The 113,603-nt window shown below is 51.5% G+C and overlaps 4 protein-coding genes and 1 long non-coding RNA gene across 6 annotated transcripts; 4 read left to right on the forward strand and 1 right to left on the reverse strand.

The window, feature by feature from the left end:
* Window positions 1-2,597: 2,597 nt before the first annotated feature.
* LOC144932444 (G1/S-specific cyclin-D1-like) lies at window positions 2,598-38,439 on the forward strand. Its single transcript, XM_078856511.1, has 5 exons — window positions 2,598-2,814; window positions 9,026-9,241; window positions 12,814-12,973; window positions 23,019-23,167; window positions 30,823-38,439. The coding sequence occupies exons 1-5, from the start codon at window positions 2,605-2,607 to the stop codon at window positions 30,985-30,987; spliced, it is 900 nt and encodes a 299-aa protein (XP_078712637.1). The 5' UTR covers window positions 2,598-2,604; the 3' UTR covers window positions 30,988-38,439.
* Window positions 38,382-46,053, reverse strand: LTO1 (LTO1 maturation factor of ABCE1). The gene is made up of 5 exons (XM_078856512.1): window positions 45,832-46,053; window positions 42,965-43,070; window positions 42,050-42,126; window positions 41,414-41,531; window positions 38,382-40,668 (listed from the first exon to the last, which is right to left on the reverse strand). The coding sequence occupies exons 1-5, from the start codon at window positions 45,891-45,893 to the stop codon at window positions 40,603-40,605; spliced, it is 429 nt and encodes a 142-aa protein (XP_078712638.1). The 5' UTR covers window positions 45,894-46,053; the 3' UTR covers window positions 38,382-40,602.
* LOC144932446 (uncharacterized) lies at window positions 43,238-52,163 on the forward strand. Its single transcript, XR_013636912.1, has 4 exons — window positions 43,238-43,383; window positions 49,217-49,322; window positions 50,729-50,782; window positions 51,478-52,163. It is a non-coding gene; the product is annotated as an uncharacterized LOC144932446 (long non-coding RNA).
* A 715-nt stretch (window positions 52,164-52,878) lies between these two features.
* On the forward strand, window positions 52,879-84,586 carry LOC144932311 (ovochymase-2-like). The gene is made up of 35 exons (XM_078856251.1): window positions 52,879-52,968; window positions 54,203-54,226; window positions 54,766-54,890; window positions 57,420-57,517; window positions 58,192-58,364; window positions 58,854-58,949; window positions 59,773-59,924; window positions 61,579-61,798; window positions 62,304-62,327; window positions 62,929-63,019; window positions 63,208-63,341; window positions 64,065-64,205; window positions 65,157-65,302; window positions 66,996-67,089; window positions 67,894-68,022; window positions 68,511-68,600; window positions 69,317-69,494; window positions 70,011-70,242; window positions 70,408-70,603; window positions 71,059-71,213; window positions 72,093-72,249; window positions 72,688-72,753; window positions 73,401-73,706; window positions 74,904-75,044; window positions 75,287-75,563; window positions 76,064-76,212; window positions 76,464-76,622; window positions 77,410-77,457; window positions 78,370-78,600; window positions 79,027-79,263; window positions 79,419-79,653; window positions 80,034-80,197; window positions 80,623-80,721; window positions 82,013-82,152; window positions 83,557-84,586. The coding sequence occupies exons 1-35, from the start codon at window positions 52,914-52,916 to the stop codon at window positions 83,719-83,721; spliced, it is 5,127 nt and encodes a 1,708-aa protein (XP_078712377.1). The 5' UTR covers window positions 52,879-52,913; the 3' UTR covers window positions 83,722-84,586.
* Window positions 84,587-90,628: 6,042 nt separating this feature from the next.
* Window positions 90,629-107,495, forward strand: LOC144932447 (uncharacterized). Of its 2 annotated transcripts, none has more exons than XM_078856513.1 (2): window positions 90,629-92,233; window positions 101,292-107,495. In XM_078856513.1, the coding sequence occupies exons 1-2, from the start codon at window positions 91,255-91,257 to the stop codon at window positions 101,411-101,413; spliced, it is 1,101 nt and encodes a 366-aa protein (XP_078712639.1). In that variant the 5' UTR covers window positions 90,629-91,254; the 3' UTR covers window positions 101,414-107,495. The 2 variants fall into 2 exon arrangements, with proteins under 2 accessions (XP_078712639.1, XP_078712640.1); XM_078856514.1 differs by having other exon boundaries at window positions 90,629-92,227.
* Window positions 107,496-113,603: the final 6,108 nt, after the last annotated feature.

The following is a 113,603-nucleotide window of genomic DNA, read 5'->3' on the forward strand; positions in this document are numbered from 1 at the left end:
CGCTAGAGGTTCCGCTCCTGTTCAAGACGCACAGGTGCCGACTTGTACTGTCGTGGCGCATCGAATAGTATGCGCGCGAATCAATGTACAAGCTTCTGTCACCAACGCGCGCTGTCCAGCGCGGTGAAGTATGGTCGAATAACCCCCCCCGCCCCCCGGGGGAGCCCTCATCCAGCAATGAATTGACAACTCCACTTGGACTGTTCCGCCCCCCACCCCACTTCCCCTCGCCCCCAAATCCGCGAACCCAGCCTTCGTCCTCCCTTCCCCTCTCCGTGTGCCCCAGAGCCCATTGCGCCCTCCCCCCGTAACCCATTGCGCCCTCCCCACCACCACCACCGATTCCCTCCCCACGCTGTCCCTCCAACCCATTGCCCCCCCCTCCCCACGCTGTCCCTCCAACCCATTGCCCCCCCCTCCCCACGCTGTCCCTCCCCTCCAACCCATTGCCCCCCCCTCCCCACCCTGTCCCTCCCCTCCAACCCATTGCCCCCCCCTCCCCACGCTGTCCCTCCCCTCCAACCCATTGCCCCCCCCCTCCCCACGCTGTCCCTCCCCTCCAACCCATTGCGCCCTCCCGCCCCTGAGCACTGCTGTTTGATGTGCCTGTCCGCCAGCTGTTCCACATAACAGCCTTGCGTCACATGACGGGCGGCGCAGGGGCTGGCGAGCCGCTCGGGGTAGTGCGTGTGGAGGGTTTGTGTCGGACGAGCCGGACCCGGGCCTCCCCTAGGTCGACTCAGCCTCGAATGAGTGTCCAGTTGCGGTGTGTTAAACGTCGCCACTGGAGAGACAAAGGCGGCCCCGGGCGTGGTGGTGGCCACCCATCCCTCGTCGTGTGCCGTTCCGGATTTTAAAAGGTGCTCGCTGACAGAACTTGCCGCAACAGCCTGAAGGGTACACGGGGGATATGTGATCCTCATGGCGGTACCCCGGGGTACCAAATAACACGAAATGGCCGAGGCAATTAAATATTTTACTTGTGGGACACTTTTTTTCCAGGGGTGTACTGAACTCCGCGAGAAAATCGATCCGAAATCGGTGCTACTCCGCGATGTCGAAACGCCAAACAGCATAAAAGAAAGCCGTTATCGAAAAAGTCAACTTTGAATGGTGCATCGTGTTCAGCTCGTCGAGATGAGTCGATTGCCGCATCGCCGACCATCAACAGACTAAAAATGACTGCATCACGGACATTATGCGATAGTCTTGTGTGTGGGACGATGGTGGATGTGGTTGGTGTGTTGATGGGTGCGTGTGTCGGTGTGTTTTTGGGTGTGTTGGTGCGTGGGTGTGCTGATAGCTGTGGTGGGTGGCTGTGTTGACACGGTGGATGTGTTGATGAGTCGGGGGGTACAACGTTGTGTTCAACTGTGGCGGGTGAGTGCGTCGGCGGGTTTGCTTTGTCGGTGTGTCACATGGGGTGTTGATACGTGGGTGGGTGTGTGGGTGTTGCTGAACTCTGGTGGGTGGCTACGTTGGCGGCTGGGGGATGTTGCTGGGTGGATGTATCGGTGGGTGGATGGGTCGGTAGGTGGGTGGTTGCCTGAGTGGGTGGGGAGTTTCGTCGAGTGAGTGGGTGGGTATGTTTCGGTTGGTTAGTAGGTCGACGCCGGCGGGGGTCGACGTAACGTCGGGTGGGTATTCGGGTGAGTGGATGTGCCGGTGAGTGGATGCATCGGCGTTGTGGGTGTGTTGGTGGGTGTGCTGGTGGGTGTGTTAGCGGCTCGGTGGGTGTGTTAGTGGGTCGGCTCTCGTATAGGGTGAATGGGCCCGTGCGTGTTGGAGCAGACCTCCCGTTCGCCCGACGGACGAACGAGCAATCCATCCCATTCCTCTGCGCGTGCGGCCGCCGCCACCACCAACACCACCACCACCCCGCTCAGCCACATTCCCATTGTTCCACGCAGCGCCAGGGAGCAGCAACAGCAGCAGCGACTCTCTGCAAGCGGCAGCGGCAAACAGCAGCAGGAACGCACACACGCAGAGACCCGCGCGCAGTGGCCTCGTTCGCACGGACGGGCGGAGACGGGACAATCGCAGTTCAGCAGCAGCAGCAGCCGCCGCAACAACCACCACCACCACAACCGAAACAATAACCGCAGCAGCAAAGCCAGCAACGAGACACGGGGGGGGGGGACGCGGAGGAAGAAATCGCGAGAACTTTCGCTGCTTTGTTTTTGTGGGGAACAGGGGGGGGGGGCGTAATTTTCTGTGGCTTTTATTTATATTTCTGGTGAGGGGTGAGCTGCTTGCTGAGTTGGTGAGCTGCCGCTTTGGGCTAAGCTGCCTAAATTGATTAGCTGCTAGGCTGTGCTCGCTGTGGCTGGACGAGTTGGCTGGTCTGGCCGGGTAGTTAATTGTTGAGCTGCCTGGATGATTTGCGACCTGCCGACTCTCAAGCGGCCGGCCGGCCGATTGCGATTCGTTTGAGCCCTCTCCTGCGGTGGCTTTGGCTGTTTCTTTTTGTGAGCTGGCTGGCTGCTTGATTGCGGTGGAGTTGTGAGCCGCTTAGCTTCTTCTTCTCCTTGCCTTCGTCGAGTGGAGGAAAGAGGAGGGGGAGGGGTGAGGGAGGCGAAAGGGGGAGAGGAGCGGGGGGAAGATATGGACGCGGGCCGCCTGCTCTGCTGGGAGAGCGAGCGACCGGAGAAAATCCGTAGGGCCCGTCTCGACCCTCACCTCGTGTGCGACCGCGCGCTGCGCAACCTGCTGCTGGCCGAAGAGCGATACGCGCCCAGCCACAGCTACTTCAAGCACGTCCAGCGCGACATTAAGCAGCCCATGCGGCGAATCGTGGCCACGTGGATGCTGGAGGTAGGTTTCGGCTCGAGGAGCTTAAGCCGCGTTTCGATCTCCCGGCAACGCGGTTGAAACAACGGGGGGCCCAAGTTTGCTTAAATCTTAAATTCGCCCCCCCCCCCACATCCCACTGCCGGCAGGCCGATCCACATCACCCACCGGCCACCCAGCCAGCAAACAGTGTGAAGGGGTGCACCACCACAATACCACCACCGTGAATCACCGATCGGTATGTCGCGCGTGGCGGGGTCAAGCGTGGGTGCTGACACGTCTGGCAAGGGTGGAAGAGTAGGCCAAAATAGCCTGTGGAGGAGGCCTCCCAAGAGCTCCCTCCTCTCGTGGTGGGGCAGTGCCGTGAGCAAGCAATTGCAGGGCTGCCCCCTTTGCCCCCACACACAACGCCATCGGTTCCTCTCGACGGCAGGTCGTGCATTCGTCTCCTGTAGGACTCCCATTTTCTCCCAGTCCTCCGTGCTGTCGACACCCTCCCCCCTGTTCCAAGTGCAGGCTGCTGAGACTCATTCCATGAAGCATCTTTTTGAGATGCGATCGCATTTCATTGGCAGCCAGGTGCGGATCGCTGCCATTTCGGGCGTGGAGGTTGTTTCACCATACTTCACCACGCTGGTCAATGCGTGTTGGTCAAGGGGGGAGGGGGGAGCCTGGGACCACCGCTTCGTGGATGATTAACCCGATCATTTGCAGCGTGGCAGGGAATCGAACCCAGGTGGCCTCTGTCACTGTGTTGTGCATGTGCAGTGTTCTTTAAGTAGCAGGAATCAAATGTTATCCGAGGGATATAGAAAAATCAAGGAGGAAGTGATGTAGAGCGTGACATCGGTGGGTTTTCTTAAGGCGTCGTGATCTTGCTGTTGCACTGAAATACAGCGAGAATTAGTGGAGGGGTTGGTGGATCACGTAGAGATGGGGGGGGGCGAGTACGCGTGACACGTAGCGGCGTTAACGGTGCATCGATTCGTATCGATTCTTAAGCCTCGCAATGAATGAATGTAATCGAGTGCCGTAACGCCGTTTTTCAACTCGTGTATGCCCTGTCATCTGTTAATTTGAACTCCTCCAACCACAAGAGGCCGCTGCAGTCACAGCATTGTGTTAAGAGGTTTTATTTTATCTATATATAATGTTGTAATCGATTCACTACCTTTAACCAGGGCGACGTTATTATGTATTGCTCCGCCCGTGTTGAGGATTCTGTGGACCGGAGTGTTTCGTCTGGACCACAATGTGGGTTCAACCACGAACGCCGATTCGAAATAAACAAAAACAAAATAATAAAATCCCCTGGCGACTCGAGAGAGGCGAAGCCGAGGCTTTGTCTGCGATTGACTTGAGGTCACGCGCGAGGGGCGCAGAATGATCGTCGAGCAAAACTTTAATGTCAAGTTTTTTATTTTGTTTAACCGACGGGTGAGATGACTCAAAGAGACCAGGATAGGAGAGAGTCCCAATTTGCAAGTGACCAATCGGTCACCAAAAATTACAAATGCAGCAGCAGCAGCAGCAACAACAACAACTACTAATGTATAAACTACTACAACGAAGCAAATAGACTTCCGAGCGAGAAGAAACAAAAACAATACCCCAACTGTGTCGCACGAGACATGGACCCCCCCCCCCCCAATCTAATAATAATAATGTTTTAAGAAACAAGCCAATGGAAATTTCCAAGAGCAGTGCGCACGTGGACAGGGGTCCACACCCCGATCCGACCTGGACGGCTGCCGTATTGCTCTACAGTGTTTCCCGTGTGTGGTATGTGTGTGGTATGGTGTGTGTGGTGTGGTGTGTGTGGTGTTTGTGGTGTGTGTTTGGTGTGTTGTGTGGTGTGTGTATGTGCTGTGTGTGTGGTGGGTGTGTGGTGTGGTGTGTGTGGTGGGTGTGTGCTGTGTGTGTGGTGGGTGTGTGGTGTGGTGTGTATGTGGTATGTGTGTGGTGTGTGTTTGGTGTGTTGTGTGGTGTGTGGTGTGTGCTGTGTGTATGTGTGGTGTGTGTGTTTGGTGTGGTGTGTGTGTGGTGTGTGTGGTGTGCTGTGTGTGTATGTGCTGTGTGTGTTGTGTGGTGTGTGTGTTTGGTGTGGTGTGTGTGTTGTGTGGTGTGTGTGTACGTGCTGTGTGGTGTGTGTTTGGTGTGATGTGTGTGCTGTGTGTGTGCTGTGTGTGTGGTGTGTGTGTTGTGTGGTGTGTGTGTGTGGTGTGTGACGGAGGCAGCTATGGGTACACAACCCCAATAAGAGGGGGGGGGGGCTCGAGCTCCCCCCTGTTTATTTGTTTTGTTTGACCAGGGATACAGTGAGGAAGTATATTAGGCGACGTGAAGAACTTGCAAGATGATGGGGAAGGGGAGGGGGGGTTGACTCCTCGTTGCGTGATCTCATTTCCTTCCCCCCCCCCCCAAAAAAAATGTTTTCAGAAAAAAAAACCCCAACGCGCAGACCCCCGCCACGGAGGCAATGGCGTCGCGTCCGCAAGAGAGAGTTGTTGTGTTGTTTATTGTTGTTTATTGTTGTTATTGTTTACTTTGCTGTCCTTCCTTGCCCGCCGCCCCCGCACCTTTCGATTAGCACGGAAGACGTTCAGCATGCACGCGCACAGGAGATGAGGGCATTTGCGGAACTCTCGCTCTCTCTGCCTCAATGTGGGGGGGGGTGATTTTATTTCTCTCGCTCTCTCCCCGTTGACTTTCACACCGAAAGCTGTTGAAGCAATGTCTGGGTCCACGCTCACTGCCGTTTCGCTGCGTCCTACGACGGGACAGAGACCTCATCCAGCACGGGGATTGATGAAGGGGTTGCCCATTTTTTTTCCCTTCGAATTCGGTGACAACCACAATCAATTTGTCAAGAGCGCGCAATGCAACGTGGGGGGAATACGAGACGGGTGATGACCCCTAATAAATGACCGTCACGAAGCAGTCGCTTCAAGAGTCGCATGCGGCTCTGGAGACGCAGGTTTCGCGGACCCCCCATTCACGAGCGCGTTCCAGTGGTTCCCTGTAGCGGCGTCAGTCCGAAAGTTCCAAGTCCCCTATAAGCGGTCCAGAGTAGCTGATTCTTGGACTGGTTCTTTGTGTCGATTCCTTCCCAGGACGTCCCTCGTTCGTTTGCTTTCGTTTTTTATCGAGCACGAAACGGTTGAAATTGACGTTTCACGTCACTCGATTAGTGAGTGGTCGGTTTATTTTTTACTCAAACCCCTATCGCGAATATAACCCCAGTACTGGATTATCCTCGTAGCAAAGTAGTAGCTACATGTGTAGGAGCTACATATGTAGTCGCTACGGGCCCCGCCCTTTCAAGGGCCTCGCGCTAAATGCTTTCAAGCTATCAATTCCGGTTCAGTGATTCTGCACTTGCTCTATTGCTATAGTACTATACTGCCCTTCAACTTTTACGAACGACTGGGTGTTTAAGGTTAGCGATTTGTCGTATTATCTGTCCGTATCGCAAATTAAAAAATACAATTACTTTTCTATGCAAGTAAAAAATGTGTGTTTTAACATTTATGTGTCATTTTATTTAGGGCCCCTTTATAATATATGCTACAGGCCCCGCACTAGCTTCATCCGGCACTGACTAACCCTAGATTGAGCCCCCACCCTTTGGCAGACGATGTGCGGAGAATATTACAGTGAAGTCTAAAGCCTAAATTTACACTTGCCCAAATTGGCCAATATCTCCTGTTCGTATTGGATAGAATTGTTAGTCATCGCCTTGACCGTGACCAGAGTCTTTGGCTGCTATAAATTCCCACGCGATCAACCACTCATGTTTATCTATCATTTGTGGCCAGGTCGCTTCTGAAAAAATTAACCCGTAAAAACAAAGTTTTTCACTCTAAATCCTTTATATGCGTGGCATCGAAGCGGCTAGAGTCCTCTCGTCCTCTGGCTTGAGATGGCTGCCACCGATGGGTCAGATCATTGTCTGCCACCATTAAGCAATTGGTAATTAAATATTTTAAAAAAATTCCCTAAACAGTGTAAAATTTGGGAATTTTTTTTCACAAAAATTAATTGTCACGCACAACGAGTCTGTGTGCAAAATGTCAGCTCGATTGGATCACGGGAAGTGGGTTAAAAAACGACCGAAAGATTTGCACGGTCGTAAGCAAGCAAGCACGCAAGCACGCAAGCAAGCAAGTGAACTTAATATAAAGGATTTAAAAAGAGCCATGAAGTGGGCCTTACCTTGTAAATAAAAAAATGTGTTTAGTTTTAGTTTAGTCTTGAGCCGCTCGGTTGCTTCCAAATATGCATTTGAACGGCTCATCCCATGGCTCAGCTCCGGCTCAGCTTCGTGCAGATCCTGAGCCTGGCTGGAAGCGAAATGCTCCGAGAGCGTGCTCAAGTTGAACAGGGCTTCTGTGAGCCGCATCACTCGATCAAGCCTGAGCCGAGCCGAGCCGTGACTTTAAAAAAATACGGGGGCGGGAGGGGGGCCCATAGTCGCACCACCGTAAACACATCCTGTCACGTGCATTGTGTTCTTGAAAGTATGAAGTGGTCCTAAATGACCTCTAACTGCGCCTCCCACCCATTGACACATGAAGGCGTCGCCAAGAAAAACGCATTTCAACGTGGCGAAATCGTCACTTGATTTGTGCACGCAAGTGCACGGCTTGTCTCGTGCACGGATTGCACGACTCGGGCACCGATGCCAAAACAAAACGTTGACACTTCTAGATTCTAGATTTGAAGCTTTCGTGACTGCAAGGATTCATACTCTTAGGTTTTTTAGGTAAAGTCACGTAGGTAAAAAATAAAATTAAAAATAATAAAAGTAATAATAGAAATAAAATAAAATAATAAAATCATGACGTTTCGGAGGCAACACAAGTCTCTGTCATCAGGTGGGACCGTCACAGCTAGATTTACTGTATCAAGTGAGGCAAAAAATTCCAAGGTACAAGTTCTTAAATGCAAAACGTTGACACGCGGCAGGGTCAGGACGGGCCAGCGGCACGCCACGCACCAGCGTCGTGCCGGCAGTGCAAAGGCGGCGCACCCCTCCCCGACTGCTACCACACCGACTCCCCTCCTCCTCCTGCGGCCCCTGTTCGTACAGAGAGAGTTCTCGAGCTGACGTGCAGATGTAGTCGTTGTTTTTGTTGTCGTTGCAGTCGTCGTTTTTCCTGTCACGGCCGGCCCATTGCTGCAGCGTTAATGCAGTCGGCAGTTTTAATTGTTGTTGTTTGTATTTTGTTGCGTGTGTGTATGTTGAACTTCTTTCGCACCGTATGTAGCCAGCCGTGCTCATCGGAGGTGCAGGGAATGGGAAAGTTCAACGAACTAAAACACAAAAAAGCAGTTCCAGCCAAATGAGCTTTCAATCTCGATAAAAAAAATTGTATCCACGGCCTTATGAGTCGGCGGCCACCGTAACCCGGGGTTGTTGTGAGTCTTTAAGTCCAGACCTCGTCTCTCTGTGGAGAGACAACAATTAGAACTGCCGACTCTGTGGAGAGACTAGGTCTCTCTGTGGAAATGCCATCCGAGTCCATCTCCGTCCGTCCGTCCGTCTTGCTCCTCCTTCCGCCCCGGCAGATGTGCGGAGTCGCCCGTCCTGTCATCCGCAGACCGCAGCGGTAGCCTCGAGACGTTCCGTCCGCCCCGTTTTTGGCCAAGAGCAGCACCCTCTCTCGTGGGGCGGTCATGAGCTCCCTCTCGTGGGGGGAGGAGACCCTTCCGCCAGCAGTGGCATGAACGGGCGATTGCAGGGCCTTCGTCTCTACCCATCTTTAATCGTCGCCATTAGGAAAGATGTTTTTGGTGATGGTGCTGCCGCTGCCGCCCGATCGGGGTGAGGACCCTGTCCACGCGCGCACTGCTCTTGGAAAGTTCCACGAGCAACTGAAACCCGACACGTCCGCGAATAACGCTGCGGCCCGGAAAGGAAAGAGATAACATAACGGGCCTTGTTTTGGGCAGTGGGACCCCAGCTTCGTAGCGCACGGACAAAAACAAAATGAGTCATCTGTGTGCTATGAAGACGGTCCATTGCCTGAAACATCACTTTATTGTATATATATTCACCCTAACCACAGCTATCGTTGACTAAACTTTGTTTAGCTTGTTGTCCGTTCCCCCCGCACCTCCGATTGGTTGGCTACGGACGGCGCGAAAGAAGTTCAACGTACGTACAATTCGGTCAACTGAATTTTCGAACGAACGCCGGCGTGCGCCCCCCTCCCCCACTCCGGCCCGCCAGGTGTGCGAGGAGCAGCGCTGCGAGGAGGAGGTGTTCGCGCTCTCCATGAACTGCCTCGACCGCTACCTCTCCACGGTGCCCACCGCCAAGTCGCGCCTGCAGCTCCTGGGCGCCGCCTGCATGTTCCTGGCGTCGAAGCTGCGCGAGACGGTTCCGCTCACGGCCGAGAAGCTCTGCATCTACACCGACCACTCGGTGCACCTGCACGACCTGCTGGTGAGGCCCTCGCGCGCGCAGCCACCCCGACGCGCCCCGCCGTCCCCCAACTAAACAAAACATTTCAAAAAAACTATTTTACCGGCTCTTTTTCACAAGCGGGGGGGGGGGGTGGGGGGCTGCCTTTCACAAATGATAGCTCGACGAAAGTGGCTCGTCGTCGCGTGGAAATTGATAGCAGCGGCCAAATACTCTTGAAGGCGCGATGTCGATTCTAAATGTTGGAGAGCAAAACCGGACGACCCCACGTGACCACCGGGGAGAGAGACATGCCAACTCAAAATATGCAGGCATCGTCAGGGTCGGGATCGAACCCACAACCTCCCGTATACCAGGCAAGGTAGTTAACATGGCACCACCCTGGCACCCTAGACAACCCCCCCACAGCCCTGTGCGTGACACAAGCCACAACCTGTCTTTGACAGCTGAGCACGCGACGGCCGACCATGGCGCTCCTCCGTGGTAAACGAAGACCTGAGGATTGTTTTCTGGCCGCGGTGGCAATCGATTATAATCCTAGCCAGTCGCGCCCGTCCATCCCGCCGCACTGACAGAGGGTGGTGAAGTACGGTCAAGCAACCGCTATGGCTGACATAGCGCCGGGGGAGGCCCTCATCCAGCGGTGGATTGACACTGGGCTCTAAGCGGTTATCGTTATCGCTGTATCGGATAATATGTTACGGGCCCAATTCCCGGTACAACTCATTGTGTGGGCGGCGATTCGGCGCGTTGTCATCGGCGATGGAGAGACATGGGGCAAGTTTTTTTTTAGCTCCAAAAAACTCGATGCGTGGTTCTGGCGCCACAAGGAGGTATTTGCCGGAGCCTACGAAGCTGATGCCAAGCGCTGTGGGTGGTCACTGCCGATCGTTGTGCAAGGGCGGAAGGGAAAGGGGAAAATCAGCACAGTGGCGACCCCTGTAGGGACCTCTGCTCGGTGGTGTAGCGTGGTGGGCAATAGGCGCCGGAGCAAGGAATGAACCTGGGCCCGCTTGCCCAAATGTCCTTCTTCCTCTGTAGCCCACCACCCCCTCCAGCCCATGCACCCTGGTGCAGTTGCACTGCCTGCACACTACTGATAGCTATGCCCACAGTTAAAAGCTACTATACCCCCCCCTACCCTTTCTGGTGGTGGTGGTTGTTGCAGTCCTGAGCCACAAGTTGGAATTCCACATTCCTAAGAGGGAGACTGGAGAGGGGGGGGGGATTGTACATACCTACATTCGTACTTTCATCAGTAGATACCTGAAGCAGTCCTGAGACAGCCTGCCTTCACTGACCTGTGCTGACCAGTGTGTGGTCAAAGAGGCCCCGTGACCGTGTGATCAAACAGGTGTGTGGTCAAACAGGTGTGTGGTCAAACAGGTGTGTGGTCAAACAGGTGTGTGGTCAAACAGGTGTGTGGTCAAACAGGCCCCATAACTGACACGACGTTGGGAGGCCTTCATCCAGCAGTAGATTGACAAAGGGCTGTAAATTGTGATTGTTATAATTTTCATTTTTATTAAGACAGACCAGTCTCCCCAGAGGGAACAGCTGTTGTTTACTTTACACAGAGTGGTGAAGGTAATCATAACAATAATATATTTAGGAAATCCTCATTGTCAAAGTTTAAGGGACTTGACTGTGGGGTGTTTGGCAAATTTAGTAATTAAAGAGACTTGAGTTAGCAACGTTATCAACATTGGGGAGTTTTTTCAACTTGGGGTTTTTGCGACCAATGGATCCGATCGTCACGCGAGTGCAATGGCAATGTGTGTGGTACACCCTCCTCCACCTGACATAGCCAAATGAATACATTTGCCAAGTCAACAAACGCGTCAACTCAGCATTGCTTTGGCACACCGCTGCAGAGCGATCCACACACAATTGAGCAATCTGGTATGACGTTTGACTGGTGGTTGCATCCAACATCGTCAGACTATTGCCAAAATTGTGGAAATCGCACGATGATGGAGAGAGAGAGAGCGATGTTCTGGCTAGGTTTGGAGGAAGATTGCTTGATTTATTGGTACTCTTTATATGAACCATGTGAGATCCCTTCTCTCAACGATATGGATGTAAGTCGTCATCTCTTGACCTGACACCCGTAGAAATATTTGGGAGAGAGCAACATTTCAATCATTTTTTTTCGAACGGTCGTCTCTCTGGGGTTGATAAATATACGGACAAAAAATTGCGCGCCACTCCGTGGAAACTCAACAGCTTGACCCTCCGCCAACAACACTGTTCCCCGCAATAAGAATGTGGAATTTCCACCGCTGACTCACTTGAGTCAGCATCCCACCCGGCTGCAACAGACGTGGCCCCGCGTTTGTGAGTCGTCAGCATGATGACGCCATCTCTCCGTTCGGCTGGGGCCCGCGCCGCAACTCTCATTGAGGGGAGGACGGGGGGAGGAAGGCGCAGCCAGGGCAAGCGGTGGGTGGTGGGGGAGTTGACATCTTCGATTGGACCCAGCGGGGAAGCAAGAGGGAAGAGACGGGGGGGAGGGGGGAGGGAGGGAGGGTGCGGTGTTGAGGCTTGTGGTTTTGTGGAGGAGATGGCGGAGATGCCAGAAAATCATTGATGTTGCTGATTTATAAGACGAAGCGATTTGCGAGCCTCGGTTCTCACGCCCACGCACGCTGGGCACGTGGACGTGCAGATTTCCGATGGCTCGACCACGAGCATCAGCTGTGGAAGGCGGCGTTGGTCACAATCAACGATGACGACAATGATGGTGACGACGATGATGACGATGGTGATCGTGCATGAGGTGGTACGATCAGATTTGGCGTAATCATCATTGCTCCCATTACTCATCATCGTCGTCGTCATCAGCCGTGATCTATCCGCTGCTGGATGAACACTTCCCCGAGCCGTTGTCATCTCTCCCACGGTCTCGCAATGCAACAATCCGGCATTCCATCTCGTTCTTGTACGCACGATGCAGCAATTGATTGTCTCGGCAATGCTGCACAGCTCTCTGATGAGTTCCCCCACCGCCCTCCACCCTCCCCCTCCGGGTTGTTTGCAACGCGCGAGTCGCTCGGCCCGACGTCCGACGTGTCGCCCCGCGTGCTTGGAGCGTTCTCCCGGCAGCACGTTGAGCAAAACTTTGGGCAGGCGTCACGCCAAAAGGATCGCGGCGCTACGCGCGGACAAACGTATCCCGCGGCAACACGGCAATCGTGAGAGCGAAATGCGACCCTCGCCCTGAAAACTATTTAACTTTTTTTTATTTTAGCCATGTAGCTTTTTCAGAAGCGGCGACCTGGCTATGGTGAATGATAGCTCAACGAGGTGGCTTGTCATCATGTGGAAATGTATTGCAATAACCGGAGGAGCCGGAGAAAAATCCACGCAACCACGGCGAAAGAGACACGCAAACTCTAAATATACAGCAGGCGTCCTGGTCGGGATCGAACCCACGACCTCCTGTATACCAGGCGAGGTAGTTAACATCTCGCCACCGTGTGTATATACGCTGAACTTCTTTCACACCGTACGTAGCCAACCATGCTAATCGTGGCACCATACCCGCGCCCCTCCATTACCACCCCCACCCTTCCGCCGTCGTCGCACCCCAGGACATGGAGCTGCTGGTGCTGACGCGTCTCAAGTGGGACATCTCGGCAGTGACGCCGCACGACTTTGTGGAGCACGTGCTGGACCGGCTGCCCCTGCCTCGCGAGAGCGTGGACCTCGTGCGCAAGCATACGCAGACGTTCATCGCACTCTGCGCCACAGGTTATTACCGCGCTTGTTTCACCCCCGCGCTCCCATCCCCCCCCCCCCCACCCACATGCGGTTTCTCCCACGTCGTGTTATTTGTAAGAAGGGGGGGGGGAATTTTTACTTTTCTTCAAGTCTGGCAAATTCGGACCGCGACGCCTGCACACTGTGGCCTCACTCTCATGATGAACGACGTCACGAGGAATCTCTCGCGTCCACCGTTAAGCAGACACGGTGCGCGGTACCGTCGCTGTCATTGCGCCGCGCGGTGTTAATCGGGGCGGCCGCTGGATTCGGGAGATTTTTGTTGCCTTTGTAGGGGAGCGTGCACCCACATGACTGCCACGGTGGCGAGATGTTAACTCCCTTGCCTGTCATGCGGAAGGTCGTGGGTTCGATCCCGACCCCGACGCCTGCTGTAATATTTGGGGTTTACGTTTTCTCTCTCCCCGTGGTCGCATGGATTTTTCTTTTGGGTCATCCGATTTTTCCCTCCACAATTACAATCAACGTGCGTGTTGAGTTATTTGGCTGCTATACATTTCCACGTCACGACAAGCCTCTTCGTTGAGCTATCGTTTGCGGCCAGGTCCCTTTTGAAAAAGAGCTGCATAGCCTCGTAAAATAATTAATAAACATCGTTTCGTTTTTTGTTATTATATTCAAGCCATGCGGCGAAAGCGCTACCGACGGGGCCCTCATCGCCGCCCCCGAACACCGCCTCTGGCTTACGGCTCGCTCGTTGGATTCCCGTAAACGCCGATGGCCAAAATCGCCCGGCATGCGCCCGATCTCGGACGCATAACCGCGAAGACCGCAACAACCCCCAACTGTCATTTGTCAAAAAAGTTCAAGTTACTTTTTTTTTTTCGCTTTAAAGAAGTCCGCTCATTGAGCAGGAGCGCCGGGCAGACCGGCGAACCGCTGGTGCCAGGAGTGGCAGGGCAGCGCGGGCGCCAGCGGTACGAGCAGGGAGACTCCCCAAGCCGCCGCCGCCGCCGTGTGCGGCCGCATTGTTTGCTCGGCGAGTCACGATATTTTACGGACGGAAACATTTGTGCTTACGTGCGCAGTTTTTTCGAGCTCCTGGCAGGTGTTCGTCGCACAATCGGCGGCAATTAAGAGCGCCTGGGCCCCATCGACGGCACCACCTCAGCCCCCCTCATCCTCCACCACCCCCCTTCCTCCGCCACCACCACACAATCTCCAAATTGGGTTAAGGCCGCAGATAGAGCGCCCGAGGGCTTTTTTTCTCCATTCTAAACCTTTGACAAGAGTAAACGACACGTCGAAATGTCAACAGCTCGCGCCGCCCCGGTCGGCGGTTTGGACGGAGCAGGTGAAATCTGCAGCTGGGCCGGGGGTCAAAAAAATGCCCTCGGGGTAAGGAGAGAGAGGGAGAGTGTGAGCAGGTGAGGCCTGCGTGTGGAGCCGCCCCCCCGCCCCCCAGGGTCAAAGTTCGCCCAGATCAGCTGTGCGGCAATGGCTGGCTGTCGCCCCCAAGTCTTAAACAGATAATGACCGTGTAAATAGCGCGGGTGGGGATAACTCGTTCGGTTAACTTTTTTCTTTCTCAAAGCCAAGGCAGTAGACATCCTTCAATAGAGAACCCTTTGTCTGCCATTCTCTTATCTGTATGTAATTCCTGTTGTACGTGCTAGCCGGACAATCTGCAATTCGCCCTTTCGGCAGCTACTCGTCTCTTCTCCTTGGCTCTCTCTCTTCGGGTTCACACTTCGCCTTGTTTGGCATGTCCGACTGTCGGGTGCCACGGTGGCGAGATGTTAACAACCTCGCCTGGTGTGCAGGAGGTCGTGGGTTCGATCCTGACCATGATGGCCTGTTAAATTTGGTGTTTGTGTCTTCTCTGTGTCCTGCCTGGATTTTTCTCCAGGTCCTCCAGTTTTTCCCTCCACATTTAGAAACATGTATTTAGAGTATTTGGCCGCTCTAAATGTCCACATGATAAGCCACTTCGTTGAGCTATTATTTGTGGCCAAGTCACTTCTGAAAAAGAGAAATATAGCTCAGTGTTTGTGGTAATATATAAAAAAAAAAGTTTATAGTTGTATTCACTGTGCAGGAACCAAACCGTGCAGATCCCTCTCTCGATGATGATGATGCAGCATCACCAGCTGCTACTGCTGCTGGTGGTGGCAATGTCAGTTGTTGGCACAGCTCTCTGACGTAGAAGCGCACGGCACGTGGAGAGAAACGTCGGACACCGTGCCGAACAACGCACAGAGGTAGCAACCCGAAATCACGTTGGAGAACATTGCAGCTCAACTGCGAGACCTTGCGCAGTGGTACGGCTCGTCCCATTACCCGTGTGTTCACTAATATCGGGAAGATCACCGGTGTACTTGGGATGAATAATGATAGTCTCCCCTTGATCTTTTGTCAATGAATAAAAGCAAAAACCCAACTCGTTTCATTCTCCCACACTCGAGGAAGCATGTAGCGGCGCTCACGCCCGTGGTGGAAATTCCTCATTCTCATGGCAGGGCCCAGTCTATCCCGTACAGAGGACACCGCACGCACTGTAATGTGTTTGACTTTGAGAGCTTGGTTCTCAGGGTCTCCTAAAACGAGTGCAGTTTGTTGGCTGAACGTAAATAACCGCGCAATACCAATCGCGAAAAGAATTTTTTTTTTTAACCCACGCTCCCATCCACCAAATCCCGCGTGCACGAACCTGACGTTATTTTTGCCGTGACGGTGGGAATTTGTGCCGACCGAGATGGCGGTCACGTTTTATTACCATCCCCCGTGCGTTTCTGCCTGAGGGTTGACTATCGTGGGCTCTGTGGAGCAGAGGAGAAAGTCTTCTCCTTTCGTACGGCTGCTGATGTGGATGCAGAGCATCAACTACAATGTCACATTCAGGTGGTCAAGCCGGACAACCGCGATGGGAGCAGCGGCGTTGTGCCGCCATGTCTCCTTCGTATTTGTGGATCTGGGCATTGCGTCGTATGGTCCGTTCTGGATGGCCAGAGTCGCGCGCCACTGGAGAGTTTTTTTATTTTCCATCATCCGAATCTACCATGGTTTGTGCAGTCGATGCGGTTTAGGGTGCACTAGCAGAGAAGATGTGCAGAGAATTCGGGACATCGCCGCAAAAGTGTGGGATTGGTGGGCGGGACGCGCAATGATGACCGTGGATTGAAGCTAACGGCGGACCGGCAGTCATAGGGACGTCTACCGTAGAGATGGAGCGAGGAGATGAGATCAGGGTCCTGTGCGTGAGCCAGATCGTTACATTACGGAGCCATGCGAGATGGTGACAGATTGTGGGAGGGGAGGCCTTGTTCCATCAGTGGAGAGTATATTTTGTGACTAAACAAATTCATAGCTTTCTCGTCAAGGAGGAAAAACCATCACGTGATCTCCGATCATCCTCGCAGCAGCCTTTGGCTAGCCATCAAACAAAGACGGTCACTGCATCACGTGCTTTCAGATGCTCTTCTGCGGCCGTATGGAACGCTCCTCCTTCCGATATTAGGAAGCCATTGGAACTACGCACTTTTAAATTATCATCTAGATTGAAAACGAATTTCTTTACCACTGCCCTTCGTGTTTAGTTTGTTATCCTAACCCCGCACCTCCGATTAGCGTGGTGGCTACGTACGGTGCGAAAGAAGTTGTACGTGAATACCCGGGGCAGGGAGTGAGTGACGGAGAGGGGAGAATGACGGAGAGAAAGACGAAGAGTGTGAGAGAGAGAGAGAGAGAATGTGAGAGAGTGAGGAATGGAGGGGGGAGAGAGGTCAGAAGGGAGAGAAAGTGAGGGAGGGAGGGTCGGAGGTTGTTGGTAAGAGAGTGAGTGAGGAATGGAGGAGGAGGGTGGGAACAGGCAGCAGTAGGCTGTCTACAGATTCGTTAGGCTCAAGGTAATGGCCAGCTGTAGCAAGCCCTGCCCACGGCAGGGAGTGGTGGCTGCGATTGTAGGCCATCGAATAGAGCTGGTGGGGGCGAGGATTAACGATTCGGAGTGGATGAGACAGAGGGAGGCCCCGGGTGGACAGTGGTGTAGTTGCTGTATGTGCGCGTGTATGTTGTATGTATGTATGAACGTCCTTCCCACTGTACGTAGCCAACCGTGGAGGTTGCTGGGGAAGGAAAACAAACTTAGCACAAAAAGCAGCTCTCCAGAAATGAGTTTTCAATCTAGATTTAAAAGTGCATGGCTCCAGTGGTTTCCTAATATTGGAAGTGAAGAGCGTTCCAGACGGCCGCAGAAGCGCGTGTTGTGACGCATTGGCGAGCCACGTTCGGGGCAATTGCTCGCAAACGCGGTGCAGACTTCTCCTCCTGCTGTAGCAGCCCAGGTCGCTCTGACCATGGTATTTTTCCCCCCAGGGGTTGGCAATGGCACTTCATCCAAGGAATGAACGAGTGGTTCGTTCTATCGCTGGCCCCCCTCCCTCCGCTCCTCTCAATGCTCGCGTCCCCCAACGATGCAGGCCATGGCGTCTCAGTGTCGCGCGTGCGCACTCACCAATCCCAGCCACCCAACCGTGGAACTGAAACTAAAAACTACTTTTTATTTGGATTTACCAGTTAACGCCCACTGAGTTATGTAGGATATTTTTCAGAAGCGACCTGGCCACAAATGGTAACTCAACGAAGTGGCTTATCGTGTGGAGATTTATAGCAGCCAAATACTCTCAAATTACCTCCTGTATACCTCCTGTATACCAGGCGAGGTAGTTAACATCTGACCACTGCGGCGCCCCTCCCCTTTTTCCCGAGTCCCAACAATCTGCCAACGCCCTGGGCAAATGTCTGCGTTGTCTGCGTCTAAAACCGGCACTGCCAGGCCTCCCAAACCCAACCGCCAGCACTCGCCCCCGCCTACCGCACCCTCTCCGTAGCGCAGCGCCCGTTGCAGTTGCACCGTCTGCACACTCTCAGCAGCTGCGCCGCTGACATTCGGATCTCTTAATGAGCCGGACGAAAACCGCCGCCTAAAGCAGTGGGAGGCTCAGAAGGACATTTTGTGGCTCGTTGCTAGAAGTTTGTGGTTCGAGCCCAGCGGCCGCCCCGGTTAATACTGCGGGTGTATTTAACCCCGGCGGGCAGTAAAGGTCCCGTGACGTCATCCGAAGGAGCGTAGGCCGTGTGTGGCGGCGTCACGGTCCGAATCTGCCGAAGGTGAAAATCTACCCCCCCAATGACTGAATCGGGTCAAACAAAAACATGCAGACGTTACTCGCCTGTGAGTAGCGTCTGCGCGGTGTACTTAGGAAACATAATTAACGTTACTGCGGGAGGATAACGATCAGGAATGGAGCAATTGTGCAGGACCACGAGAATGCAGACAGTTAGAAAGCATGGGGGGGGCGGTGGTCAGGGGGGGGTGGGGGGTGGGGTTCGCGGTGGATTGTGCGGACTGCAAGTTGAGAGACACGGATATCGAGGACCTGGTGGGAATTGCGTGAAAGCGTGACACTGATTGTGGCAGGAGTAAAATATTGCGAAGTTATGAAGGTAAGGATGAAGATAAAGGCGCAGCCCTGCAATTTCTTTCTCGTGCAACTGCTGGTGGATGGGGCCTCCAATTGAGGGGAGCTCTGGAGAGAGCACCGTGTAGTTGAACATAGACATAGCGTTAAGGTATAAATGTTTGCAAGATGCTCCCGGGGTTTAAACACGTGGCACAGCATCAATGACTGGCAAACTTAAGAGTAATAATACTACTAAGTTATGATATCGAATTACGTGTGTGTGTATATATAGTGGCGAGTGAGTGATTTCATTCTACTGATGTTCTACTTGGGATAGAGAGCTGACATTTGGCACACAATATCTTGAAATAATAACTTATAACTGTGAATATTGTGTTCAATAACTCAATTTTACCCCCCCACCACCACCGAAATTAAGAGGGGTGGTAGAGGCAATGGTGGAGGAGGATTTAAACATTTTCTTCAACTTTTACATTTTTAAAACCTGGGGTGTAATTGTTTCCATCTGGGAGGTATTGAAGAATGCCTAGTCTGCGTATGACATCAAATTTTGTACAACTCCCGATATTTTTCCGTGTACTTTGTTAATGGTTGCGTGGATCTTTTTTCTCCAGGTGCTCCGGTTTTTCCCCTCCACATTTAGAATCGACGTGCATTAACAATATTTGACTGCTGCTATAAATTTCCGCGCGATAAGCCACTTTGTTGAGCTATCATTTGTGGCCAGGTCGTTTCTGAAAAAGAAGCTAATAGTTCAGTGGGCCTCACACCTGGTAAAATAAAAAAAAACATTTATTTTGAATGAAAAAATATAGATATTTTTTATTCATTAAATTTTGTATCCTTTCATTCGATTTTTTTTGTGATTTGATTGCCTTTCCTATACTTTGCACGCCTATCGTGTGTTCGTATTGTTTGTTGTCAGTTCTGACCCCATGCCCCTACTGGACATCTGTGGGAAAAGAGCTTGAAATAGCTCATCGGATTCCTCCTGTATCAAGATAAATATTCCGATTCTGAAGGTTTCCAATGCGTCGCGCGTTCGTCCGGGGCCACGCTGTCTGACGGCGCTCCCCACCGATGTGCGCGCCGTGCTCTGCGCGTGGCAGAGCTCCTCGGAGCCTGGGGTGCAGGAAGTGAGGGCGGGCAGGCGGATGGGACAAAGGTGAAGGGGAGATGGACAAAGAGCATTTAGGATGTTAGCTTGCATGGGAAGATGGGCGACAGAGATGCGGACGAACGGACCAAAACAGACGGATCGGGAGAGAGGCAGACACAGATGAGAGAGGCAGATGAAAAGACTGACAGACTGAAGAAGGCAGACAGATAGAAAGGGACAAACGGACAAAGATAGATACGAGAGACAGAAATAAGGCCGAGTGATGGACAGACGGAGACAAGAAGATGGAACAGACATATATAAAGACAGACAGAAGCGAGAATGAGAAAGAGGGATGCATGAGAGAGAGAGAGACGGAGAGACAGAGAGAAGAGTAAATTTAAGGCACACGGAGAATTAAAAAGAGACGGAGGAGACGGGGGAGTGCGAAACACAAGCCGAAAAGTGTTATGATCCGGAGAGATGGTTTTACGGGAGAGAGAATTTACAAAACCACTTGGACGCTGACGGAGGGAACGGGAGGACAGAGGATTAAGATGCAAAGCATATGGCGAGAGACTTGAAGAGAGAGCGAGAGAGATGGAGAGAGGAGTGGGCGATGCAATGGAAATGGAGAGCGAGGGAGAGAGAGCGCAGATGAAGGTGGTTATTAAATTAACTTTCCCATACCCACCCCTCCTTGTATCTGAGCCAAAAAGGGGCCGTTTCTGAGTTAGTTGCCCTGACCACGCGGTGAATCCGTGTGTGCGTTTCTGTGTGTATGTACGTGTGTATGTACGTGTGTGTATGTACGTGTGTGTATACGGACGTGTGTATGGGGAGCCGTAATGTACCGGTTAGCGCGACCCGAGGTCGATTCCCGCTCACGGCCAACACCAGTGACGATTATTTAAACCGATCCTGGGCCTCCCCTAGGTCGACTCGGCCTCAATTAAGTACCTGGTATGGTGCGCAAACATCGCCACTAGGGAGATAAAGGCGGCCGGGCGTGGTGCTGGCCACCCACCCCCTCGTGTGCCGTGCCGGCCTTCATAGGTGTTCGCTAACAGCACTTGCCTCAACAGTCTGTTAAGGCTATACGGGGGGTCTTTGTCTTTGTGTGTGTGTGTGGAGCGGTAGTGTAGCGGTTAGCGTGCCGCGCTACGCACCCAGTGACCCGAGTTCGATTCCCGCTCATGCTCGCCACCAGTGACGATTATCTGAACCAGTCCTGGGCCTACCTCCCCTAGATCGACTCAGCCTTAATATGAGAACGTGATGCGATGTGTAAAAAAAACATCAGCACTGGGGGAGACCAAAGGCGTGCCATTGGCCACCCACTCCCTCGTGTGCCGTGCCGGCCTTCGTGGGTGCTGCTGCTCCCCGCTCCCAGTGTGGACGGTCCGGATCTTCGTCTCTAGCGCGCCTGTATGCGCGAGTGCCCGTCGGGCTACATGCATCGTGGCATGGAGCTTTCTACGGTCCGAGTTCAATCCGACGCCACGGCTCACCGTTGGCGTTGGCGGTGTCCGTACCTGGCGTGGGCTTCGCTTGCGTTGACTCGGCTACGAGAAGCGAGTCGCTGGTGCCCCGCGTCTGAGCATCGGCAACCGGCACAACTGGTCCCCCTTCCCGTGCCTTATCGAACCTCGGTGGGGGCGTTCGCTACCTAACAGCACCTGTTTCACGTTGCAAAAAAAGAAAATACCGGCCAGAGCGAATCTTAGGGTGCACGGTTATTCCCCCTGTATAGAGGCAATGAAGAGTTTAATCCTGGGAGGGATGGGGGTGGGGGAAGTGACAGTGGACTTGGGTGGGGAGGGGAGGTGCTGAGTCGCAAAATTAATCGTGGTCACTGGGCGGAGGAGGAGGAGGAGAAATCCTTTAATTTCACTTCATTCAATGCCGACTGAGGCCACCAGATCCTGGGGGGGGGGGGGGGGGGGCGCTCCTCGCCGCGGTGCCACCTGCGTGAAACTTTAGCCACCCCCATAGAGGTGGCTCCACGCGGTGAGAGGAGAAGGGAGAAACAAAAAGTTAGAAGGGGAGAAGGGAAAAAACAACATGAAGCACGGACAAACTAAATTGCCCTCCTTTGAGTTTGTGGTGGGTATGGTTTTTTTTGGCGGGGGTGGGGGGGGGCAAGGGGTGGGAGGAGGAGGAGGAGGCGAGAGGGGTGATTTGGGGGGGGGGAGTCGGCCATTGTGCCAGGTTGTTTTAATCTTTGAAGCCCTCCGTGAAGTGGAGTGATTCACAAAACTCGCACGCAGGAAACCGGGACGAGCATCTGGATGGGGGGACAAGGGGGGGGGGGGGCGGCCTGTGATCGGCCGCTCCCCTTTTGTTGTCTCCACGATCCGATTTCTGCAATCAAAAGTTTACGTTCAAACGTAGCTATTTACTTCTGTATGTTGTTTGTGGTGTGCATCAAAGTGCTTGTTTTCAAGGCCTCCAGGGCCAATTGACATTGAGCAGGCCGCCACCACGGCGGCGGCGGTGGTGGTGGCGGCGGTGGTGGTCGGCAAGTGCCTTGCGTATGAACTGCTGTCAAGTTGTTGTTAGTCGTGGTCCAAAAATGTAAATCGCACCTGGCCGCTTCGCTGCTGGATGAAAGCCTCCTTCCTACGCCCGTGCAGGTCGTCGATGTAGTTCTGACCGTGCTCCGCCACGCCTGTCAGTGTGGGTGAGTGCAGACGTAGAGCGTAGACATGGCGACATAGAAGTATAGTCCGACAACTAATGTACAGCTTTGTGACATACTGTTATCATGAATGACGCTGTATAAAACTAAAGTAATATTTTAAAACTGATTTTGCCTGCGCTGTTGTCTGCTGCCCTCAATCGTAGCTGCAGGACAGCCTGTGTTTTGCGTCTCATGTGCACGGTCGTTGATCGTCCGAGCACTGCGCAGGCTCAACTTTGGTCGGCTTCCAAGGTCGGCCTCCAAAGCGTTCGATTGCACTTAGCTATGCACCTGGCCTGTGATCCAGCACTGTGGAGGCAGCGAGGGTTGTTGGAACGCAGCACAAATCTTGTGAAGCTCCCTTCTCGTGGGCATCGAGCCGGAGCCGTGTACCCTCGCTCGCCAGAAGGCAGCACAACAACAATGTGCACCCCACCTGTTTCCGCCTGTATGGGATAGAGTGTTTCCCCCTCGCGTGTGAGGTTTATTTTTTTCTCCCGGGTGCTCCCGTTTTTCCTCCCAAACGTAAACGCTCATTAAATGGCCGATGACACTTTCACATATATATAGAGGACCGCAGAGCTTGGGATATTGTCGGCTAATCACGTGGCTGCCCCTTCACGCTGGTCTGTGGTTCCTCGCACCTCTGAGTTTCTCTCAATTTGCGACGCGTCACAAGTTGACATTATTTCTAATGTAACAGCCAGGCACCGCCTCGCCCCGGCTATTCTAATGCTTATTTGACGTTCGTGTGACTGTTTCCCTGCTGCTGCTGCTCTCACGTGCTAAACTGCGTGCGTATCCGTTCAGATTTCAAGTTCGTGACGTATACCGCGTCAATGGTGGCGTGCGGCAGCGTCGCGGCGGCCGTGCGAGGTCTGCGTCTGCACGTGCAGCATCCGGTGCTGTCCCCGCAGAGCCTCACGCTGCGACTTGCCAAGATAATCCACGCCGACCCGGTGAGCTTGCACGCGCACACGCACGCACTGGAGTCGACTGGCGGATGCACCGCCTGTACTCCACGCTCGTGTGCCACCTCGCTGCGTGTTTAGCCGCCCAGCGCTCTGGTCGTTGTTGCGAGCGTCGCTCAACCGCCTCCCATTGTCACCGCCTCCTTTGCCTCTTCTACGGAGGCCGATCTTGACGCCGCCGGTACCAGTCGTCGGCAGGTCCACTCGGATCAAAGTCCCACACTGGCGCCCCATTCCTTCGGCGTACTTGCACACGAACACGAAGGCACGCGCACACGCAGTCACGGTGCGAGGGCGCATAGTTGTTTATGCCGCTCTGAACCTGTGAGTGGTCGGTCGGGAGGCCCTGGCCCTCTTGAGTCAAGGAGGGGGTCCTCGACGCTCATTTCGGCTCCCCTCTCTCATCTCCATCTCATCTTCCCGCTCGAGTGCGGAAGGCATCGCGAGCCCTCCAGTGCCACTTGTCCGGGGGTGGGCAGCGTCTGGGTGGAGCCCGGCCCCGCCGGTCAAAACACCGGGGCCTGGCTTGCACACCCGAGCGTACAAAATAAATCCCCCCCCTCCCCCCCCCGTATAGCCTTAACAGACTTTTGGGGCAAGTGCTGTTAGCGAGTAGCACCTAATGAAGGCCAACACGGCCTTCGTAGGTCTAACCCAAGAAACCCTTAATTATATGGGTATGGTGGAAATTGGACGTGGCGGTGTGCGTGCCGGAGTACGTGCCAACCGGCGCGTCTGCATCTTACCTGGCGGGCGTTACTAGCGCGAAGGGTTGCCCACCTCTTCGAAGGAACGAACCAAACCGAGACGTCGTCTCCAACAAAAATTAAATATCTCCCAAGGTACCAGCGGCACAAAGGAGGGGAGAAGTACACGTGAGTGCAACGTGGTTCGCCGTTACGCAAACCAACACATCACCAAGGAGCTGTGAACACTCGCGGATTTCCCCAGGACGGCAGCTACCTGAGCAACAGGACGATGCTGGGAAAAACCTGGACAGGTGGCGGCCCTGGCAGCACACGTCTGGGTGTGTGCGTGTGTGCGCGTTGTTAGGGGTGCGTGTGTCGGCCGGTGTTATTACGCTATGGGAATGGAGGCAGAGATGTGTGTGTGTGGGTGGTGGATGGGGTGGGTGGGTGGATAAGGTGGGAGGGCTCGCAGACCGTGGCTGGCCCCGTACGTGCACATTTTATTCGGCACAAGTCATTGTTTTTCTTTCCATTCCCACGGGGGCAGCTGGGAGGGAGGGAGGTGGGAGAGGGGGTGGCGGTGGGGGGCCGCGGGTTCAGGGGAAGGGAGAGAGGGGGTAGAGGGAGCTGGTGGGGAAGGGAGGTTGTGGGTGCAGGGGAGGGGGAGAGAGGTAAGGGAGGTAGGGAACCGGTGAGAGAGAGAAGAGCGCAAGAGGGGAGGGAGTTTCGCGCGCGCGCGCGCGGCATCGTACACGCACGTCAGGTGACCCGCAGATTACAGCCCTCGGAAATCCTGCAGGCGCATCTCGTCTGCCCCGCTGCCTTTCATCTCCCCCTTTGTTTCAAATCCTCCGGCGGGCTGGCGAGCGGTGGCGGCGGCAGCGGCGAGCGGGGGAGACAATGACCACGCCACTGAAAGCCCCATTGTCCGCCGGGCAGTCGGTCGGTGTGCTTGTCGATGTGCCGTCTTGTTGGTCACAGCCAGCCTGGTGCGAGCCCCCTCGCAGGAGTTGGGAGGTAGCGGGGCGGGGGGGGTGGGTGGGTAGGTGAGTGGGCGGCAAGGAATGCCGGGCTAATTTACGGCTCGCCTTGTTCATTTCCCAACCAGCTCGCTCGCTCGTTCGTTTACTGGCCTTGAGAAACACTGTAAAAGGCGAGAAAATTCTCTGTCAAGGTGCAGGATGGGGAGTCGGAGGAGGTGGGGGGGGAAAGTGTTTGATGATAAGGTGATAATATGCGATGCAATTAGATGCGTACGTTTATGCTGCACAACATCTGAGAGCGCGGCGCTTGCAGATGCGCTCCTGCGGCCGTCTGGAATGCTCTTCCTTCAGATATTAGCAAGCCACCGGAGCGGTGCACTGTTCAATCTTGATTCTTTACAACTGCTTTTTGTGTTTAGTTTGTTGTCCTTCCCCCGCACCTCCGATAGGCGCAGTTGGCTACGTACCGTGTGAAAAAGCTCCTGCGTACGTTCAACACAACGGGAACATTTACACCTCCTGCGGGCCTCTAAAAGTCGCACACGCCGACCGAGCCTTGCATGCAAACACAGAGGTCCCTTGTATGGCCCCAAAACTCACCGCTGGTACGAGTGCTGTTAGCTAGAACCTATTGAGGCCACACTTGTTTCCCACGGGAAGCGAGACTGGGCACAGCACTAGCAGCAAGGGGGAGGCACGGTCGGATGTGACAAAGCCCGACCGTGCCCGCTGGGACCGTCAAAGAGTAATTTAACCTTTCGGAGTTGGGGGGGGAAGCGCTTTAGGCAGCCAAAGTGGGAACGACCAAAATTGATAAGTATAGAAAATCAAAGTCAAAAAGCCTTGCCGGGTCAAAGAGGCGGTCATCTCTATTGGCAGCCACCGATCCACATTCCAGTTGTTGTGGTGGTGGTGATGGTGGTTGGAGGTGGTGGCCAATAGCTGGCATAGTCCAGTAACTGGATATGTTTATAGAGAACTGCGTCCGTTTGCACGACGCCAGTCGGTTCGCATGGGAAAATGTATTTCTTTATGAGGCCGTTGACCGGATTTTGATTCGTGGCCACGGCTAATGTGCGGGACGGTGAGCGGTTATCTGAACTGGTCCCAAATCGAATGAATGTCAATGCTGATAATTAATAGCGAGCAACTAAATAGACTCAATAATTTGTGATGGGTCGGCTGAGATGCACACCGCGGCATGCTCATGAATTCCCACTGCTCGCACCCGTGTGCTTGTCAGTAGCGCTGAGAGAGCTGGTTGTAGGTGGTGCTGCTGGTGCTCTGGGAGCGGTGGCGCAGCGGTTTTGTCGCTACGCTACAAAACCACCGCCACCCGAGTTCAATTCTCGCTCACTGCCAACACCAGTGACGATTATTTGAACCGGTTCTGGGCCTCCCCAAGGTCGACTCGGCCTCAAATGACTACCTGGTGTGGTGTGTAAACATCACCACTGGGGAGACAAAGGCGGCCGGGCGTGGTGTTGGCCACCCACCCGCTCGTGTGCTGTGCCGGTCTTCATAGGAGCATGCTAACAGCACTTGCCCCAAAAGTCTGTTCCAGGTTATACAGTATGGGGGCTCTTTGTCTTCAGTGGTGTTAAATCTTGATTTGAAATGGTGTTGGTGGTGGTGGCGGTGGTGGTCATTGTGGCAGCGGTTGTGGTGGTGGAGGGTGGCCGGGGCGTCTCACGTGACCGCCCCCTTCACCTGCGGAACCTAGAACCGGGGCAATTTCCGCAGACACTGACCTCGGAAATGCGAGCGAGAGTGGGGGCACGGAGTGCGTGGCACGGAGTGGGGGGTACGAAGTGGGGAGTACGAAGTGGGGGGCACGGAGTGGGGGGCACGGAGTGGGGGGTACGGAGTGGGGGGCACGGAGTGGGGGGCACGGAGTGGGGGGGGGGTCGAGTATGGACCAGTGGGGCAGAGTCTGCGTGGCAGGAGAGTGGAGCGGCGGTGTGGTGCTTTCGCGCACTGCGCTAAAAACCTGATGACCTGTGTTCAATTCCAGGCCGTGGCTAATATCAGGACTGGGAAGACTTAAAGGTGCGGTGCTGGTCACACCACTTCTTCGTGTGCCGCCATGCTGGCTTTAATTGGTGCTTGCGAACAGCACTTGCCCTAACAATCCCCCTAAAGCTGCCTGGGGGAACTGCATTTGTGTAATAGGGTGTGTGCTTGTCTAGATGTGTGTGTGTGTATATCTACGTGTGTGTGTGTGTGTGCGCGGAGCGGTAGCGAAGGCAGTTGGTGCCCTGAGCTATGATCCCGGCCCCCCGAGTTTGATTCCCGCTCACGGCAAACACCGGTGACGATTATCTGAACCGGTCCCTTGCCTCCCCGAGGTTGACTCGGCCTCAAATGACTACTTTGGTGCGGTGTGTAAACATCGCCACTAGGGAAACAAAGGCGGCCGGGCGTGGTGCTGGCCACCCACCCCCTCGTGTGCAGTGCCGGCATTCATAGGTGCTACTGCTGCTCGCGAACAGCACTTGCCCCAACAGTCTGTTAAGGCTATACGGGGGATCTTTATCTTCACGTGTGTGTGCTTGTGAGTGGAGGGACCTGCTCAAGCATACTTGCGAAGATGTATTCCCTTCACCCACCCCTACATCACCCCCACTACATCATACCCCCCCCCCCAACTATAAAGCCTCACCACTCGTAAACGAACAAGCCCCCCCATTCATCCTGGCCCATTCTACATCATCCTCTCTCTGCAAGACTCTCTCTCATCTCTCCGTCTCTTGCCCTTCACACCCTAAGCTCCCCCCCCCCTTCCTTACCTTGTGTTTGCGTCACCTCTCTTGTCACCTCTCCTCTTACCGTGTCGTCGCTCTTCGTAACTTGTTGGCCCCGTGCCCCTACTGGACACCTGTGAAAAAGAGCTTTCATAGTTCGTCGGATTCCTCCGGTCTAAGTAAAGATTCTGATCCTTCGGGTGTTATGGGTGTTAACCGGGGGCTTAATTCCTCACTCGATGTTTTTCGGGACTCCTGTTCCATTGGCTTCGGGTCTATATTATTGGCATAAGGCACTACCACTAGAGAGTTCGCTAGGCCTATCCCAGGACAACAATCTTATATTCTCGTACCCAAAAGTACATTTCCGCATCCGATGATGCCCTTAACCAGATGTCTAAACTCGATCTGCCCTTGTGATTTTGCTATTTCCACATTCGTTTATATTTTAGGGTCCAGACGGCGAAGAGGAGAAAGTGGTGCTCCGATTTTCTCCCACGTGTACAAAACGGTCATTAATTGGCTGAAAACATCTTCATATGTAGAGGATCGCAGAGCTTGGGAAATTGTTGGTACCGCTGGATGACGTTATGATTATTAATTGTTATTATAATCCTATGCACAGTCGTTATGGGTGTGCTTTTCTTTAACGGAACCGGATTCGCATGAAACGAATGTCACCTTAACCACATTGATGAAGGGCTGATAATTATGATCAGTTAATACGCGTTACGCACGCTATGAAATAATTGTGAGTCTGGTTTAACGCCCACGTATATATATCCTGGATTCCACCGCTTATGAATAGGTCTCACACTTTTTATACCCTAATATTTGCAATCGTATTTAATCGGATAATTCGGTCAAAGCTGCTTCTCTTTCCTTCGTGTGCTTTTCTGCTATGTCTCTTTTTTTCCCCGTCTCTCTCAACTTCCCATCTTCCTCTGTCGAACGCTCTCCTTTATCTCTTATCTCCACGTCTTGATTACTTCTCTGGCTTTCCCTTCTCATCTTTCTTTCTCGAAGAGCCCCTTCATACTTTCTCTTTCACATTCTCTATCGCTCTCGTCCGCTGCCTCCCTACATCACCCCGACCGCACACTTACGCGCACGCACGCACGCGCTCGCCCCCGCGCAAAGACAAAGGCGCCCCCGTATATCGCCTTCTAACAGCCCGTTGGGGCAAGTGCTGTTAGCGAGTAGCACCGACGAAGGCCACGCACACACATGCCCACACACGCACTCCCACCCAAACATGCACTCATACGTGTACACACATGCAGAAACATGTGTGCACGCACACCCGCCCGCCCGCCCGCACGCACGCCCACACACGCGCACCCTCGGCCCCGGCGCTCCCCGGCTGGGCCCCGGATTGGGCTGCAGATCTGACACCCAAATTCCACCCCTTGGGCCCCGTCATGGGAAAGCGGTGGCGTCTGACCGCCTCACGGCTCATGGCCAGCGGGGGGCCGGGGGGGGGGCACAATCTCAGTCGCCACGCACAAAGACAAAGGTCCCCCGTATAGCCTTCAACGGACTGTTGAGGCAAGTGCTGTTAGTGAATAGCACCTATGAAGGCCGGTACTTTGTCTCCCCAGTGGCGATGTTTACACACCGCACCAGGTACCGATTTGAGGCTCAGTCGATCTAGGGGAGGCCCAGGACCGATTCAGATAATCGTCACTGGTGTTGACCGTGAGCGAGAATCAAACTCGGGTCGCCGGGCTCGAAACGCAGCGAGCTAATCGTTGCACTACCGCTCCCCACGACACACTGCCCACACCCACTCACTCACCAACCAGCCACCGGTTCACTCGAACACACAAATCAACTCGCCTCACTGCGCGCCAGGCACACCGACCGCTCACGCGCATCTCACCAACGAATCACTCGCTCACCAGCCAGCCACTCGCTCACCAGCCGCTCACCACCCACTTATGAGCCAGCCTCTCACTCGTGCAAAGAGACATATAGCCACTCAAATGTTCTTGCTGTGGATTTCACACCTGATAATGATTGATTGTGTTGCAGTCAAAACGTCGTGATAATTTTTATTGTTTTACATATATTTATTTATTATTTCCCTTCTACGTGACTTTACCGAAAGAACCAAGAATATATAGCCACCCGTCACCGATTCGCACTCACTCAAACACGCATACATACATACACACATACACAGACTCACTCACCACTCACTCAGACTTGCATACACCCACTCACCAGCCAGGCACTCGCCACTCACACTACGCACACCCACTCACAACCTACTCGCCAGTCGCTCACCATGCACACGCGTTCATCACCCACCCACTCACCAGCCAGGCACTCACCACTCACCACTCACACTACACACACCCACTCACAACCTACTCGCCAGTCGCTCACCATGCACACGCATTCATCACCCACCCACTCGCCGCTCGCTCTCGGCTTGGCCACAACTTCACACACTCGCCACAGGTTGCACCCTTCACGAAGCCATGCACACAGCTTGACTCAATAGGGAAGCATGGCTGCACTCTACTGATTATATATTATTTTCAATCGGCAGTATAACACGGTTATGTAACGATCTCTCATTACCTTTCGGGCCCCCGGTTTAATAATATAATCACCACTCTGTGTTCCTATACCCCATACGCCCTCTGCAGGTCTCTCGTTGCCATTTTGGATATTTTTTTTCAAATCCCATGTTTCCGCGTGACCTAAATATTGGGGTTGTGATCATTCACGACCACCGTCACCAGCCCCGGCCTCACGAGTCAATGGCTGGGATGGGCTTGCGTGAACCCACTTAACCCATCATGGTGTGCCATGCTCAATTCACTGCAGGATGGGAGGCCTCTCCTCCTGTAACAATCCACACACGGCACCTGCAACGCGAGATGATTTTTGTTTCACGGCTCACTCTCCTCGGTTGACGAGTCGCTCCTTGCACGTGCAATTCGACGAGTGAAAGCATCGCGAGCTTCAATGCACGCACACGTGAGCGCGTACAAAGCACACCGTGTGGGAGGAATCATTTTCGTGCTGAATTCATAAAACGGGCGTCGCACCCCAGCATTAGCCAGGAGCGCCACGGCCAGCGAGTGCATTCCCACCAGCCATAGTCTCCAAACACAAAAGGTCCCCTTCACAGCCTTCGCAGACTGCCGGGCACAGCGACGGGTTTGACACTGCGCGTTTTTTTGTTGTCCCCGTCTCGTCGTGGGGGTCTGCAGGACTTCCTGCGCGCCTGCCAGGAGCAGATCGAGGGCCTCCTCGAGCACAGCCTGCGGCAGGCCCACGGCACGGGGCCCGCGGGCGGCCCCGACGGCGACCCCAAGGGCCTGGAGGAGCCCGACCTGGCCTGCACCCCCACGGACGTACGCGACGTCAACCTGTGACGAACCAACCGCTGGCGGGCGCCGGGGAAAGAAGACGGCAGAAGAAAAAAACGCACGGCGGGCGAGAGACTGACCGTCGACCGCGGCAGCGCACGTCGCCTAATAATACGACGACCGCCGCCCGTGCTGCCCCTCCTCCTGCGCCAGCCGGCCGCTCCTCGCGGCGGCAGCACCAGCAGCAAGTCCGTGTGCCTTCCGGAACAGGGCGGCTCGTGTCCATCGCGATGCGGCTCGGGCGGGTGTTGTGACGCGCCCGGCCAGGTGCCGGACGCTTCCTATCCGCCGCTTGGGGTCCCGCCGCTCCGTGTCTGCACCTGCCGTCCCCCGCATCCATCAAAAAAGCGATCGCGACTGGGGGGGGGGGGGGGGGGGTGTGGGTCGGCGGGTGGTGCTCGTCTTCTCCGCTGGTGGTACCCAACAAACAAACCCAGCAGCGCCAATCGCCGCATCCCTTTGGCGTGGACGACTCGCTTTGGTGCCCGCAGGACCGATGCTGTGGATTTTGTCGCGCAAGATAGTGCTTGTTGTGTCGGCGGCCTTGGAGAGGGGGGGTGGGGGGGGAAATAAATATGGTATTTGAACTTGGAACTGTAGGATTGAATTGAAACGACTGCCTTGACGACGTCGCCATCCAAATGGGACGAGTCGTTGGCAAGGAAAGAGACGGTTGAGGGAGAGCGGACCATGTGCGCGCACTGCAAGATTTCAATCCCTGCAAGATGCGCGTGTTTATCTCGCAATTTGCAGGAGATGTGATTTTGTGCTTTTTTATTGATTGTTTTTTATGGTTGTTGGGGAGTTGCTGCGAATGCTGCGGGCTGTTGTGGGAGGGGGTGAGGGGGGAGAAGGGAGAAGGAAGACGACAGGAAGAAGAACTGAAATAAATTCGCCCATTACCCACTCACAAAGGGACCTCTGAAAGGGAAATAAAACAAATATAAAATTAAACAGCGCAGCAGCGCTGGCGTGGCGTTAGCGACGTGCCATGCTTTGCCGGTATTTGGGACAACTCCCTGAACAGAGAGTGAATGGGCAAAACAATGTCAGAGAGAACATCGTTCTTCAATTTTTGACGAAAAATAATTCACCTGGAAAATCCCCCTTGCCGTGACGGAACATCTTGTTTGAAAGGTTGTCCGGGTTGTCATTTGAGGCGATGTGCACCCTCACCGCGTGCAAATCGGCGCCGCGCAAACCTAAACCTGTTCTGAGAGCGCTTATTTCTTTCAACCGCATTGCGCAGGGACTTTGGAAGGTCTTTGATCGTGCTGTGGCGCACACTGTTACCACGCTTTTGATATCCAAGAACCTTCTGTTTCAGGTAGCAAAAAACCTCCTTCGGTCAGCCGACAAGGTGCTCGCGAGTGCACGAGTCATCCTCGATCTGAGCGCCGCATTTGTCTCCATCGATCATCCAAATTCTTCTCCCACGCCTTGAAACCATTGATGGGAATTTCTCTGCTCAGCCCTGTGATTTGGCTTCGCTCCTTCACCACAACACAATCTGTCTCGCAAAAATGGCTTCACATCAACCGTCGAACCAGTCCTTGTATGGTGTCCCACAGGGCTCCGTCCATGGACTCCTGATTCTCAATATTCACCTCGTGCCCCTGAGTTCATTGCCTAAGCAACTTGGACTGACGTCACGCAGATATATCCCCACCTCTCCTCCCACCCGCGATCCACGGCAGCCGACTCCCAACTTCACTATAATGAATGAAGTCATGGCTGAACCAGAACTACCTATACAACTCAACATAGCCAAAACCAAATATTTTTTTTCTCCTCGATCTCGTCTTCTCTCGTGTTGACTATCGCAATGCTCCGTTGCTCGCGGTTGCAACCGATGTCTTGGGCCGACTGCAGCTGGCCCAGAATACGGCCGCCGGGGTGCTAACGCGGACCCCATCCCGCGAGCAAATTCATCGCCCCAATAATAATAATAAAACTTCTGCATTGGCTTCCAATTAAACGGTCCTGCGGTGACCGACGGAGGCTCTGCATGCGCTGCGCCGAGACGATGGAATGCCCTGCCCCACCACCAGTTGTTAAGACAGGCGAGGTCGCCTTGCCCTGTCTCGCTCTCCTCTAAAGACCTCGAACTGTTTTGCCTGCAGGGCCTACAGTGAACTCCGGACTACCTTGTAGTATTTATATTTCCTAACTCCGTGCATGGCGCACCGAGACCCCTGCATGAATTGCGCCTTCGTAAATGTCAATTATGATTATCATCACAGTGCCTTTCTCGTCTTGTCGGATAGGAAGCGTCTTTTCTTCGCTGTAACCTCCCTGCCTTCATAACTTTGAGAAGGGGCGGGGGAAGGAACCCTTGACCCCCCTGCCCTGTCGGTGGGAGGGGGGGGATCTCGCCCACAGGACTTTTTTTGTGGGACCACGTTGCGTGCCATTGCCGATGCGTGACCACATGACCAGCGATTGGAAGCATCCGTCTGTTTGTGCAGTCTTGGAAATGGAAAAAGGTTTTCTTCTAAAAGAGAAATTGCCTCGTAAAATGCGTTGTGGCTTTAGAGCTGCTAAGAGAGGTGGTGTGTGCGGTAAGGGCTGCCATTTCACTCCGTTTAAATTAGATTTTGTTGCATTTGAAACGTTTTAAAATGTTGTCATTTTACTGCCACTGTGAGCGCATTCACTGCCAAGTTTGTGCCTTTCCTGCGCTCTGCATTCGTCGACAAACGGCAACACTTTGAAGCGTAACCTTTCACTTTCTAAAGGGTGCCCGCCCCACTCCTCCGATTGAAATCGAAGCCAATAAATCGAGAGATTCCTCATTGGTCGATACGCGTCGGCCGCTTCACGTTCGTATAATTTTTTGCCGCGAATTTAATCACAAACGTTTCCGTCTTTTATTTAAACGAGCAATAAGGCCCCCCCCCCCCCGCCCCGCCGCCAAAATAATGCTGCTCGGGGCTCGTTGGGAGAATGAAGCCACGCGTCTTCGTGAATCACTCCGCATCAAATCACACGGCAGAGCACTTTTTTCGCCTCCCCTTTGGGTCGAGATTTTCGACTCCAAACCCCCCCCCCCCACGTGTCGAGGCAGGAAAATGGCGATGGGAGTGTTTCGAGAAGAGGGAAGCGCGCGCGCCATGTGTGTGGGGTTCCTTTTCTGTTGTTACCTCCTCGTGGGAGCAGGGGCAGCCGACGCTCTCTCTGTGTCGTCCAATTTTCGTCAAAACATTCCAAAAAATATATAAATATATATAGCGCCTAAAACAAAAGTGGGGGGGGGGGGGGAGGGGTAAAACACGACGGTCGTAACCGATGATGCATTCCGCAAGCGTCGCCTGCTCGTGTTGTGTATAAACTAGCGGCAACTGTTGACTCGGTAAATAATAACGGTGTGTTAAACATTCCCGAATCGTGATACGCCATAGAAAGATTGTAGACTGGTAGGGAGGCGCTAGGCATCGTGTACCGTTCGTAGGGCAAGAGACGAAAATAATATTTCGCGGAGAAATATCTCCATTATTTGCTGTCAAGTGTGGTTACAGTTCTGCCGAAGGATTCGGTTAGTTTTTTACGAGGTTGTAGGGGCTAGGTGGTAAGTGTTTCCCAGCTGGGAGTGAAATGAATGTGACGAGTGTGTTTCGTGGAGGGCAACTCCGATGTAAGTTGGTTATTTTGGATGTGTTGCGTGGCATGATGTGTCCGCCCGCGGGCACGCTGGGAGCGAGAGGTTCTGTCGGTTTAGGCGGCAGGGTTGTTGTATGTTGGCGTGCGCTGGTGGCGAAAACGCGACCGCACGTGTTGCGAGCGTCAGGACGTCGCGTGGCATCTGGGCCCCGTGGAGCCGCGCGCTGCCAGCTAGGGGACCGATCCCCGAGTTGAGCGGTCGGGGAGGACGAGATGGGAGAGGAGGAGGCTGGAGAAGGAGGAGAGGGACTTTGATGAATAAGAGAGACTTCGTGGAGGTTTTGTGTAGGGGGGTTTGGGTACATCCCTGGCATCTCCCGCACACAGACAAAAAGCAAAAACGCTGATGTGAGCGCGGGGTGCGGGGAGTTGGGGAATGAAAGGACCTCGCGAGACGAGCGGCGCGAGTTGCTAAAGCTGCTTGACATTTTTTTTTTATAATCAGTGCCTGTTGCCGTGACGTCGGTTTATAAATATTAACCTTGTGCTGCTATTTTATTAAACACACGTTGTATGACCTTTTATTATTATTATTATTATCATCATCAAAACAATGACCTTAAATATAGTAGACCAGTTTATTTTAATCGTTTTTTTTATTGGATCCGAATGTTAACGTCGCCGCGGTTGTAAATTAAACGTGCCCGTTTTTGTGTAACCATCGCTAACCCCATCCGCCCCCTCCCCCCCCCCCCCCAAAAAAAAAAAACCTGCGCTGTGCCACCAACAAACCGGACCCACCCACCCCTCACTTTGCCCAAATCTGCAGAATGACGAGGTACTGTGCAGTCGCATCAAGGTGGCCGGTCGGGCAGGATCGTGAGGGGGGGGGGGGACATTCATAATGACCCGTGTCAGAGACACTGAATCGGCACTGTTGGCGAACATCGTTTCGACTCCTTCCTCCAGCCACCAATGCGTGAGATTGGCTTCTGACGTGTATTGTGTCCACGGCGGTCTGATTGTTGCCTGCAAACAAGTGCGCCACTAACCGTAAGAATTAACAAATACGTTCCTGCTTAAATTGGCTCTCGACGGCTGGAGTAGAAAATCAAAATAGTCGAGTGGCTGACAGAAGGCGAAACTGTTTCTTTGAATCATGGATCGCCTTCTGATATTGAACTGGCGGAAGGGAAATTATCGGTGATGAAATCCCAACTCTCCGTTTGTGTCTTTTTTGGGTCGTCGTACCGCGCGTCTGGTTCGGCAAGGTGTCCCGACGTTTCGCTCCATGACGAGCTGGGAGTTTCGTCGGGAACTAGATCGTTCAGTTTTGGAAGAACACTCAAAATGCATCGGAGCTGTGTACAGCGCAGCTGTGAAAATCCACCTGCTCATTTTCATGTCGAGTTGAGGTCCCTGCAAAGTCAAGCTCTGGAGTGTGCCATTGTGCGCCTGTTCCATTATAATTTATAGATTTCAGGCACGGACACAGGTAGTATTTGATCAAGTTGCTAACGTGGTGCGCATGTTTCTAGCAAACTTTGGCAATGTGGATTGATCGATCAACTCTTCGTCCATCCTCCCCTTCGATTCGATGTTTTCCCATACGGTGGGTGGAGTTTGATCAGCCACGGTTTATGAGTTCGTGTCCAGTTTGGCAAGTGGACAGCGTCATGAGTAGCCTGGTGAATATCTGAAACTCTGCCGGTGAATGATCGAAGCGGGCAGTGGCGTTAACTGTGTGGGTCGACGGTTTTGAGTTTGGCGATCGCGTTCCAGCGGTTGGATACTCTTACAGTTTTGCCATCTGTGCAAGGGGTTTTATATTCCCTTTTTTGGCGGGGGTGATTGTGAATCAAAGGCTCCCCCCCCCCCCCCCCCCAAACTTCGCCGCTCGAAAAGTTGGAACGGGACACTTTCTGGACTCAACTCCGTTGTTTCGGCCACTCGCCGGAGATACACCGCCCGGGTGGGATAAATTTCTCCGTGCGCGCCCTCCTCCTTAAACCGCACCGCCGTTAGCCAACGCTTCACGCCCGTCAACTGCACGCTAACGATGAACTAAAACCGTCACGCGACTATTTTATTTCTCAAGTTTTCGTTTAGCTTAGTCGCATCGGGGGCGGGGGGGGGTGTTGTTTTTTTTTTGAAAGTGAGAAAGCAAATTGAGGGGAGAAGTTGCGCACGAGGGGTGGAGGGAAAAAGATTTCGCTCGACTGCCGCCACATCCCCCAATAGCACCGACACACGACCGGCTAAGTTGACCCGACCCCGCGGCATTAACACATTAACAACGACTTTGCATTGTTGTTAATGTGTCTCACACGTTGGCGACCAAGGCACAGGATGTGGCTCGTTGAAACCTCTTTTAAGTGATGGTGATGATGTAAAGTCTCGCTTTTTGTTGTTGTTGCCGTTATCGTTTTTAATTGTAAGCATTTTGGTGGATGTCGTCGATTTCATCGTTCTTACTCTCCAGAAAGAAAAAAAAATGCCATATTCAGTACCTCACCTGAGCTGCTAACACAGATCACACGGATGAATGGGTGCGTCCGCTACGATGGCCGCTTTGTTTTTGTGACGTTTGCTGCTCTCCTCACCACAGGTGCTTCAGTGCCACCACGATGGCCAGGGTGCCCCCCTCATGCTGGCATTCACAAACCGTACCCCCACCACGTTTTCGTGCCCCCCCCCCCCCTGCCCACGTATACACGAGAAGGTTCAAGCCGCCCCTTGCAGATGTGGACACGTGACAACCCGGTCTCCAAACAGGGTCTTTGGACGATAGGCCAAAGAGAGACAAATCTCTAATGGCAGTTTACGACCGTGGGGGGCTTTATGTGATGGACCAAGAGACCAGTCCGGTGGGTTTTAAGACCACGGACTGACAAGACTATGATGATCGTCTTCAATGCACCGACACACTAATCCCCAATGGGATCTTGAGAAAGTATTGTAAATTGACAAAGGTGGGTCTCCGATGGGCATTGGTTCTCCTTTTCCACCGCCTTAATACTGTCGCTTCATATAATCGGCTGTTTCTGCTCTATGCCAAATTGATTTGGGGTAGCATCATTCTTGGGTTGATTTGATTATGTAACCCCTGAATTGAAACGAACCTAAATTTGCAGTTTTTGTGATCGCAATTACCTTGCGGTGGACATACCAGGTAGTTTTGATTTGGACACAGCTCAGCTGGTGGAACGGTAGGGTCCCATTTAAGAGATAGTGAGTTGCGATTGTCCATCGTGAATGATTTAAATGAGCATGACCTGGGCCAATGCCTCACGGAAAGTCACGAGCCGTTGTCCATGTGGAGTTTCCAACACTGTCTCACCAGCCTCTTAAGATGCGCCGCTGTCCAATACCCTTTGAACTATGATCCCACATTTGAAGCTTTCATGACTGTAGGAATCCATACTCTTTGGTTTTTTCGCCTACTTCAGCAGTTTGTTTTTGCTGTAGTTGTCCCACCTGATGTTCGATTGCTTGTTTGGCAATCGAAACGTCGTGATCTATTATTTTTCTACCTACGTGACTTTTTCCCCGAAAGAACAAAAGAGTATGATCCCACAATTTAAATTCTGATTTAACTGGGCAAAGCCAGTGTGCCGGTGGTGGGAGTACGGTTCGTAAGTGTGCATTCCCCGTGTCACTCTCGCAATAAACTTGAATGCAAACACTGAGTGCGGTGTCCGTGCGCGACGTTGTGGGTATTTGTCGGTCACACAGCTTGGTATGTGTGCGTGGAATTTTAAAAAGGGGCATTGAGTGCTCAAAGTTATTAATTCAAACATTTCTTTTAATGTAATTGTCCATTTGACCATCTTGCACAGCCTTTGTCAACACAATAAAGTTTGCAAGGAAATCGTGGCTTTTCGTCGCTTTCTTTGGTTGTTTGTAAATCCCTCCCGTTGACGTTGCAACCTCCACTTAGTGGTCGAGTTCATATCGAGAAGTGCTGTAACTCATGAACATCAATGGAAGAAACTACTCGAAAAATTACTGTGTTCGGAAGCGTCTAAATGCAACCACATCCTGCTATCTCAAGGAGCATAAACTATCACGTAAACTCTGGTCATCCTCGCAGCAGCTTTTGGCTAACCATCGAACAAAGACGGGCACTGCATCGCGCTTTCAGGCGCTCTTCCGATATTAGGAAGCCACTGGAGCTGTATGCATTTTTAAAATCTACGTGGAAAAGTTATTAAAAACTGCATTGTTTAGTTTGCTGTCCTTCCCCCCGCACCTCCGGTTTGCACGGTTGGCTAAATCCAGTGCAAAAGAAGTTCAACAGGATGACGTGGATGGAAAATAAATGTTACAAGCCGCACATGCCTGATCATTGCAAAACATGCTCCACGTAACTGAGGGCTCATTCAAATTAAGACCGAGATCTTGTGTGCAGAGCTCATTCACATTAAGACTGATCTTCTGTGTGGGCGTGCTTGTCCCAGGCGACATAGAACGTGCCGATTAAGAAGTGTGCCGTAACCTGGGGCTATTCCACAATATTGAGGCGTGCATCGCATGTGAAGACTTGCCTATCTCAATGTGAGCAGAGTGATACACTTCCAAAGGTCGACTTGTTATAGTTGAAATTGCACCGGTGCATAACTTAGAGCTCACCACGTGTATTTAAAACACGAACAAATCGCTTTATAAACAAGTTTAATAATATATGTTGTAGAACACCTGCAGAGTAGTTGTGGCTTGTAGCATAGTAAGTTGGCTTCTGGCCTGTCTACAGATATGTTCCGTGTTATTCTCTTTTCTGCATTTTCTTCAGGCATTCCAGTTTTTTGCGTGTGTGGGAAGCAGTTACATGTGTATTGCGATATGGAATGGGTGCGCACTAGCTATCTAAAGCTAGATATATATTTTTTATAGCTTGTGTGGGTGGGGATTTACATTGAATCGCGTGAACAAAATCCAGTTGATCCAGTTCACATCTGATACGATGACATCAGATATGATGTGAACTGACAGCTCAAGTGTAAAAGCAGCTACAGTTCCAGAAGTGATATTTGTGGGAAGAGGAGGGATTAGGAGTTATGGGGTCAATGCTTTGCACTGTTTCCACATTACCACACCCAGTTTTATGCGTGCCAAAACCTACGCTGCTGCCCGAACCATGCAAGCAGCGTGCCAAGCCAGTCCAAGGCGTGTCCTCAAACCGCACGACCTTGTCTCGCGCCCTAGCCCCCTGGCACATGTGGCCAAATCTCAGGAATTCACTTGCCCGCTTGGCAGAAATCTAGCCGACGTTGGGGTGGTGGTGATTAGCAAATGCTCTTTTGAAAGATAATTGGTTGTGGAGTTTAATGGTTGCACACCTTAGCTTATGGTAAACCGATTGCAATTCCACTTCTTTCTTTTCATTTCGAAATGTTGTTGCCGTTATCACGTGCGATTGGTGTCATTAGACGAAGTATGAAATCGGGTCTCGTACAGAGCAGTGCAATGCTTGGTGTTAGAGAATGATCCACCCAAGCGGATGCCACACAGTGACCTCTGAGATGCTTTCGAGTGATCTTTGGTCCACACAGTAGGGTCCAGCACTATCCATCTCACACCGAAAGTAACCTTCGCTAAGAAATTCAAGTTTATATTTTGTAATTCTCAGAGCTAAAAATGTGATGGGTTTTTTTCTTAATGTCCATTGGTGACCAGGCTGAGAACTTCAACACACTACACCTGGGAGCCCGGTTTAATCACAGGCAGCTACCTGGATTTGAACCCAGGCCAACGCCCTGACCTCTGAGCCCCCTGGGGACCTCGTCACCAGTCTCAAAGCCAATGTAGCCAAGTCATTGAGAGGCGAGTGATGCAACGTCATCGGTCTCTCAAAGCCGAGTTGACTTCCTAAGGGTTCAGACTGGATTAGAAGTTGGTCCGTGCAGAAGCGTTGTGCACAGTATTGGAAGTACGCCTCCACACCACGGTTCTGGCCACCAGGTTTTAAAATCAGAGAACAGTCCAACGAGCATGCATTTTAACGTGTGCGCAGAGACAACGTCAGAATGTGGTCCCAGATGCTGATGGTTGGCTCATATGGATGGGGACATTGATCAGTGAGCACACCTGCAAAAAAACAGTGGGAGGCAGCACACACACACACACAAAGGGTTGTAAACATTTACAATATCTCAAGTGATTGTGCAGACCAGCAGCCAACGCTTGCCACTGAGCCATTTCTGACACCGGTACAGCGATCATGCACTCCAGGATGTTGAATGCAATACTCCTATACTCTTTGGTTCTTTCGGCAAAGTCACGTAGGTATAAAATATTTCACGACTTAATACTCCTTCCAAGAACAGTGGTCTGGCCCACTGACTGAATCACCTTCCCGCAGCAACGTCATCATCATGAGCTACAGTATGACCAATCCAGATCTGGATTAAAGCCCCTCCAATCATGGCCACCTCTCACGGTCTTGCGGTGTAATAATCCATCTTGCATCTATGACTGTGTACCCACGAAAACCTCAGTCTCCAGACTCTTTTTCAGGAGGGCCCTGCCAAGTTTTTGCAGTAGGGGGCGACGATTGTAGGTATATTTCAACCGGGTCATTTGTAGGTAATTTTTTTAAATTTAGACTGCCATGCCAGCACAAAATGGCCGACTTTTGCGAATGATGTTTAACGTCCACTGCAAATCTGACGGTTTATATATATTTTTTATCATTAATACACCTACAATAGTAAATCAGGGCGGCCGATAAATTAAAACCATTAACCTGTACAACAAGCGGCAAACACGTTAGTGCTGGGCACGTGCCCATGAATCTGCATAAACAAAAGCTTGGCATTTACACTGAAGTCACCTGCTTGAATTTAGCCCGAATCTTGTCCAGGTTTTCCTGCAGCTCAGGATGGGTCGCATCCTGGATCGGACAGCTGCGGATGAGCAAGGATAGCGCCTCCAAAGCCTTGAGTTTTCGGCTAAAAACACAAAGCAATTCCACAGGTAAGGGTACATTCGTACCGGGCTTTACGACCCAAAACCACATCCACCTCCACAACCGTACCCATCATGATCACCAGCAATGCTCTTATCCACTGCTGGATTAAGGCCTCCCCAAGCCCTCACCAATCCCTTATGGTCCCACAATCCTCTTGGGCGTATATCCTCCATGACCTGCCACTCCATCACTCGTTTCCATCATCCAACAACGTGCCCTGCTCAACACCGCTTTCTTTTCTTAACAGTAAATATTATCTTCTTGGTTCTTTCGGTAAAGTCACGTAGAAGGGAGATAGTAAAACGAGTAGGATGCCGACCTATCCGTACAGATTTAGTTTTGATCTCCTTCTATGTGTGGGATTTCTCCTGCCACTCCGGTTTACTCCTGTAAGCAAAGATAATTAATAAAGTGTTGGCCAAAATTGACAAGGAATTGTCCAAACATTACTCTTGGAAAAGTGTCCCAAATCTCAAATCAATAAAGTATGATTATTACCTTGACTTCACATCGCTTTCACCTCCTCTTTGCAGCAGGCTCTGCCAGGTAACCGTGAAGCCATAGTAGAATGCGACCTGATGAAGATCACAGAACACAGTCCACTTACCTCATTAAAATAAAATAACTATTTACAGCCCTTTGTCAATTTGCTGCTTGATTAAAGCCTATAACTCTCCATATCGGCTCAAATCAATCATGGGGGGGTGGGTTGTTTGACCACATACTGATTAGTGTGGGTTGGAGTGAAGGTGGTGGCGGTGAGAAAGAGATATATAAGGACCAGAATGTGCTGTCTGTCTGATACAGCACATGCAGAAAAGTGTATGGAACAAATGTGGAAGCAGTGACGTACATATTCTTTGGGTCTTTCGGTAAAGTCACATAGATACGTTCAAATTATTACAAATAAATCAATAAACTACGACGTTTCGATCACAACACAAGCCCTCGTCATCAGGAGGAACAAAATGATCGAAACATCATAGTTTTTTGTTTATTGAATTTTTATTAATTTGAACCTATCTACGTGACTTTACCGAAAGACCCATAAAATATTAATTCCTGCAGTCATGAAAGCTTTTAAGTCAAGATTCAGTGACGTACAGTTGAAATTCCTGTACTGCCCTCGACTGCCCAACGTGGAGTGGGCGGGCGGGGAGCACGTTTCTCAAGGGTAGGTTAAACCTCCCTCCGAGAGCGAGACGCCTGCTGGCAGTCGGATGATCAGTTTGCAGGTCGTGATAACGAAAGGGGCTTCTTGGTTAACATCGTTGTTACCGAAAAAACCAAAGAATATGAATCCTTGCAGTCACCAAAGGTTCAAATCTAGAATTAACATCGTTGTGTTTAGTTTGTTGTCCTTCCAGTCCGCCTGTGCCCGCCCCAGCACCTCCGATTGGCTCCATACGTTACCTCGGCCGCGACGGCGCCTCCGTGCCTGACGCCGAGCTGCCAGCCCTCGACGAGACCCTGCCGTCGGCCCCGCTCAAACCCCTCCTCGCGACCCTGGACCTGTCTCCTGTGGTGGCAATGGGCGAGACGAGGAGGGGGGAGGAGGAGGAGGAGGAATAGGACGCACAAACACGGGCATGTCGTTTCATGGGCACGCGCACGCATTTGTAAAAAAAAAAATTGGCAACATGGCTCAACGTGCGCATGAAACGGCTAATCCAGACACATTCCAGTATGGTGGGAAAGTAGTTAAGCCTGCTCCTTTACACTTGCTGCCAACAGACGTGACTTTTGACAGCCGTGTGCGTCGCTGACAATGGCCGGGGCAAGTCAACGCAGTGTACATTCACGTCGCGTCTTAATGTGGCCGCATCTCAGAGGTGATGTATTGCAACAGTGGGCATGGTCGGTCAAAGGCAGAGGAGGGGAGAATTTCGTTCTTGAGCATGGACTTGAATAGCGGCAGGCAGTCGACAGCACGGATGACAGGGGTAAGGGAGTGGCCAGACCGTATGGGCAGCAGAGGAGAATGAGCGATCTCCTCATATGACAAGGGCTTTGATTGGAAAGCCTCAATTATTGGAGCGGATATTTCATGGAGGGGAGTAGATGAGAGGGGGAGACGTAGGAGAATAGAGTGAAATATGAGGGAAGAGGTAGGAGAGTGTGTGGAGGGTAGTAGAGTGAGATGAGAGGGGAGAGGTAGGAGAGTGCGTGGAGGGGAGTAGAGTGAGATAAGAGGGGGAGAGGTAGGAGAGTGCGTGGAGGGGAGTAGAGTGAGAGGGGAGAGGTAGGAGAGTGCGTGGAGGGGGGTAGAGTGAGGTGAGAGGGGAGAGGTAGGAGAGTGCGTGGAGGGGAGTAGAGTGAGATGAGAGGGGAGAGGTAGGAGAGTGCGTGGAGGGGAGTAGAGTGAGATGAGAGGGGAGAGGTAGGAGAATGCGTGGAGGGGAGTAGAGTGAGAGGGGAGATGAAAGGTAGGAGAGTGCGTGGAGGGGGGTAGAGTGAGGTGAGAGGGGAGAGGTAGGAGAGTGCGTGGAGGGGAGTAGAGTGAGATGAGAGGGGAGAGGTAGGAGAATGCGTGGAGGGGAGTAGAGTGAGAGGGGAGAGGAAAGGTAGGAGAGTGCGTGCAGGGGAGTAGAGTGAGATGAGAGGGGAGAGGTAGGAGAGTGCGTGGAGGGGAGTAGAGTGAAATGAGAGGGGAGAGGTAGGAGAGTGCGTGGAGGGGAGTAGAGTGAGATGAGAGGGGAGAGGTAGGAGAATGCGTCGAGGGGAGTAGAGTGAGAGGGGAGAGGAAAGGTAGGAGAGTGCGTGGAGGGGAGTAGAGTGAGATGAGAGGGGAGAGGTAGGGGAGTGCGTGGAGGGGAGTAGAGTGAGATGAGAGGGGAGAGGTAGGAGAGTGCGTGGAGGGGGGTAGAGTGAGATGAGAGGGGAGAGGTAGGAGAGTGCGTGGAGGGGAGTAGAGTGAGAGGGGAGAGGAAAGGTAGGAGAGTGCGTGGAGGGGAGTAGGGTGATATGAGAGGGGAGAGGTAGGAGAGTGCGTGGAGGAGAGTAGAGTGAGATGAGAGGGGAGAGGTAGGAGAGTGCGTGGAGGGGAGTAGAGTGAGAGGGGAGATGAAAGGTAGGAGAGTGCGTGGAGGGGAGTAGAGTGAGATGAGAGGGGAAGAGGTAGGAGAGTGCGTGGAGGGGAGTAGAGTGAGATGAGAGGGGAGAGGTAGGAGAGTGTGTGGAGTGGAGTAGAGTGAGATGAGAGGGGAGAGGTAGGAGAGTGCGTGGAGGGGAGTAGAGTGAGATGAGAGGGGACAGGTAGGAGAGTGCCTGGAGGGGGGTAGAGTCAGATGAGAGGGGAGAGGTAGGAGAGTGTGTGGAATAGTGAGATGATAGGGGAGAGGTAGGAGAGTGTGTGGAGTGGAGTAGAGTGAGATGAGAGGGGAGAGGCAAAAGAGTGCGTGGAGGGGAGTAGAGTGAGATGAGAGGGGACAGGTAGGAGAGTGCCTGGAGGGGGGTAGAGTCAGATGAGAGGGGAGAGGTAGGAGAGTGTGTGGAATAGTGAGATGATAGGGGAGAGGTAGGAGAGTGCGTGGAGGGGAGTAGAGTGAGATGAGAGGGGAGAAGTAGGAGAGTGTTTGGAGGTGGGTAGAGTGAGATGAGAGGGTTGAGGTAGGAGAGTGTGTGGAATAGAGCGAGCTGAGAGGTGAAGAGGTAGGAAATAGCGCAAAAGTCTCAGGCACTCCTGTGCCTGGATAAGTAAATGGGTCAGAACTCCTGGCCTAGATGTTGAGTAAGAACACCAAGTTAGTGCCTTAGCAAGTTGTAGTACAACTACGTTTGTACAGTCCCGTTAAGTCAATCCACTGCTAAAACGAGGGTCTCCGCACATCGTCGTGCAGGGGTCGTGGGGTGAAGTTATTTGACCATACTTCACCACGCCCGTCAATCCCACGTAAAAAAAAGAAGTGGGGTCAATAGAAGTGCAGTACAACACTTGATTTGACTGCACCGCCCACCCACGTGTAGTGATTATATTCTGCAAACGCTGCTCTTGTTATCGTGAGATGGAATCGTATTTTAATTATAATGAATATGCATTTATGTGTTCATAACATAGCTTTTTTTTTCTTTGGGTTAAATCGCGTAAATATATAATTGTGTCGTTAACCCCGCCACCACCCGACACAGCCAATTTAGTAGGCTGTGTCATGTAAACAGAACGTGCCAATACGTTACCAATACAGCACATCGGTTGTGTTGGAGAGCAAATCCACAACATTTACAATATATTTATATATTTGTCGACAACAACAACAAAGCCACCCGTCCCGTCTCATCACCGTTCCGGAGCCATCACGATCGAGTCGAAAATATCCCCCGCGACGTCTCCGTGACTCTCCATGGATTACAGCCTCTCCCCTCCCTCCCTCGCCGTCACGCACACACATACACGTGTATATATTTACGTTGTGTGAGTGTGTGTCACTGTCGTAATGTCAATTGTTACAACAGTGCCACACTTTCATATTCTCGCTCGCTGATGCCTCGTGCCGACAACACGTGTCGGCCCCTCCCCCCCATCCCCCCCTCCCCCCATCGAGCAACCGCGTTGCGAATTGCCATCTTGGTTAGGGACACGATTGACTTCGGAGTATTTTTTTGTTTAATTTTGTTTAATTTGTGTCGTCTTTCTCTTTTTTTAACGTAGCAACAACTTAACCGCTGGTTAACCCGTTAGTGGTTAACTCGGTTGTAATTGTGTAGAAGGGGGAGTTGAGTTTTTTTTCGGGTCCGTGCTGCGTACAGACGTTTTAATGCGGGTTAAACAAAAATGTCTCTCTGTGTTTCTCCGCTTGTGATGGGTCTTTGTGAGGGTGAACGTTGAGATTAAGGGCCACGCGGGTGACCAATACGGTCTGTAATCAGGTAGGCACTGATAAAGGGGTTGATAGGTATGCGAGTTAAATACAAGTGTGTAAAGAAAACACACTGTGGCATTTAAAAGTACAAATGTTTACTATTTTTTTTTTATGTTACCAGATGATGCCCACTGAGCTAAATATGTAGATATTTTTCAGAAGCGAACTGGCCATCGCAAATGTTAGCTCAACGAAGTGGCTTATCCATGTGGACATTTATAGCATTGTGACGTTTCGGGCAATGACCCTTCATCATAGCACACAGCACTGTTTTTGACAAATGTGGATTTTTTTATATCATTATTACCACTGCCCGTGCACCATTACCAACGCAACAGCAGTAGCAAATTGTTTAAATGTTGTAGCGTTGTATAGTGATAGGTAGGGTAACTGTACCACGTCAAGGTTCAATACAAATTATAACGGCGACGTCCCTTAGAAACATGGCCGCCAAGTTGCAGAGCCTCGTTTCGCGGGACGCTACGGAACCCCCGCGAGTTCAAAACTCGCTTTGTGAAATGGATCACAGACAGGGTGTCCCGTGTGTCATTCCCATGTTGCACGAGGATTTCCCCCCCCCCTCGCTTCCCCCACCCACCCCTCGCCTCCCCCCGTCGCCTCCCCCCCCCACCCACTTCTCGCCTCCTACCCATCCCTCGCCTCCCCCACCCCTCGCCACCTCCCCTTCGCCCCCCTCCCAACCCACCCTTCGCCCCCCCACCCACCCTTCGCCCCCCCCACCCACCTTTCGACCCCCCCCACACACCTTTCGCCAGCCCCACCCACCTTTCGTCCCCCCCACCCACCTTTCGTCCCCCTCACCCACCCTTCGCCCCCGACCCACCTTTCACCCCCCCCCATCCACCTTTCGCCCCCCCCACCCTTCGCCTCCCACCCACCCTTCGCTCCCCCACCCACCCTTTGCCCCCCCACCCCTCGCCTACCCCCACCCATCCCTGACCCTCCTCACCACTCACCCCCCGCCTCCCCCACCACCCCCCCCCCTACGCTGTGCGTTTCGTGGGGGTTGTTATTCGACCATACGACATCTATTCCCACCCCCCAAAGTGGTACTTATTTTATCGAGCTCTCAGGGGTGATTGTGAGCTGAACGAACTTCCCATCCAGAATTGAAACTCGCACGCTCGCAATCGCCGCTCGCTCTACCGCTGAGAAACCACCTGGCCGGATTGACGGGGAGTCCCTGCCCACACTGTTGTCGGCCACGGGGGGTTGTTTGACCATACTTCACCACAATATTGTGGGCTGCTGGATCGTGGATTGGCAGATCCATGGATTTGTCGAATCGAACTCCGGTGTCATAGCAGCAACAAAAAATGTTGAATCACTGCCATCGCTCCCCCACCACCCACTTGGCAGGCATTTATGAATTATCTTAACACTTTATATATTTTAAGTAAGGCTTTTTTTTTAATAAACCTTACTTAAATATATAGTGTTAAGATAATTCATAAATGTAGGTATTAAATAATTACTTTATTTTGTGACTTTACCGAAAGAACCAAAGAGTATGGATTCCTGCAGTCACGAAAGCTTCAAATCAAGATTAAAAAATAAATATGCAAAGTGAAAAATATGTTAGAGGTCATTTAATTGGGGGTCACAATACATCTGCACCACCCTGTATATTTGTTGCTATGTTTGATGATGATATAGGATAAAATAATTGACCATTTAACATATCCTCAATTAACAACATTAAATAACTTAATGTATCCTTAATTGTAATTATCGACGACATTATTTCCAAGAGTAAGAACGCGTTACATTTGTTGCACGCATTAAAATAACGAATCCATCGTGCGTTCGATTGTCAACAATATTACATAATTTATACGTTTAATATAAGCTTAGTGAATATTTTGCCACGTGTTGAACAGAAACTGTAAAAAGAATCAAACATAGCGAAACAAATATCGTGCCACGTAATTGGAGGCAGTGCGTTGAACTGGAGTTGTCGCAGCATTGGCGTGGTTATTTACTCATGAGCTGATGAGGTTTGTAATGAGCTGATGAGGTCCGTAATGAGCTGATCAGGTGGGTGATGATCTGGCCAGGTGGGTGATGATATGTCCAGGTGGGTGATGAGCTGATGAGGCGTGAGTCGACCTCTTCTATAAGTAAGGGTGGTGTGGCCGCCATAAGCTCCGTGTTCTTTGTAGTTTTTCGGTCCCAACTTCGTGGGCTGGGCCTCCGCTCTTGTTCCGTCCACTTGGCGCACGCTCCTACGCCGGTGTGTTGTACCGCGTGTATGGAGAGTACAATTAGAAATCGGCATCCGCCAAGATTGATCCACTGCTGGATGAAGCCCCCCCCCCCCCCCGCATTGGTCCTGCCAATGTATCAATGCACCGAGCAACTGGCAGAGGAGCCGATTTATTCGCTCCATCTCCGTGGCGCGCGTGAACCCCTTGAGTTGCAGAGGGACTCTTTGCTGATTATGTTTTGTCCGTGCAATCAGTGGCGCATTAGTTGGTGAACTGCGGTGCACAAACCGGGCAACCTACGTTCGATTCCAGGCCGTGGCTCATCTCGGAAATATCCAGGACCGTCTGCTTGGTCAATTCCACCTTAAATTAGTTATTTTGCGGCGTGTGAAACGTCAGGATTTTTATACAAATGCGATCAGACGTGGTTCTGACCACGCCACTCCTTCCCTCGTTTCTCCGTCGCGTCGACCTTAATAGGTGCTCGCTAACAGCACCTGTCCCCACAGTCGGCGTGCCTTACGCGTGGACTCTTTGTCGTGTGTTTGTGCGCCCGCAATGGTGTGACTGCGTCGCAGGTCGCAATGAAACGGACTTTTCTTCCAGCTTGGCCTGGAATCTGGATCTCCTGTCTCCTGGTCGCAAATGTCACCTCCGTTGGGACTTTCCCACACCTCGACCAAGGTACGCTGCCGCCCTGCCGAGCGCTTTGTCACGCACCCAGTAAACTTGCCTAAGTTTGTGCGCCAAGGTTGGCTAAACATCCTGGCAATGTGGTTCATTTTAATGATCGGCGGAGTTTGGGGGGAGTGCACGGGGGAACAAGCCTCCCCCCCCCCAAACTGGACACCTTTATAAATGTATTTTCAATAGTTTGCAATTGATGATAATTATTAATTATATGCACCCGCAAATCCCAATGTGAGCGACAAAGCGAACCATCGTTTTAGCGGAGGACCCTTTGTGATTCAGTTAATTGCCTCTGGAGGTTTCAGCCGGGTTCCTGGTGCCTCCTGCTGGGTGCGTTGCGGTATTTGATTTTTCTGCATGAAGCCACTGTGCAAATCTTGCAGCTAAATTCATTGCCTTGTTTTCGTGGAGCTATTGAGGTCTCGCGATCAGGAATTTAAGCCGTGATCTCAGCATTCCATGACAATGAAAGTCCGCTTCATGAAGCTATTTTCTTATATGCCATTTGGCATCGTCACAGAAGATTTACTAAGGATCTTACTAAAGTTTAATGCCTCCGAAAGTACATGGTGACACGATGGCCCAAATTGTTGATCCTGGTGAACATTCAAGTAGTCGTCGATACTATTAAAGTTATACGTGTGCCACTTTTTCGGTAATTGCACTCGACTACAGCATCAAATGTAACATACTGTGTAAGTTGCAGATATTCACGTATTGCGCAATTAACCCATCCACAGCTAACATCAGCGGCGAGTGATTTTCTTTTTCAATCGGTCCTGCGATACTCTTAAACGAACGCGCACTGACCGTTGTGGCGAAGTATTGTTCAACACAACCCCAATGACCACTGGCATCGAAAGCCCTTCATCCAGCAGTGGATTGGCAAAGGGCTGTAAATTAATATTTTTCAAATTATAATTACATGGAGCCTTGCCAGCATTGTGGAAACATCAGTCTCCATCGTAAATTTACATAACTGTTGCTACTATTTTCCTCCACCAATTCGTGGTTTCTTTGAATCCAGAATTATTTTGAAAGCGTTTCTACATTCTATTAAGACCTAATGTGCACGTGTTAAATGTGCAATGGTGTATGCGTGTGCGTGCCCTCCACAAATTCGGCAACTCGAAATGAATTCCTGGCCATGGCTAACGTCGGCGGAGAGATGTATCCGACCCTTGTGCTGCGTCTCCCGAATGTTTATCCTTTCTCAAATGACCACCTGGTATGGGGTGTCTCCATCAACACTAGTGAGACACAGGCGGCTTGGGTGTTGTGCTGGTCATGCCCCACCCCTTTGTGTGCCGTGTGAATATTAACAGGTGCTCGCTAACAGCACGTGCCCCACCAATCTGTACGAGCATAGGAGGGATCTCATTCCTTGTTGCACTCCACAGATGATGAAGGCGTTTTCGGTGACCAACGGCCACTTGGACGGAGTGAAGAGATAGGTGCGTGTTGTGTAGATGAATGTGTTGTGTAATGCGTGTTTTCGGTGTGAAGCTACCTACATTTTTATGATGCTGTTGGTGAATGTGTTGGATTGCTGAGAGCAACTGTGGTGATCAGATGATGATGTAGTTATGGCCAGGCCTTAATTTCAACCGGGTCTGTTTGGGTCACCACCCCGAAAATGCCTCTGCACCTGGCACACCACATGCAGTACATATCTTGCCAAGGCTGCGGATGCTGCTAATAAGGGGCCTACGCCAGTCTTCCGGCAATCTGGAAAATACTTGAGAATTGCAGCCCTGGTTATAGCAGGACGGTGAATTGTGGACGGACTGGCGAGACGATGCCATGCGTTGATGGGTGAATTTTACTTTATAGGTTTTTACGGTTGTGCTCCTGTTGCTGTTACGGTGTTTTCTGGTTATTTACGGCGTGTTTGGCATTGTCCGATGATTCACTCCATGTGCAGGGAGCTTCAGAAACTGAATGACATTTGAGGAATGACAGTGACATTCACTGAGCGATATTAGGTTCCTAAAAAAAGCTCCCAGCATGTGGGGGCGAAACATCTGACATTTTTGAACAACATTCGGTTCGACCTGAAAACGCTGCGGAAAGCTGTGGGTGGACTTTGTTTTACCGGTCCGAATTTCACCATCCTGCGGTATCCTCCGCCCCTCTGTCGACTTGGCAGGTGTCGCCGAGCTTGCGGAGAGCGCAGATGCGCTGGGTCCGATTGAGACCGTGAAGAACAGAACCAAGATTTTTCCCTCCCCAGGAATTCTCTACACAAGCCCTCAGCAATCTCCTCGGCACACCGTCACTCAGCCATATATCCACTCTGTCACCCAGCCATCGACGCATCCAGTCCCAGAGTCATCAGCTAATCCAATAGTCCTACACAATTCCACAAACTCAATCCCACATTCTTCCAGTATTCCAATCCCACAGTCCCCTTCGCATGCAGTCTCACAGTTTTCCACTGATCCAGACCCACAGTCCTCCACAAATCCAATAGTGCTTGCTTCCACGAGCTCCGCACCAAGGTCTTCCATGAACTCAGGACCACAGTCTACTTTTCCAATCCCAGAATCTTCCTCCACCAGCTCCGTCCCAGAGTCTTCCTCCACCAGCTCCATCCCAGAATCTTCCTCCACCAGCTCCATCCCAGAGTCTCCCATTAGCTCTGTCCCAGAATCTTCCTCCACCGGCTCCGTCCCAGAGTCTTCCATTAGCTCCGTCCCAGCATCTTCCTCCACCGGCTCCGTCCCAGAGTCTTCCATTAGCTCCATCCCAGAGTCTTCCTCCACCAGCTCCGTCCCAGAATCTTCCTCCACCAGCTCTGTCCCAGAGTCTTCCTCCACCAGCTCTGTCCCAGAGTCTTCCTCCACCAGCTCTGTCCCAGAGTCTTCCTCCACCAGCTCTGTCCCAGAGTCTTCCTCCACCAGCTCTGTCCCAGAGTCTTCCTCCACCAGCTCTGTCCCAGAGTCTTCCTCCACCAGCTCTGTCCCAGAATCTTCCTCCACCAGCTCTGTCCCAGAGTCTTCCTCCACCAGCTCCGTCCCAGAGTCTTCCTCCACCAGCTCCGTCCCAGAGTCTTCCTCCACCAGCTCCGTCCCAGAGTCTTCCTCCACCAGCTCCGTCCCAGAGTCTTCCTCCACCAGCTCCGTCCCAGAGTCTTCCTCCACCAGCTCCATCCCAGAGTCTTCCTCCACCAGCTCCATCCCAGAGTCTTCCTCCACCAGCTCCGTCCCAGAGTCTTCCTCCACCAGCTCCATCCCAGAGTCTTCCTCCACCAGCTCCGTCCCAGAATCTTCCTCCACCAGCTCTGTCCCAGAGTCTTCCTCCACCAGCTCTGTCCCAGAATCTTCCTCCACCAGCTCTGTCCCAGAATCTTCCTCCACCAGCTCTGTCCCAGAATCTTCCTCCACCAGCTCTGTCCCAGAATCTTCCTCCACCGGCTCTGTCCCAGAATCTTCCTCCACCGGCTCTGTCCCAGAGTCTTCCTCCACGGACTCGGTCCCAGGGTGTTCCACGAACTCAACCTCAGAAGTTTCAACAAATTCCACATTGCCCCCTCCCACTCCCTCTGCTATTGGCACAAACTCCTCTCGCCACCAGCCACAGTACATGTTTAACGGCCACTCGATCCTGCGCGAGAGAACTCGGCGATACATCGACTACGGTAAGCTGGTAACGTGACCGGTCTCGCCGCATATATACGTGTAAGGCCCATTTGTCGATCCACTGCTGGATGAGGGCCCTCCCCATGCCGTGCAGGTCGTGGAGATCATCGTTTGACGGTAGCTTCACCACGCCGGTCGGTGCGGGTCAATGAAGGGGGGGGGGGGGGAAATATGTGCAATTCCGGGATTCAATCTCTGGCGGTGGACTCCTTTAAATCTGTAATGCCTTTTAATCTTCCATGGCAAAAATGATAAGCTTGCATGAGTAAAATGGTGATGTAAAGTTTGATTTCGCCAAAGAACTTCACACTTTCGTCACAACACTGCCTTAAAAAGGGAAAAAGTATGTGATGGGTGTGACAATTCAGGCAATGCCCCTTTGCCCTGAGGCCAGTAATCTGACCTGTGGCCTCTTTGGCCTCTCTGTGCTATGATAAAGGGCCATTGCCATAAACGTCGCCCTGTGAGTATTTAAATGTAATTTATACTTGTGCACTGTCAAGGGCAGTATCGCCAAATAATTTGTCTTGCGTCACCAAGCGATGGTGGCGGGGGAACATCAGTTGAGATGACACACGTATCCTGGGTTAAGTCGTACATGTTTGACTTAAGCATCTCACATGTAAACAAAGTGTCACTCGCACATGACGATGATGATAATGACCAAGTTCCAGACCACGACTTTAAGCTCAACACGGGAGGAGAGACCCCCCAGAGGCCACGCAGGTAAAAAGGCAAGTGGGGGAAATGTACGGCCTAGGCCAGGAGGCGATTTTACGCAAAGGAGTGGTAGGAGTCTCTGGAATCGGCTGCCCACACCCGTGGTGTTGAAAGCCGGATTCACTGGGAGGTTTTCACGAACCCATTCTGAGATTCTGGAATCGATTTGCCTGCTACGAACAACCGAGTCGGTCAGATTTGTGGAATGCCCCCTCCCCCGTATCGTTTGTAATCATTCGTTATGTTCATGTGTTCTCAAGTCTGAACGACAACAAACCTTAATTCCTTGTGAAGCCCCACAGTACCGCTCTCCACGTTCACCAATTTACCTATTTGCAAAACGCACATTGAATCGTTACATGCTGCGTGTACCTGATGGCCAAGCACGTTTTTCCATCGCTCAAATGGTTGCACATGCGAGCTTAAGTTCATTACTGAAACTTGGAAACAATTGTAGTTTATTCAGCCTTTGTTTTTTTGGTGGGATTGACCTTTCGCTTTGTGCATTTGCAGGAATTTTGGATTTCGAAGTGCCAGGTAAGCACGCGTTTCTTTGCGAACAACTTAAACCTCAACCGCACATCATCTGGCCTCCAGATCGCAATCGTATGTTCTCAGATGGGTGTCTTAATGCGAACGCTTGTGGCCGACTGCCCATCGGTGAACGAATGGAGCCATTCTGGCGAATTACCCGATGATGCTGGATGCAATTACCAGCGAAACGTCGTACTCAAAAAAGCTGTAAATGTTGTGGATTCACTCTTCAACACACCGGTGGGCTAAAGCGGTGAAATATTTGTCTTTTGTCAACGTGACACTTTTTTGCTGATTGGCCGTGTCAGGTGGTGGAGGGTTACGACACATTTATAAATAACGCTGTGTAACCCAAAAACGTTTATTACGAATATTATGAATGGAGCGGGCTTCGTCTTTGCTCTAGCAAGACATCCGAGGTGAATACTTTGCGCAATCGGTGTTACAAGACAATCACAATAAAATTGGTTAAAAGGACGACGGCAAGAATCTTAAAACGGATGCTTTCTTTGTTGGTTTGCGGTGGGTGCCGCACCAAGCAGCCAAGTGTGGCAGCCGCCCGTTCGAAGAGTTTGCAGGCATCGGACCCCTCCCGTCCGCCCCCGTCAACTTTGTCAGCCGCATTGTTGGGGGACGAAACTCTGAGCCTGGAGGGCAGCCCTGGCAGGTGAGGTGATGATCGGCTCCGTATTCCTCGCGTCGAACCAGCTGCTGGATGGACCTTGGTTTGGGGGGTAGGGGGGGTAGGATATCACTTGGCTTGCTCTCCCAGTTCTCATTGTGGCGGGTACTCGATTCCTGCAGTTGCCCGGTGGTGCGAGCAAAGACTCTTCGCAGGAAGTGGAACATGCCCAATCTCGGGTGCGAAAGAGATGTTTGTGTAGTGACGCAGATCAGAGACGGTAATAACTGGAGGCGCTTTTATTAAACAAGCGCCATCGGGATAATACGCACCCTACGTGGGTGCACACTATTATTGTTATTAAGGCCGTTTATTGTCGGCGGCACTACTTAGAACAGTTGGTAGGCTTAATTTAGGAGCTTTCGTGACTGCAGGAATTATTCTTTGGTTCTAACTAGAAAACTATAGTTTTCTAACTAGAAAACTATAGTTTTCTAACTAGAAAACTATAGTTTTCTAGTTAGATTTTTGTTGCTATTTCTTTTATACCTGATGACGATTGCTTGTGTTGCAATCGAAACGTCGTAATATGTTATTTTAATTTATTATTTTATTTTTAGACGTGACTTAACCGAAAAGAACCAAAGAATAATTCCTATAGTTTTCTAGTTAGATTTTTGTTGCTATTTCTTTTATACCTGATGACGATTTCTTGTGTTGCAATCGAAACGTCGTAATATGTTATTTTAATTTATTATTTTATTTTTAGACGTGACTTAACCGAAAAGAACCAACGAATAATTCCTGCAGTCACGAAAGCTCCTAAATTAAGATTGAACCACTTCTACGGGGAAGTTTTAAGCTTATCCTTTTTCTTTCTGGCAATTTGTTCTCTCTGCCTGTGTCCTCTCTTTGGATTTTTCACACTTAAAATTCTAACTTAGCAAATTTTGAAACACGTAATCAACCAGGCTATGCGTTAATTGTGTGTTAACCGACTCTCTGTGTTGTATTACATCACATTTCGATATTTTGCTAGGTTATTTAATTTTCGTGTGCCTGTCTCCTAATTTTCAATTTTGCGTGCCCGTTTTCAATTTTGCGTGCCCGTTCCACATTGTCATCTTACTTGCAACAGCAGTACGTTGCCGTACACTCATTGATATGCTAATTCTCTCTGCCCCCTCCCTCTCTCCGTCCCCGCCCCCCCTCTCTATATTTAAGGGACCGTCACAGAAACGACCCCTCTCTTTGTGCCGATTTGTGTCCTCTCTCTGTGTGCCGTTGTGATGTCTGTCTGCTTGTATGTCTGTCTATAGTTTTCTAGTTAGATTTTTGTTGCTATTTCTTTTATACCTGATGACGATTGCTTGTGTTGCAATCGAAACGTCGTAATATGTTATTTTAATTTATTATTTTATTTTTAGACGTGACTTAACCGAAAAGAACCAAAGAATAAGTTGGTAGGCTGTCTGACTAACAGCGCCCCGGGATGGTGGAGATGGTGACGACGACTAAATGGTGACAACGGACTTGAACAGCACAACGGGGTGGGGGGGGGCCTCTTACACTCCCAGCGTGGCCTTGCTCCGCCTTGGCCACGCCCCCTTTCTGGAACCTACCAGTGGGTTCACAAGGCTTCCCGATGGGCCCGTTCTGTTAACTTTCCCCTTTAGATGGACCCGTTCTGTGACCTTTCCCCTTTAGATGTCCCCCTCGTATTGATCGTGGCCTGCTGGCGTGAGTACTGCCGTACACCGCAGTTACCCTTTGCCTCCAGCACCCAGCGCTATACCACTACATATGTAATGTTTGGTGAGATTTGAACCACTTCATAGGTCGGGGGGGGGGGGCAGTCGCGAGAAGAGGAAGGTTTTGCGCCTTGACCTGAACAGACGCAGGGTTTGGCAGGATGGATGGTCTGGGGGGAGTAAATTCCAGCTTGTGAGAAATATTGAGCACTTTACCGAAATAACCAAAGAGTATGGATTCCTGCAGTCACGAAAGCTTCAAATAAAGATTGAGCAAAGGTTTATTGATTTTTGCCAGAAAGTCGATTGGTCCAGCAAGCAAGGCGCTCTGTTGAACGTTCACACCGTACAGAGCCAACCGTGCTAATCGGAGGTGCTAGGTTGAGACTACAAACTAAACACAACTTCTAGATTTGAAGTTTTCGTGACTGCAAGGATCCATACTCTTTGGTTCTTTTGGTAAAGTCACGTAGATGAAAAATACAAATAATAATAAAAAATAATCAAATGAAAATAACTAAATTAAATCACGAAGTTTCAGAGGCAACACACACTTCCCTCATCAGGTGGAACAGCAACAGCAAAATTACTGATTCGAAACGTCGTTATTTAATTTAGTTATTTTCTGTTTATTATTATTTTTTCATCTACGTGACTTTACCGAAAGAACCAAAGAATATAAACACAACTTGGTGTGGCAATGAAAACTGTTTAGCCAATGCATTTTTTTGAAAAATGTTTGAACAATTGGGCAAAACAGAACCGTACAGTACACGACTCTTCTTAAGGTCTACCTTGTGCTGTGTCGTCACGTGTAACCCAGGTTTCCCTAAAGCGTGGGTCGGCGCACTTCTGTGGAGGGACCATTATCGACACGAGATGGGTGCTCACAGCGGCGCACTGCATTCCCCCCAGGGACAGGTACTCGCCGACCGATCGCTTTCAGCTCGTCAAGCCATTGGGGGGAAAAGGCCCTCTATTTTTGGGGGTTGGTTGACCACGCTTTACCACACTTGACCACGCTTCACCACACTTGACCACCTGGCCATCCTCGCAGTGACTTTTGGCTTACCACTGAACAAAGACGGGGTCACTGCGTTGCGTGATTTCAGGTGCACTTGCGGCCGTTTCGAACACTTTTCCATCTGATATTAGGAAGCCCACTGGAGCTATGCACTTTTAAGTCTAGATTAACAACTTTCTGTAGAACTGCTTTTTATCACCAGGTGTAGAATGCGATGCGTTAACTGCTGCGCCATTACTCCCACACTTTAACAGTTAATGTTCATCGGCCATGATCGATCCACTGCTGGATGAATGAACGAACGCCTTCCCGATCCATTACCGCCATATCTCGTGGTCTGACGATGTAACAGCCAGTCCTAGTACCTACACACACGCTGATTTCATCTCCCCAGCTCTGTCGTAGACTTGGCCTACTTTTACACGCCGGCCAGATGTCTCAGAGGTGGAGTTACCCACACTTTACCCCACCAAATGTGGCCTTGTGATCGACTAACCGTGGTTTTAACACCTTTACAATCTTTCCTGTGCCATGTTGGCCTGACCGCCTTGCTCCCTTGTTCGGTGGACAGGAACTTCGAAAAGACGCTGAGCGTGGTGGTGGGTGAGTACGACATGGAGACGAGCGACGATGAGGAGCAAACGCTGCGAGTCTCCCGAGTGATCGTGCACCCCAAGTTCCGGCCGCTCAACCCGGTCAACAACGACGTGGCTCTGCTGGAGCTGACCAAGGACATTGTGTACGGTGAGGGAGAAACTGCCTCTTGGTTGTGAACTGTCATCCACGTGCACAAAACAATCCCTTTCGTTAACTTTCATTCATTTTACAGGTACACGTCGTGAACACCAAAAGTCGCCGTGTGGTTGCTTTGCTTAATTGGTGTGTGCGCGTGTCTTTTTGGGGAGTGGTGGCGCAGTGGTTTCCACGCCACGCTACTAACCCGCCGACCAGAGTTCGATTCCCGCTCAAGGCCAATACCGGTGATGCGTTGATGGATAATTTGAACCAGTGCTGGGCCCTCTCTCCTAAGGCCGAATCGGCCTTAAGTAAATACCTGGTGAGGTGTGTAAAATATCAGCACTGGGAAGACCAAGGTGGCTGAGCGTGGTGTTGGCCACCACCCACCCCCTTCGTGTGCCTTGCTGGCCTTCGTAGGTGCTACCCGTTGAACAGCACTTGCCCCAACAGTCGGTTAAAAGGCTCTTATGGAATTTCGTTGTCGTTGTGTTTTAGGGGTGATGGTGCAACCGGCGTGCCTCCCGTACCAGGACGAAGAGTTCATCGCGGGCACGCTGTGCACCGTGAGCGGCTGGGGGAAGATGCAAGAGGGTGAGGCCTAGGCTTTGGTGGGGGGGGGGGGGGCGAGAGAGAGGAGGGCTGCTGGGGTGGCTCAGAAGTCGGGGCGCTGAGCTTGATCGCGTTGAGAATCCCCTGGGTTCAAATCCAGGATTCGGCCACTGCCTGTGCTTCTCGAGGTGTCGCAAGTTGATGACCTCAGCCCGGTCGCCGATGGCACGTGTTGTGACCGGCCATAAGAAGGGGGATTCCTGCAGTCACAAAGCTTCAAATCAAGACGTAAGACGGGGGGGGGGGGTAATGTTGCAGTGAGTTTGTACGTGCCAAGTCATTGGCAGGACAACTTTGAAATGTGGCAAATGTTGGCCGTGAAGCTAGCCAGAATGCGTGTACATTTTTATGGTTAATATAATTAGCCATATTAACCTGGGGTGGGAGGGGACCCGAACCGGGAACGTCTACAACAAACGGATAACTTTTTACCGTTTGGCCACGTCACCGCCCATTCATCATGTCATTGTGTGGGGAGTGGTGGTGTAGCGGTTAGCGCGCTGCTCTACAGACCCGGCCACCCGAGTTCAATTCCCGCTCACTACTGACACCAGTGACGATTATATGAACCACTCCTGTGCCTCCCCTAGGTCGACTCGGCCTTAACTGAGTACCTAGTACAGTATCTGTAATCGTGTGCACTGAGAAGACAAAGGCGGCCACGGGTGGCCCTGTCTGCCCAGCACCTATGAAGGTCGCCGTGGCGACCTTCATAGGTGCTCGCGAACAGCACTTTCCCAAATCGGTCTGTTAAAGGCTTTACGGTGTGGGTGTGGGGGGGTATCTTTTGCCTTTTCCCCTCCAGAGGGACAGATGCCCAGCATACTGCAGGAAGTGTCCCTGCCCTTGCTCGACCCGGAGCTGTGTGCACGCGTGCTCGCAGGCATGCACCTGCCCGCGATGGACCGCACCATGCTGTGCGCCGGCTTTCCCAACGGGGGCCGGGATGCCTGTCAGGTGGGAGGGGCGGTGGGTGGGGGAGGGGCGGTGGGGGAGGGGGGACGGGGGGAGGGGGGGGACGGGGGGAGGGGGGGGACGGGGGGGGGACGGGGGGAGGGGGGGGACGGGGGGGGGACGGGGGGAGGGGGGGGACGGGGGGAGGGGGGGGACGGGGGGAGGGGGGGGACGGGGGGAGGGGGGGGACGGGGGGAGGGGGGGGACGGGGGGAGGGGGGGGACGGGGGGAGGGGGGGGACGGGGGGAGGGGGGGACGGGGGGAGGGGGGGACGGGGGGAGGGGGGGGACGGGGGGAGCCAAGGGCAGTGGGAGGAGAATATTGAACCATATTCTTTGGGTGTTTCGGTAAAGCCACGTAGATAGAAAAAATATAATAAAATAATACAAATAATATCACGACGTTTCGATCACAACACAAGCAATCGTCATCAGGTGAGAGCTGCTGAGATAGGAAAAAATATATTATAATATTATTTTTTTTATTTTATTATATTTGTTCTATCTACGTGGCTTTATCGAATGACCCAGAGAATATGAATTCCTGCAGTCACGAAAGCTTTAAGTCAAGATTTAATATTGAACCAGTGCGTAGCGTGGGTGGCATGGGCCCTGGTACCCATTTCACCTTTATTATTTAGAAAGAACCATCTATGGGGTGTTTTTTTTTATTATGTTGCTGCTTGGAATTTCCACGTGATGGGCCGCTTCGTTGAGCTTTCATTTGTGGCTGGGTGGCTTCTGAAAACCAAACTAATAGCTCGGTGGGGATTACCTGGCAAGATACAAAACTAGTTTGGTTTTATTTCAAATATATTTGTAAGTGATTTGTTTACCTTTCCTGTACTTGACACTCCTATCATGCCTTCCTAATGATGTAATGTTCTTACTCGCCCTTATGGACATCTGTGAAAAATAGCTTCATAGCTCATCGGATTCTTCCAGTATAACTAGATATTCTGATTCTGAGCTCCCCTACCCCCCCCCCCCCTCTCTGCTATCCTCTGTAGCCCGGTGCCTGGGCCCCTACATCTGTCCATGTGTGTCCATCTGTCAGTAGCGTGGGGTTCACAAGAACGCTTGTATTGATGAGCCCAATAAACTAAATTTATAATTGTGTTGCTAGGGGGGAAAAACAGGCTTATCAAAGGGTAGCTCACAATCGGAAGGCACAATCATTACAATAATTGTTATTTGCAAATGTGCAAACCGTACTGCTCAAAGACTTCTGCCGACAAAGCTTTGTGGGGGAGCAATCCAGAATCCATGCGTATGCACGGTTTTTCCTCTTTTTTGCAACATTAATGGCTTTGAAGCGGCCATTTTAGAGGTTGGGATGTCTGCGTGTGTGGTTGGCCAGCGGTGGTGTAGCGATTACTGCGCTGCACTACGAACCCGGCGACCAGAGGTCAATTCCTGCTCACGGTCAATACCCAGTGACGATTGTCTGAACCGGTCCTGGGCCTCTCCTAGGTCGACTCGGCCTCAAAATGAGTACCTGGTGCCACTAGGGAGACGAAGTGGTCGGGCGTGGTGCTGGCCACCCACGTGCACCGGTGGTGGGTGGCCTTCGTAGATACTGCTTGATTAACAGCACTCGCCCCAATAGTCTACTAAGGGCTACACGGGGGATCTTTGTCTTTGTGGTGGGGATCCAGGGGGACTCCGGGGGTCCCTTGGTGTGCCAGCGCCCGAGTGGCGCGTGGAGCCTGCACGGCGTGGTCTCGTGGGGGGTCGGGTGCGCTCGGGGCTGGGCCGGGGGTGCGGGGGGTGCGGGGGGGGGCCCGGGCGGCCGTGACGCCACACGGCAGGGCACCCCGGGCATCTTCGCTCGCGTCGCCAACTTCCTGCCATGGATCCAGCAGCACATGGATGGCGGTGGGTGGGATCGTGGTGTGACGATGGGGAGGGGGTCATGGCGGACACATGGGGGGGGGGCGGTGGGGGATGTTCCCAGGGTGGCTCTCGGGCGAAAATGTGTTTTGGCATATTCGCAAATAGTTACTTTTAGCACTGGTTTGTCTTTTTATTCGTGATTTGTTTTTAATTTAACACAAACAATTGAGCGTTCATTTTATTAATTTTTTTGTCATTAAACAAAAGGCCAAATACAACGATGAACCCGGGGCCAGGTGCCCTGGGAGTAGGGAACCCTACTTGGGTAGCGGGCAATGATCGGGAGCGTGGTATGTTTAAGGGAGGGGAGGATGAGCTATCAAATATTTTCTAAAATATTCGCCGTTCCTGCAGCCAATACCGTCCTGTAGATGTAACCTGCTCTGCACGGTGTACACCACACACCCGTTTGTCTCGTTGCACATCTGCTCCATTGTGCCCACAAAAACAGTTGTGTAACGGAGTTGATCGTGTTCTTGTGTCGCAGGTAGCAGAGGAAGAAGTAATCTCGGTGAGTGCTTTCGAGCGAATTCGTTCGACGATAAAAGCGTGCGAGGGTGACTGATGTTTCAAATCGGATGGCCATCCACGGGGTGAAAAGTACTGAACTGTGTGCACTGTCGCCTGATATTGGTGTGCCGCCTTTCACAAAGTCGACACCTTGCCAATTTGACAGCAGCATGGCAATTGTTTTTTTTTAATGATGGGTGGGCCAGTATATGTGATCCACGAAGGGTCTTTGAGTGGCCTGCCAATTTATGGCCTGCCAGGAGAAGATGGGAGAGATCTCATGCCCTTGCCATGTTCTACGTCTGTGTTCGTGGTACACGTGGCCTGCTGCACCGGGCGCTGAAACGTGACCTGCAACACGTGCTAATGTGTGTATGTATGTTGAACATTTTTCACATTGATGTAGCCGCCCATGCTAATCGGCGATGTGGGCACATTGTAAAATGTGGCCTGCTGGAAAATGTCGTCTAAGAGTTCTGGCAGTGTCCCACTCATCTTGATTAATGCCATGCTTCGCGGTTTAACCATTTGGAAATATTATGGGCTTTTCATAAATCCTTGCTCTGCCCCCCCCCCCCCCCCCATTTTGCTCTCGACTCCAGGGAACTGCAACGCGACCGGCGTGGTCCTGACGGGAGAGTCGGGAACCCTCGCCTACCCTGTCCCAGACAACACTACCTACCCTGACAACACGTGAGCTTTTGGCTCGGGGGTCTGGTCCTGTGTTATTGTTGGTTTGTGGTGGTTGCCGCGAGCGTTCGACACTTCACTTGGCCTCAAAGTGCACATATCCTGGCACAAGCGCTGTGGCGACATCACTGCCGCTTTGTGACGAATGGCGGTTACTGCTGCTGCTGCTGCTGCGGCGTGCGCGCCTGCAGATTCTGCGTGTGGACGGTGCAGGTGCCGGCAGGCAAGTCGATCGTGCTCACGTTCACGCGGTTTGACCTGGAGCCGCACGTCAGCTGCGAGCTCGACCACCTGGCCGTGTACACGGACATCGACGTCTACTCGGGTACCCCCCCCCTCTGCCGCACTCTCACGCTCGGCCTGCGGCAGTCGTCGACCCCACGCTCGTCAAACCGCGTGGCGCTGCGAAATTCCCTCGTCGACGACTGCCTGTGCTTGGTATATGCTCGGGAGTACTAAATAATGCTGTTGTGAATGTCCACGTGATGAGCCGCTTCGTCGAGCTATCATTTGTGGGCAAGGTTGCTTCTGAAAAAATAAGTTGAATCCTTGATGGGCTTTACCTGGAAAGATACAAACATTGTTTAGTTTAATTTGTATTTTAAGTGATTTGACTCCCTTTCCTATTCTTTGCACTCCTATCGTTATAGCTCATCGGGGGATTCTTCCAGTATCAATAAATATTCCGATTCTGGATGTTGGTGGTGGTGACCGCGTGTGTGTGTGACCGATGGGGAGCGGTAGTGTAGCGGTTAGCGCGCTGCGCTATGAACCTGGCGACCCGGGTTCGATTCCCACTCACGGCTAACACCAGTGACGATTATCTGAACCGGTCCCGGGCCTCCCCTAGGTCGACTCGGCCTCAAATGAGTACCTGGTGCGGTGTGTAAACATTGCCACTAGGGAGACAAAGGCGATCGGGCGTGGTGCTGGCCACCCACCTCGTGTACCGTTCCGGCCTTCATAGGTGCTCGCTAAGAGCACTTGCCCCTACAGTCTGTTCAGGCTATATGGGGGATCTTTGCCTTGTGTGTGTGCGCACTCGCAGGCCGCTTCTGTGGCACGTCGCTGCCAGTGCCCATCGTGATCCACTCCAACCAGACGACCCTGAAGTTCGTCTCGGACAAGAGCACGGGCGGGAGAGGCTTCTCTCTGCACTTCGCAGCCGTCGACCCGAGTTCCCTGTCGTGTGAGCGCGAGGGAGGGGCAGGGCAGCACACGGGGCATGGCTGTGGGGGGGGCAGTGATGGGCGAAGTCAAAATCTCAATATTTATACTGGACGAATCCGATGAGCTGTAAAGCTCTTTCACAGACGGCGAATTGGGGGCGGGTAAGAACGTTACAAGGGCAAACAATACTAAAGCATGGTAGTAGTGTAAAATACAAGTTGGTTTGCATTTGAATCCTCTTAAGAGTGGCTCTTTCATAGCCCGTATGTTAGAAGTGGTCGGAAAACCACGGCCAATGTTGGGAACGGTCCTTAGAATTTCCACGTGAAATCGCTGGACATGTGCAGACTCGTGGGGGTTATTTGACCATACTTCACGCTGGTCGGTGCGAGTTGGTGATGGGGGGGGGGGCATAGAAGTACAGTACAGCAGTTGATTTGTCTTTGTACCCTAATGATGCCCACCACAACGCCCCATCCTCTAACACGCCTGTTGAATGCACGTCGGCCACCCGTCCTCGCTCTATCCAGGCTCAACTCTGCTTAACATCTGACATCTGCTCAGATCGGCTGTGTTCCCAGTGATTCGGTCATGAGCCCGAGAGAGGCCCTTCGCTGCAGGCGCTTGGTGGATTGTTGCGTTGTACCCGAGTCGATTCACGCTCGTGGGCCAACACCAGCGACGATTAATCTGAACCGGTCTTGGGCCCTCCCCTAGGTCGACTCGGCCTCAATTTGCATACCCGGTGCGGTGTGTAAACATTGCCGCTGAGGGGGGCGGCCGGGCGTGGTGACTGTCCAACCCCCGACCCCCCTTGTGATCTGGTGCGGGGCCTTCATAGGTGCTCGCCTATAACGGCAGTCTGTTAAAGGGCTATACGGGGGTGAGGTGTGTGTGGGGGGGGGATTCTTTGTCTCTGTCTTTGTGCGCCGGTGCTATCCCTCGGTGTCCCGGCGCGCTGCGAGAGAAGTCTCCGGCTGCGGCAGCCTCGCCGTGCTGCGGCGCGAGGGGGAGCTGCAGTCCCTCAACTACCCCCGCGGCGGACGCCCGGCGGCCACCCCGGGGGGGGTCACGTGTCGCTGGCTGCTCCACGCACCTCGTGGGAAGCGCCTCCAGGTGCGCGACTCCACGGCAAACCCCCCACCCCCCCCCCCGGTGGCGGTGGGCACGCAGTTGGGGAGGGGGGGGTGTTTTTGTGTTGGGGTCGTCCATAAATGACGTCACCTGGGGGGGGGGGTCAGACATTTGTGACGATCTTCTTGGCTCTTTCGGTAAAGTCACGTAGAAGGGAAATAATAAAATAATACAAATAAAACATACTAAAATAATTCTCACGACGTTTCGGCCACAACGCAAGCAGCCGTCCTCAGGTGAAGACCAGGTCTGTCAGGGAGACAGCGTCTGAATGTCGAAATTTGTGACGATGTGTGACGAGTGGGGGGGGGGCGGTTTGAGAAATGTGACGTCACGTCAAAATGCGCAACTTTATATATAGTCAACACGTTCTACTTAGTTAGACTTTTTAATGAATGTTTTCTCCTACAACATCAGAGTGCAGCGCCACATTAAATACGCGCTACAATGACAATAGTTTAAAGCGATTTGACGCATGTTTTATTTTCAAAATGGAAATATGGTTTTGGGGGGGGGGGGGGGCAGAGCTTTGTGACGTCATATTTGACGTCACAAAATAGCGTGACGTAATTTATAGACGGCCCTCTACTAAGACAACGGGCACATTTATATGTTGCTATGCTGACGCGATCTCACCCCCTCCACCCCACCCAAACAAAAACCTGTATGGATGATATTGGTCGAGAAAGCCTTGCTATGTATTTAAACTAACAACATAAATTATTTAGACTGGAGGAATCCGATGAGTTATGAAGCCTTTTCACAGATGTCTGGTAAGGGAGGTGCACGGGTTGAGATCGTTATAACAACAATCCATTACAAACACACGATAGGAGTTCACAGTATAGCAAAGATCAACAAATTGCTTAAATATACAAATAAAACAAATATTTTTTTACCACCCAGCTGCTTTATAGTTATATCAGAAGCGACCTGACCCACAGTGATGGCTCGATGAAAGTGGCTTATCGTGTGGATAATTGTATAGCGGCCAAAATACTGTGAATCTATGCTGATTCTAAAATATTGAGGGAGAAAAAACAGGAGGTCCCAGAGAAAAAATACACCCCCACTACGAGAAAGAGACCTGCACACTCCAAATATACAGCAGGCGCTAAAAGTCGGGGTCGAACCCACAATCTCCTGTACACCCAGCGAGGTAGTTGACACTCTGCCGTGGCCACCTTGTGTGCCTCCCCAGCAAGGAGGGAGAGATTTGGGTTCGATTCCTGACTCGGGCACCTTGTGTGCAAACATGTAAGTTCTTTCCCTCTTCTGCATGAGGTTGCCTCCAGGTTCTCTGGTTGCCTCGCCAAACTTAACAAAAAGAAAAACAATGAAACCGGTATTGGCCAAAACATCCAAATGCTGCAAAATTACTCCTTTGAGATAGATTGCACACAGCAGCAGCAAGATTGACCCCCCCCCAGCTGCCAAACACGTGGCAGGACTCTTTCGAAGAGGGGAGGAGGCTCATCAAGAATAGAAGAAAAGCGTTTGCATGGTTTTGGGTTCTATTTTTTTGCCAGTTGTACGTGCAGAGCATGGCTCAATCTGGATGGGCGGGGGGGGGCGGTTGGATGGACACAATGGCACGTGAGCGATAACTAAATCCACCGTCCCTAACAAACAAATCCACCGTCCCTAACAAACAAACATCCACCGTCCTCCACAGCTTCGCTTCACGGACTTTGAGCTGGCCTCGAGCCCGAACTGCACGTACGACTACGTCGCTGTCTACGGCGACGTGGAACGCACGCTTCAACTCGGTGAGTTTGTGTGGGGCGTGCGCGTGCATACGTGTGCGTGCATACGTATCTACGCGCGTGTGTGTTTTTGGAGGGGGGGGGCGGCAGGATGTGGGTGGAAGCGGCGACGCTGTGGCTTCTTCTGGGTAACGTGTTCGGTACGGAAAGGGCAGAGTTTCTCTCTTGCGAGCTGTGAAGCGGAGGCTGGAGGGGTGGGAATCCAGGACACGGCAGGCTCGCTTGACACACGGGGAGGGGAGGTCACGACGATTTGGCTTCTCGGCTCGGGTTTAAAATTCGCGTTTTTGATGCCGTTCCACGCAGAATTACAGTTATGAAGTAAGCTCAATAGCAGGCAACAACATAGTTGCCCTGCGTGTGTTTTCTTTGTGCTCGGAGTCTGGCTTCGAGATGTTTACATGACTGGTGACCAGTTTTGAGGGGGGGCTGTGCCCTTGCAGTATCAGCGTTCGCCACCCAACGCCAAATGCTCCTCAGCTCTCGTACCTCCATGCCTCCGTCAGCTCCCCCTGTTCTCTTGTTGTCTACTGCCTGTGTGCAGTGCCAGATTGAGCTAGTGCGGGGCCTGTCGCATATATATATATTTTAAAACACAAATATTTAAACACTTTTTTTACTTGTATAGTAAAGTAATTGTGTGTTTTCATTTGCTATGCAGACATAATACGACATATCACTAACCTTAAAACACCCAGTCGTTCATCAAAGTTGAAGGCAGTATAGTACTATAGTCATAGAGCAAGTGCAGAATCACTGTCCCCCCCCACCCCCCCCCCCCCCTTGTGTTCCCCTTGCACTTCGCAGCCAAATTGTGTGGGGCGGGGCTCCCGCCGCCCGTGTTGAGCCCCGGGGAGACGATGAGCGTGGTGTTCGCGTCCGACCACGAGAGCTCCCTCAGAGGCTTCAAGGCCACGTTCTCGTTCCTCGCGCCAGGTGCGTCGGGCGCCCCCCCCTACCGCTCCCCCCCCTTGTCGCACCCCCCCTTGTCGCACCCCCCCTTGTCGCACCCCCCCTTGTCGCACCCCCCCTACCACTCCCCCCCCTGCCACCCCCCCCCCCCTTGCCGCACCCCCGCTTCTCACCACGTCGCTCCTATGGCAGTTGTCTAAAAACTCAGAATTTCGTTGTAAGGGCCCCGTGGTGTTGAGCGGAGTCTACAACTTGTTTTCTCTCTGCTATGAAGAAGCAGTACCGTTGTCCGACATTCCACCCCTATAGCTTTCCCATTTGAAAGCAAATTATTTCGGTGATCGGTAAGGAACTCGTGACGCAAAGTATTTCACCGGACCTCGTAGACGTAAATGCCCTTGTTGCTACGTGCGCACGTGTGTGAGTGAATGCTGTGGTGTTTACAAGTGTGCACTCGTGCCCCAACGTGTGTGCCTGTGTGGATACGCGATTGTCCCCCCCCCCCCCACTAGAAGAGGCATCTGCTGCTGCATCGGCAGAAGCGAGCGTGGACTCTGCGTCACCGACACCGCCCTTGCCTACGCTCCGCCCTGTGCCTCTCGGTACCGCAGATCCACAACCTCGGACTCTCCCGCCCGCTTAAGACGCGCACACACCAGCGGTGATACGCGCTCCCCTCCGGAGACACCCAAGCGCTCTGTGTGAGCCTGCACATCTCGGAATAAAATCAGAATTTGTATTTCTCCTGGAGGAATCCGATGAGCTGTCAAGCTCTTCACAGTTGTCCAGTTAGGGGGGTGGGTTGGCAAGTCAAGTAGGGTGGGTAGTCTTGAGGAGGCCCTCGTCCAGCAGTGCATTTCCACAAAGGGTTGTGTGCGTCAAGGAGCACAAACCATCACGCGAACTCCGGTCATCCTCGCAGCGGCTTTTGGCTGACCATTGAAAAAAAACGGTTAACCGCATCGCGCGCTTTCAGATGCGCTTTTGCGGCCGTCTGGAATGCTCTTCCTTCCAATATTAGGAAGCCGCTGGGGCTATGCACTTTTAAATCGTCTAAATTAAACACTCATTCCTTTCAGAATTGCTTTTTGTGTTTAGTTTATCGTCCGTTCTCCCCGCACCTCCGATTATCGCGATCGGGCTACGTACGGTGCGAAAGAAGTTTAAACCGTGTGTGCGTGCGTGTGCCTCCATTCCCACCACCCGCACCGCCAGTGGTGCGGTGCGCGGCACGCCTACACATTGCGGCGTCGGTGACGTGAAAACCGTGGTGTGTGTGTGTGCGCGTGTTCGTACTTCCAACCCCCGCACCGGCCAGAGTCGTGCGGCGTGGCCCCCGTGTCGCCGCACGCGTCGGCGCGCGTGCTCGGCGGTGAGGAGGTGCGGCCCCACTCGTGGCCGTGGACGGCGAGCCTGCGCCTGCTGGGCGACCACGCGTGCGGCGCCGTCCTCGTCCACCCGCAGTGGCTGCTCACGGCCGCCCACTGCTTCCGAAAGTAATGCCGCTGCGCGAGTGTTGGGGGGACGCGGAGGAGGAGTGAAAGCGCGGTTGTGTTCGTGGCGGCGTGTGGGGTGGGAGAAAAGGGGAGATTTTTAACGCTGTATTTGGAGTTTGCATTTCTGCGTGGATTTTTTTTGTCTTTGGGTCCTCCTCCGGTTTCTCTCTACATTTTCGAACCGTGCATTGAGATGAGATGATATTGATGCTACAAATGTCTACGTAATGAGTCACTTTGTTAAGCTATCGTTTGTGGCCATGTCACTTCTGAAAAAGAAGCTCCGTGGGTTTCACCTGGTAAGAAACAAATACGTTTTATTTATGATAATTTCGTTTTTTTACCCTTCCTATACTTTGCACTCTTATCGTGTTTTTGTATTGTTTTGATGTAACGTTCTGACCCCATGCTCTTACTAGCCAACTCCCGAATTTCTCAATGCGCCGCTGCGGTTACAAGTAGGTGCTCGTTTAACGGTGCGTCTGGGCAAATTGTTGCGTGGTTTCTTTTGTGCAGCGTGCGTTACCCCCTGTACTGGGAGGCGCTGCTGGGAGATCACGACCGGACCCAGCAGGAGCCTACGGAGCAGGTGTGCGAAGGGGGGGGGACTGCGTACGCGCAATCGTACAAAAACGATCGTCATCTCGCACCCAAACTCGCCCTCTGTTTTGTGTGTTTTAAAATCCTCTACCGAACTCACCCCCGTCCCTCTTCCCCTATCATCTTGCTCTACTTCCCCGCCCCTCCTGCACACTCTCTCTCTGCTCTGACATGCACATGCATGCGAGGAGCAGTGGGTGGGCGTAGTGATTAGTGCACGACACCAACAGCCCCTTGCCTGACTAGTCTCTGTACGACTCGAGGTGGGGGGGTGGAGTGGGATGTTTCTCTCGTGGCTTTTTCCGCGTGAAAGACGCGCAGGGTGTCTCTCGTCCTGTGCCACGAGCGCTACAACGAAACCACGGCGGACTACGACGTGGCGCTCGTGCGACTCGTGTCGCCGGCGCAGCTGGGCGACGCGGTGCGGCTCGCGTGCCTACCGGAGGCGGCGCGGGACGTGGCGCCGTCGTCCGTGTGCGTCGTCACGGGCTGGGGCGCGCTCGTCCAAGGTGTACCCCGCGTGGATTTCATTCATTCATGAATGCTTTCCAGTGGAGGTTGATGGTTTGGCTCGAGTCTTGCAGCCTTCCGTCTACCCCCGACTGCTTCGTGACGGTATCGATGTGCTCGCGCGCAATCGCGGCACTTGAAATCTTCAGTTTTGTACCGATTTTGAAAAAAATTGCTTGTTATTTTTGGTTTCCGACTCCTGATAACACTGTGCCGTGTGTTTTTTAGGTGGCCAATACCACACTTTTGTCTCCCAAGTGACAATGTTTACACGTGCTCATCCTGCCGCGTCGAGCGTATCTTTGTCGTTGCCGAATTAAAGGGCACCGAGAGGGACGACCGCCGTGCAAAAACGACTTCGCTGCTCCCATCCTCCCCATCCCCACCACCCCTGGCTGTGCCCACCGTGCTCGCGAACCCCCCTCCCCCCACCCCCCCCCCCCCCGGCGCCTAGACGGGGAGCCGGCCGAGCGGCTCCAGCAGCTGCAGGTCCCCGTGCTGGACTCGGCGCTGTGCGAGCGGGAACACTACCCGCGCCATCCCGGCGGCATCTCCGCCCGCATGCTGTGCGCGGGGTTCCCGTCCACCAGCAACAAGGACACGTGCCAGGTACGCGCACGCGCATGAAAACACAAAAAAGGATTCCCCCCCCCGCCTTTGTGGCGTTTTGACGGACTGTTGGGGCAAGTGCTGTTCGCGGGCACCTAATGAAGGCCGGCACGTCGCACCCTCACGGTGCCGTGCACTACTTCACGGCACCCCACGCCCGGATGCTTTTGTCTCCCGAGTGACGATGTTTACACACGCGCACACACACACGTGCGTACACGCAAAGAGGTGCAAACGTGTTTTGTGTGCGCGTACTACAAATGCGTGCGTGCACGTGTTTTGCTTCCATCACGACAACACGGTTTAGTCGTGCCGAGTGCGAGCGCCTGTTTAGAATCGACGGTGCACTTCGTGTAGTCGTGCGGCTGGAACAAAGCCTGGCAATCCCTCCCTCTCCATTCCACTGATGACATGCGGTACCTGCCCCCACCTCTCCCCTCGTCTCGAACTACTGCCCTCCACACACTCTGCTCCAGCAATCAAGGCGTTCCATTGAAGCACCTGGAACTCCCGTCCCCCTGCAGTCTGCTGTCCACTACCTGCGTCTGTCAAGTTCAGAGACCACCTCTTTCTTGCCTATCGCCTACATGGGCATGTGCAGACATGAAGTAAAAAGTCCTTTATTTAAACGTAAAATTGATGTGAACACAAGCGAGATGAAATCCAAAAGCTCAGACGGACAACACCCAAACAGACCACCCCCACCCCCCATCTCTCGCCCACATGGGAGGAACTCTGTTCTCGCTAATAAACAGGACCCCAAAGCGTTACAGAATCCATGCGCGGCTCTGCTGCTCGGCTCGTTTGTTCGTGTACCTTGCACCAAATGAAGCTCCTCGCTTGTCCCCCCCCCCCCCCCCGTGTGACTGGCTGTCGCAGGGTGACTCCGGCGGGCCGCTGGTCTGCTCCCTGACCAACGGCTCCATGGCGGTGTTCGGGCTGACGAGCTGGGGCGAGGACTGCGGCAAGCAGGGCCGTCCCGGCGTGTACACGCGCGTCGCCAGCCTCCTGCCCTGGATACAGGCGGTGCTGAGCCGTGAGCCCCCCCCCTCCCCCATTGCTCGCCCTACAACTTACAACCAAACTTTTTTATTTTACCAGGTAAGGCCCCGGAGGTATACGAACTCTTCTTTTTCAGAAGCGACCTGTCTATCGCTGATGATCGCAGCTCTACGAAGTGGCTTGTCGTCATCGTGTGGGAATCTATAGCAGCAGCCAAATATTCAAAACGCGTATTTCTAGGGACTCGTCGAGACCCACAGAGCTTCACACTCCCACAGTGGCCAGTTGGCAGCAAGTGGCCCGGCCGTTAGAACAAACACCGTGCCATGAACCCTGCGACTTCAGTTCATTACGGTTAACACCAGTGGCGAGTGAGTGACATCTGAACCGGTCCCCTGCCCATTGTACAGCCCTGTGAACAAGGCTGCTGAACGGCCCCGTTTGTGACTTCTTCACTCTCCTTGCCTTTCAGCTCCTCCCATGGCTCCTGCCCCAGCTCTCGTCCGCAAGTATAAAGCCGGTCGACCCCACAAAATGGGTACGCGTTCGTAGAACGTCCCTTAGGCGGTTTAAACACGTGTGCCCTGGGACACGTGTGTGTGGGAAGCGGTAGTGCAGCTGTTAGTGCCGCTGCGCTACGAACCCGGAGACCCGAGTTGACGATTATCTGAACCGGTCCTGGGCCTTCCGCTAGGTCGACTCGACCTCAAATGAGTACCTGGTGCGGTGTGTAGTAAACATCGCCACTGGGGAGACGAAGGCGGCCGGGCGTGGTGCTGACCGCCCACCCCCTTGTGTGCCGTGCCGGCCTTCATAGGTGCTGGCTAACAGCACTTGCCCCATCAGTCTGTTAAGGCTATACGGGGGGGGGATCTTTGTCTTTTGATGGGGGTGGCCCCAATCTCCCGAGAATACCCTGGGATTCCTTGGTGCTGCCCCCCCCCCCCCCCACCTGGCTTGTCCCTTGCGCTCGTTGTTGGTGCAGAGTGTATCGAGGTGGAGAGGATTTAAGAAACCTACCACCGATCGTTTCGGCTTCCTCGCCGAGCGAATTGAGCCGGCGACCTGTGGATTTCCGGTCTGGTGTGTTGCTGCTAACTGCGCGAATTGAAATCGGCGAGCGCGCGTTTGCAGGGACGCGTGCAAACTTTTGACGGTGTCTCGCTGCGCGCGCGCGTGCGACAGCGTGGGACTGCTCGGGCGTTGCGCAGGTGGCGGTGGCGCCGTCGACGGAGGGGCAGCTGTCATCGCCCGGATACCCGGACTCGTACCCGGGCGGCCGCAACTGCAGCTGGCTCCTGCGTGTGGGACCAGACCCTACCCCGGAGGTTGGGACGGTGTTTCCACCGCACTCTGTGGCGCCACCGACAGTGGCACGCGGCACCGCCCTGCAGCTGGTGCTGGAAGACCTGTCCCTGTACAACTCGACGGGCTGTGCGCAGGAGGCGCTGGAGTTGTACGATGGGAACTCGCTCGCCGCTCCGCTCCTGGGTGGGTGGGGGGGGGGGCACACTGCTGCGCGCTTAAAGAAAGAAAATCTAGGGGGGGACGGACGAATTCGCCTTCATCGAATTGATGAAAAATGGCTAGGCTTTTTACGATTTACAAAACAAATTCGGGTGTTAAGATGCTCAAACACGAAATGGACACCTTTTGCAAGGCAATCGCGTCTGGATTAACGACACATGCGTTATGGTAAAACATGCAAACGAACGTGCTTTGAATAATGTACACGTTGTCTTCGAAACTGATTGGCCATTACACCAGAGATGGCAGCCTCCTTTTTACGGCCTTGTCCTCGCCAGAGATCGACAAAATCCGAACAGCGCAAAGGCAATGCAAACATCAAAGCACATTTATTTTCCCAACAAAATATTTTGTCTTTCCTATATTTTATCTTCTATTGGTGTTGTGTCAAGAGACCGGAGTATCCATTCGGATCTCCCAGAGCAGTGCAGCCCTGAGTGATTAAAAATGAGACTAATGATTTGGTCCTTTTGGTGTCCATGCCATGTGTTGATGCACAGGCTACCGCCAAAGGTGTTATGTTTCACAGACGGCTGTAGTGTTTTGTGAAGAATTGCTGCTCGCACAAACGGATCCCGCGCAGCTACGTGTATGAACCCAGTGCTGGGCCCTCCCCTAGGTTGTCTCGGCCTCAAGCAGCACTTGCACCACCAGCCAGTAATGGGCTATATACTGGGGGGATCTTTGCCTTGCATATAGGTGTCTGTCAATGTGTAAGCGTGTGGGCTTTGTGTGTGCGTGCGCATATCTGTAGGTATCCGTCAGGGTGTGTGTGTGTGTCATTCAGCCTTAATGAGTATTTTTCACGATGTATACACATCAACACTGGGGAGACGAAGGTGGCCGGGCGTGATGCTGGCCACCCACCCACCCAATCGTGTGCTACGCCAGCTTTCATAACTACTCGCTTAACAGCACTTGCCCCCAAGCATATTCTTAGGTTTTTTTGGTAAAGTCACGTAGGTAAAAATTATTTTGCCTACGTGACTTTACCGAAAAAAACCTATGAATATGAATTCTTGCAGTCACGAAAGCTTCAAATCTAGAATTAATGCCCCCAAGCAGTCTTGTTAAAGGCTACATTGGGTGGGGGGTGTGGGGTCGGGGATCTTTTGTCTTTGTTTTTTTCCCACCACGTGGGGCGTCGTCGCCGTGTTGCAGGCCGGTTCTGTGGGCTCCTGCCGCGCCCGCTGCTGCTGCGCAGCTCTGGACCGCGAGTTCTTCTTCACTTCCGCTCCGGGCCACTGCCTCTGTCGTCAAACCGTGGCTTTGCAATCAAATACTTGGCGGTGCAAATGCCAGGTACCTTTTTTTTTTTTCCCCGACGCGAGGAAAGCTGTCTTGTTTTTGGTGTTTTAAAACATCTTTTGAGGCTCTAATCGGGGGTTCAACCTCGTTACTTTTTTTTTAATCATTTTTATAATCAAGAAAAGTGATCCTGCATTTGCCGCTGACAGAGCAGTGTAACCTTGAACCCTTGCCAATTCATGACCTGGAAGGGGCCACCTTGCGTTTGGTTCGCTTAACCTCGTGGCAATTTTCAGGACCTCCAGTGCAGCTGCTGGACGGGATGGTGCCACCATCCCCGACCTCCAACTCCACCCTGGTCGTCTCGGCATCGCATGGCCCAGCGGCCCCCACGTCCTCCGTGGCCCCCACGTCCCCCCCCGTCTCCCCTATTCCGCCACGACGACCTCCTCCACTCTACCACCGTCCCTCCGAGGTAGCCGCCAGCCCCCAGTGCGGAGACCTGGTGCTTGAGCAACCTGCGGGGACCATCTCGTCTCCTGCCTTCCCGTGGCCCTACCCGCCGCACGTGCGGTGAGTTGTCGCGCTTGAGGCGGCTCCACGCCTGAGCAAATCGGTCGCTCTCAACTTTGTTGCGTGCAACGGGCATCCTTTGCCGTGTGGACGTCTCTGCAACCAGTTGCGAACGGTCGGGCAAACCGGTTGCATACAAGCAATTTGTCACGACGTATTTCATCACGTGCACAATCAAGCTATGATTGGTCGTAAAAACCTGACGTGGGTGGTTGGGGGGTGGGGGCGATGGAGCTAACTGGTGAAAGGGGTGTGTGGGGTGTTACATATTTGTTGTGCAACTACTTGCTCAACTGTGGACAAAGCAGTTGCAGGCGAATGTTGTGCAATTTGTGAGTGATTTTTGTCGTGAAACTGCGTGGACCTCCGGCCCTTCTCGCTCCCCCCCCCTCCCCCCGCAGCGACGCGTCGTTCAGCGGCAGCTCCGTAGCTCATTGTCCCATGCACAGCCGACATTCAGCTGCCCCCCCCCCCCACCCCCGTGTTCATTCTCTCATCAGATGCTCGTGGCGAGTGGTGGCCCCCAACTCTGCGCTAATCCGCCTGGACTTCGCGAGCTTCTCGACGCGCGTGACCTCCGCCGGCGACTGCACGGACTCGCTCTCCGTCTACGAGCTCAACGCCACCGCGGACACGCGCTCCCTCGTAGGTCCGTCCCTCGTGTTGGCGTACGCCATCACATCCTCGGATGGGTATCCGCTGGCACGGGGTGGTGGGCCAGCCCAGCATGGTGCTGCCCCCCCCCCCCCCTAAACCCTCTCGTATTCCGTGCCGGCCGTCGTAGGCACTCGCCCTAACAACACTTTACCCCCAACGGTCTGTTTAGGCTACACGGGGGCATCTGTGTCTTTGTGTGTGTTTCCCTACATGTGAACGTGCTGCGTGCGTGCGTACGCACAGCGCACCTGTGCGGTAGGACGCTGCCCCCACCACTGAAGACGGGTCACGACATCGCGTTGGAGTTTGTGGCGGGAGGCCCGGGGAAGCCAGGGGAGCTGAGAGGTTTTGCTGATGACCTGGGATTCAACTTGACCTACACATTTCAAGAGCCAATTGCAGGTAAGACCACCCCCTCTCACCTTGTGCGCTGTCATTTGACAGTTATGGGAGATTTCACTCGCAGGACCAAGCCCCCCCCCCCCCCCCACTTCTTGATGTGCGAATTAGTTTGTGTTTTGCACATCTTGCTGGTGATGAGCCAAGCGGGTTTCACACTGGACTATGATCCAGGTTATCTCAATTTGATTCCCACCCATCTCAATTTGATTTCCAGCCACAGCTAACGTCGACGTGATATCTGAACTGGTCCAGCCACCCCCCCCCCTCCTTTTTAACCAACCCCCACTAACCAGCACGGTGAAGTATGGTCAAACAAACTCCATGACCGACAACCATGCGAGAGATGGCCCTCTTCCAGCAGTCGTTTGACAAAGGGCGGTGAATAAATAATGATTTATCTATGGAGTGTGGTTTTGTGGATCGACTTGCATCTGCTGTAGAATTGTGGAATTTCTTACACCGCAGGCTCAGGGCTACAGCTCCTCTCTAATGGAAAGAAAGAGGAGCTGTTTACTAATCGACAAACATTGGTATCCACCGTATTCAGGTCGCCCTTGTCGTGTACACGTGCTTATGTGGGTATTAACAGTCGTTACAACTGGTCCTGGGCCTGTCCCCTAGGTCCGACTCTGCTTTTAAATGAGTACCTGGTGCTGTGCGGTAATGTGTGGCGCTGCCAACAACCAAGGAGCGTCTCGTGTGCCATGCCGGCTTTTAAAAGGCGCTCGCTAACAGAATGTTCCGTCTGGTAGAGGCTACACGATGGATATTTGTTTTGTTCTTGCAGAATTACCCACTGTGCCAAGTGGCAGCCCATCTGCTCCTGGAGAAACGGGTGAGTGACGTTCACATTGGCAAGGCTCTCGCCCTGTGTGTGAGCTGCTCGCAAAACGACTTGCTAGCTCATCCAAAACGATGCTTTGTGTATCGTCGTTCACACACACACACACTCTTGCCAGGTTTTCCAATTCACGTATACATCAACGAACAAATGTGTTCATCCATAGAAAGCAATGTATTCTACTTTCAAATAAAATTTAAAAAGGAGTACTTTTCTAATAGGATGCATGACACAGCAAATGCGTTTTCAGCTTTAATTCTTACACGGTCACCGTTACAATCGGGGCACGGCCGCAGAAACGACGTCTACATCATGGACACGCGATGCCAGTCGTACACGAGAAACGACTCCAAATGTTCGACAAACAGAAAGTTACCCGACTTGAGCAAATAAATTGTGAATCTCAATACGGCCGCGTGTGTTCCCATTGCGCGAGGCTGATCGCAATGGCCAAGGTGCGATTGCAATTGTGGAGGTCAGAAGGTTGAGAGGACGCCCTCTACTGGCAGTTCCAAGTTTATAAATAGACAAGCGGTGGACAAAGGGGGGCAGCCCCCCACTGAACTCTTATGTTAGGGGTTGGAGGCCCCAGAGGTGCTCTGTTCGCGCAGGACTCCAATTTCTCACTTTTCTGGAACGCTGCTCCCACCGGCTTGGAGTAAGAGCTTACCAGCGTAAGGTACCACCACTACAAGAGCATCAAGGTATGGCTATCCATGACCCTTTATTATTATATTGTATAATCCTGTGAGAACTACGTACCATGAGGACAAGGAGAGCTGGTTGGATGCGGCGTTGCCAAACTTTCCCAGAAGAACATTTTAAACTGTTCTGGCTGTGACATTTGGGGCTGCTGACCTTTTAACCCCCCCACCCCTTGACCCCGCACCTCCACTCCACGGGCAGGCTGCCTGGCGCTCGAGGTGGTGCGCGCGGGCGCCGCGGGGGGCTTCGTGTCGTCGCCCGCGTACCCGCAAGCGTACGGCGCGGGCCTACAGTGCACGTGGACGCTCTACTCTGTGTCGGGCGCTCCGCTGCGCGTGCACGTCCTCGACGTGGACCTGGAGACGAGCCCCGGGTGCACGTGGGACGCGCTGAGCCTGCACGACGGGCCCGACGTTAGGGCGCCCCTCCTCGGTGAGTGGCAGCAGCGATGGTGACAGCGTGTCCCCCCCTCCCTCCCCCTCCTAGGTTAACATCTCGCCACGGGGGGCGATGTTAAATACCTCGCCTGGTATGCAGGATCTTGTGGGTACGATCCCGACCCTGACGCCTGCTGTATATTTGGAGTTTGTCTCCTTGTGATAATATATTTTTCTCCGTGTTTTTGTCCTCCACAGTTAGACAATTTGACTGATATATATTTCCACATGATGAGCCACTTCGTTGACCTAATCATTGTGGCCAGGTCGCTTCTGAAAAGAGCCATGTGGCTCAGTGGGCCTTACCTGGTAAAATAAAATATAGTTACAAATTGGTGAGTGGCGGCGATGGTGAGGGGGCGCGCCCCTCCTACGTGAGAATGGCTGTTCTCGCCGTCACTGTGTGCGCGTACGCTCGCAGGTTTGTTCTGCTCGCAGAGCCCCCCCACGTCCGTCGTCTCTTCGGGGCCGCTCCTCACCGTCACCTTCCACTCGGACTCGGCACTCGGGGGCCGAGGCTTCCGCTTGCGCTTCGAGGCGGGCGACGCGCTCGAGGCCCTTCCCAGCGTCCCGCCCGGCACCGGCCCCGCGCCGCCGGCCCCCGTCCTCCTCGGCAGGGCAGCTGCGGGCGGTGGACGACGTCTCCTCGGTGCCACCGGTCAGTGCCTGCTGCCTGCCCCGATCGGCACCGCTCCTCGCGAACCTGGCCAAGTAACATCCGAATCGAACCGGTGTCTTCCCCCCCCCCCCTTGTATTCTCGCTCACGTCCACACGTCTCGAACCTCCGCTGCTCGCCCCGTGGTGCCGCACAGCATCGTGCGGGGCGCCTGTGATCCGCGGCCTGCACGGGACTGCGGCGGCGGCCGGCAGCGCTCGCGTCCTCGTGGACCCCCAGCTGGGGTTGTCGCGCGTCGTCGGGGGAACGGAGGCGGCGCAGCGCGCGTGGCCCTGGCAGGGCAGCGTGCAGTACGGGCAAGGGGGTCACTACTGCGGCGCCACCCTCATCCACCCCCACTGGGCCATCACGGCAGCGCACTGCGACGTCAGGTGACCGCTCGTGCGCAACCAAGCAGTCCTGGTTTGGCCGGGACAGTCCCAGTTTGTAAAAATCGGAATTATTGTCCTAATTGCAAGGTGTTCTGGCTTTCAGGCTTCAGCACGCATGCAATGAGCTAATAAAATGTGCAGCTACTTGAGTATGGTGGGCGGGGTTGTCTGAGTGGGCAGGGCCTGAGCAGCAGGCGGGGCCAGTGACGGGGCTAGCGGTTGAGTGGGTGTGGCCGTGTACAAGTGGGCAGGGCTGACGGAAGGGAGTTTCCCAGCCCCGTCCGTGTGTCCTGGTTGAGCCTCCCCAAAACCTGGTAGCTTTTGCTTAATGAGGGGGGGGCGGAGACTTTACTGCGTGTTGTCTTTTTGCGCATGGGCAGCGCTGCCTCCGACACGCTGGTCCTGGGCCTAAACGACCTGCGGGAGCGCGGAGGGGACGGGCAGCGGCTGCAGGTGGCGCGTGTCGTCACCCACCCGGGTTACGGGGGGATGCCCCCCCAAAACGATCTGGCGCTGCTGCAGCTTGCAACACCCGCTCACATCGGTACGCCCTTCTCCTCTTCCTCCCGCTCCCCTTCACACTTGAGGTCAGAGGACACCTCTTCCCCCCCCCCCACCTCCACGACTACAAACCACCACTACTGAGTGGTGAGATTTGTGCCCATACACGAATAACTGCTACGTGTTAACTCTCATCTGCAGGTTGCAAATGAAGGACTAGTTTTGATACCGCATGCCCAGTGGTGTTAGCCATGGCCGGTCGTCAAACTCTTTCATCGCCAGGTTGAGAGCGCAGTTCAAAGTGCAGTGCTGCAGCAACTAGCGGGGAGACGAAGCTTGCCCATTCATTGTCATCCACATCGCCCGTAGGCACCCCTTGATAGGTGCGTTTTATATAACGATGCTTGTTTTCTGGAAGCATGTAGGACTAAATGGGTGTGCCAATCCTTGTTTTTTTGTTGTGCGCAGGTCCCAGTGTGATGGCTGTGTGCCTGCCCAAGGCTGGAGAGGTGTTCGAGGAGGGAAAGATGTGCGTGACGACGGGATGGGGGTCCACAGACCCATTCGGTGGGTGGACATTCTCATTCCCTCATCGTTGGGATCCTTGGATGGCAAGTGGTGGTGGGAGTTGTATTGTGACAGTCATCAGCAGCCATGATCTATCTCCTACTGGATGAAGGCCTCCCCGAGCCACCCGCTATATCCCTCCATCGTTGATAAAACAATCCATTTGGCACCGGTACACGAGCCGAGTTCATCGCTTCCACCTTCCACCATGAATCCCTTATAACGACGTGTCCTTATCCAAGTAGGGTCCGCGTCCTTTCCTCAAGACGATGTATTGTCCGTGTCCTCCGATCCACGTGGTTCCCCTTTGTGGTTGCCTCAACGTAATTCCAAGCAGTTACGTCTCCTCGGTGCTTCTATGCGCTGCGTTCATCTTGTGCTCCGTGTCCTCCGTCAATGGCCGTACACGTCTAGCCAACACTTCAAGCTTCACCGCTGTCCCAGAGTGCAACTTGGGAGAAAATGAGCCAATCCTTACCGCTGCCCAACTGAGGTTAAAAGCTTTCATGCATTGGCTCTGCCCTTCCTCGTGCAACGGGCGGGTGCGGAGGGAGTGAGCGCATGATAACACTCGTGAAGGTGATCGTGCATATGAAGTAAGTTGGAGTGTAAAGTTGTGTTGCTATCAGGGACTTGCTCAACAGAAAACTAGCCCCAAAGGGTTGCTGGTTCCCCCCACCAGTCTCTATCAGAGCCCAGTGTCTCCTTGCAGCCTATATACATAGTGGGGAGTGGTGACGCTAGCAGTTACCTGAAACGGTCCTGGTCCTCCCCTAGGTCAACTCGGCCTCAAATTAGTACCTGGTGCCATGAGTAAACATCTCCACTAAGGGAGACGAACGCGACCTGAGTGGTACTGGCCACCCCACCCCCTCGTGCCGTTCACGCTTACAGCACTTGCCCCAACAGTCTAAGACTATACGGGGGATATTTGCCTTGTGTATATCAACTTCCTGCGCGTCTGGTGCAAGCAACTACCACTGCTGTTCTCGCTAATAAACAGGACCCCCAAAGCGTTACAGAATCCATGCGTGCCTCTGCTACTCAAGTTCAAGTTCATTTATTAGGTATAGCCCTGTGAGCCATTCGGCTCTTGAATCGGGTGCAACTGCAACAAACAAAAAACGTGAACAAAAAAACATCTTAAAGGGAATATGTGAGTGAGTGCAAACAGAAAATCCAAGAAAAGACAGCAAAATATTGCAGAAAAAAACACCGTACACCAACCCTGTGTGCAAATATACTTGCACCAAATGAAACTCCTCGCCTGTCCCCCCCCTCACCTCCACAGACGAGGTGTACCCTGACCAGCTGCAGCAGGCCACGCTGCCCCTCATCGGCAACGAAGAGTGCAGGAAGCGCTGGGGGCTCGAGGCGGTGGTGACTGCCGAGAACGTGTGCGCGGGCGCGGCGGGGGCGTCCTCGTGCTTGGTGCGTGCCGAGGGGGGGCGGCGGTGTCGTCGCGCGTCGGGGCGAGGATTTGAGTTTACCTCGCGCTTGAATTACAGCAGCGTCTTTTCTCCGATGCTCTTTGAACGAATTTTTTATTTTTTTACCAGGTGAGGGCTCACGGAGCTGTTGTCACTTTTTTTTTTTACAAGTGACATGGGTATCACAAATGATGGATCAACAAAGTGGCTTATTGCGTGGAAATTTATAGCGGTCAAATACTCTAAATGCACGTCGATTCTAAATGTGGAGGGGAAAAACCGGAGGCTCTGAAGAATAAATCCACGCGACCAAGTGGAGAGACATGCATATTCCAAAATATCCAGCAGACGGTCAGGGTCGGGATCGAACCGACCTCCTGAATACCAGGCGAGGTAGTTAACATCTCCTCACCACCGTGGTGCGCATCTCACTTGACACGAGGCCATCGGAGAAATGATGCCCACGGGGAAGTTATATGCCCTACAGTTGTGCGGGTCTGTGTGCATACGTGTGCATACGTGTGCGTGTGTACTCTTGGCCACCCATCCCCCCCCACCCCTCCGTTTGAGTTTAAGTTAATTTATTAGGTATAGCCCTGTGAGCCATTCGGCTCTTGAATCGGGTGCAACCGCAACAAACAAAAAACCAAAACATGAACAAAAAAACATCTTAAAGTGAATATGTGACTAAGTGCAAACAGAAAATCCAAGAAAAGACAGCAACATATTGCAGAAAAAAATCACCATACACCAACGCTGTGTGCAAAAATCCCAGTGGGATGCAAGCTGGCCTTCGTAGGTGCTCCCTTAAGGGCACTTGCCACAAAAGTATGATTAGGTTATATGGGGGATCTTTGTCTTTCTGTACTCTCGTACCCCCTTCCAAACACATCAGGACCCCGTGCTGGCGCGGGGGGCCCTGATGGTGTTCTGGTGGGTTTGCCCACTTTCTATTTTCCGAACCAAAAACAAACCGTGAAGCTAGCGAGACATCTGAAAGCTGACGTTGGACCAAGCAGTGCCCAGAGGAGGGGTAGGGGGCGTTAATCGAATGTTTCATTGCGTGTGACGTCGGAAATCCAGGAGCGCATCTGCAGTGGAAAAACAACCTGGCGCCACCTGAATTAGGCCAGGTTGGCCCAACTGTCAGATGGAATGGAGGAGGTCTTTGTCATCACTGTTCTGAAAGGGCACTTGGGTTCACCTTCCAAAAACCACGTGTGTGTGCATCTGCTAGTCATGTCAACCCTTGGCACCTGGGGTCTGTCCTGTGTTTGACACTTCACGTGGCCTAAAAGTGCACACAGCCTGGCACAAGCGCTGGAGTGATGCCACCGCCACTTAGTGACGTATGGCGGTCGTGGTTGTGTGTGTGCATTCCCCCCCCCCCACTATTCCCGTGTAGGGCGACTCGGGCGGCCCGCTGGTGTGCCACCGCGGCGGGTTGCACGTGCTGGTGGGCGTCGTGAGCTGGGGCAGCGAGACGTGCCAGCCCAACGTGCCGTCCGTCTACACCAACATCGCCAGCCACACCGCGTGGATCGCTGAGATGACGGGAGGCGTCGTGTGAGCGGGGCTTCCATGGTTTATCCCACCACCTCCCACACCCCCCTGCCTGTACTCTGTTAGGATGTTCACCCAACAGAGCTTCGCTTCTGGTTCGGGAAGCACCTGTGGAATGATGGACAGCAGCAAGCTCGACAGCAACCCAAGCAATTTGTGAACTTCTAGCAACCCTTGGAGCTTGGAATATCGCATTCTGGCAACGGTTTACACCTTTGTGACATTTTATCAACCCTTAAATATATCCTATCACATTGCAGCGGGCATTGTGAAGCAGTTTTGCATATTTGCAGGCACCTTCTCATTGCGTTTATCTGTAATTGTAATTTTTTTGTAAAGTGGGGGGGGGGGGGAGATCTGCGTTTCCACTAAGGTGGCGTTCTCTGCGTTTTATCAGTGTTGTATTCTCACAGCTGCTATGCGGTTGAACTTAATTTGGCACGTGTGGTTTGATAATAAATAGTGTGGATTGTTTTTCAAGAAACTTGCATACTTGTTACTCGACTAAAATCAATTACTCTGTGCTCTTTCTGCGATTTTCTTTTTGCTTCTGTTCAGTAGTTACCATCGGGCAGGTATTGGGCGGTCATTTTCAAGCCGCACCAGTGTTTGGGGCCTGTTAATGTCGGGGAAGAGGGGGGCTCAAACGGGGACACTATTTTCCGACTTGTGTTGAGCACAGGTCCAGCCCGATGACCGCAGCATGCTCCTTTGTGATTTCTGGCTCTGTCAACCGAATATGAAAATAAATGATCATTTATTTATTAACCCTCCTTCAAACAGGGTCGGGGCAAGCGGCAGCTAGAGCAAGCTGCTTGCTGTTTCTTGTGGGGGCCCCTGTGGTTTAGAGCAGATAATGTGGGGTCATGTGTCCTGGCTTTTAGGGGCCTTGTTTGCCCCCCCCCCCCGCATCTGCTGTCTCTGCCTTACAGCAGTGGTGGTGTTTTAATGACAATGGCAGTTGATGTACGATTGGTTTTGGCATGGGGGAATTTCAAATTTACCTTTTGCCTAGATCTGTGACCCAATTATATTTGATCTCGCTGGGGTGCTCCTCTTAGTGTCCTCTTAACGGGACGGGGGTGGGATACACGATTTTGAGAAGCTACTTAACCCTCGTGCAATAAAAAATATATATATTTTGGTGTCTGTTGTACAATGTGCTTGTGGTTGTTATGCCTTCATTGGCCACATTGTGTTTGCGAGTTGGTGGAAGTGGCACAGGGCCTGTTTTGGGCACCAGGCCAGCACTTTGAGGATGTGGAGATCAAGATTTGTGGCTGCTGATGACTCATATGGGCACTGATCTGCAACTTGCAAATGCGTGGTTCTTACCATCGGATAGCAGCTGCTGTTGACGAAAATGCGATGGGTTATGGTTGAATGCACCAACATTAGCCGTACCCGGGTCACATCTCAGATTGATTTGCAGTGAAGTGTGCTAACCACTGTGCCACCACTCCGTTTAAAATAATTCGGCTCCAGTAGTCTAACACTTTTTTTGGGGGGGGGGGGGAGGGATCTTTGGTTGTGGTGAGCAGTAGTGGGTTAAGCTCTGCGCTCTGCACCAGGTGACTTGGATGTAATGTCTGGCCATGTATAGTGGTGGCAAATGATACATGTCCGAGCCTTACCTGGACCTCCCTTAGGTCGATTTGGCCTTCAAAGAGCCCCTAATATTCGCACGTTGGCACGGGGTCCACTTCATGGCTAGGGGATCACTGATGTGGGCAAACTCGCCGAGCCGTGAGATTACCAGGGAGTGCACCACAGCGAGTGGGTAAATAAAATAACGGCGTGACGTGTCTGGTATCGTGCATCTGGGCGATATGGAGCATAACGGTCAGAGGCTCATTTTTTAATCCATTGATAACGTTGATGTGGCTTTAAGATTTCGATGTATGGAAGGTTTTGGGGTGGAGTGGGAACGTTAATCTTGATGTGGTTTTACCCGCGGGAGTTTGGGCCCTGTGAAAATTACTCTTCCCCCCCCCCCACACCAAATCGGCACTGAGCAGGATGTCTATTTTCAATTAGCAATGTCACGCAGGAATGAAAAGGTGGCCATCTGCAAAGGACTGCGATGAGACGGAGGTACCCTCGATGGTGCTTGGGTGGGAGATGGGAAGCGGTCGTAAGAAATTTTGTGGCGAGGAGAGCGCATTGCAAGGAGCGATGCCCGTTCAAGGACCTGGTCGTGTGACGGAGGCCACGTGAACTAGATTGGAGAGAAGACCGGTATACATAAAACGGTGTATAATGACAACGGCGCTGGTTTAAAACCGCTATATACGTATCGCGCAGCCAAACCATTTGCAGTATCATAAACTTGATGTAATGGCAGCAATGCAATTTGTGCATTGCAATAGTTTTTGTAAATGTGTGTGAAAGGGAAATGATAGTAATCTATTATTGGTGAGCGGGGAGGGGGGCATTTGCAGTCCTTGTAACCCACATTGACCGGGGTGGTGAATGGTGAAGTATCGTCAAACCACCAAATGGCTGACGTGGGGAGGCATCCATTGGTGGCTTTGAAAAGAGCTGTGCATATATGTTCGTGTAACAATCGGTCATACAACAAGAAATATGTAAATAAATACGTGGGAATTTAAAACAAGGCTCGTATCTCCAGGAACACACTGCAGGAAACCCCGTTGCAATGATTTGCATGCACAGGAGCTTGAGGAAATATGTGGCGCTGCACAAACAGCCCAACCAGTAATGAGCCGAGTGACTTTCATGCCCAGTGTTATGTTTGTGGTGTTATTGTATGCAGCTCCATAGCGCGGGTCGGAGTGGGGGGGATAGAGGGGGGCTGAGCTCCTCCACCCCCCCCCCCACGTTGTTCAAGGTTCGGTCCCCCGTTATAATTTCTTCTGCTTTCATACCGTATATGTTTATGTTAAACGTCTTTCGCACCGTACGTAGCAGACCGTGCTCGTCGAAAGTGCAATTAAGGAATGGGCGCCTCCTCAATTCCTTCAATGCACAAGAGACACCGCAGCATTGTGCCTATGCATGTGCACAGCCTTTTGTTGTTGTCAACACGCTGTTGCGAGAGAGCCTCCCCACGCCGTGCCAGGTCAAGGCGGGGTTGTTCCCCTCCGTACTGCACCACGCTGGCGGCCGCTTGAAGGCGGAGTGCAAAGTGGCGTAGCAACGTCTGAGCGCACCGGACGGGGTAATGCCGTGCGGCTCTCTGGTGCCCACCGTGTCACCCCGCAGCCCTGCCACGCGCCTGTTGCGCAGCCGCGGTCACGCATCCCGACCACGGAGTGCAGCTCTGCGCACGCGGGGTTCGGCTTTCGAGTTCTTGATGAGATCGGGTGCGTTTCGGTTGATTTGGTCATGGGCGTATGTGTGCTGTGGCCACCACACTGCTCGCTCTCTCTCGCTCTTGTTGTCGTGCACAGGTGTGCGGTGTGGTTTGTTTTCTGCCTGTTGCCCAACAATCGTCGAATTCCTAGAATTGAAGGGGGCTGCTGCTGCTGCTCTGCTTTTCCCGGTAAAGTGGCAGTCCGGGTGAATGTTTTCGGTAAATGTAATAAAAAAAAACCCTGGTAATGTGTGGCCAATGTTTCAAGGAAAGCAGCCGGTTAATTTGTTCTTGCTTTCGTGATTAAAATCGCTATCTTTCGCCTGCAGTTACCCCAAGCTTTTTGTTAAAAAAGTATCCGTTTTTTTTTTCCTTCTTAAAAGCCACTGTCAATAATGATTTCACTTGTGAGCCCCGCCGAGTCTCGTGAATCTTTTTTTTTGGCAGGAGGAGTCCTCGTTTGGGATGTTTGGCATGTGAGCGCGCTGGGTTGTACTCCGTGCTAAATTTCTCACGGAATAATTTCCGTTTTGCCCGTAGCTTCGAGTAGGGCATGTGATGAGCAGTAGCCACAAGCAAATAGCAAGAGGTATGATAGATGTTGTGTGTTGGATGCGGGATTTAAGAAAAAAATTGAAACCGGCTGAAACTAAGCGCTGATCGTACTCCGTTTATTGCAGTTCTGAGCCGCTGACGGGAGTTCCACGTCCTGGTTTCGACGGGTCAGTGACAAGATTCAAATCAAGATGACAATACCGTTGTCATTGTTAATACTTTACCGCAATCGTCTGTGTACAGCGTTTAGTCAGGTGAGAGCCCACTGACCATTATCACTTTTGTAAGCGCAACCCTACACAAACATCAGCCGTGGTCTATCCGCTGCCGGATGGATGCCTCGACCAAGCCATCACCAGATCTCACGGCTCTGCGATGTAACAATCCTCATGGCTGCTGCACCTCCCCAGTCGATGTCCTTTCGGGCGAGTTCCCTCCTCTGGTTTCCACTCCGTTATTTGTCTTCACCGCTGGCCACCTTGACAGTCGTGTCCTGCCTAAAACCCGCTTACTTTTCTTGACGGTGAAAGCGATGTCTAACCTGCCTGTGTAAGTTCTCTCATCTACGTGTTCCTCTTCCCGTCTCTCAAATGTAATTTCAAGCATGCGTCCTTCCCTGTGCTTCGCTGCCCATTTGTTGCAGCGTTTGTGCACTTCTTTGTTTGACTCGCGTCAATCGTAGGTAATATGCAATGATTGTAACGTCCTGTTTAGCCACAACGTTACGTTGCTTTTCGATCTGTTATCGCCTGCGAATCGCTGCATTAGCACGTGGTGGCCGTCAGGAGCGAGTTCTGGAGTCATTTAAAATGTGAGTGAGGGTGACGATGCTTGTGATGCGTGTGTCTGTCGGCGAGTTTGTGGTGCCCGTACAGAGTGGTGGTGGCGGTGGCGGCCGTGTGTTAAGAGTGTGAGCATGCATATGGAGGAGGCTCGTGAAAGTACGCTACTGGTCAGTTGTGGCCCTCCAACAACAATGGAGGGCAGAGGAGCGACGCTCACAACAACGAGCGGAGCGCCTGGCCGATATAATGCAGCGAGTTGGCACAGTAGGGGGCGCAGCTGGTGCATCTGCCAGTCATCTCGGTCAGTCGACCCATGGCACCTGGGTTTGTCCCTGATCTCCTGTCAGCAGCGAACCTTCGACACCCACGTGGCCTCCAAGTGCACCTGGCCTGGCACAGGCGCGGCTGTGACCTCACCATCACTTCGTGAGACGTGACAGCTCGCTGCGACTGGAGAGTTACGTGCATTGTAGTGCATTTAGTGCGTGTGTCCGAGGATGCATGCTGACGGAACGGAGGCCCTCTACTGATTGCTCCTGATTAAGGCATGGGGACATGTCCATGAATACTCGTACCTCTGACTTCTTATACTGAAGTCTATAATGCTCCATGTAATTGAATGAAAACCACATATTTCCATTTGAAGGTACTGCCTCAGGTGGGGGTAGCTGTAGTGGTTGCAATATTTTTGCAGTGGTAAATAACAGTGAATTGTGTAATAACCATTTGAAATGAGTGATTTATCAGGTACTTTACTTTCCACGTATTTTCCCTTTAAATAAATCGATACGACTAAAGTATTGCCACCTTAGGTGGGACCAATTTCTCCTCTGACCCATGGACTATGAAGATGAGAATTATTGTTAGGCCCTCGCAACGACTGACAGTAGTCGTGGTAAGGCCCTCATCCAGGAAGAGTAGGGTAGAGTACTCTGCTCTGCTGCACCACCATGAATTGGTCAAGCTCCTTCCAAATGGAACCCGGCTTTTGGCAAGTCATAAAACAAAGACGGTCACTGCATCGCCCGATTTCAGCAACCCCCGCTGCCTTATGGAAGTGAAAACAGTTGCGGTAATTACGGAAAACGGGACCAGTTTCGACATTCAATGTCTCTTCATCAGCAAGAGTCAGACGTGTAGGCAAATCATTCAACATGTTCGTCAATGTCACTGTGATCTTTAAAGAAAGAAACGTATACGGTAGAATATGCAACTTTAAAGATAATATTAATTAGCCTTCTTCATAGAACACGGATAGGCTCAAGAGAGAATGAACAGATACAAGTTTGAATAATTAAATTATCATTTATTCATAAAATAGGTTTATTTTTGGGTTAGATCGCGTAAATATAAATGTGTCGTTAAACACGACACAGCGAATGAGTAAGGTTTGTCACGGAAACAAAAACACGCCAATTCGTCACTAGTTCAGGCACACACCGCTTGTGTGTTGGAGAGTAAACCCACTAAAATATACTCTTTGGTTATTTCGGTAAAGTCATGTAGATAGAACGTTTTTTTTTTTTAAATAGATCACGACGTTTCGATCGCAACAACAAGCGGTCGTCTTCACCTTCAGTGTTTAACGAATTTATTATTAATCTTGGTGCTTTCGGTAAAGTCACGTAGAAGGGAAATAATAAAATAATACAAATTATAAAAAAAATATTATTTTATTATTTTCCTTCTACGTGACTTTACCGAAAGAACCAAGAATATAAATCCCTGCAGTCACGAAAGCTTTAAATCAGAATTTATTATTGCCAATTTACCAGTGTGGGCGTGGCTTGTCGTCGCGGGGCGTGGCTTTCCTTCAGGGGGGCGTGGCTTATAGCTTGGAGGGGCGGGATCCGTCGAGGGGTGTGAGAGAGGGGGGGTGACATCGTTATGGGCGGGGCTTGTTGTCAAGGTGGGGGGAGGGAGGCGGGTGGGGGTGGCGGTGAGAGGTTGGGGGGCGTGGCTTATTGCCTAGAGGGGCGCGGGGTCCGTCGAGGGGGTGTGAGAGAGAGGGGGGAGGTACATCGTTATGGGCGGGGCTTGTTGTCAAGGTGGGGGGAGGGCGTGCTGACGGCGGTGAGAAGTTGGGGGGGCAGGGGGAGCTGAAGGCGTAGCCGTCGGGTGACGTCACGCGTTTCGAAGTTGTAAACAGGGGGCGGGGGTAGGGCGGGGCCGTCCCCCCCCTCCCCCCACCACGCAGCCCCTCCCCTCCACCCCCTCCTCGTGTTTGTTCCGTGTGCTCGGCATTGGCCGGCCCCGTGTGTGTGTGTCGTGTGTGTGTGTCGTGTGTTAGCGATGGTGGTGTCTGTGTGTGTCTGTGTGTTTATTCCTGCAGTCTTGTTTACTCCCGTGTGCTAAGGGGGGTGGGGGGAGGTCGTTGCACACTCGTGTGTGTGTGTCTGATGTCTTGAGTGTGTGTGTGTGAGATTGTGTTGTGTGTGTGCAAGTCTCTGTGTGTGTGTACGCAACAGTGGTACGTTTACATCATGTACTGAAAGTCTTGCCTGTGTGTACGTGTGTTGTGTACTTTGTATTGCGTGTGCGATACAGTGTGCATCACATTACTTTGCGTGTGTTTCCGTGTGCGGGTGTGTGAATCCGTGTGTGTGTGCCCAAGTGTACATTTCGCGTACAGTACTCTGTGTGTGTGTCTGTTCTTGTGTTTCTTTGTGTACATTACAGCATACATTACACATACGGTACTGTGTGTGTTCTTGTGCGTGTCTGTATGTGTGTATCTGTGTGTATCTCTATGTGTGTATACGTGTGTGTGTGTCCGATCAACACAACCACCACCTCCTGCCATCTCTTCACCTACAATCAGACCGGCAGCATCGCATTATCTTAAACGGGGCCCCACTAATTACATCGAACCAACACCACCACCATGGACCCGGACCAGGACTCCAACCAGGACGAGGCACCCTCATGGGCCTCGGCGGCCGCCCCGGAGGAGCCACGCCGGGCCGCAGGCCGCGGGGCCCCACGGGGTCCCCCCCCCGACCAGGAGCGAGCGGCCTGGCCCCTGCCGGACAGGCCCCGTGGAGGATCTCCCCCACGGCACCTGCACGCCAACTTGAACGAAGCCTTCCCGTGGCACGAGGCCCACCACCGAGCAGAGCCGATGTGCCACGACCCAGCGTCGCCGTGGGCCCTGGACCAGGATTTCGACCGCGCAGCGTCCCAGCACCAGACGGACCCGCTGAGCTGGGCCCAGGGCCAGCGAGACCGACGTTTCTGGGACGAGGCTCCCGCGGGGTCGCACCTCGTCGACCAAGAAGACGAGCGGGGTGGTGACGGCCCCCCACGCGACTGGCGAGACCTGGACCCCTCCTCCGCGGGTCAGCGAGGGGGGTCACCGCAGCTGCGCGCCCGCCGCCGACTCTTCCCGTGCCCCCCCGGGGCCCGCGGCTCCACCGTCGGTGCCCCAGACGTGCGGCAGCAGCTGCGATCCGTGGCCGAGAGGGACCGTCTCAAGTGGAACTTCGACTTCGAGTCGGAGCGGCCACTGCCCGGCGGAGATTTCGCGTGGGAGGCCGTTCCCGCGGCATCCGTGTGCGCCTTCTACCGGCCCGTGAACCTGCGCAGAGCCGGCAAGCGCGTGTCGGACAACGTGTCGGCTTCTTCTTCGTCTTCTTCTTCGTGTCCTACTCGGGTTTCCTCCTCGTCGTCCGCATCATCATCCTCCTCCTCCACGTCCAGCTCGTCTCCCTCATCGGCCAATGTTAGTCCAGAGCCGAGTGGGCCAGGTCCTGGACCGCCAAGCTCCAGGGAGGCGAGCAGAGGAGGCCGGGGAGGAGGTGGTGGTGGTGGAGATGGAGGCGGTGGAGGAGCTGGTGATGCCACGGGATCTCCTACAGGTAGAGGTGAGTGGGGTGGGAGTCGGAGGTGGTAGTGGAGTGGTAGTGGCGTGTTGTGGTTGGCATAGGTCCTGGTGCAAGCAATACAATTCAACGTCCTGTACCTTTGCCCCATTCTAGCCGTGAGTCCTAAACTATTTTTTTTTATATTTTACCAGGTGAGGCCCACAGAGCTATATGGCTTTTTTTTCAGAAGCGAGCTGGCCACAAATGATAGCTCAACGAAAGTGGCTTATCTTGTGGAAATTTAGAGCAGCCAACTACTCAAAACACATGCTGATTTTAAATGTGGAGGGAAAACCCAGAGGACGCGGAGAAAAATCCACGCAACCACGGGGAGAGAGAGAGACATGCAAGCTCCAAATATACAGGCGCCAGGGTCTGGATCGAACCCACGAAATCTTTGTATACCAGCAGAGGTAGTTTATAACTCACCACCGTGGCGCCTCTGGTGCAGATGCACCGCGTGTATACTCGATATATATGCCACTGAGGGGTTGATGATGCCACATGCTCTTCTCGATGTAGAGGTGTGGTGTTTGATGGGAGATGGAGGTGGTGGAGACATGGGTGACACCGCAGGCTGGCCCTCCAGGTTGAGTTCAGTGGGATGAAAGACGAAGTTGGTGAGTGTGATGGGAGAGGTGAGTGGGATGGAAGATGAGGGTCGTGAGTGATGTGAGAGGTGAGTGGAATGGAAGATGAGGGTCGTGAGTGTGATGGGAGAGGTGAGTGGGATGAAAGACGAAGTTGGTGAGTGTGATGGGAGAGGTGAGTGGGATGGAAGATGAGGGTCGTGAGTGTGATGGGAGAGGTGAGTGGGATGAAAGACGAAGTTGGTGTGTGTGATGGGAGAGGTGAGTGGGATGGAAGATGAGGGTCGTGAGTGTGATGTGAGAGGTGAGTGGAATGGAAGATGAGGGCCGTGAGTGTGATGTGAGAGGTGAGTGGAATGGAAGATGAGGGTCGTGAGTGTGATGTGAGAGGTGAGTGGGATGGAAGATGAGGGTCGTGAGTGTGATGAGAGAGGTGAGTGGGATGGAAGATGAGGGTCGTGAGTGTGATGGGAGAGGTGAGTGGAATGGAAGATGAGGGTCGTGAGTGTGATGTGAGAGATGAGTGGGATGGAAGATGAGGGTCGTGAGTGTGATGTGAGAGGTGAGTGGAATGGAAGATGACGGTCGTGAGTGTGATGGGAGAGGTGAGTGGAATGGAAGATGAGGGTCGTGAGTGTGATGTGAGAGGTGAGTGGAATGGAAGATGAGGGTCGTGAGTGTGATGTGAGAGGTGAGTGGAATGGAAGATGAGGGTCGTGAGTGTGATGTGAGAGGTGAGTGGGATGGAAGATGAGGGTGGTGAGTGTGATGGGAGAGGTGAGTGGGATGGAAGATGAGGGTGGTGAGTGTGATGGGAGAGATGAGTTGGATGGACAGGGAGATGCGAGGTGATGGGCGCTTGAAAATTGCCAAATCCTGCTGAGATATATTTTTTAAACAAATACCTCCAGATTTTTCTAAATACTCTCCTATTGTATTACTCAAGATAGTTGAAAAATACAATAGTCGCAGATACACGAAGTTTGCCAGACAATCTTGCAAGTAACTTTTTAGATGTTGATTTGTGTCAATGTGTTAGCACACAATGGCATAACTCTTGACCAACGTATTTTTGCAAAAAAAAAATTCCAAGATAACTTTAAAAACTATTAAATAAAAAAAACAGCGATTGAAATTAACCGCAAAAAAACCCCTTGTGTAAATTTTATACAAATTTCCCTGAATGCAAAATTAAAAACATCAATTTGTAGACCGTGTAAGAGTGAAAGTGGCTGGGTTCGCCAATTTCCCGGTAACGCTAAACAACTTTGCAAGAAATCCACAGTTCTATTGCCGCATCAACACAGCAGTTTCTGTTTAGGACATTATCACCTGCATTGGAGGAGCCATGACACATCTTGAGGCGTTATTCTCAACCGTTGACCGCTTAATATTGGCAGTATCAGTTCAAAAAAATGGGAAATCAAGTGTGAGTAATCCTATATGCTGTGTTTAACCAAATTTGATTGGCTGCATCTTTTGCAAGGGAGACCCAGGTAATTATAGTTTAACGTTATGGAAATATGCGGTCACATTTAGCATGTGTAAATCCAAACAAAATTGTATATTCTTATTACAATAATTCTACCTTAAAAATAAAGAGTATATATACAGGTGACGTTTCATGCTATGGTCCTTCACAGTGCATAGAGAGGTCAGAGAGTTTTGGGCAATGGGCGAGGCTAGAGAGATCAGATCTCTCTGACCTTTCTGGCCTGGCCCATTGCCTGAAACGTCATGTATTATATATGTTTGTCTTTTTAAGGTGGCAGTGTTATTGATTAATGTGAATTTTGTTATTTCTGCTTGTGCACCGCTGTCAACGCAGTATGACCAAATCATCTATTTTATTACAATGTAGTTTGGAGGATAGTTTTCCAGATTTCGGTTTGTGCAATGACCTTGGCCTACAGCATCTTACTCTGAAGGATGATGCCAAGGGATCTTTGACCCCCCCCCCCCTACGTAAGGGACTGCACTTTTAAATGGTTTTACGCTGCACAATTTTAACCAGTTCTTCTTGCGCATGCGTGCCCGGCCGAGCCAGTCCGCAGTGCCTCCGTGCGCAGCGTCCGGTGCTCTCAGTCCACCATCCAGCCTGGTCAGAGGGCAATCCTCCTGCTGCCACATCATGCGTCACAGTCTGCACCTGTCTGCATTCACACTCTGGGCAATCCCAGATGGCCCATCTGGCATCGTTGGCCGCGCAATGACCTCGTCCAGTTACAAAAACAATTCGGTGGAGCCCATGTACGGCTCGGTGTTCCCGTGCCTAGGGTGTCCTCGAGTCTGTATGTCTCTCCATCTCCCTTGTCCATGCACGGCGAGGCCACAGTGGTGAGGTCATATCAGGGCGGTGGTTGCGCACGCCTGTAATCCGGCGCTGTGGAAGCCGAGGTGTTTGGTGGATCAAACAAATGTCATGAAACTCCCTTCCCGTGAGTTTGGAGGTGCGATCCCCTGACATGCCAGGAGAAGGTGGAACAGCAAGTGTGGGCGAAATATCCATCTGTCCCATCTATATTATGGGGTAGCGTATTTCTCGCTTGCATGTGTGTGTTTTCCCCAGGTGCTTGTCTCCTTCCACTTGTTATAGACACTCATTAATTGGCTGAAATCACCTGAACATATATGCACATACATGTTTCGGATTGCACTGCGTTTTGTGACGTTGCATAAATTGCGCAATACAAAACCATAAAATATGTTTCATTGTTAACGGGGCTCATTTTGTCCACTGCCGAGATGTTGGTGAGAAGTTGTGGGGTAGTAGCTCGGACCGCTGAGTGTCATGATGCAAATCAAGTACAAGAGTGAGGTTGGAACGGTAATGATGATTTGATCAATTGACTCCATGTGATGTGGCTCAATGGCAAGCTCGCCAACCAACTGCAGGTCTTTCCAGTGGGGAAATCCATAGGTTCATCTGATTTTCCAGGTATCACTAATGACAGACACAATGAACAATGCCAAAGTGGCATGGGGTTATAAATTAAGATATTATTCCCTTGAATGATGTCTTCTATAAAAAATGCTTTCTATTTCTGTGCCCTGCTGATTCTTACCTGCCATGCACGATTAAGAAGTTAAACCTGGATTATTTTTTGGGATGTAAACCTGGATGTTAACAGCAGTGTGTCCTGAAACAGGACCCGTGCATTTTCTCTTTGACACAACACAACTGATTACAGGTGGTAGCCTGGTCAAAGACTCCCATCGTTCAGCCACTTCACTCGTGGTTTTACAAAGTCCCAATTTCCCATGGCCTTAAAACTAGCTTAAGAGAAATAATCACAATGCTCTTTTAATTTGAAAACAAAGGGTCCTCGCCTACAAACGTGGGCAATTCACCAGCATTGGTCCAAGCAAGCCTGAATGCAGATGAGACACTGGATGTCAAAATAGGTCCACAGTTTGCCTGGATTGAACACATGCTGCTAAGTTGCAATCTCAGAAAGCCATGAGGCCAATGATTTGTGTACAACATTCTTTTATTTGTTACTTGGAGAGACAAATATGGAAAGGAGGCATTATTTTATTTATGTTTAATTTTCAAAGATCTAGCAGCATCATTTGAAAATGTATGGCAGCATCCTGGTTAACATGTGCCAATGCAATATTTTATTTCAATGCGGAGTTGGGACATAAACAGTTTTGTGTTGTGAGTATTGCACATTGGTAGAGACACATCTCAGCAGTTTTATCCACAGATCCAAGAGTTAGATACAAATGTGATGGCTCGATAAAATGTGATGACTTTGTTCATTAGTCTGATGCTTTTGGCACGGAGATCCTAAATTCAAAGTCTGAACTTCTACTGAATATTATAATAATAATGGCCTTTACCTAGGAATGCTTCACTTAGTATCAAGACTCTCTTACAGGAGGGTTCCAAATTGGAATGTTTGACTCGTTCCATTTATGAGTGGCTTGTGAAAGGAAACTAGAGTGCCCGAAGAAAACACGTGCACAAGAGGGCATACCACTAAAAGCTCCACATGGATGGCTTCTAGGTTAAACCATGATTTCACATGCTGGAAGTTTTAGTGTCCAAATCCATTCACCAAGGTCTGTCCTGAAATGTTAACTATTGTCTCAAATTATTGGGTTTGCACCTCCGATTAGCACGGTTGGCTACGTACAAAAGAAATTCAACATACATACATACATGCATATAAGACCAAATTTTGGGACTGCAAATATCAAAGAGAGGGAATGATGACCAAATCACAGGGAATGTGCATCAGATTGTCAGATCTCAGAAGCTCAGCCGGCATGAACCTGTGTAGTGCTTGGGAAAGGGTAACTTATGCGTAAGAGGTGTTATATATGTTCTGGCCCTCCATTATGAGCAGCTGAGGGCAGTGCAGCAAATTCCTCTGTTATACTGTACTTATATGCTCCTACATAAATTATCTCCACCTTCTCCAGCTCCAAATGAGCAGCATGGCAAAGCAGGGTTAAATAACCTCGCCATCCCACGGGTGTGGTAGGCTGCTGTGGGGGGGCTATGCTGTCAGTAGTCGGTGGTGCAGCAAACTATACTTTACTCCGCTATCTACTGTACTCGCCGTCTTCACCAACTAGTACTGACCAACTAGGTGAAGTATGGTCAAATAACTTTCATGACCTGCGTGGCATTTGCGAGGCCCTCATCTATCAGTGGATTGACACATTAGCTGTACAGATGCATGGACGAGTGTTGCACATCAGGGGCGCCATTAAGCGGTTGCTTGGAGAGTCGGTCTGCGGTGTCTTTGAGCTTCTTCCCGAGTGTGAGATTTGACAAGGTGCAGTTCTCCCGACCGAGGACTCGGCCTCAACTGAAATTCCCAGGTCCAAGGTCTTGAGCTCAGGATATCAGTGAGGCTCAGCCTCACTGATAGTTCCCAGAGAGACCCCCCTCTGTCCCTCCCTCACCCCATCCCACTCTTGAACTTTTGACCTAAGTCGCACTAGCTCAGTGTCCGATGGTCCTTGGCCATTGGTGCCTAGATGGAGCTTGGATAGGTGACCTCCATGGCCAACAGGTGTTACAGGCTGCTGGGCTACATGGTGGGCAGCAGAGGGGGGCAGTGCAGCAAAAATACATCGTGCTGTACAGGTTTCTTCCCTCGCTTTACGCGGTAGTAGGAAATGCGTTGCAACAAAAAGGAGGGGGGGGGCACAAAGAGAAATCTCGTAGGTTGGACCGCACCGTCACCCAACCCACAATGCACCGCACGAGACGGCTGCCTGCCGAGTAGCGCACACAGTACACAGAGTACAAACACACAGTACACACTCAATACACACAATGTCCGACTGCATATCCGCCCGCATATGAGTGAATTTGAACCGAATAAATATAGCGAATTTTGGTATGTGAGCCACATATACGCAAAATTGCACAAACCGAACCTGCGTGAAGCAAGTCAAACCTGTACAGTACTTGTAATGCTTGAACATCTATTCTGTCCGCCTTCACCAACCTGAACTGACAGCGCGTGGTGAAGTATGACCAAGCAACCCGTACGGCGTAGGGAGGGCCTTCACCCATCGGTGGATTGACAACGGGGCTGTACGAGAACGTGCACTTACGTTTGCATTGTGTGGTGTGGAGGTGGAAGTTTTTAGGATATATGGAAATCATAATTCAACCGTGGCAGTAAAACGTGTTTTCCCACACGCATTTCCATGCAAGATAACTGCCACAATCTTGTTTTCTGTACGGAAATTTGTAGAGATAAAGCGTTTGTGTGTGGGAGCAAAGAGATATACATAGGCAAAGATATGTGACTGAGGAACGTTGACACGTTTTGATGCTTGTATTCTGCACAACGACGCGGGCGATTATTTTATGTCACGTATTACATCGTTTTTTGCGTGAACCAGGGACCCTTTATCTAACAGTGAAAGGGTCCTTGCCTATTAATCAGCAAGCAGTTGTGACCAGTGTTGGTTCAAGCCAGACTCAGCTGATTGGGCACTCAGCTGATGATGTTGACACATTCGTCTCAAACACACTGTGCTTGTGAAAGGGGGCGGGGGGGGGAATATATTAAACAGGTGACTTTTCCGGCAATGGTCCTTCTTCATAGCAAACATTAACTTGTAGCTTTATGTGGAGCCAATTGAAAAGTGTAAGTGATGCGTGTTGTCCGCATGTTTGTTTGGAGCCTTATATCCTTCCACAGCAAACGCTAATAATAATTTTGCGTTATGGATTACGTGTGACAAGAGACTCGCGAACGCACACGGGGAGAGGGGGGGGCTGTAAGAGAGCGAGCCGAGCCAGTCCCGGGTAGCGGTGCCTCGTGCTGGAATTTAAATAGCGTGTGGTGCGGCGTGACTGTGAAACTGCTGACACGGCAGAGGGAACCAAATCCTCAGCGTAAACAAGAACGCGACCCCCCCCCTCTCCACTCCTGCACCCCCGTCCTCCGGCCCATGACGCTTCCCTCGACTTAACCGGCACACGCACGCACTACGCACGGTTCGCACGTGTGCGCGTGTGTGTACCTGTGTGTGTGGAGCGGTGGTGCATCGGTTAGCGCGCCGCGCTACAAACCCACCGGCCCGAGTTCGATTCCCGCTCACGGCCAACACCGGTGACGATTATCTGAAGCGGTCCTGGGCCTCCCCCTAGGTTGACTCGGCCTCAAATGAGTACCTGTTGCGGTGTGTAAAAAACATCGCCAACTGGAGAGACAAAGGCGGTTGGGCGTGGTGCTGCCCACCCCCCCCCCCGCCGTGTGCCGTGGCTGCCTTTATAGGTGCTCGCTAACAGCACTTGCCTCAACAGTCTGTTAACGCTATACGGGGGATCTTTGTCTTGTCTTGCAGTGTTTTCCTCGTTATTCGTGAGGGATACGTTCCGGAGATGTTCGTGAATAGACAATTCCGTGGACAATGATAATTGGCCGACAAAAACCTGTCTTGTTTTTAATGAATTTCCTTAAATAAAAATACGTAAATTATACTATTGAATGCATGAAAATTGTCGTAAAAAATATCTAAATTGGTTATAATAAATATCTCATCACATTCTCTCTCATCGCTTTCTCGCTCTCGATGCAGTCGTGTAGAGTCCCAGATGCAATTTGCGTATAGCCAAAATCGCGGATAGCAAGTTCGTGAATAACGAGCGCGTACTGTACATCTCTATCTGAACCGGTCCTGGGTCGACTCGTTCTCAAATGAGTACCTGGTGCGGTGTGTAAAGAAAACATCGCCACTGGTGAGACAAAGGCAGCAGGGCATGGTGCTGTCCAGCCACCCCCCAGTATTTCACAGCCATGTGTGCATATACATTTTCTATTTATCTCTCGTGTGTGTATCTCAACATACGTGTATGTATGTATCTGTTGTTTTCCATACCCACGTGTGCCTTTCCCATCCCTCGTGTGTGTGTGTATAACTCAACTCTGGCATAATTTACATCTCATAGCCTTGAGCTTGGAGTTCAATGGGGGCAGAGTGTCGACAGCACGAGACGCTTGTCACATGTGGGATCTCGGTTTATCTGATCGCTTGCATCTTGCTGTCACATGCCAGGCTGGTTCAGAACAAATGTTTCATGTCGTGAACTTGGGCGCACGATGGGTTTCCCAGTGTTGCAGCCCACGTCAGAGGGAGTTGTGCACTTGAACGATGTCGCAATAACCGATTTTGCAGAATGCAGCGGTTGCGCTGTTCGATGTCCCCGTTATTCGGGAGATAAACGCGCAGGAAATAAAGGCGGTTAATTCCGACGCAAACGAATATTGTTTTTAAGACGTGTGCTAAATTTAGTAATTGCACAATTCACTATTCGTCTTTTTGATATCGAGAAGCATGTAAAATAATTCCTGGAAATGTCTTAATTTATTGTCATCCCATACACTAGTGTTCTTCAGTGTGTATTTTTTCCATAAGAGGCACCACAACCAAACAACTTTTTAAATAATATTAGCATGTACTGACGGGCCATGTGATGCTCCGTCACGTGTATCGACTGTACGACAGACGGTACGACATCACATGGCGTCGCCAGAGTTATCGCATCTGTACACGTGACCACTAATCTGTCTGTCTTTTCTCCAGGCCGTTCTTTTTTTATCTCACTCATCTTTATCTCCTGTCTACAGCTCTCCCTTCTCTTTGTCTCATTAAACTCTCTTTTATCTCACTAATCTGTATCTATTTACGTCGCTGCTAGCCGGATATCTCGGAGGGTGTCGCACGGCGCGCCACACCGAAAGCCTTTACGAGCCACGTCTGGCCCACGGGACACCGGTCGAAGAACCCTACTCGATACAATTATGCTAAATAATAATTGTGGCTTCTTGGTTTGTTTCCCCACACCTCGTTTGTACATTTGAATAAAAATTACCGTGACAAAATTGTAGCCTTCGGCATAACAAGTGTGGCTGGGACCAGCGCCGTGAAATAATTGACTGACGTGCTTGTGTGTGTGTGTGTACACGCGTGTGCACGTGTGCGTGCAGAATGCTCCGTCACCTGCGTGCCCCGCAAGAGGAGCAAACTCAGTGGGTCGCGGCGACGGGCCAACCCCGCGCTGTGCGCCTCACGGACGACGTCCCCCGCGGCCCGGGGTTCCACCACGTGAGCGACGTGACCCCCGCCGCCTCCTCCCCGCCGCCCCCTGCCCCCTCACCCCCGGCGCTCGGGGTCAAGTCGCGCCTCGGCACCCCGCGAGAGACGCCCGCTGCCCTCGCACGGAAAAAAAAAAACAGACCCCGCAGCTGTGGTGTCAAATTTTGAGGAAGATTTGCAGGCACTCCTGATGCGCTCGAGGATATGGAAGAGCGAAAGTGTGGGCCCGTTAGTTTTTACGACTCGTCCGGAGCTGACGTAGCCGAGTGGCCCTGGCGGTCGAATAATTTTTTCAGAGTCATCTTCATCATGGAGAAATCTGATGACCTTTGAAGCTCGAATTCACAGATGTCCAGTTTGCGCAGGATCGAAGGTGTGATTCCTTCCCCGCCGCCCGCAAGCTTACGTGGGTAGTTACCGAAACACTCTGTCCGCTGCAAAATTGGGACAACAAAATCCCTATGATGTTATGTGCCAAGGTTTTTGCCCATTGCGTGCCGGATTCTAAATTCCAACAAATAATACTGTATTGCTACTATGTCATTCAAACAAAGCCCAGGTGTCTCCCCTGCAAGAACAGATGATGGAACTAGGCTCTCGCACGGCTGCCCTGAAGGACGTTGTGATGTCCGTTCAGTCGTCACCGAAGAGAAAGGGGAGGCACAGACGGTGGGGCCGTGGCCATTTGTCAAGAGGGGGCACTCGCGTGACGGGTAGAACTCGGGGAGGGGGGGGGGCCACCCTAGCATGGTGTTCGTGGTGCCCAGCATAGGTTGAAGTGGACCTAGAAGATCAGACACGTTTGCAGCTAAAAGTCGTGACCTCTGTAGTCCTGTAGAATTTGAATTGACTCAATTATGATTGGTGTCAACGTGTGTCCTTGTCAACCATCGCAGCCTCCGATCGGACAGCGCAGTCATCATGAATCCTGTGCGATACGAATTGATTTAGAAGTGCCCCCTGGTTGCACCGATGGTACATTTTTGTATTCTGTGAGTGGCCCAGTAGTTGGATGTGTGCCTCACAGCAAAAAGGGCCTGGGTTCAATTCCCGACAAGTGCCTTTCTGTGTGTATGTGTGGTTTTTTGTGTACTTTCTCCCCCCTGGTCTGCACGGGTTTCTTCCGGTGTTCTCCGGTTCTCCTCTCCTCGCTAAAATGAAATACGCCGATGTTGAAAGACTGACCACCAAATAACGCCTGGGTAAACCCGTGTAATGATGATGAATAATAATTCTTAATGAAGATAGTGGAAACGAAGCGTGCTAGTTAGTCCAGGTTTGCTTATAAACTCTAGACACTCGGACTGAACGCCAAGAAACCATGGTAAAAACACCTTCAATCACGATCATGTTCCATTAACTTATGCTGTACGTGGCGTTTGTAAGTAACGTGTAACAGATTATTTTCACAAAGGGAATTAGCGGTAATGCATTGTTAACCCGTGTTCATTTTTCACCATATTGTTACTTGGCATGAACTGGTTCACAACTGTTTATGAATACTTTTAAACAAATCATTGCAAAAAACAATGAAAAGCTTGGGTTAATGGAAGGACAGTAGCAGCCAATGAGTATATAGAGCACCTCCGATTAGCCCGAGTGTCCAGAACATACGGCCTTAGGTCCGATGATGCAACTATAAAGTCAATCTTGACCTTCGGCCCAAGGTGCTCTGGTACAGTTATGAGCATCTTTGTGTTCGAACGCGGTGTTTGTTATTGACATTCCGTGACAAGCGCAGAATCCCAATAACATCTCACCATTTTGGTCAGATCACGGGGGGCCATTCCTCCCAATCATGCCTCTCCAGCTATCGCCATCGTTTCCCACGTGAGCATTGAAGTCGCCCAGTGAGACTGTGCAAGGCTGAATACTCTGAGCTGCTCTTTAGTGCGTAAGCACAGCCAACAATCAGTGTTTTCCTTTCTGAGACCCGGAAGTCTCATTGAGGCGACCCTCTGGTCCACTGGGACAAACTCCAGCTAAACAGCAGCCAACCAGGGGCTTGTGAGTTTTCCCACACCTGCCCGGGACCTCTCACCAGAGGATATTCCGGAATAGGAGAGAGAGCCACCCCCTGATTAAGAAGTGTCACCCTGGTGCCTTGATTTCTCACCCTTTGTTCAACAACGTCAACTTAATTTAAGCTCAGCTCCTAAAAAAAACACAATCTTGAGACTGATGCTTTCTTTGAGAGGTGTTGTTGGTAGCAAGCCTTTGCTTCAAACTCAATCTCACAGTTTGTGGAGCGCTTGACTCGGTGCTCTGACATAGGGCGTAGCATTCACTCACCAAGTTTTTGTCCATCTCTGAATTAGATTGCCTAATTTTGTTTTAAGAGTACAGCAATTGTGTTTTGTTATTTAAATTATACATTGGTTGGTGTGGTGTTAAATAAATATATGTGCTCTATATTCAAGTGTATAATATTCTAGCTGTGCCGGCAGATGTAGTATTTACAAAGAGTTATGACGATTGCCACGCGCCTATTAAGTTGTAACAGTGTATCTGTCTTATCTAAGAAGGACAGTTACCAAAAAAGTTTACAGTGTCGTGTTTATACGTTCGCCTTTGATGAACTCATGGACACGTGCTGAATCACATCGAAGCCAATGCAATCGCCTTTCAGGCAATGTTTTTTCACCCAGCTGTTAAATTTCCACCACAGCCAAGTAATTTTGAAGGGCATTAACGACATTACCAAGCCATTGTGCGATGGTCTCTTAGCCCAAATTTGATTCCGACTCCTATCAACATCATGACATGAGACAAAGAATTCCTTCGGATCTCTCGAAGAGATGTGCAACCCTTCCTGTTAGACAACGGCCCATGGAAGCTGATGTCAAAGAGCTACTTCTGAAAATGTTTCAAGTGACCTCTGGTCTATACATTAGGATGCATAACTTTTTTTAAATAGTTCTAGAATCTTTATACAGAATACATTATTTTTATATAGTTATACAGTAACCCTTCCGATGTAAATGTGGAATCCAAGTCTCCTTTCCAAAAGAGGCGCTTTATCTCAGCGAGAAAGAAAACAAGATGACAATAATCATGTTTTGTACATGTGTGTATGCGCAGCATTTCGTAGGCTAGTTGTGTTGTACATACACTGTAAATGTACACTGTGTGTAAGTGTATATCGATTTTTGTCTGCAAACCTGGAACATGGCCTTAGATACTTGGTGAAGAACATTGGGAGCTTCAGAAGATGTTTATATAGGCCTCGGACTCGAAGTAAACGAAATTGTCTGCATACTTACACGATCTCCTCTGATGGTCCTAAGCCAGTGGCAGATATTCCACGTTTCTGTGACAGGGACCACTCACTCCATAGGACAACCACCGCTGATGCCCTCTACAAAGTGGTACACATTTTATGGATCCTCGAAGGATCGATTATCAGAACTCACAAGCCACCAAATTGTGATTTGGAAACTGATGTACAGCGCTTAAGTCATTGCACCGCTTGATGTAGGCCTCCCCACACCACGTGGGCCATGGTTGGTTGACCGTAACTTCACGCCGCCAGTCAATGTCAGTTGGCGAAGGGGGGGGGGCTCTGGGCCGGTTCACAGATCGGTCACCAGTGATGTTAGCTGTGGCCGGTAATCAGCTCTTTGCCATGTCAGGTAACCACACTGGCATCACCGTGTTCGTAGTGCAGTATGATAACTAATGCACCATCGCTACACTCCAATAAAAAATAAGGCACACTGTCTTTGTTATGCTGGGCGCCATTGTGGTGAGATGTTAACTACCTCGCCTGGTATATAGGAGGCCCCGTGGGTTCGATCCGAACCCTGGCGCCTGCTGTATATTTGGATTGTGCATATCTCTCTCCCCGTGGTTGCATAGATTTTTCTCAGGGTCCTCCGGTTTTTCCCTCCACATTTAGAAATATGCGTTTCGAGAAATTTGGCCACTATAATTTTCTACGACGAGCCACTTCGTTGAGCTATCGTTTGTGATAGCCACGTTGCTTCTGAAAAAGAGCTATACAGCTCGGTGGGCCTTACCTTGTAAAATAAAATAAAAATGAAACTTTTTAAAAAATACCATCCCACGCAAGATTCCATAATTTCTGCGAACAGTTGGTGATTCGGGTTCCGCAAAACCTTGGGTGAAGCCTGTGACAATGGAAACATTTGCAGGGCCCAGTGCACATCCTCGCTCTGTCTCTGCAAAGAATGCCAATGGACCCCCACAAAGCCTTTCTGAGAATAATCTTTAACTTATCTGTCATCAGCCTTGACTGTGTCTGCTACACTACACGGCGGTGATAACGCCACAATGGGCCACATTGCTACAACCTGCCGAAGCATGGCAGAGATAAAGCCAAACTGCCCACATAACATCAAAGTAGCCCACAGACCCCACCAACATGTTGTAGTTTCACTTGCCCGATTCCAGATGCTTGAGCTCTCCAAACAAAAAATATCGTGTGGTGTGTACTCTTATTACCCTGGCACTTTATGTCCAGCAATAGATTGCTGATGAAACACGCAGGCTTTTGACAACTCTGTGCATGAGCAAATGCCCTTCTTGATGAGAGCAAGTCGAGTTTAGACCTTTGTTTAAGTTGGCATTGCAGCTTTTGGAACATTTTAATTGACCGCAGTGCTGTGTCTTCAGAGCTGAGTTCAAATTCAAAGGTTACAAGTTCGAATCTCACTCGATGTTTGCAGTGGCCCATTGTCTTAGAGTTTGATATATTGAGTACCACTTTGTGAGATGTCAATAGTGGTTGTTTTTTTTGGATATAACTGACCCTGCCATAGGAATGTGGAATTACTACCGCTGGCTACGATGATGGAAAATTGACACTTCTTTAAAATTGCCTTGACTTAAAACAACGTTTGAATGGGTGAAGTGCCTTGATAATGACACGGCATCATGATCAAGAGTTCAGTCCTGATCAATGCCATCCTGAATCGGTCAGACTGAGCACACAATGCGTTTGTCACGTTATGAGTGCCTTCCGTTGTGAGGAGGCCCTCATCCAGAAGTGGATTGATGTGACCAAACCGTCACTGACGGCCGCAGAGTTGTGGAATCCAGCAAGGTTGACACTAGTCAGGTGAAACAGTCTATGAGTTTGGAATGTTGAACTGATGAAACACCTGCACGTATGCTCTCATCAGCTAAGCGTGTATGTGTGTGCGTGTGTGTATATATGTTAACATAGTGTATATTCATTCTGAATTTTATGTACATTCCTTTGCGATTGCTTTCTTCCGCCAATACTCTCGGTGGGTTGAACATCGACGGCCAGTTTCCAAGGTCTCGTGTCGCTGATAACCCCGGTATGTTATCGGTGGAGGCTTCTCCCTGGTCAGTGACCTCTGTCACTCCAATGCCCGTCTCAGGGACCTGCCTCTTCCATGCTCCATCCTGACATTTTCAAGGTCGTTCGGTCGGTGATCAGGTCACACCTGCTACACAATGAGTCCTGGTGGAGGTGATTGATCCTCAGCTTGACATCCCAGGAAATTACGTGAATGAGATGGCACAACTGACTCTGGTTTGCATTAAGTTACAACTATGAAATGTGTGGTAAGACATTGTGCATGCTGTTTGTTTATGTACATGCATAGGGGTGCTTAGTGCTGTTGTATATGACTGTTCCTCGACGATAGCATTCCAGGAAATTATAGGAGAGACGGCACAGCTGAGTCTGCTTGGGATGGCGTGACAAGCGTTGTCCTTTGCATTGTGCGAGGCGGGGCATGTCAGCTTCCAAAATGCTCCAAGCTTGCATCCGTCACATGTATTTATGCACATACATTAGTAAAAGAGTTTTTATATATATAAAAATATGATGGGTTATTCGAAAATGACCTACTTTTTCACCAGCAATAACATTCAAAAGTCAATGTGTCTGTGTTTTTTTTTTATTGTGCAACACAACACGCCTGGACTGGTTTTGGACACGTAACACTCGACAGTTAAACCACAGTGTGTCACACGCTTAGCAAAGGCAATATGTGCATCGCGCACGATATTGTAAATTTATACATTTCATGTTGATGTGAGATATATTTACGTCTAAAATATTATTTTGGTTTTTTTTATTAATAAAATACGATATTGTTGTTGGCTTCCGTGTCTTGTTACTTTTTAACGCGCGAAATATTTACGTTGTCAAATGAAAGAGGGGTATTTAATACTGCCGTGAACAAAAACATGTCATTTCAAATTGTCAATTTATCAATTTTATTTTCTCAGGGCGCCACATTGTAAAATGTGATTTACAACTCTGGTCAATCGCTCTGCCTTCTGCTCTAAAGATTGCCCCAAGACTTCCACCTTTTCCAATTTTGCTCTAATATAAGATGGTGTTAATGACAAATGTGCTGATTTTTTTTATGTTCACCTGCATAAATGCACAACTACCATTACATACCCATTTTATATACAAGCCTGGCATGCATTAGATAAATGATTATATATACGCGCGCACGCACGCAAGCAACATCAATTGACGCAGTCGTGTTCCTCGTTACTTAGGAACGCCGCGTTGCAGCTGCACGTCCACCAGGTGCCGCGGGGAGTTCTGCGTCTGCAGCTGAGAGACGCACAATGACGGTGCCCGTAAGATCGCGGAGGAGTCGAACGAAGCTTCGAGGCGCGCCGCCTCTGAGATTTCAGGGTCAATTTCTCGTGCCCTGGGAGGTGCGGGGGGGGGGGGTCAACAACACGGGAGGGGGAGGGGGGGGTCAACACGGGGGGGGGGGGTCTTTAAAGGCTGCAGCCCGGATTTTGAGGGCGCTCCCAAAAGCGACATCTCGCTCTCGTTTCGGGTTGAGACGCAACGCTGAAAGCAGCGGAGATCAATTCTTCTTAGAGGTTCGCTTTGGCCATTGCAGACGTAGCATCCCATATCCCTTACGCGCTGTTTACTACCAGTAGTGAGGCAACATCAGTATGGTAGTTTATGTATTTATTCAGCATTACAATTCGTGCAAAACACAGGGACTGACACTAACCGAGGTGATTAACGATGTTTAGCGTAGGCGGTGTGTGGTGGTAAAACGTTACAGCCCTGGCGAGGCGTCAAGAGACAGACATCCCTGATGCCCAAGGCTTAGTGGGGCGTCACGGTGGCCAGGAGATGTTAACCACCTCGCCCGGTATACAGGAGGATCGTGGTGGGTTCGATCACCTGTTTACTCTGAGTTTATGGTATCAGCCCGGTCACCAATGATTTAAAACGCATCTTCTTGGTTCTTTCGGTAAAGTCACGTAGAAGGGAAGTAATATTATTATGTTTTATTTTTATTATTTTATTACTTCCCTTCTACGTGACTTTACCGAAAGAACCAAGAAGATGAATCCCTGCAGTCACGAAAGCTTTAAATCGAAATTTAAAACGCAGGTTCTCAATTTTGTCTGGCTAAATCCCAGCGCCGAGAATACACATTCCAGTCTCCTATAACGCGTTATGACAAATAATGTAGGGGTAAAGCACAGTCCGCGATAACACGTGAGATGCGTGTGCAGTGCTGAACAACGACTGCGCATGCAGAAGAATCCAGCAGCATCCCGCCCGAGTGCAACGCAGTTCACTCGATCGCGTTGTATCCAATTCGCATCCGCGTTATAAGGGGCCGTCCATAAATGACGTCACGCGATTTTGGACGATTTTTGACCCCCCCCCTCCCCCCTTCGTCACACGGCGTCACAAAAAGTCAGACCCCCCCCCCCCTCAAATATGATGTCACAAAGCTCTGCCCCCCCCCCCCAAAACAAAACAAAAAACATGCTTCAAATCGTTTTAAACTATTGTCATTGTAGTGCGTATTTAATGTGCCGTTGCACTGTGATGTTGTAGGAGAAAACATTTATTCAAAAGTATATTTAATTAAGTAGAACGTGTTGTCTACATTTATTTAAAGTTGCGCATTTTGATGTGATGTCACATTTCTCACCCCCCCCCTCCCCCGTCACACATCGTCACAAATGTCTGACCCTCCCCCCCCTAGGTGCGTGACGTCATTTATGCACAGCCCCAAAGCGCGTCGTGTCATTGGGAAATATTTCGCAACGCGGCTTCGTGCGTCTGTGCCCGTTCTCACGAGATACGCATCTGAAAGGCGTCGAGAAGGGTCGCGCAGAGCATTGGGACACATGTGGGTGCGTTGGGTCATGCCCACGGCTGGCGCATCTTGCATGTGCTTGCAATGGATGCATTACATCAGTGTTTTTTACACTGTACTTCGAAGAATTCTAATATCCGACTGTAGCCTGATTGCTGAGTGAACGTCTCGTCGAGGGGCTGATGTCTGGGTTGGAGTACTGAGCCGGGAACGTGTTTATTTTTTTTTGTCATCTAACCGTGCTGGCCTCCAATTAGCGCGGTTAGCTACGTACGGTGCGAAAGAAGTTCAACATACATACATGCATACATCTATTTCACTGGTCAACAAAAAAAACATGTTTTTCTGGCCTGGACTTTTCCAGCTGTTTTAGACTAATTTCAGGGTGCTGATTCCAAATCTGATCTCAGATTTTCTCTATCATATCTCATTTTTAAATCCTTTATATTAAGTTCACTTGCTTGCTTGCTTGCGTGCTTACGACCGTGCAAATCTTTCGGTCGTTTTTTAACCCACTTCCCGTGATCCAATCGAGCTGACATTTTGCACACAGACTTGTTGTGCGTGACAATTTATTTTGTGAAATTTTTTTTCCAAAATGTTACACTTTTTTGGAAAAATGTTTTTATAATTAATTACCAATTGCTTAATGGTGGCAGGCAATCATCTGACCCATAAGGTGGCAGCCATCTCAAGCCAGAGGACGAGATGACTCTAGCCGCCACGCATATAAAGGATTTATAGTGAAAAACTTTGCTTTTACGGGTTAATTTTTTATGCTATCGGCATATCCCATTTTCATTTATTTTACCCGAAATTAACTCCGTCACTTATGATTGCAAGTTGTTGCGAGTCAGTGACTGCTTTAGTGTTAAAATATGGTGCTGTATTTTTTGGATAGTGTGTTTATAATATCATTTTATGTAGATATCCACATTTATTTAATATTTTTCTTCTGCAGTTTTTATTGAAAATGCAATATTTGATATCTCAAAAGCCTGATGTGATAGACAAAACTGATGAAAGATTTGGAATCAGCACCCCAAAATTACCTTAAAACCGTTGGAATACCTTATGCCAGAAAAAGTGTTTTGACCAGTGTTTTTCCCCCAATTCTGTCCTGATTTTGCCATCAGCATCAAGTCACGTGACGACGCATCAACTCAGCTCAAACGGTTGCACAGCACAGCAACCGTTTGTGTTTGAGAACGGCCCCCGGAAGCAAATGACACAGAGCTACTGCGGAGATCTCTTCACGTGGCCACCGGTTCGTGCAATAGGGGGCAGCATTTTCGTGCTAATTCTACTACTGAGAGTCAGACATTTTAAATGATCAGAGATGGAATTTCTCTAAATTGAGTGCAGAACCAAATTGAATGCGTTGGCTTTTTGCGTGCCGTCATTTGTGACCAGGTTGAGGCCATCAGTTCGCTATTTGATGATAACCAGTTGGCTGGATTCGAACCCAGGATCTCAGCAGTGCGAACTCAGCGCTCTAATCTATGTTACAAGCCGGCCACCTCACCGAACCAGTGACCTGACGGTCTGGGTTCAAGTCCTGGGGCTGATTGTCTCAGAGGCACGGATTGTCACGGGGATAATGAACCAGCACTGATGAGATACTGGAAACGTGAGAAATCGCTCCACAGTTCCTCCAGTTTAAAGTTTCTGATTCTTTTACGAGATTCGAACCATAACCGGACTCCGACCGCACGATTAAACCACTATATATATATCTCATTACATCCACACCAGATGGCGCTACTACGCTGGGTGGTGTTTATGACCGCAGTAATATTTGAAACGTGCTTTTCAAAGGCAATTATAAATACAGTGCTTAACCCCGAAAGGACAATGAGCCGATGGTTAAAACTGTCGACATTGACCGCCAGTGGGGGGGGGGGGATTGGTGGTGGGGGGTGGGGTTGGTGGGGGTTGGTGGGGGGGGACGTTTCCCAAGAGGTTGTGCTCACTGCAGAGATGGAACAATGGAATCAGCGCACGTGCAGGAGCTGAACAGTTACACCGCGGGACCATGGGAGAGATGACGATGGCTTGGGGAGGCTTTCATCCAGCAGCGAGTGCATCGATCATGGCGCTTGATGATTTATCCGGTAAGAGAGTTCATTAGCAATGTTCTGCTTCACATAATTCAATGGTTACGTCACGGTTCGGAGTCGAGATTCGATCCCAGATTTGGCACTGGTTAACCCAATGGTTGATGCTCCTGCACATGATCGCATGATATCGGACGGTCACGCACTAACGAGCCCAACAATATCTCTGATCGCTTGAGCACTCCCTTCCCCTGCCATCCGTGCTGTCAACTCCATGCCCCGTGTTCAAGTCCAGGTTCAAGACCTACCTCGTTCTCTCTTGCCGATGACTGCCTGCCTCGCTAACACAAATTCGCCCACAGTTTCTGTACATCCTCTTCACATGAAGTCGCATGTATATGCTATACTGTATAAATACACCGCTGCATATATATAGGCACCCCTTATATGAACACAGACCTGGCACAATCATCGACACATCCCTGCATTTCACTGGTGGGAAAACACAAGGGCAACTTCCGATAAAATCTCACTGTCTGCAATAAGACCGTGCTCCCAATGGGTGCCCTGAAATGGGACTGTGGCATGCCCTGGTGGTAGCGAGGTCGCCGCTTGTTGCAGAGGTTCACGGTTCGAATCCAGCGGCCACCCTGGTAAATACTGTGGTGTGTATTAATCATTAAAAATACCTACTAAGTTACAGATCCTGTAGCGTCGTTCGCAAGAGTAGGCCATTGTGTGCCGGCTTCACGAGCCAAATTTGATTTTAGTTTTTTTATACGAACAAATTACAAGTTTATTTGATGGATGGCCCCGTTCAGCCATTTTCCCGGCTATATTACAGGGGAGATCGGTGGTGCCGTGAGCACTGCAACAGTTGTGAATAGAGTAGAGTACACAGGCATATAATATTGTACGCATAGCAAGCATGGCCTCCCTACTGCCCGAACTTGGCAGGACGCTCCTGAAAAAGAGCCGTGAGACTCAGTGAGGCCTTCCTGGGGGTAATTACAATGATATCCCGCTCCGACTGCCTGTGTATTCGCAGTCGAAACCTCTGATCTGAACATCCAGTGGGCACGGAGATAAGGCAGCAGAGGGCCAAAAATAGTGTGTGGCAGGACTCTGGGGGATTGGGGGTAGACTAGGGGTAGAGAGGGGTCTGCATTTGGACTTGGGGGCCGGGCAGGTGGAAGTGTGGGGGGGGGGCTGGGTATATCCCTGACAGTGCGTTGCTAAGCACCCGCACACACAAAGACAAAGATGCTCCGTGTAGCCTTTCACTTGCTGTTGGGGCAAGTGCTGTTCGCGAGCACCTATGAAGGTCATCGCGGCACACGAGGGGGGTGGGTGGCCAAACGATCACGCCCGGCCGCCTTTGTCTCCCCGACACTGATGTTTACACCACCGCACCGTGTACTCATTACGGCTGAGTTGGCCTAGGGGAGAGGCCCAGGATTAGTTCAAATCAAATGTTGGACGTGTGCGGCAATCGAACTCGGGTGGCCGGGTTTGTAGCACAGCGTGCTAACCACTGCGCCACTGCTGCCCACACACACGCGCATACATCATCATCATCGTCGTTGAATAATTTTAATGCGTTTCATGTGTCATTTCAAATGAAGATAATTTGACACTGAAGCTGCGTTGGTGGTGGTGCAGAAGCACACTCAACACGTTCGTCACGAACAACGCTTTGTGTGTGGCATTAAAAGGGGAAAATATATCATAGGTTACGACGTTTCGGGCAATGGCCCTTCTTCACAGCACACCAATCATGCGTCATTACGCCTTTAGGCACATGCAGACTTTTTTTTTTACGTGTGAAGCAATTACCCACAGATCTATGAACATACTGTAAAGCCGCAACCGTAGCCAATTACTGTTCAAAGAAATACCATGTCACGGAATATGTTTGCGATTTAACTTGTTTGCCCTAGAAATCATCACCGAGTTTCGTGACTCTGTTTTCAAGGAGGTTGCGGCGAAGTTTTTGTTTTTGCAGTAGGGGAAGACAATTTGTTGGGTTTCAAAATTACGGTCAGTA

This window comes from Lampetra fluviatilis, chromosome 5 (assembly GCF_964198595.1).
Source record: "Lampetra fluviatilis chromosome 5, kcLamFluv1.1, whole genome shotgun sequence".
In the NCBI taxonomy this organism is placed as follows: Eukaryota; Metazoa; Chordata; class Hyperoartia; order Petromyzontiformes; family Petromyzontidae; genus Lampetra; species Lampetra fluviatilis.

Bases quoted from the DNA above. Each gene is read 5' to 3' on its own strand.
- LOC144932311 (XM_078856251.1), top strand. From the start codon at position 52,914: ATGTTTAACGGCCACTCGATCCTGCGCGAGAGAACTCGGCGATACATC. The intron at 54,227-54,765 runs GTAAGCACGCGT...CGCACCAAGCAG, and splicing joins TTTGGATTTCGAAGTGCCAG to CCAAGTGTGGCAGCCGCCCG. The intron at 71,214-72,092 runs GTACGCGCACGC...TGGCTGTCGCAG, and splicing joins GCAACAAGGACACGTGCCAG to GGTGACTCCGGCGGGCCGCT.
- LTO1 (XM_078856512.1), bottom strand. From the start codon at position 45,893: ATGGAGAGTCACGGAGACGTCGCGGGGGATATTTTCGACTCGATCGTG. The intron at 41,532-42,049 runs GTAATAATCATA...TTGTGTTTTTAG, and splicing joins GAAAGCGATGTGAAGTCAAG to CCGAAAACTCAAGGCTTTGG. The intron at 40,669-41,413 runs GTGACTTCAGTG...GTTTTTTTGCAG, and splicing joins TTCGGGCTAAATTCAAGCAG to GTGTGCTCACTGATCAATGT.
- LOC144932447 (XM_078856513.1), top strand. From the start codon at position 91,255: ATGGACCCGGACCAGGACTCCAACCAGGACGAGGCACCCTCATGGGCC. The intron at 92,234-101,291 runs GTGAGTGGGGTG...GTGTGCGTGCAG, and splicing joins GGGATCTCCTACAGGTAGAG to AATGCTCCGTCACCTGCGTG.
- LOC144932444 (XM_078856511.1), top strand. From the start codon at position 2,605: ATGGACGCGGGCCGCCTGCTCTGCTGGGAGAGCGAGCGACCGGAGAAA. The intron at 9,242-12,813 runs GTGAGGCCCTCG...GTCGCACCCCAG, and splicing joins TGCACCTGCACGACCTGCTG to GACATGGAGCTGCTGGTGCT. The intron at 12,974-23,018 runs GTTATTACCGCG...GTATCCGTTCAG, and splicing joins CATCGCACTCTGCGCCACAG to ATTTCAAGTTCGTGACGTAT.